Here is a 144,179-nt window from a genome sequence, read left to right as displayed (position 1 = left end):
GCGATCTAGCATTTATTACTGATTCACAATCACACAGGATTGTGTTGAGCTCTTCATAATCTACGGTGGATTTTCCTACCACTCTACGCAGAAGTTCCTTGAGCATTCTCACCATTCGCTCCCCACCCCACCCCACTATACGGCTGTGGGTGGAATAAATTTCCAAGTGAGTTTCTGAGCTGTTGAGTAAATGACTATCTTGTCCCAATCTAAGGCTTCTAACGCACTGTTTGTTCCTACAAAGTTCGCTTCGATATCCGAGTAAAGAATTGAAATCCTGCCTCTTCTTGCAAAAAATCGTCTTAAGGCTTGAATGTAAGCATCTCTGGTGAGTGACCGGACGAATTCGAAATGGACCGCTCGGTATACAGCGCAAGTGAATATTGCGATCCAAGCTTTACCTTCTTACTTTAGGTAAAGAGAACCAACATAATCAACACCAGATACCTCAAAGACTCTTGTCTGAGTAACTCTATCTCTAGGTAGCGGAGAGAAAGGAACTTCCAAGGGTTTAGATCTGCAACTCTTGCACGTTACACGTTTAGAAAGAACTTGTTTTACTAACTTTTTAGCTTTAAGAATCCAAAACCTCTCCCTAAGCCTGGCAAGTAAGATTGAAGGACCTGCATGCATTGTTTTTTCATACTCTTCACGGATTAACGACGACGACATCACAGGCAGTTAAGAGAACTGGGTATCTGAAATAATTGATTTCAGGACTGTTCACAAGTTTGGTTCTTATTCTCAGGAGCCCTTCTTTATCTCTAAAGGCTTGCATTTTCGTAAGAAACTTCTCGTCTTGAAAAGTCCTTAACTGCGTATAGGCTTGAAAAAGAGAACTTCTGCTTTTTTTTAATTCTTCAAAACTCAAGTTACCTTTTAACTTATTTTCCTGTTAAATGTTATGGAGAAAACGCCGAATCCATCCCGCTACTCTGATATTTCTACTGTAGGTGGAAAAATAATCGCTCCAGATTTCTGTTACTTGAATATTTACCAAATAAGAGACAATTACTTTTCTTTTCTCTTTAAATACTTCTTCTTCATTGATATCTAGTTCTGTTTCAGTACTTGGCCATTCACGAGGTGGAAGATACAACAAGTTGGGACCTTCCCACCATTTTGAATTGCATAGCTGCTGCGCTGAACAACCCCTACTGGGCAGATCTGCAGGGTTTAAAAATCCGGGAACGTGTCTCCATGCTTGAAGAGGTGTCAGATTCCTAATTTCCGTAACACGGTTCTAACAAATACACCCCACGAGTCTTCGGTTTTCAGCCAAGCTAATACTGTTGTACAGTCAGTCCAGAAATAAACATTGTCTGTTTAAAACTCTTTTAGGATCTCTGAGGAAAGACGAGCAGAAATAGTAGAATCAAGAAGTTCCAACCTAGCAATTGTTATTTCTTTTTCCCCACAAGGAGCAATTCTAATTTTACTCTGTACCAGTTGTACATGAACAGTGCTTTCTCTACCAATTCGCAGAAAGACTACAGTCGAATAAGCAATTTTGCACGCGTCGCTGAAAAACGTAATGAAATGTGCTCGAGTTCTTTATCACAGTGGAACCATCTTATCGTCTTAACATATTGCAAATATTTAAGCTCATTTAGCCATTTTAAAAAATCTTGACGCATTTTTGTATTAACTTCTTCATCCCAACCAATTTTTAGACACAATGTCACTGGACCAGTTAAGCAGAGAGGATCAAACACTTTGTGCGAAACAGCTAAAATATTTCTTTTGGTGATTACTACATTCATTATTTCTTTCACATCAGGGATGCTTATGGAAAGAGTATCATAATGTCTGTCCCACATCATTCCTAGAACCTTTGTTGGACTCGCTATAGCTTGAGATGGGTTAGTGTACTCCCACCCTCGTAAATCAAATTTTCTTTCAGCCATAATTTTAGTCGCAACTTCAATAAATTGCTTGAGATCTGATTCAGTTTTAACACCACTAAAGCAATTATCCATATAAAAGCTGACCATCAGTTGTCGAATAATATCTTGAGAATATTTTTCATTCCCTTGCTTGGCTTCATCTAGTTTCCTTTCTAAATGGTATTGTATAGTTGATCCAAGCAAGAACGGACTACAAGAAACACCAGAAACAACTCTGCCATGACGATAATGTTTGAGATTCCCATCTTCATCGTACCACAGAAATCGGAGGCAATCTCTATCATTTTTATAGAGACTTATTTGCAAGAACGCTTTGCGTATATCAGCTGTTATGCCAAATTTATACAAAAGAAACCTTGTTAATATGGAAAGAATTAATTCTATCAAATTCAGACCCTTCTTAATACAATCATTGAGACTAGGATTTCCCTTTTCTTTAGAAGAAGCATTAACACAGCTCTTCGATGGTACCTTCTGGCTCCCATTCTTTGAAAATTTCTCCATACTCTTCATATAAATTCTCAATTTTAAGCTTACGGGTGGTCACTTGTAACCTTTTTAGTGCCAGTTTAAAATGTCTGGTGGAGGTAAATGAATATCAAGCCATGGTAAATTAACAAGAAAACATTGATCTTCATCAACTTTGACAGTCCTTAAAAATGTTCCATAGATGTCTCATAAAGTTCTTCTTTAGTTCTTTGTTCTAAATGATCTTGTATCCCTAAAGAATCCAATTTCCACATTTCAGAAATATCCACTTCTTTCACAAAAAAAGAGAAGTTAGGAGCATAGCATTGGTTGAAAATATCTCTTTATCAGATAATTTTCCTGATAAGGTGCAACCAAGTAAAGTTTCCATTGCTACAAGTTTACAAGTCAATATTTTACGCTGACCTGTCATAAGTTTTCCTATCACGTCAGCTGCAAGGAGTACCTGAACAGGTTGTGACTCTTTACCCACGTATGACAATGCTATCTTCATTTCTTGAAGCTCTTTGATCCATGGACCTAAACTAACAGATGTAATATTATCACATATAGTAGGCTGGTCTAAAGATTCCATGTTACAAGTTATATTATTTTGTGGATTCCTTAGCCTGATTCGTGTGAATCAGACTAAGGAAACTGAAGTGTTCACATTTTTCAAAATCAGTTCCTCCAAATAAAGAGTGTATAAGAGTTCTTTTTCTTACTGTACTATATCCCATTTCTTCCGCTAGATTTTTCAATATATATATGTTTTTTGGGACTCTGAATCTAGGATTGCTTTAATAATAACTTCCTTATTATCTGACACTAGTTTTATTTTCATAGTTTGAAGGAATACCTTTGGACCATAAGTGATGTGTTAGACATACTAATTTCAGAACTTGCACATTTTTCATCACTCTTGTCCGGTTTCTTGTTTCGAGCATCTAGAGTATCACACATAAGTGGCACATGTTTTTTACCACATACTAACCATTTCAGAAACACTTTGCACTTACGAACTCGATGTCCTACTGTCAGACAAGCGAAGCAGCATTTTTTATCTCTTAAAATATTCTGCTTCTCAGCTAAACTCATTTTTTGAGCAGAAAAACAGTCTGAGCTTGCATGTTTGCCTAAACAAAAAATACATGCTTTCTTCACATCCTTTGAAGCTGTAGAGAGTAAATGGGCAGCTGTAGGTACTCTTCTTGTTGTTAAATGCCCTCCTCTTTTCTTAAAAGTTTGACGATTTTCACTTGAATATAAATCCAAATCTGACATGTCTAAATTTATTCTTTCTACTCCTTCAGTTTCAGCCTTAAAGAAGGATATCAAATTAGTCGGTGCTACTTTGGTAGACGGTTGCACGGATTTTGGCGATTTTGGGCTTGGCGAGTAATAGGACTTATGGTAAACCCATTGCTGGATAAGTTATTTATGGTAACCGATACTTTGTTGTCATTTTATTTAAAAAATAATGCGTTTTATTATGCATAAATTTCGTGTTTTAAATGTTATTTATGGCTTTTAAATATTAAAAATCAATTTAATTTTGCATTTTTATTTGAAATAAAAATTTTATTGTTTATGATATTTTACGAAATTTAATGTTGTGGATGATGTAATCAATGACGCCACCTTACTTTAAAAGTAATTGGTTTTAATATCTATAAATGTAATCTAATGTTTTAAACATTATTTATGACTGTTAAATATTAAAATACAATTTAATTTTGCATTTTTTAAATGATTTTATTATGTATGATTATTTTTAAAAATTTAATTATAGGCGTGTTGTAATCAGCTCGCTGATTGGTTACAGAATATTTGTGCATTAACGAGCTGTAATCAGCTCCCTGATTGGTTACTGAAAATTTGTGCATTACCGCGCCATTTTAAAATTTAATTCATATCTTAGAATTCCTTCAAAGATGTCTCTTTCAAAGATGAATGTTGTTATTGGTAAGTACCAAGAATTACCGGTATCGGAATCAAAAAATTGTCCTTTGAGACCTTATTTTGGCCAGCCTGGCTTTCCTAATCAAAGATTTATTTATAAATTGTTACAAGGGTCAGAGGAAATTTATTTTAAATTTTTGGTGGAAAACTTGCTAATTGCTTCTTCAATGAAGTGCGAGAAATGTGGATCACAGATGAAGATGGTTAAAAGAGCCAATTCTGAGGACGGCCGTATATGGTATTGTGGTCACGGTGGAAGAAATAACTGCTGTAACGGTAAAAAAAGTATTATACATTCCTCCTTTTTTACCGGCAGTAAACTTCCAATTGCTGTCATTTTAGCTCTAGTGTACGAAATATTCATGGGTTCTTCGTACGATAGAATTCAATGTGAGCTCAGTATTTTTTCAGAAGCTGTAGCCGACTGGCGCAGTTATGTAATCGAAGTTTTAATTAATTTTGTAGAAATTAAAACGGAGAAGATCGGAGGATCAGGGAAAATTGTGGAGATGAGTCCAAAATCGGGAGAAGAAAGTTTAACAAGGGTCGATTCGTTGAAGGGCAGTGGGGTTTTGGGGGAATAGAGCGCGATTCAGGTCGCTGTCTTTTAGTTGCTGTGCCAGACAGAACAGCGGGTACTCTTCTCGCTTGGAATTAAGCATTGGATCGAACCGGGAAGCCAGATTATTTCGGACTGCTGGAAAGCTTATGATCGTTTGAGCGAAGAAGGTTTCAATCACTTGCAAATTAACCATTCGCTCCATTTCGTAGATCTTGAAACCGGAGCTTATACTAACACAGTTGAAAGACAATGACTTCAAAAATTCTTTGCCGGGTTAAAATCGTCGAGGAGATTTTGAAGGATACATAACCTGGGATTTGTTTACGAAAATTTGCTCTGCATTGAATGAGAAACCATATGTTAAATTTCTCGAAATTATTCGAGACATAAACTGGGATGATTGGTATGTACTTCAGGGAGAGGCGGTTAAAAGATCTTCGAAATCTTAAAAACAATATCTATTATTGGATTTTTTTTTCAAATTTGTTTGTTATTTTTAATTTTCATGATCCATTAATTTGGCTCTAAATTGCTTTATCTATTAATTTTTTTTTAATTTTTTATTCCTGCCTTTGCTATTACATTTTTCAAATTTTTTTCATTGATATCTAAATTATGATTCCGATTTTTTTTGTGGTACTTATCAATAAACGACAGGTTAAATGACTCGATAATTATTGTCACATATGTATGTTGTAATGTTAATTATATTCTATATAATGTATTTTATTTGAATTTAAGTAATATTTTAATTCTTTTAAATGTTGGTATTATGTTTTTACTTCGATATTCAATTTAAGTAATATTTTAATCCAATTAAACGTTGGCGAAATGTTTTTATTCTCTTCTTTGCTACAATGAAAGTAATAATAACCTTACTTTAGTATTTTATACTCATGGTAAATGTATTTATTTACACTTGCCTGCCATCTTAAAAAACGACATTTTCAACAAAAAAATTAATCCATTACTTTTAACGATATTTATTTTTTTAAAGTTTCGAATACTTTACTATGCGTAAAATACGTAAAAACAGCGTTATTCAAGATAGCTGACGATTGTAAAAACCGCGCCAACAATTGCGCCAACGTAAATCGCCAAAAATCCGTGCAACCGTCTACCAAAGTAGCACCAGTACATTGAAACACGTTTCACAAGAGTGAAAACTATTTACACACAAAGTCTACCTGCTTTGGCAAGAACAAAGTCCATAGCACTTTGTAATTTGATAAGTAAAAAAAATGAAGTAAAATCTTAGCTAAATAAGAAGGAAATTTTTACACATGTGCATGATTTGTGTTTCAAATTATATTTAAAAAAAGTAACAACTTCTTTCACAATGCAAGCCATATTTAAGAGATCAAAGTACAGCAATTTAGTCATGTTTGCTCTGAATTCTTATAAAATTTCATATAATTTTTCACAGGTTTTTGTTTAGTTTGTAGGGTTTATATTTATTTTAACTAACATTTATTTTAAGTTTAAACTATCTTTCCTGTCAAGCCTTACTTTCCCCTGGAAATGCCAATGCCAGAATATGTAAATTTTAGTAGAACGCGCAAGGATTCAAATTATCAGCGGAACCCCGCGTTTCGGCCTATGTGCTTGGCGGGAAGTAGTGGTAATCGTTCCAGTGAGCTTCAAGTCTGCTGAATTAGCAGCGGTATTGTAAAACGCGGTGAGTTAGTTATTTTAGAGAGCCTCGTAGTTAGAATCTTGTCTTTAGTTTCTTTTCAGGTTATTATTTTTATTTGACTGCCGAGTTGGCACCGTCTGTAAGCGTCAAGAGGACGCAATTGTAATTTATTACGTTGAATAAAAAGGGACTTAAACCCTTTACAAGACTCTGTGTTTTATACAGCTTTCACAGTCACCTCTTGGTTGCGTGCAAGTTGGAGGCGCGCAACGTTATATTGGCGCCCGAACACTTATCGAACTGAAATGGCCGAAAATTAGATGGAAGCCGCTGGACAAAACCAAGAAATGACAACTCAGTTAGAAGGATTTGGATACCTGGTCCAGACTTTGAGAGCGTCAATCAAGCCAAACGTCTATTTCGACGGAAAAAATTCGGTGTCGCTATTTCTCGAAGGTCTAGAAAACCACTTTCAGCTCTACCCTGTGCCTGAAAGACAAAAAGTTGCCATCGCCACATCAGCACTAAGAGGACAGGCCGCGCTATGGTGGAAAAACATAGGCAAATTTTTACTAGGTGAATTTGGAAGCCAGACATATACATTTGAAAATTTCAAAAAATCGTTAGTAAAGGCCTTCCCCATAGTGAAAGATCGCGCACGGCTGGAAGCCGAACTATATAGTTTCTATCAACGGGATACAGCAGAATTGACGGACTTTATTCTACGAAAAATCAAGCTAACGGATATGCTGTATGGAAAGAAACCCGATGCGGAGATTATTGAAATAATATTACCAAGATTGTTACCCGCTGTTCAAGACTACTTTGAAATTAGAAACCCAAGCACATTGCAGGAACTCTTCGAATTGGCGGTGAAGTTTCAAAATCGCAGAATAGCGGAAAAAGCGAGAGGGGAAACATATTCTCAAAGTACCCGAAGGTAATGTTCAAAGGAGGAAACCAGAAATGGAAATCGCTCTTATGGAGAAAAGAGCTATCAAGCTAACGCATCGAAACTCGAAGGTCAAGGCCCAAAAAGAAAATTTGAAAATAAACATCCGCGTACCCAGAAGACACAGATTGAAAGGAAAGCTTTAAACGACTAGAGGGGCCTGTGAAAGGGAGGGTCCAGACCCCGGAAGTTTTAAAAAAACCCTCAAATAGACATTTAAACACGGTCATCGTAAAAAACTCACAGCTACCAATTATACAAGTCCTGGTTGGCGATGTACCAGTAGAAGCCCTCATCGATACAGGAGCAGAAGGAAATTTCTTCAAAAAGAATTTTTATAGGATACGATTGTTTAAAACCAAAAATACGGAAATTATAGCGGCGCAAGGAAAAACATGTCACTGCATCGGGAAAATATCATTAAACTTACAGGTAAAAGAGGAAAGTCTCAAAGTATTAATTTTTGTGGTGAAAGATCTACAACACTCTCTTATTTTAGGTATGGACTTTTTAAGGGCCGCGAGGGCCAAATTTTCAAGATAGTTCCGTGGTGTTGGAGATGGACCAGAGGGTGGTGGAACCTGTGGAGACACCTGAATTGGACCTTAGCCATCTGAATGACCATGAAAGTAAAGCAATACAGCAAGTGGTGAGTAATTTTTCTCATTTGTTTTCAGAAAAACCAGGAAACTGCCAAATAATAACACATAAGATTCAATTAAATGCCGAAAAACCTTGTAGGACTAAGCCATACCGTTATGACAAACAAAAAGACTTAATCATCGAAGAACATATTCAGGAGATGTTAAAGAATAAAATAATAACGCCCATAAACAGTGAGTACGCGAGTCCAGTCGTACTATGTAGGAAAAAGAACGAGTTTCCTCCTTCGGATAAAAGGGCTTGGAGGTTTGCTATTGATTACAGAAAACTAAATAGTATTACCAAATTTCCAGTTTACCCTCTGCCGGTTATAGACGAGATCATTAGACAGATCAAATCGACAAGATATATGTCTACTTTGGACTTAACGTCTGGCTACTATCAAATAGCTATGAGACCCGAAGATATACATAAAACCGCGTTTATAACAAAATCGGGCACTTATGCATTTTTACGCATGCCCTTTGGGTTGTGTGGGGCCCCATCAACATTCCAGAGAGCTATGGACATTGTTCTAAAGCCTGTCCTAGGAAAATCAACTTTAATTTATCTAGATGATATAATTATAACGAGTAGTACGTTGGAACAACACATTAATGACCTCGAACAAGTTTTTAAATTATTAAAAGAGGCCGGTCTTACAATTAACGCCTCAAAATGCAAGTTCGCAACTAAAGAACTTGAATATCTCGGTTATAAAATTTCGCAAAAGGGTATAGAAACGCAAGATTCAAAAATAAAAGCTATTAAGAATTTCCCACCGCCAAACACCGCCAAGAAACTTTCGTCTTTCCTTGGATTATGTTCTTACTATCGATCTTTCATAAAAGATTTCGCTAATGTTGTTGAACCACTCTTAGTAATCAAAAGAAAAAGGGCTAAATTTACGTGGACAGCGGAAGCTAACACAGCTTTTGAAAGATTAAAAGAAGCGCTTATTAATGCCCCTGTTTTAAAATTCCCTGAGGGGGACGAAAACCTGGAAATTGCAGCAGATGCGTCAGACTATGCGGTGGGTGCGGTTCTTATGCAAAATAACCATCCGCTGGCATTTTTTAGTAAAACGTTGAATCAGACTCAAAGGAATTATACAGCTACAGAAAGAGAAACATTAGCCGTATTAATGGCTGTACACAAATTTCGAGTTTATTTCGGCAAATCGCCAGTAACAGTCTTTTCGGATCATGCGGCTGTTGGTAGACTTTACTCGGGGAAAAACCTAACGCCCAGGTTAATAAAATGGGCTTTAAAACTCCAAGAATATAATATCACAATAAAATATAAACCGGGTAAGGAAAACAATGTAGCTGACGCACTTTCTCGTATAAAACTGGACCATGAAGGAAATGAACTTAAATGCGCTGTGTTGACTTCAAAAATTTTAGATTCTAGAGATACGGTTATTACTGAACTGAAAGCTGATCCTGAATTTGGAAATATCTATGCTTATTTGAAAGACCCCGAAAGCTTTGAGCATACAGATATCGATGCGATAAGAAATAGAGCAAAAAACTATGAAATAATAGATAATTTATTATTTTATACGAAAACAACAAACGAAAATCTTGAGTATAAGCCAGTCATCCCAGCCTCGCTTCGATTAAGTATTTTGAAGGAGTTGCACGAAAAAAAAACAGCGGGCCACCTCGGGGTCAGAAAGAATTTAAAAAGGGTACGCGAGGCTGTATATTTCCCGCAATTATACAAAATAGTAACGGCGTATGTCAGGTCCTGCAATCAATGTCAGTTAATAAATGATATTAATTACAGCCTGGCCGGGTACTTAAATAGCATTCGCGCTACATTTCCGAATGAAATTTTAGGTATAGATCTCCTTGGTCCCTTCCCCCAGAGCGAGTTAAATAAAAATCGTTTTCTTTTAGTAATAGTAGATCATTTTTCAAAATGGATAGAAATTGTTCCTCTTAAACGCGCGTCAGCCAAAACAGTCGCAGATGCATTCTTACACAGATACATTTTAAAATACGGTGCACCGATAAAAGTCATTAGCGATAACGGAAAACAATTCATTAGTCGAGTATTTGAAAACATATGCAATGGACTTGGCATACGCCATATCAAAATGGTTCCGTATAGACCACAGGCTAACATAGCAGAAAGAGTTAATAAAAACATAGTAAAAATAATTCGCAGTTACGTGAGCACAGTCACAAGCGCTGGGATGGCTACATAAATGAATTAGCTTATGCTTTAAGAACGGCACATCATGATACTACGGGAAAAACTCCAGCAGAATTATTTTTAGGCAGGAAGTTAATTACGCCTTTAGATAAATTATTCTTTGTGCAACAAAGAGAGCAGGAGTTTAAACAAAAAGATGTGCAAAAGCTCATTGATCAGGCGCTTAAAACCTCGGATACGGCAAGAAATAGGCAGAAACTATATTACGATAGAAAACGCCGTGAAGCAGGTTTTAAAGTTGGGGATAAAGTATTGAAGCGGAAATTCTCTTTATCAAGTGCACCAGACAATTTTATGGCAAAGCTAGCTCCAAAGTTTGAAGGCCCCTATGTAATTCAGGAAATCAAAGGAGTAGTCTTATATCTTAAGAACGAGAGAGGGGAAATCTGTAAAGCAAGTCCCGACCAGGTGAAAAAATACTATAATTCAAATGATTTTGAAATCCTTGAAAGTTTCTTGCAGGACTCAAGTCTAAACGAAATAGAAGGGCCAGAGACAACAACTATTCCACCACCCAAGAAACAGAGAACTGAAGAGAGACCTAGCACTTCTACAACCCGGACGTCGGTATCAAAAAGAAAAAAAAAATTTCAAACTCCAGCGTTTAAGAAAAACAAAAATACATGCGACATGCGACGGGGGACGTGGGCACCACCCCTTTACCGTCGGTTAATTGGTGTAGCGCCACGTCCACCAATATCTAGAGTTGAACCTTGAGTCTTTCAAAAGAGCAATTACATGGCCATACAAGGGCTGTTAATATTTAGTATTACATTCTTGTTTGCTGGTTAACATATTCTATGGATAACGTGATTTACAGAGTTACATACTGACTTTGTCTCTCATTTCCGGCATACAATGCATATGCATTACCTGAATTACATTAATCTTACATTGCGTTGGATTACTTTTGTGTACAGTTACAGTTTTTAGCTGTACATTTCAATAAATATACCTACATTACTTGTAGATTGCATATAAATACAGTTTGCATGTACAGTTACATATGCCAATATTACATGTGCCTTGCGTTACATTATTTTTATATACATACATAGTCAGGCACGCCTGCTTCACATATTACTTAATTTTACCTACACTGCTTAAACTTAGGTTACATATACTTGCAGTTGCATATAGATACATGCAGATACATTCTGATTAATTTTTTAGATACAAATATTTACAAACATAATAGTCTTACAGGTTACTTACATTACATGTTATTTGGGTACTTATTGCATAATTTTCCAGTACATGAAATAGACATTCCAATACATACATTGCTTTGCGTTAGACATCCTATATCCCTTATTCATAATACAAAACATATATGTTACCCATGCATTTTTATTAGACATTTCTTCATTTATATTGCATTACTTTAAATTGCATAACTTACTTATACATAGCTTACTGATACACAAAAATATTTACATATATTACACTCCCTTACATTACTTTGCTTACAGATATATGCACTTTCATACATTCGTTATGCCTACATTATATATCGGTTCATTATATATGGTCTTACGGTATAATTTGCCGAAATTTATTTACACAGTACATGCACATTGTTAAATGCAACTGACTTTCCAGGTATGAATACAGGCAGTCTTTATACTGTGAGTTTCTAGTCTACATTATAATTTCTTACAATTCACTTGAATGACAGTTTTCCTACATTGCAATACATGTCCTTTTTAAAATGCTTAAGTTGTTTTTACATGCTGGGTTGTTCTATGGCTGACACAAGTCTGTATCTAAGTCGGACAGTCTGTCCATCAACTGTACCAGCTTTTTAATAAAGTGCCGCTGTTTTATCATATACTTACAGAACGGCTGGCGATTTGTTTCAGGGAGATTGATATGCAGTCCTTCTGTTAATGGGCATGACGTTAGATAGTGCTCTGGTGAGCCTGAGTCGCCGCATGCACATTGACTTGTGTGACTTATGCCACGCTTGAAGAAATATTCCGGGTAGGGCCCATGCCCGGAAATGAACCTTACCAACTGTGCGTTCGCTACATTTCGGCTAGTGTCCACATAGCCGATGAAGTAGTGGGTCCTTCTCCCTGTGGTGCTTTGGTCCCATTCGTTCTGCCACATGCCAGTAGCCCTTAGGCGTAGTGTCTTCTTTAAATACGAATGCGGCCATGGGATGATAATTGGTACATCAGGCGGGTCAGTTGTTGCCTCTTTGGCGAGTTGTTCGGCAAGTTCATTGCCATAGTGGCCAACATGAGCCTTTATCCACTCTAATTTTGTGCGGTACTGGGGATTACTTCTAAGATCTCTCTGGATTCCCTGTATAATCTCCGAGGGATGATCTGCATTCCAAATGGCATATAACGATGATAAGCTGTCCGTTTTAATGGTGACATGGCTATGCTGGTGCGAGTGCAGGTAGCGAATCGCTTGTGCAATTGCCACTGCTTCGCTTTGAAAGACACTGTTATGTTGTCTTAACTGTCCCTTCCATTTCTCGATTGCGTTGTCTTGTTTCGTGGCGACATAGGCGCATCCCACTCTTTCGTCCAATCTAGACCCGTCTGTATAGATAGTCATTTCCCTTGAGTGATGAGTTGCAGTGGGATTAATTGAGATAAGTATCCCTTTGCCTTTCTCTGCCGGGTGGACGTCAAGAGGGCAGAAGTTTGTTTCGTACTCATCCGGGTAGTATGTTTCATCATCAAAAGTAACTGCCTTCTTAAGTTGCAAAATGTGTTGGCGTGCTGCCTCCTCCTCAACCCGGATGTGCAGGGGAAGGAGACCAGCAAGTACGTTAATGGCATCGGTGGAGGTGGTGCGGTAGGCCCGTGTGATTCCCAATGCGAATGGTCGTTGTATGCTGTTAAGATGTCTGATCTTCCTTCCTTGCATTGGGTAGGCCCATACTGCGGCAGCATACGTCACTATCTTCTCGATGACTGTCGTGTACAATACCTTTTGAATATGGGGGTTAAGCCCCCATTTGTGACCATAAAAGAGTTTCATTTGTTTGGCTATGGCTGCCGTCCGGAGTTTGAGATCCTGCACGTGAGGGATCCAGGTCATCTTATGATCAAAAGTGACCCCTAAATATCTTAGCTGGTCCACTATCTGCAGACGTTGGTTGTTAATCTTTATGGTGGGGCGTCTTACTAAGGATCCTCCTTTTTTCGGAATTAAAAGGACTTTTGACTTATGTTCTGCAATTGTGAGTTTAAGTTTGGTACACTGGTCATGAAAGATCGCGCAAACTTCATTGCAATTTTTCTGTAATTTTTCTCGCGTGGTACCCTTTACAATAAGCGCCGCGTCATCCGCGTATGCAATGATTTTAGTGTGCGCCGGCCACGTCGCTGTCAGTACTTCATTGAACGTTAAGTTCCATAAATGCGGCCCGGCGCACGATCCTTGCGGACATCCTCTAGTTTGCACCTTTTCGATAATGCCTGCATTATGCACTGCTAATAGCTTCCGATCCTGCAGGTAGTTGCTTATTATACTATATATGTTACTTGGGCAATTGGCCCTTCGTAATGCCTGCTTGATAGCCGGCCACCACAGTGTATCGAAAGCATTCTTTAGGTCTATGCTGACCATAGCCGTGTGGTGGCCGCTGTGTCTATTTTCCAGAATTGTATCCTTTATATTATGGAGAGCATGCACTGTCGATGAACCAGTCCTGAAGCCATATTGGCTGCTGCTGAGATAACCGTTGAGATGCAAGTGGTGGCGCAGTCTGTTGATGATTAGCTTTTCCAACACCTTCCCCATCGCAGACAAAAGGCAGATGGGTCTGAATGATGAGGCTTCTGAAGGATCTCTGTTTTTCTTGAGGAATAATACCACTTGCCCTATTTTATATGGTGTTGGAAAAAGTCCTACTGACAGAAGCTTATTGAAATAGCTTACGAAGAATGTAGGGTATGCCTTTATGGTAGCTTTTACGATTGTGTAGTCCATGCCGTCTGTCCCGGGGGCTTTCTTACGCGGCAGACTTGCCAGCACTCTCTGCAGTTCTTGAAGCGTGAATTCCGGATCTGCTTCTGTGTCTACACTATTTGTATCTGCTCGAAGGGCAGCTTGTTCGGCGGTGTCTTGCTCTGCATCGTCCTGACTGAACACAGTATTTAAAACTACATTCAAAGTGTCAGTCGTGTAGCTTTGGCTGCTATCCAGTGATGACGGGATTTGAAGCTGCGAAGGCTTGAACACCTTCCCCGTTGCTATCATGTGATGCAGCCCGTATACTTCTTTTGTATTGGAACAGAACTCTCTCCAAGATGTTACTTTGGCCTGGATGATCATCCTTTTGTATTTTGCTCGCTCTCTTTGAAAAATGGTGAGTGTGTCCGAGATGATCTCTAGCCGCCTCTCGTACTTCAATCTCCTTTGCAAAGCCCTGCATTTACGCTGTTGCTTCTGTAATGCGCCCGTCCACCAGTGCATTTCCTTTATCTTCTGAGGTTTTTTCTTGGGGAGATTTTGGTCACAAACTAATTGTAGGGTGTTCTGTAGCCTGATGGAGAAATTCTCTAAGTCTGCCATTGTGTCTGCATGCTGTAGCGCCGGTTCAAGAGTTTCCAGGTGCCTTTTAACCTTCCTAGTGAAGGTAAGGAGCTTTCTACCTGGGAGATTGTACCTTTTAATTTTGGTGATAGATGTCGACTGCCGCAGAGAGTAAGTTATAAATTTGTGATCACTTAGACTTTCTTGATCATCTACTTTCCAATCTGTCAGTAAGAACGCTGCTTGCAAAGACGTAATAGTGAGATCGGGCCAGCCCCGAGCGAAGATTCTGTCGAAGGAGGGTGGCGCTTCTGCGGTATTGTGGATAACAAGATTTTTCGAGCTGAGGAAGTCCTCCAGTTCTCTGCCCTTTTTGTCCGTGGCACGATACAGAAATACAGATGCACCGGGTAAAGAAACCGTGGTAAGGAGAAAAACACCACCTACAAAGGATAGCAGGAGAAATTACACATCAAGGAGAACGCGCACACGGCCACAGAGTCAGGTGCCAGCAAGGCCGCCGTTCCGGAAACTGAAACGCCAACAGGAGGCACAAAAATACGAGGAACAGAAGAAATTCAAGAAGGACTCCAGACCGGAGGACGTCAAGACCAGCCGTCCCAGGGAGAAACGGAAAGGCCAACAACCAGACGATTACTCCGTCAAGAGGCCAGCATGTAGAGGACGCAAAAGAAAACGCCAGGTGGACGACACTCGGAGGGCAGTAAGGAGAAGATTAACATCCATGAAACCTCTAACTTGGGACCAATTCTGCCAAAAACGAATGACGGAGTTTCAAGCATCGAAAACTCAAAGATAAGTTAAAACCTTCTATAATTTTTTTTTCTCTTTTGTTCCGAAATGTTATGCATAAGTACGAAGTTCTATGTTTTGACGAAAGTCAATATGTCTCGGTTGAGACTTAGTTTTGTTTTACTTTATTTAGCTAAGGCAAAAGTATTATTTTCTTTAAGTGTAAAAGCTAAAAACAAGCATTTTCTGTTGGTCGAAAGACTAATTCTGTTATGTTAAAGCCAAAATTTGGCCGGAGATAAAAATAACTTCGTATTCTTGTATTAATAAGAATTTTACTTTCAGTGCCGCCAGCTTGGCGAAGAATGAGTAAAGTAAAAATTTATTTTCTCTTATTCATTTTATGGTAAATTGTAAAAAGCATATGTATTAAAATTTTGTAAATGTATGTAAATACTTGAATGTTATGTAAAAGTAGAATTTAGTCTAGAAGCATAAAATTGTAGATGCTAAAAGTGAATGCTTAAAAGCAATGAAGTCAAAATTTAAGTATTAAACTGTAAAGTCATGCTTTAGAGCGAAAGCCTGCATGTTTAAAGATGAATGAGGGGGAAGTTAGAATGAATATGTTTTGTAGGGTTCTCCACCTACATTTGAATTTTTTAAGACTATTAAAGTAGCTCATTGAGTTGTAGAATGTCGAGTAAGATGTGTCTATTTGGTTGTTGAATTCTAACAAATCATGGTGGTTAGGGGAAGTGTTGTAAGACTAAAACACGAATATTCCCGTGTGACACCACACACGGTGGAGAGCCAGGGTAAAGTTAAATTAATGCTTGAAAAATTGAATGAATGTGAAGTAAGCAATAACTAAGAAAAACGAATCGTTTAAAAACAAAAATTTATTGTGTCAAGAAAGTGTAAATTATAATGTATGTAGAAAGATACTGATACTTATTCCTTCCAGATGCTGGAAGGAAAGACCAAGATTGATTGATGAAGTCCAGGAAAAGTTGCTGTAAAAAGAGAGAGTTAAAACGAGCAACAGAATACAATTTGTTACATAAGATTTTTTTGTGTAAACGAGGTTCTCGCCAGTTAGTTCAAAATTAGAGAAACTTACAACAGGTCGTTTGTAGGACCTGCTTCCAAGTTTCCCAAATTCTGGCAGCGGCAAATGTAGGGTTTATATTTATTTTAACTAACATTTATTTTAAGTTTAAACTATCTTTCCTGTCAAGCCTTACTTTCCCCTGGAACTGCCAATGCCAGAATATGTAAATTTTAGTAGAACGCGCAAGGATTCAAATTATCAGCGGAAGTATTATGATTTAAATAGCAAGGAAACGAGTTCGGTGTGTGATATTCTTACTTCACGAGCGCGGAGGTAGTTAGTGAGAAATTGAAGAACCCCGCGTTTCGGCCTATGTGCTTGGCGGGAAGTAGTGGTAATCGTTCCAGTGAGCTTCAAGTCTGCTGAATTAGCAGCGGTATTGTAAAACGCGGTGAGTTAGTTATTTTAGAGAGCCTCGTAGTTAGAATCTTGTCTTTAGTTTCTTTTCAGGTTATTATTTTTATTTGACTGCCGAGTTGGCACCGTCTGTAAGCGTCAAGAGGACGCAATTGTAATTTATTACGTTGAATAAAAAGGGACTTAAACCCTTTACAAGACTCTGTGTTTTATACAGCTTTCACAGTCACCTCTTGGTTGCGTGCAAGTTGGAGGCGCGCAACGTTATAAGTTAAATCGTGGTAATTTTGGTTGTTGTCAAAAGTCTGTCATTGCTTTTTCGCCTATTTCCTAATAAGCTATCAAATGTTTATGTTGAAAAAAAAAGCTGAGTTCGTGTGCCATTACTCAACTGAAATAATTATTCGAATTTACCTCTATACACTCAAGAACAGTTTGCTGAAAACAACAACACAAATTTAAAATTTGAGTTTTGCAAAAACTCGTCAAAAGTATCTTGGGCATGGTTTAGCACATAGTTTACATAGCTTTCTCAAATGGCCTAATGTTTTGTACTTACTTCTAGGATTTTTTACTAAGCGTTTAGGCAAAGCAGTATTTTAATCGAAAATGTTCATAAAATTTCGGGTTATAAACAGGGGATCACTAAAAATCATTGAAGAAAGGCGAACTCCCAAAGTATCAAATATTCATGTAAGGTGCAAGTATTTAAACTAAAATAAAAACACTTCCAGCGCATTAGTATGAATATTTGACTTTATCTTTAATGCATCGAAATTATCTTTACCTCTTTTTGTCAAAATTATTTTTGTATGTATAAGCTTCAAGTGTTTACGAATAAATTTTATGACATTATAGCAGCAAATAGTTAAACATGCATTGGTGCATTTAATATCTTTAAAGATAGTGTTGCGAAAATATTTATTCTTATAAAACTGCTCATTAAGTCGAAACATTTAGAACAAAGAAAAAGAGTGATTTAGACAGCTGCCACGATTCCATTCAACATGTTCCTGGCGTTCATCCATTAATTTTAAGTCTTCCGTACACTAAAGAAAAAATCAAAATGATTGGACAGGAAATTTTATCGAAGAATATTTGATTTTCAGTAAACCAACAGGATTTAAATCTATTTTGCTGTGAATGAATTAAAAAATCTTTACTAACAGTCTTTTGATTCCAAAAACTGTGCGTTTCAGTATTCTAAGAGTCGCCACTCAACAGAAATTTTTAAAGGAGTAACTGCTTTCGTGTTTACACAAAAGAACAATTCATGCAAGGTTAAAATATATTTATCTATATCGAAGAGCTTTTATTGAGTTTTAGAGTTTAGCAAAATCATAAAAATTTACCAGCAAATAGGAAATAAATAAATTAAACTAATTACCAACGCAACCGTTTTCAATCTTGTTACATCATTCTAAGAATAAAATCAAACTGCTTGCAAGAAGCATTATTATTAAAACTAATTTAACATTTATATAACTGCAACAAAATTTGGGAATAAAACCACTTCTTTAAAATTTATCAAGTTATTAACTTTAAATTAGGAATATTTTTTGAAATATCAATATGTTATAAATATAGTAATTATAAATATAGTCGTATAGTTTAAAAAGTTTTATAAATATAAATCTGATGTGTACACCACATGACTTCCTTGTACAGAATATTAAATTATACGCATTTTTTTCTTGCATTTCATTTAAACTTATTGGATTTAATTAAAAATCTACTTCGTCGATAGCGCATAAGATGCAATAAAATAAATGCACTCTTTTAAAATTCATTATATCTGTTTACCATACAGACACTCTGGCGCTAGATTCCTTTAACAGCGTTAAATTTCGTTCATATTATAACTATGTCTATGTCTATGTCTTATCACTTAGTAAGAGGCAATCGACCATTAGCGGCCTTTACCAATATATTATACTTGACTTTTAAATGCGTGAAGAATCGAATAAGTTGTATCCAATAATATGGCAGTACTTGTGCACATGCTGTTCTAGAACTCAGAGATTACTAGCGACGGAGGCTCCTGTGCCGCCGACCGTAGAATAAGTAAACTTTGAACAAACGAGGCACTCGTGTGACGCGATCTATTAGTAGGGATGAAAAGCATTTTAGCTGATTGGAGCTCTGGTGGCGCCATCTCTTGCAGGATGTATTGTAAGGCATTTTTAAAATTTCATAAAATTTTAAAAATTATTCTTCTGATAAATAATAATTGGCATGAAGTAAAATGATGAAAAACGCAATTTGCAGTACATTGAAACACGTTTCACAAGAGTAAAAACTATTTACACACAAAGTCTCCCTGCTTTGGCAGGAACAAAGTCCATAGCACTTCGTAATTTGATTAGTAAAGAAAATGAAGTAAAATCTTGGCTAAATAAGAAGAAAAATAAAATATATACATTACCACCGACTATTATGGAGAATAGTGTGGGGCCTCTTGTGACGTTGCTCAATTGTGAAATCATAATTTCCTAGTTTTTTGATGATATTCTTAGAATGACAGCCACATTTCATAAAAAGGTTATGAGAAGCTTTTAGAATTTCAGAATCCATGGGTTTAATTTTTAAGTCATTGTTAAGAGTGCTATTTCGTACGGTTACAGCCGAAAACATCGCGGCAAAAACATCGCAACGAAAACGTTGCGGAGAAAACAACGCATGGCGAAAACGTCGTGCTACAAAACATCGTGGGAGAAAACATCGCAAAGAGAAAACATCGCAGTTCTAAAACATCGTGGCACAAAACATCGTCGTCGAAAATAAAGCGGCTCCAAAACTTCGCAGTTTAAAAACATCGTCGTCGAAAACGTGGTAAAAAATAAAGTATCTACAAATCATCGCATGACGATAACATCGCAGACTTGATTTTTTCAGGCTTTAATAACTATAAATGCATATTCCCGTAATGATTTGTGAGCGCAAGATGGAAAGAAGGATAATTTTTACTTTCATATTTTTTATTAATCAATAAATTTTTGCTGAGAAAATATAAAGGACACTTAAGCATATTAATAAATAATAATAATTAAGCATATAAAGGAAAATTAATGCAACTTATAGCACTTAATAGAATTTTAAACCGACATACTAGTTAACTAACAAAGGTCATTAATAAATAATTTTTATAAAGTTTTTACTGGTAATTTTTCATGAAAAGTATAATCTATAAGTTGCATTTAATTTTCTATGCTTAAGTTTCCTTCTTACTTTTTCAGCAAAAATTTATTAGTTAATAAAAAAGTGTGAAAGTAAAAATTATCCTTCTTTACATCTTGCGCTCACAAATCATTATGGGAATATCCATTTACAATTATTAAAACCTGAAAAAAGCATGTCTGCGATGTTATCGTCATGCGATGATTTGTAGATACTTTATTTTTTACCACGATATTTTAGACGACGATGTTTTCAAACTGCGAAGTTTTTGAACCGCTTTATTTTCGACGACGATATTTTGTACCGCGATGTTTTAGAACTGCGATGTTTTCTCTTTGCGATGTTTTCTCCCACGATGTTTTGTAGCACGACGTTTTCGCCTTGCGTTGTTTTCTCCGCGACGTTTTCGTCCGCGATGTATTTGCCGCGATGTTATCGGCGGACACCATTTCGTACGAACCAAGGCGCATTTGTAATTATTCGGATGGCCTTATTTTGAATTCTTTGTATTTTTTTCGCGGTGAGTTCTTGCAGTTGCAGCCCATGCTGGGGAAGCATACAGTAAAATCGGGCGGATAGCTTGTAGATAAATAGTGCATAGATACTGCCTATTGCTTGGTTGGCTTTTATACAGATATTTTCGATAAGGCTTTTGAAGGTTAGTTTTTGATCGAGATAAACGCCTAAATATTTAAACACATTTTTCATTTCGGATGGAAATATTATTAATTGTGATATTGTTGAGATGTCTTCTGGAAGGGTTCTTTTGGAAATATATTGTAATGGATTTGCTTTCATTGATTTTAATTTTCCAAACGTTAAACCATAGGAAAATATAGTCTATTGCATTTTAGAGGTTTTGGATGGCTTTTTGCGGATTGTCGGATTTGCTGAGAATTGCAGTATCGTCTGTATAGCAGGAGATAATGGCATCTTTGTGACTGGGAAGGTCATTTATGTAGATGTTAAAAAGAAAAGGCGGAAAACCGAGCCCTGAGGGACACCTGCTTTCATTACACAGATATTAGATAGGTCATTCTTAAAACGAACTTGTAAAGTTCTTTTTCCAAAAAACTTGAAATTAGGAGGATTAATTCAGGGGAAAATTTGTTTCCGATAAGTTTGATAAGGAGGCCTGGGTGCCAAACCTTATCAAACGCATTTTCAATATCAATGAAGATGCCAGCAACCGTTTCTTTTGTATTAAAGGCTTCATCGATGGTTTCAGTAATTCTTGTAACTTATTGGGTGGTGCTAAATCCGTGCCTAAATCCAAACTAATGTTCCTTAACAATAGTATTGTCTTCAGCGAATTTAGTAAGGGAATAACTTTTAATGGCTAATATTTCAAACAGCTTGCCAACAGCTGAAAGTAAACTGACGGGTCTGTAATCTGAAGTTGAAGATCCATTTTCCCAGGTTTCTTCAAGAAAATGATTATCGAATGCTTCCTTTGTATAGGAAGAAATCATATACGCATTCAAGAATTGAAAATGTAATATATTTGCAGGATGGCTTTTCTTGGTAAATTTACTTGGTAAAATTAAATTACTCCAACTGATAATTTAATATAGGTTAGTCAAAAACCTAAGTTGCCATGTACAGGAATAATCATAAAAACATTGTTTTGATAAATATATTTATATGGTTATAAAAAAACTAAAGTAGGGAAAAGGCGAAATCAAACACTCCTTTGTCGAAACTCAAACCGCAGATCTTCAAGGGTCCAGTTGAATATTCTAACCACTTACACCACGATAGCGTGTATCGTGAAATTTGATCATTCTTTACATTCGCCCTCCTTAAAGGAAGACTGAGGAAAGCCATTAATGTATTTGACAAAATCCGAAGCACATATTAGTTAGGGTTGCTATCGTTAAGTTAAATTTTTTGTCATGTCCATAATGTGAGAATGCCTGGTAATTTAAATTGACACGCATACCACAGAACTGCAATAAAATCGAACACAAAATGAGTACAAAAAAATTTTTAAAAAGAATATAATGGAATGAAAAATGACTTTACGAATGAAAATCCCTTTTATTATATAAATATGTAATGGTGATAAAATGAGTGAAATTAGTGTATATTTGTACTAAATGTTAATGCTGATTGCAATAAACATAATATTGCAATCAATATTATGTTTATTGCAATCAATCATGTATAATTTATCGGGAAACAGTCGTAGCAAGGAAAAGCAACTGCCTGATTATATGATGTGCATTACGAAGACATAAAAATCATTCATTTCATGAAATCAATATTATGTTTATTGCAATCAATATTATGTTTATTGCAATCAATCATGTATAATTTATCGGGAAACAGTCGTAGCAAGGAAAAGCAACTGCCTGATTATATGATGTGCATTACGAAGACATAAAAATCATTCATTTCATGAAATCAATATTATGTTTATTGCAATCAATATTATGTTTATTGCAATCAATCATGTATAATTTATCGGGAAACAGTCGTAGCAAGGAAAAGCAACTGCCTGATTATATGATGTGCATTACGAAGACATAAAAATCATTCATTTCATGAAATCAATATTATGTTTATTGCAATCAATATTATGTTTATTGCAATCAATCATGTATAATTTATCGGGAAACAGTCGTAGCAAGGAAAAGCAACTGCCTGATTATATGATGTGCATTACGAAGACATAAAAATCATTCATTTCATGAAATCAATATTATGTTTATTGCAATCAATATTATGTTTATTGCAATCAATCATGTATAATTTATCGGGAAACAGTCGTAGCAAGGAAAAGCAACTGCCTGATTATATGATGTGCATTACGAAGACATAAAAATCATTCATTTCATGAAATCAATATTATGTTTATTGCAATCAATATTATGTTTATTGCAATCAATCATGTATAATTTATCGGGAAACAGTCGTAGCAAGGAAAAGCAACTGCCTGATTATATGATGTGCATTACGAAGACATAAAAATCATTCATTTCATGAAATCAATATTATGTTTATTGCAATCAATCATGTATAATTTATCGGGAAACAGTCGTAGCAAGGAAAAGCAACTGCCTGATTATATGATGTGCATTACGAAGACATAAAAATCATTCATTTCATGAAATCAATATTATGTTTATTGCAATCAATATTATGTTTATTGCAATCAATCATGTATAATTTATCGGGAAACAGTCGTAGCAAGGAAAAGCAACTGCCTGATTATATGATGTGCATTACGAAGACATAAAAATCATTCATTTCATGAAATCAATATTATGTTTATTGCAATCAATATTATGTTTATTGCAATCAATCATGTATAATTTATCGGGAAACAGTCGTAGCAAGGAAAAGCAACTGCCTGATTATATGATGTGCATTACGAAGACATAAAAATCATTCATTTCATGAAATCAATATTATGTTTATTGCAATCAATATTATGTTTATTGCAATCAATCATGTATAATTTATCGGGAAACAGTCGTAGCAAGGAAAAGCAACTGCCTGATTATATGATGTGCATTACGAAGACATAAAAATCATTCATTTCATGAAATCAATATTATGTTTATTGCAATCAATATTATGTTTATTGCAATCAATCATGTATAATTTATCGGGAAACAGTCGTAGCAAGGAAAAGCAACTGCCTGATTATATGATGTGCATTACGAAGACATAAAAATCATTCATTTCATGAAATCAATATTATGTTTATTGCAATCAATATTATGTTTATTGCAATCAATCATGTATAATTTATCGGGAAACAGTCGTAGCAAGGAAAAGCAACTGCCTGATTATATGATGTGCATTACGAAGACATAAAAATCATTCATTTCATGAAATCAATATTATGTTTATTGCAATCAATATTATGTTTATTGCAATCAATCATGTATAATTTATCGGGAAACAGTCGTAGCAAGGAAAAGCAACTGCCTGATTATATGATGTGCATTACGAAGACATAAAAATCATTCATTTCATGAAATGGCCCAACTATTAACAATCTATTGTTCCGTATTCCGATACCTAATTTTGACTTTTTAACTCAAGAGAATAGTAAATCCTAAAAAAGGACGAAGGTACGGCTTGTCACATTTGAAAACTGAAACAAAATAATATTATATAAAAATAAATCTACTCAGTTCAAATTTTCCCAATGAATTATGGTTTATAATTTTCAAATAATGGATTGATTTGAACGTATCAGTTCACGGAAATAATTCTAACATACTTAAATTAAAATATAAAACAAAATGTTTCATTAAATTAACGAAGACGGAAAAATAAAGTCAAAAATGTTTTCTTAGAAATGCTTAAAACTATTGATAAAGATAGAAAGGAAAGTTGCAGAATTGGTATCAAAAATATTTTAAATTTTTATGTTACTTTAAATGCCTTAAATGCTTCTCTCGAAAAAAAAAAGAAGCTGAGTTCGTGTACCCTTACTCAACGGAAATAATTATTAGAATTTACCACTAAACGCTCATGAACAATTTGTCGAGTACAAGAGCAACACATGTTTAAAATTTGAGTTTTGCAAAAAGTCGTTCGAAGAATCTTGCGCGAAGTTTAGCACACAGTTCCCATGACTTGCTGAAATGGCCTAAACATACCTTTAATATTTTGTACTAAGCAGCCTTTTAATCGAAAACGTTTATAAATATGGGATCGCTCTGAAAATCATTAAAAAAGGCCTACATCGTGAAGTATCAAATATTCATGTAAGGTGCAAGAATTTAATCTAAACATAAAAACACTTCCATCTCATTAGTATAAATATCTTTAATGCATCGAAATTATCTTTTCCTCTTTTAGTCAATATTATTTTTGTATGTATAAGCTTCAATTGTTTTCGAATACATTTTATGACATTATAGGAGCAAATATTTAAATTTGGATTGGAACTTTAAATATTTTTGTAGATGGTTTTGCGAAAATATTTCTTACGATAAAACTGTTCATCAAGTAGAAACATTTAAAATTTAAAGAAAGAGTGCTTTGGACGACAGCCGAGATTCAATGCAACATGTTCCTTGCGTTCATTCATTAATGTTTAATCTTCCATGCACTAAAGAAAGAATCAAAATAATTCGACAGGAAATTTTATCAAAAATATTTATTTCTGAGTAACTATAAGATCATATATCGCATCAGATATATCGCATCAGGATTTAAATGTGTTTTCCTATAATGAACGAATTAAATAATGTTTCCTACGCCTCTTTTTGTTTCCAAAAAACTGTCCGAAATCTGTGTTTCAGTATTCTAAGAAACTCCACTCAATAGAAGTTGTAAATGGAGCACCGATTTTACTCGCGTAATAATCGCATGTTTTGAAGCAACAAAATCGTCAAAAGTACAAAATATTGTGCAGTAGGCTTTCCCGCGTATTAGTTTCACCTAGAATTTCACAATGAAAAATTGGAAAAAAAATGTGACTATAACCCGAGTAAGTACGGTAATTGCCTTCGTACAATAACCCTTTAACTGCGAAATTTTTATTTGCTTCTGTTAGTTTACATGTAAATAATAAGAAAAACATGTTTTTCTCATAAATGCGTCAATTTTTTTTTCCGAAATTTTAAATTTAAGTCCGATCCCCATATGAGGATCATGGCTGACACTATCTGCTTTTAATGCCAGCGTTCAAAACAGTCTTCGTGTAATCCAATATTACATTTTCCACATTGTTTCCTTGCATTTGTTTTGCACACTGAACATTTTCTTTGTTTACCATTTTCGGTCCGTTCAATATAATGATTACCAGATGTTCTGATAACAGTAGGAACACGAGTAATTGATGCTTTAGTGAAAGAAGTCCTGCCACCCTTTTTTGCATCTGAGAGTTCTGAAGATAAAGCAAGATATCCTCTAGCAACCATCCTCCTAAATTCTAGCCATGGAATTTTATCATTTGAAATACAATACAGTGCGTGGTGGTTAACCATTGTTAAGTGAATGGCATTAGTAAGCAAAGGAAAATACCATTTTTCCCCCTTATTCTGATTCTGTATTTTTGAACATTCCAATCCAACTTGCCTACTCCACCCATGTATTTGTTATATTCTGATATCAGTTTGGGTTAGACAGAAGCCTTACACAACTGTTGTCATTCCACGTGACAGCTAAAATTTCATTACGGGAATCAAATGTGTAGTCATATGCCCCGCGTTTGTTTTCCTTATCTCTTTGTCTGTTACAATAGGGCATTTGTTCATTCTGTTGAATTGAACAACTCCTGTTGCTCTAACGTCAATGTCCTGCAAATGTTTCTTTAGAGAAAATCCTGTGAAAAAATTGTCGAAGTAAACTTTATGAGCATTTGGTGTCTGAAGAATAGATACTATCTGAAGGACAACAGATGTCCCAAGCCAACTAATGCTTTCATCATCTCATAATTTCTTTGATTTCCCTTCATACACTTGAGTCTAACAATATCCAGTCTGTGAACAACAGATAGCTCATTGTTTAAACGCAAACCGCACTGGCTACCACGTATAAAAATTGTTTGAGGTAGTGATGTCCATAGTAACAACCATTTGTTCGTCAGTGCTCGAACTTTCAGAAAACACCTCAAATTGTTGAAATTTGTCATTCAGATTGTCAATCAATGGGCGAATCTTGAAGAGGTTATCACGTTCACCTAGTGGAATCCTTTCTGAATCGATGTTGTCACTGATATGTAGGTAACCTTTAATTTCCAGATACCTATTCTGACTCATACATGCTCTAACACACGGAATGTTCCTGTCTTCATTTTCACACCAATATGACTGTTCTTGCGGAAGTGAATGCAGTGAAAAGAAGTATTCCAATAAATATTTTAGGCAGTTATTAGAAAGCTGAAATTGATGACTGTTTTTCTGTCTGGCGTATATTACAGACTACTGGACAATATAGGTGACAGTTTCATTATCAAAAAGTATTTCAAAACACTCTACCAGGGATTTTACCCTGAGTTTTCTAATGACATCATTTCGCCTTGTCTCTATAACGTCAGAATTTTCATATACTTTCGAGTACATAGGTTCATTCTTTTTCCAATTGGAAGTCAATACTTCTTTTCTCTTTTTAGCAGGTGGTAAGCCGGTACCTTTGTTACTTCATTTGCTGAAGATTCAGTTGCATTCACTAAAACATTTTCCTCAAATCCTGCCACACGGTGAATTTCAACACACCTGGGAACACAAGTGGTTCTTCATCATCAATTACGTAGTCAGCCATGTCCTCATTATCTGAAATCTCATCAACCTGCTCTGGTAGAATTTCAACAATATCTATGGGGCTATTATCGTCGTCATCGTCAGATGCAAAAATATCATCAGAATTTACAATTTCTTCTATTTATTTTTAAAAAACATATCTTTTACGCGACATTTCTTGGAAAAAAAAAGGAAAACAGTTTTTTTTTACAATTTTAGTCAGTATCAGCCATGATCCCCAAATGGGGATCGATGTATCTAGGTTCATTGTACCCATCCAAATTACAGTATGAGGATAAATAATATATAAATACATTAATTACTTACCAATGAACAAGGGAAATTCAGAAGATTTCTACCCTTAGTTACAATGTTCAGGAAAGCATGACCACCCGTATGGGACCACCCAGGTGCAGCATGACGTCACAATGTATACAAACGTAAGCGATCCCCATATGGGGATCATGGCAGGGAATGGGTTAAGAGAACCAATTATGCAAGGTTCGAATATATTTATCTATATTAAAACGAAGAGCTTTTATTAAGTTTCAGAGGATAGCAGAACCAAAGGAATTTAGCAGCAAATGGGAAATAAATAAATTAAACTAATTACCAAAGCAACCGTCTTTACTCTTCTTACATCATTCTAAGAATAATGTATTCGGGAAGCATTATTTTCAAAACTTATTTAACGTTTATATAACTGCAACAAAAATTTGAGAATAAAATAAACTCCTTAAAACTTATCTAGTAATTAACATAAAATTAGGAATATTCTTGAGATATTAATATTTTGTAAATATAGTAGACACACAAATTCTAAAAAACATTTAAATGTTCAGTGTTAAAATCTTTTATTTTTTAAAATTAGTCTTTGGAAAACTGCATTACATATTATTACATATAACTGTGGCCATTACATATTCTTTATATTTCTTTAAAAGTGTATTAAAACAAATATACATTAAGAGCTGCATTAAAATTACAGAAGCTTCACTAAAAACTTTATAAATATACATTGAAATTTTGTGCGTTGTTTTCTGAAAGAGTTATTCTACGGATGGCAAAGGAGAAACTGGTTATGAGAAGTACTTTTGGTCGGCGTGTTCAGTCGAGACTTGCTTTTATAAATTGGAGGTGCAGGTAAAAGAGGTTTCCTTGCAGAAACTTCAAATTCAGATTTAGGTACAGCAGAAAACCACGTAGAGTCAACGGAAACTGGAAGAGGCATGGAGAATTGTTGAGCATTAGGAAAGTGTGTTGCACATATATTATTTGACTGTAAGGAAGAATTTTGTTGCAATCACTGAGACATTTCTTCCAGGAGGCTTTCCTGGCAGATGGACAATTCATCAGAAATATCATTGATCTTCTGACGACGGTTTGAATGCAAATTTCTGTCCAATCGGGGATCTCTTGATAAAGGTCTTTTACAATGTGGATTTTCGTTTATTTTAAAGGTAGATGGTCTGTCGAGATGTTCCGGATTTAAACTAGGAAACAGTAAAGAAAGATCCAATTGAATATTTCCAGAAGTCCATGGTTGTGTTTTCTTAATCATAATCGCCATTTCCTTCTCGTTACTAAGTAGAAGCTTTACGTTTCTGCCTTTAATTTCCCCACCATCCTTCGCCAAGGCAAGTACAGCATTTACATCTGTGCTGAACTTTATAAAACTAATCCTTCTTCACCACCAAAGATATGGATTCCACATTCTGGAATAGAGAGTCCGGAAAAGAACTGTCGTATGTCCGCGGGAGAGGCGGCTAATGAAAGATTTTGCAATCGTACAGTTAACACCATATCTGGAAAGAGAGAAGAAAAACATTGTTAGCATTGCATGCATTAGGAAACTCAAATCATACAGCAAATTTTTACACTTATCTTGAATGCAGTTGAAAAGAAATAAAATTGACAGACAAAAGTTAGTAATAATAATAAAACAAATTACAAGTAAATTTGCTAAGAAAATTGAACACTGACGTGATGAACTGAGAGAAGAAAAACTCTGAAAAGTTTCAGACTTTAGTGATCACTGAAAAGATTTGTTGAATTTTTTTTCTCTCTGGCTGAGCTCGCAATCTACCAATCTGCTGTTGCACTCGTTCCTGACAAATTCTTTCTTTTCGTCTCTTTAGCTTTATTATTAAGCATCCTTTTCTTCGCTCTTACATCGTATACATTTCTACAGCAAATTTTCAAATGCTTTAAAATCAGCATAGCAACATTTATTTAAAATTTCCGATTGCAGTGGTAAGTGCTGGCACATACATTTCTTTTTTTTTTTTTTTTTTTTTTTTTTTTTTTTTTTTCAGTTTTTTTCTCAGTTCATCATATCAACGTTCAGTTTTCATAGTAAGATTGTTTGTAAAACTCTTTTTTTATCTTTCTGTTGTTAATATTTTGTGTTTTAACTTTGTTTATGAAATATCTCATGCTTCCCTCTTACACCACATGAAATTCAATCCATTAGCAAGAAGGATAGATAGCTCTGGCTTACTCTAATAAAAACTCCACCGCATATTTCCTCGTTGTCAATGCTCTGAAAGAATGATTTCGACGGTTTATATACAATGACATGAAGCTGCCGGGGTTATAACCGAAATCTTTGCGGAAAACCATCGTCGACGAAAACGTCGCGGAGGAAACAACGGAAGGCGAAACCGTCGCGGTACAAAACATCGTGGGAGAAGAGAAAGTAAACAGGAAGCATCGCAGTTCTAAAACACAACGGTACAAAATATCGTATTTGTAAAATTGAGCGGTTCAATAGCTTCGCAGTTTAAAACAATCGTCGGCGAATATACTGTGTTAAAGAAATAGGCACCTACACATGATCCTATAACAATAATGCCTCAGTCATGCGTTTCCTGCGGCTTTACAAGTAGGAAATCATATCCGTATAATGACTTGTGACCGAAGAAGGGAAAAGGAACATTTTAATTTTTATGTTTCATAATTTTGAATTAAACTAATAAAAGTTTTGAAAAAGAACTTAAGCATTTAAAAACTGAAAAAAAAAAAATAATAATAAAAATTAATGAGCACTTACTAGAATTTTAAACATTCATATAATATAATTATAATTTTTAAATACATTTTTCTTTTGACCTTTCTAATTATGTAATGTTTCAGAGCTATGATAGTTCTGTTTTCTTTGCTCTCACGATGTTCAGTATTGCATTGTTTTCGCCTTGGGTTGCTTTCTCTGCCATGTTTTCGAAGGTCACCGACTACAGGTATTTCGCAAGACGTTGCTGCATTAAAAATTACGCAAGGGAAAAAAAGGATTTATCGAATCTCGTTTACGAAACGGAAGTTTGACGGGAGCTGATCCTAATATAAACAGCAATATACAATGTCCATCACTCATCAAAATGAACACTGAAAAATATTTTTCAAACTACCCGTGCATGGGCAACTGGAAGCCCAAATTTTAAATTTCTTACGTTATCTATTTGATAATTTGGAAGACTTTAGGAAATTCTTTCATTAACATACTCAACGATTTCAAAGCCAACGTTGTAAAAAAACACATTTTTATCTCCAACGCACGAGACTGTCTATCGGAAATTCTAAAAATATGCTGATTTTAAATATTTTGAATATTATGTGGTGTAAGGGCGATGAACATGATATTTAATAAATAAACTTAGCACATAAAACGTTAAAATATTCCCATTTGGAGTAATATAAAATCTCGCTGTTTTCAGATTATTTTTACATTATGTTTCACTTTTGAAATGAAACACGGTTTCCTTTAATTTCACGCCTCGTTTAACTGTCTCTTTCATCAAGTCAAACCTAGCCCATTATCGAGGGCTATAGTTGTACTTGATGAATTAATAAAGGTATAACACATATATTTTCATTATTGCGATCTCTTGATGTACAATCCCTTTTCTCTACGACGAGACAGATTTTTGTATGAACTTAAAATTCAGCTTTTAATTTTCCTTATTTACCTTTCTTATTTTTAATATCTACAATTGTTTTTAATATTAGTAAATCTTACCGCATCATTAGATAATCTAGGTATCGTTATTTATTTCCCATATTCAAATAAATCTAACTTAGTATTCTACTGTGCAATTAAATTAACTAAATTTGCAAAATCACTAAATTTAGGAAATAATCTAATATTTAAAATCTAAGTAGGATCAGAATATTTGAACCGTGTCTTAAAAAGTGCAGACCAATGTCATAATTGGTCAAAGTTACACTTACGAGCTCGGAATGATGAGTTATTTGTCGAATATCGAGCCTTATAAATAAAATTATACCTAAGCTAAGCCTATAACAGGGGTGTTTGTGGGACCCCAAAAAATCCCCTGAAACTTTTACAGACTTACTTACCGACATTTTGGAGTTTCGAGAAGGGGGGGAGAAATGAAAAATTACAATTATGAAGTATTGAATGACCTAATTATAAAAGTTCAATGAATTACATTTTTTGCAAAATTAATAACCGTAAATTTTCAAACATATAAACTACTACATTTTATGTAAATATTTTAAATTACCTGAATTAATTCTTTAAAAAAATATCTAATTTCTGCTGCTTTTTTTTTAAATTCTGATGTTTGAGGGCTTGTCTTTCTTTTGTGGTGAACTTCATAATTGCAGGAAGGTTGACTTTTATTTTCCTCATTTACAGTTGAAGAAATTTCCTCGAGAACTGCACATGCAGAGGTAGAAGCAGTTTGCTTTACTGCTAATGTAGAAGGTTTTTCAGAGACTTTTATAGGTGACTCATCTGAAATACATGTTTTTAAGTCCTCTTGATATGTTTTCCAACTTCTGTTCATATTCAGTAAGAGATCTTTGTGAATTGGATCAGTCATTGGATTTTTTTAGCCATATTTTTCACATAAGGTTTCTATAGAAGCCATTAAATCATATTTAATACTCTGCACTGCATCTAGGGAATCAATCTTAAGAGAGGTTATATAGTCAGTGACAAGTGTATCCATTAAGTTGAATGCACTTTCCACTAATGGGCCATGGAAGTAGCTAAGGCAGGCTTTGACCAATTTAGTCAATGTAGGATACTTATAATCATTTGTGAAATCTCTTTTAAATTAAAAACTTTAGACCAATATTTATCAATTGTACACTTGACTTGATTTTCACTTTCATCAGATGTGTAGAGCATTTCTTTGGTGATATCAATATCACTCTGGTATAACCTTATTTCAGCTTTTGACTTTTCATTATCACTAAAAATATGGGACATAAAAGATGATAATTTTGCAAAAGCTAATATTGTACTGGTTTTACCTCTTAGCTCTGGATCTAATGCTGTAAAACTAATTATATATGAATTTTTAAGGGGTAATTTCTGTTTCATATGCTGTGCTGTATTAGTATAAGCTTTCATCAGAGAAATTTGGAATTCTTTTGCTATTGGATGATTTTTTGATAATTTCTTCAGGAGAGTGGATGCTTCTGCACCAGTAAATATTACTTTGCTAGGTAGATGGAGTTCTGGATTTGTGATATCAACCTTTAATAAATCATTATAAGATGTGTACTCTATATTTTCTGGCTTCATATAAAAAGAGAAAAATTTTGCCATCAATTTATAAATACTGGAATGTATTAAATGAAGCACTGGATTTTTTGTTTCAAATAATTTAATATATATGTTGAACTCTGGTAATACTGCTTAATATAATGCCATATGCAATAAAGTTTTGTTTTGCATAACAAATAACCCATTTAGTATTCTTTTTTCCGAGCTAAAGCATCCTTTGTGAGCTATTAGGAATGCAAGCAAGAATACAGCCCTTCAACAATTTTTTCTGAGCTGCAGAAATATTTCTTTTATTGTATACAGTTTCAACATACGAAAAATAATCCCCTTTATCAGTTTTATCCAAGTCGTGAAAATAAAATTCAATAAGAGCATCCCACAGATCTTTGATTCTTTCTAAAACACATAAAATGTACACCCACCTATGGTCTGGTCTCTTCAAGGGCTTAAGTTTTTTAATGGCAAGGGATTCACAGATTTTGAAAAAAAATTCTCTTTTACTGCAGCTTTTCATATCAAAATAGATGTCATCAAACAAATCTTCTAATTATCTATCAAAACACGAAGCAAATTTTTTTGCACAGTTATTATCTGTGTGACATGTGTCACCATCAATATCTAATAAGTGGGGTGCTTTGTTTGATCGTAGTCTGGTTTCAAGACCCTTTTTTTTCCACGCATGGTGTTACATGAGTCCATTAATACACTAATTAAGTTTGCCCACGGAATATTATTATCTTCAATAGTATTAACAACTGCTTTAAAAACAGCTTCTGAATTGCAAGATTCCATCTTTAGAGATGCAAAATGATGAACTACAACTTCATTTTGATTGTTGTCATAAAACTGCACCAATATTGCCAGTATACTTTCTTGAGCATTGCTAGTACTTTCATCCAAATTTAGAGAAAATGGAGTCTCCTTTAAAGTTTTAATGATATTTTCCTTAATAGTTTTTGCGAGCCCATATTTCATCTTATAACATGCAGTAGTCCTGGACATTTCCAACGAGTTTAATGCCGTCTGATCGCGGCTCAACTGATTGCAGAGTTCAATTAAATTGGGAGCTACATTGAAAGAAAGAGAATTCTCGGCGGTAAACCAAGTTATTAATACCTCTTGGCGTGCTTTTCTTGTCACTATATCCAATGGCCGAGCATCAGTATTTTTTGAATTAGCATAATTACTTAAAGTCATTGAATGTCTAATGCACTTTGAATATTTTATGTACGTCACAGTTTTAGAATGATTTGTGAAAGCCTTGAATCCTTCCCCACCATACTTCAGCAGTGAGTTACAAAAAACGCAATATGCTTGTCCAGCAACATTTATTTTCTTGCACCATGGGCCGATGGTATCCCCATTACCATCTCTCCGTTCAATCCAATTCCACCTAAATGCATTCCGGACACCTTCTTCTAATTTTATAATATCACTATTTATATCGAGAAATTTCATAGTGAAATTCTCTTGCGTACATAAATAAAAAAATATTTCAATAAACGAAACGAAAAATTTACACGTGCATCAATAAATGAAACGAAAATTTTACACAGCGGAGAAAAAAAAGTTGAGAAGCGATCAATGACAAATAGCTAATACGGCGAAAAATCCCCCTTTTCTACTTATTGGCGCCACGCCAGGAGAGATAAGACCTTTGAACCCAGAGTCACGTGATCGCACATCTGGTCGAACGAAGTCTCTCTTTTTTTTTTTTCTGCCGCGTGTACTTGCCGAAAAGAATCCAGAAGAGAATGTCCGAGAACCGGGGGAATAACTCGCAATAAGGAAAGAACAAAAAAGAAGTTTTTTCCCCCTTTTCAGGCATTATCACTGCCTTTGGAGAAAGAAAGGAAAAGTTTTCACCACACACACTGACCTTGCGTTTTCTGCTTTCAAAGCAAACAAAATTTACCCAGATCAAAATAAATAATTCATTATTATTCCTACTTCCTTTTGAACGACGATCCCCGGAATTTCCGGGTATCGAAGTTGAAAATCCCCGGAATTCCGGGGTTTCCCCGGAGCACAAACACCCCTGCTATAAGCATGCTAAATTTATATTTTTCTATTAAGATTACAAAAGGGTGGGATGTGTTTATGTTTGTGTTCCATATAAATTATTATTAACGTTGTTGTACCGAAATTCGTCCTGTATCTAACCTTATTTGGGGGTAATTCATAAAAATGCATCGGAATTCTGGAAATAATGGCATATAATCCAACGAATGAAAAACTGAAAAATTTGACAACAATTAATAAACAATTTAGGGATGAAAGCGTTCAACTCTATTTGAGTATTATATGAAGTGTTACTTCCGTATCATACCGCCGTTGATAAGAAACAGCATTACAGATACAATGTACGTTTGCAAGTTTTTCAGTTCTACAATACGTAATTTATTGAATATATACACAGAAATGCAATTTAATATAAACTTGAATTAAATACATTTATGTATTGCAAAATTCTAAGCAAATTACTTAGAATAAATAGGACATAAAAACGTTTCGAAATTATTTTTAAACGGAGACTCTCTAATAGGCACATTTTCAGCAGTTGCTTCTGTTCATAAATCAAGCATACGTCGGTGCAATGAAATAGTAGAATTTTCCCATAAATGTAAACAGAAAATGAGAGGTATGTGAAAATTTTAGCAAAAAGAAATATCGCTTGAACAAGCGCAGATTATATGCGCATTTGCAAATCGTTAACCTTTCGTTTCTTGCTAAGGCCGATATAAAGTGGACGTTCCATTAATATGCCGTTAATAAAAAAATGGAAATCACGATATTAAAATTTGTATAACATATCATAAAAAATTCATTTTTCGCTTGCTTTCCACATTCCGTGTATATTTAGATATTTTCTATACATAGTTCAACTATATTAATACGCTTTATATGCACCCCAGGACATATATGTACACTGCTCAAAAAAAAATTGAGACAGTCCTATGTCTCCCGATCTACTGGGCCGATTGACAAAATTCAAATTGCGTTCTTCATGTCTCGAAAGCGCGACTTAGGATATATATTAGCTTTATATATAGCACTATTCTAACATAGGTATTTTGACACAAAATCGGACTTTTTCTGAAATAGCATACCAATTTTTTTTACATATTTCGATTCTACGACTCAAATTACGCCTAAATATGAAATTTTGTAAAATTTGGAGCGAAATTTACGGAGAAATTCAGAAATTTATGTTGGCACTTTTTTGTCAGTTTGCGCCAAGAATAGTTCACTCGGCAAACTTCTTAATATATGGCAACCTAGTTTCCTTTCCCGTGAGAGGAAAAAAAGTCACTATCGTTCCTTTATAATATTCTTTATATTATATTTTTAATTATAACTTATTATTTTAAGTAATTTTTTCTTTTTCGAATTTCATTTTAATTGTTTAAGTTGCATGTTTTTTTTTTTTCGAATAACTGTTTTAAAAATTTCTACTTTCCTATTCGAACTGCGTAAATAAAGGCGCAGCGTTTATTTTTTTTCAAATAGTTTTCTTTATATATATTTTTTGTCATAGTTATTATTTTAGGTAATTTTTAAATTCTTAACTTTTATTTTAATTGTTTGTGCTGCATTGTCTCTTCAGATAATTGTTTTAAAATTTTCTATTTATTCCTTCGAATTGAGCATTTTAAATATATTTCTTAATATAAATTTTCCAGAATTTGATTTTATTTATTTGAATTGCGTTTCTTTCGGAGGAATACTTTGTAACCCAGACTACGATGTGTTTGAAAACTGCATATATTAAAACAGAAAATACAGTAAAGCACAGTTAACACGCCTTTCAATGTTCCGTTCATAAAAGATATATATAAATAAGAGAGACATTTAACTTAGGATTACGACATTTTAACTTAGGATGACTTGCATACACTGCTTTAAACAGTTTTATCATTGTGCCCATTGCTTTACACAAATTTATCCTACATTTGGCTTCTTAAATGTAATTCCTATTTTAGTCAAATATTTTATTTTTGAAATCGTAAGAATCAAATATCATAAGATTAAAAAGTTTTAAATTTAAAAAAAATATATATAAATACTAAATTTTACCGTAAAATTTATTTCTTCTTCTCTTTTTCTTCAGGCATTCTACTTTATTCTTGCTCTTTTTCTTTAGGCATTCCGCAAGTATATTAAAAAGCATCCAAATTTTCGAAATAATCTTGATATTTCTGACAATCATTTTAAATAAAGTTATCGACTTCCATTTCATAAAGACCCAAAAACGGCCGAGCGGTAAAGTCGCTGAACACTGGTTGTTCACTCCGGGGTTCGAATCCCAGTAGACGGGCTGGTTGCATGGGCGTTTTCGTGGATTTTCTCATGTATAACGTGTGTGCCAGCTGGTTTCCCTTAGAAAGTTCTTCACGAAGCCATCCTTCCTTTTAGGCGGATAGCCCTTCTTTCCCGTAACTTAATAATCCAGTTCAATCCATTTCATCAGTATTTAAGTCACAGCCTTTATTAATCTTTAGAGGTCAGAATTTTGAAAGTATTAGATGAACGGAAAGGCTGGTTTCATAAAGAGGTTTTGGTTTATTTAATTATGGCAAAGCACACTAGGGCTATCTGCCTAAGGCGAGGGATGTCTTCGTGGAGGACTTTCTAAAGGAAACTGGTTCATGTACACGTTGCACATGGGAAAAACCACGAAAACGCCTATGCTACCAACCCGTTCGCGGGATTCCAACCTCGGACCGAACTACGAGTCTATAAACGAAACATATAGTCTAAAACCAGTCGCTCTTCACTTTAATGTGCAATGAATATCGTTTTTGTCTTTTAACATGAGCTGAATTGATGGTATTTGCTGGGGTGCACGTCCAAGTGTTTTCTCTTTGAACACCTAAATTCTTTAAAGTATCATGAAAGTATATTCAAAAGCGTCTAACTTTTTGAAACATCTTTCAGGGCGGGGGAAGAGTTCAAAAACTCGCCACCAGGGGAAAAATGGCACTGTATGCGATATTGCTAAATGAAATAAGACATCAAAACATCGGTTTAAAATGTATTTAATCGTTTCCGAAACGTGTTACAAAGCATGTTCAAAGTAGCCTCCAGCATTTTCCGAAAGCATGTTAAATCCTGTTACCACATTCTCAACAGCAGCTCTTAGCATATCAGGAGGAATGTTACGGACATGTCGGTGTATCACATTTTTCATTTCTGCCAAATTGTTTAGATTATCACAATAAACAGTGCTTTTGAGATAACACCATAGCTAAATTTCACAGAGGTTGAGGTCTGGTGGGAAGATGGGAAGTGTCGGCTTCTAAGAAATTTTAACACAAAAAATGGGTAAATTTTATTTCGACTGAACCTAAATTTCGAAATGTGAGAGAAAAAATCAAAAAAGTTTAATAAAAAAAAGATATTAATAATTATTTGCCAAATTCAATTAACATTGAGGAGCTAAAATTTTGAGAGCTAATATTTTAAAAACTAGTCGTACGATTTTTACAAAACTTGGTATTCTGGCATAATTTGAGTCGTAGAATCGAAATATGGAAAAAAAATTGATATGTTATTTCAGAAAAAGACCAATTTTGTGCCAAAATACCTATGTTAGAATAGTGCTATATATAAATCTAATATATATCCTAAGTCGCGCTTTCGAGACATGAAAAACGCAGTTTGAATTTTGTCAATCGGCCCAGTAGAACGGGAGATATAGCACTGTCCCATTTTTTTTTTTTTTTTTTTTTTTTTGAGCAGTGTACATATGATATACACTTGTAATTTTCCCATTGGAAAAAAAAAAACTTCTTTTAGAGATGTGAAATACTCATACATAGATTTATATAAAATATCGATGAGACTGAAATTGTTTCATATGATATGTATAAAGAATGGATTTTTCGGTAATTAAACAAAACATAAATTAGATTCGAGTTTAGAAACAAATTTTCGATAAAAAATCAAAACATATTATACTCCAAAAAGCTTTTTTAGTAATTTAATTAATAGATTTTTAATTAAAATTAAATCAATTTTATGATATGCTATAGCAAAGCAATGCTTATCTGCGCAATAAACATATCTAATAAGAGTATAAATTTAGTAATGTATTAATATGCGGTGCAGAATTACGAAGATTGATCTAAGTCAAGAGTTGTACAAGATTCGACTTTGTTCTTCTGCCACTGAACTTTTAAACAAGAGTTCTACACGTGCAAAAAAAAAGATCGTCTTACAGCCACGAGCTCCAGAATATAACATGTTTAATAACAGATTAGATTACAAACTTTTAATCAAATTATTTAGCCTTGTAGTTTCTATCCAATCTTGTTACGTTAATATGTACATCAAAAGAGATTGATTCAAATAAAATTACTAGGAAATTCTATATAATTAAAATTTTAAAGATCAAAAAGGCTTAAAAAGGAGATCACTTACTTTTCTTCTAGCGTCAATAATTTCACCATCCACGAATCAAGACTTATTCCTGCTATCACTAAACACGTTTGATTTAACACGAAACGATTGATTTAACACGAACGTTGAAACACGTCAGATTTTAACAAGAGGTCGGACCTTCAATATGGACTACAGGGTGAAGTTTTCAAATGTCAACACCATTGGTTTTAAACAGTATTTATCGTACGTGTTACGGAATTGGTTGCAATATCAGAGAAAAGCACCTGGGTCGCTGTTGATTGGATCCATTGAACACGTGCCCTTGGATCTGAAGCGTTGGTGCAAGTGTCCTCCCTCCCCCCAAGACAGTACAGAGAGAAACATGCTAGTATTAACAACAGTTCTTATCATATTATTTATGCATCTTTTTCTCAAGCTCAAAAGTGATAATATGCTAAAGGGTTTTGAACTTTACTATTACAGACACTCCTCTGAAGCACAAACGGGCAGAGATAGGTTTTCAACTCTTGATGCTAAGAACCCAATGTAAAACACAAGCATTCAGTTCCTTGGCTGGGGGAGGGAAGTAATATATTTATATATAATTATACTTTACAAACTCAGCCAGGTGAATGAAATAGATTCCATTACTTTAAACTTTTAAATCTGAATTTTTTCAAATTTCCATCATACTTGCCTGTTTTCTTTTAATATAAAATAATGAATAATTACGTATATATTTAAAATATACGTTTCAAAATTGATCTAGCTATTTGATCAAAGAATTTATGTTGCAATAGGGAGAACGACAGTGTTTGATTTTTTCTTTTGACCTAATGAAAAACTTTATTATTAATTACTTTATTATTAAACTTTTATTATTTTTAATTTACTAGAGATTCTTTCGCCAGAAGCCACAGTACTTTTTTTTTTATTTCTGTAGGAGATCGGCAGTTAGACACTACACGGGAAGTTAGGGATGCCCCGTTGGGGCGATTTTTAAGGAAAATTGGCCCGCATCTACGTTGCTCATGAGAAGAACGACGAAAATGCCGATGCAGACAGCCCGTTCGCTTAGACTCGAGCCCCCAAATAACTATTGATAGCTAACACATTTTAATTTAAACAAAATTTTGATGACACAAGTTTAAATTAAAAAGCTCTTTATAAGTTTTGGGGAAAGGTGAAATGATGAACCTGCTAAAAGATACAGTGCCCATATTTCACTGTGTTCATGGAATGGAACATCATAAGAAGCAAAGATCACTTTCAGATTAATGCATTACTTGTCAATTATTAAATGATTAAAACTTTTAACAGCGAGAGCAACGTGAAAACGTGAGTTTTAAAAATATATTGCGGGTCATTTGACATTCAATAAATGAAATTTACTAATACAAACGAATAATAGAATTTTCAGTAGATTTCAAACTTTATTATTTGATTGAAATGCTTTTTGCTTACAAAACATTTTATATATAATTTCTTTTAGGTACTAAATTTGTACTGTATATTTTATTTTTGTTTCTTTATTTTTAGGTACTAACATTTTTTAGCAAGATGATAGTACATTCATTACTATGACTATTATTATATTAAAGTGTTCAGTAGACTTAGTAATTAGTGAGTTTCTTCACGAAACAATATTTTTTAATCTGTTGGTATTAAAAAAACAATACTTGTTTATTTTCAAACTTAAATATAAGAATTAACAGTTTATAAAATAGTTTATGAATTTCACATAGTAAAACAGATGCTGTTTAATATTAAAACTTTCTATTATGTTGTGAGTTGTACATGCACATAATATACGACATTTAAATATGCCAAAATGATAAAATACTGGTCGCGAATTTACCCTCTTTCACAAAAGGGCTTGTTATCACATACTTTGTAACATTATTTGGTAATCATATGCGCAAATAATATGCGAATTTATATGTTCATGTCTTTCTGTTCATTTCTATATCCAGACAAAAATTTAGTAGAATTTAGCAATTATTTATTTGTTAGCTTGTAAAAATATCTATTTATTTTAAATAACCAATTTTATTTAATTTGTTATTCGTACCTATAAGCCTTCATTCCCCTATTTGTGAATGCCAGAATATTTAAATTTCATGACGCGCGGGAAGGAAGGCAATTTCCACCTTGAAGAAAGGATGTAAAAATCGAGTTTCAGTAGGATATATAGAGAGAGAGTTAGGCTATTGCCGTTACCTTTGTTGCTTAAGCGTCTGATCACAGAGTTATGCCCGATTGGTGTGTTTTATATGCATTTACTTGCTTCCACCAGTTTCCGACGTGGGTTTAAGAAACAGGAATTATCTGAGCCCTGTAATTTAGTTCTATGACTTTTGCCCATCTCCGAATTTTTAGTTTAGTTCTGTAAATTCAGTTACCGCCCAAGAAGAGGCGTAGTTTGCTATCGTCGACTTGACGCAGTGTTAATTTTCAAAAGTGTAATAAACGGTACTCAACCCACCTTCTATGCAGTTACTATTCTCACAGTACTCACACAGCAGTTAGACCAGTGGACTGTACAGGCTAATATTATTGCTTTGAAAATAAAGTAGCTTAGATTACTCCAACTGATAATTTTACATAGATTAGTCGAAAACATAACTTGCCGTGTAAAGGAATAATCATAAAACTATTGTTGCGTTTTTCTTTTCTGACACCAGTTGTTACGTTATTTTCTTCCTTCACGCTCGTACGGGGTTCGTGTGGATTTGGAGTGATTAACCACGACACTTGATGAAGTATGGAAAAACACTTTATTGGCCGGTATTAATCAGTACATCTCCAAAATCTCGTTCACAGTCGTCGAACTGTTATAAACACGCTGGCACGATCAGCGACACAGCTTTCAGATTATCAAGCTATCACGGTGGAGACAGCTTAACTGCAAAGCACCAGAGTACAGCTCCCGCCTCTGCTTGGTCGTTCTCGGAACTCCACGTACTCTCGAGACTCTCCACGCTACAACGCGCGATGCACTCGACGACACGCAGAGCACAGTTCCCGACTCTTCGGTTCAGTCGTTCCCGGAGCTTAACACACTCTCTCGACGATGCACTAACCACGATACACTAAGAGACTCTTCGATGCACTCGCCGACCACTTGGCACTCGCTCGCCGGCTGTCAACTCGATCGTCTCCGCACGGACTAACTAGATGAGACACACTCACTCAAACTGCGGACCAGCAGGGTTTATATAGCTTTCGGCTTGGGTTCGAGATCATTCTGGGCTAAACCGGTAAGAATTCGTTCCAGAAGGTTCTCCATACGTTCATACGCCAGTTTTGTCGCCAAATGGGCGATTCCTCGCCAAATGTGGCAACCCTGCTTTCCTTTGGTACGTGTTCGTTTAAGAGTCTGCCACAGTTTTTCTGTTGTGGTCATGTTGCTGAAGTATTTCAAAGCAAGTGCATGTCATACTAATACCGCGCATGTAGATGATATATGTCTTCGAATATTGATTACAATTTGATACAGACACGATTTGTCCTGATTATGTAATTTATATTTTAAAAAGATAAGTGATGATATTCATGTATGTTACTGATCTATTTCCTACGTCAAAAATTAATGTTTGCGTTCCAAGATACCTCCAAAAAGGTCTTAAACAGTAATAGTTCAAATAGTGTTTTATTTACGTTCAGAAGAAGATGGCACTTGTTGAAAATAAAAGAAAATCTCAAAGCTCATTACATTATCTATTAATTTTATTACTGGAAATAGTATTTTAATTTATCTATTACATACAATGCAAAAAATTTCTGGTGATAATTTATGCTTGAAATCCAGTATAAAAATAGGCTATTTCATTGCTTTGAAGAGTCTAATTCAGACACTATTCCTTCCAGTAAGACAGGTCGATCCCTGCCACTCTTGAACAATCAATGAAAGGATTGCTGAAAGAAATAAAATGAAAGTTTTACATTTAATATGCATATAATATGAGATTTAAACTATTTTCAATCACAAAAAAGATAAAGAAACCTTAAAAATATTTTATGAATTAAATAATCAGTTTTATATATAAAATATGATAAAGGTGGAATTTATGACACTGAACACGCTACATAAATGCATCCACACTAAAGCATTATGGAAAGTTAGATACCAGAGCTGTAGGGTTTAGATCGCCCGGGGTCAACTGAAGATCTCGCGCTCCTCTTGTTTGCCAAGAATAGAAGATATTTCATTCTAAAAATTCGCAATGTAAGTTTGGCGCCCCTTTTAAGCTGTGCACAGGAAAATATGTCCCCCTTTAGTTAGGTCCCTGTTAGACACCGTACCTATAATTTGTTTGAAAATTTTACTAAACGTTCTTCAAAGAACAATGCCATATTTGACCTGAAAAAACAAATTACGAATTTACGAGTGCTAGGCAGTTAATTAGAATGATTTTTGTTTAGTTGTCCAGTAAGAAATGAAAGTGTAGTAAATAATTCCTTTATCATATAACTGGTTAGAAAACTAGTCCAGACAGTTAAATCTTTTGTTACTAGTAACATAAAAACTCTCTTTTGAAAAGTATAAAATGATGATGATTGACGATGGATGAAATTCTATAGAAATTCTAAGAAAAGAAAAGGCTACTATTAAATGAAGTATTTTTTCAAATGTCAATTATTTTCTTCGATAGATACGTTATTTCCTCCAAATTATAGCTTAATTTACGACATATTATTTATAAACTACGCAAATGAAAAAATGAAATGGATAAGTATAATTTTCGAACTGTAAAGTAGTTAATAGGTAAAATTATTTTAAATTCTTGAATCCGACTATCGTCCAAATGAGGAAAACTTCACGTTGCAAAAATTCGTAAACAAACTGAAAATCATCTGCAGATTCAGTGATTACTCTTTTTATATACTCTATTCGGCCACCCAACCGAGATAAGGGTTAGGTGGTCGACTGCCGTACCGAATAGTCTGGGCTCGAATCCCAGAGAAGGCATGTATGTTTGTAAATGTATAGTGTCTGTGCAGCATGGGACTACTTCAAATTTACGGCGAGCTGAAAGTCCTCTTGAGAGGTTGTGTGATAGGGAAAGAGGAGTGGGAGGCCTTCTGACCCGTTGCCCCGGCGAATTCTCCAAAGGTTTTTAAGGTTTATTTAAATTTGAATAAATTTTATTTAAATACAATGTTGTTGTGACTTATCTCCCTTGTCTGGCAGTAATATCAGAACAAGCTCACGAAATCCATCGTGGGAAGGAGTGCAAGATTGCGCCTGCCGTTGTCAAGAGCCTTGAGCAACATACAGTTCCTCCCTAAATTTTGATGGAGAACACCTCAGGGAGGGGACGAGTCCGAGGGTCTCCCGCCCCTCTATTCCTACCATCAGCCTTTGGAGAGGGCTTTCGACTCGTCGCATATTTAGAGTGCCTCGATGTCGCACAGACACTATACACTTATAAGCATCCATGTCTTCTCTGGTATTCGAAACTGGGTCCTTCGGTACCGAAGCTGGCTCCCCTGACCCCTATACCGTCTGGGCGGTTTTAAATACAGAAAAAATATTTAATTGAAATTTTTAATGGCTATTGCATCCCTAACATGATCACTTCTTAAAATTATTATCCTTCCGAAAAAATACTTAAGTAACGGCATTAAACATCAGCGATGATCGTAATATCAAAGGCTACCAGCTTTCACTGAAAATGAATTCTGTCTGGAAATATAGGCGGTTTTCTTATGGAAGTTTTATTACAGAAAGCCTTTTTCTAGGCTCAGTTTCAAACAAAATCAGTTACTTAATGCAAGTAATTTGCTTAGACTGCTAATGTTCAGTACTCATGATTAATTAGGTTTTTACTGATCGCATTGAATTGAAGAAGTTGTCACCTTTTTCTATACAGATAATAGCTTGGTTTAATTTTCTTTGCCTAGAGTATCAAATACTCTTTTACAGACCCACGATACCCTGAAAAACTAATTAAAGTATACAGGTAATTATAATCAAAATAAGATAACATTCATACTTTCTGCTGTTGAATAACATAGCATTTAAAGGCATCTGTGATACTTTTGTATTAAGACATATAATCTTCGATAAGGATGTTTTCTTCAGCTCTTGTCTTTGCTCTGAAATTCAAAATAGGAATAATAAAGTAATTTGATAAAAAAAAAGGAGTACTTAAGAACAAACTTGAATATTTAGCCTATTTGCAGAACAAACCTTTGATTTTTTCAAAGTAATACTGAAAAGCATTCTCTCTTCATTTTTCAAACTTATAATTCCTGTTATAAAATATGAAATTAGATTTAATATGACACATTACTTTCCAATTTATAATACTGGAAAGTTTTTGGATTTTTTCTAATTACTGTGTCTTTTTTGGCTAAATTATTTCCGTTGAATCAATTGAGCTTTAATTAAGATAAAATAACGCTCCGAACAAGTATTAATTTAGAATTCAAACAACAAAAATCAGAGTTATATTTGCAAATTTTCACAGGACAAGTTTCCATGGTTTTTACCGAACCATCCTCCTCAGCTACCAAAGCGCAAATGAACGAGATAAGATATAATGATTAGATAAGATAAGAATGGCTGGACAAAAGTTAACTGGCGTTATCTATTCATGAAACCAGGACTGACACATAATTTCCTTAAAGGCTAAAGGCAAAGATGGATTGGAATTAGTGTCGTTAACTAGAACAGAAAGATTTTTTGAAGGTGAAACGCCTCTAGAAAATCTAATTCACCAATGGAAGATGTTTATTCAAAAACATCTTCCATTAGTGAATTTTAAGTTATTCAAAATTCACATAATTTACTAGTGTAATTTCATAAACTATTGTATATTTCTAATTAGACATCTCATTTAATTTAGATATTTCATCTGATTTTAATACACGTTTATTTAAATCAATAACATCAAAAATAGAAAAGTATTTTTAAGAACTATATTTATTGTTTGAAATCCCTTAGTTTGTTACTCAGTATTTCCCAGATTACATTTGAAACTATCTTAGACTTTAATGTTGGCAAAACGTTGGTATGGGGAAAGTAAAAGTATTTTATTCCGGACTATGGTAACATATTTCTTTAATGGAGCCAAGTTTGTGAATTAAAATTAGAAGATAAATATCTTGCATTTTTCCGAATGGTAACATTCAGGCACTAAAGCTAAAAATTTTTTGTTTCGAATAGTTTTGCCACTGCATTTTTAAATCGTTGAGTTTGCGAATCAAAAATTTATTATGATTTTATAAAATATATAAAAAATTAAATTAAATTAAAAAATTCGAAATTCAAAATTCGGGTTTCCAAATGCACATGTTCGAGTGAAGGACTACATTGTTTTAAATCTTATGGCTATTATTTTTCCATGATGCGAGAAACATACATGCAAATACTTCATTACATAATTTCTTTAAAAATAATACAGGGCGACAACATCTGATGGGAACAATTTGAAAAGTGAATCAGCCTTCTAAAGTGAACTAACATTTATAGTGACACGCCGCAAAATTCTGTTTCGGGAAAGAACGTATTTCGTTCTGAAATTCAACAATTGTAAACAAATAAGACCTCACCAGTTAGACGCGCATGGAAAATCCTCAGATTGGGATCACATTTGTGATCATGGCTCTCTTTCGAGAGTCAATGGACTTGAATAGCACTGATTACTCGGATATGGCCATGAAAATTAAATAGGATGTTTCTCCTGGAAAGAAATTCAACGCTGAGAACTTTGTAAAAATATTGGTTCAAATATGGCTGTCAAGAAACGAAAAGTAAGAAACCTTAAGCTCCGAAGTCAGAGACTGATTGGGCTCCTATAACTGAATTTCTGACCGCGGCTGTCCAAGATATTATCACTGCAAGGAGATTTGGATCAATTATGGTAGACAGCAATATGTGCGGCTTTTGAATCATTGAAGTTGCGCCTGAAGAAATTCAGTTGTATTGAAATCCCCATATGATACACCTGATTTTGATCCTATGCTCCCTCAAGATGGAAACTTTTCTTAATAATTGCCGAAGTTAGTTAAACGAAACCTAGATTACCCCTTTGAAAACTGTTAAAGCCATGATACATGTCCTATATCATCTGAAGTTCATCAGAGCAACAGATTCAGTTATCTCATAAGGTATTTTCTCCCTCCTTTTCGCATGTTTCGGGGTGTAATTGGAAACATATTCGGCGCGTATTCGAGAGGTTAAGGAATAAAGCCCTGGAGAGGGCACTGCATAGTTTCGCATCTCCTGCTTCAAAATAATCTAATGACTCTACGAGTGGCGCCCGAACTAAACGGTGGTGGACGACAATCGTTACCACAAGAATTTTACGATTGGGACCCCTCATCCCTAGTCACCCTTTAAAAGAGGGGAGTACATGAGGTAGTTTCTCCCACAACTTCACATGGCCTCCTAGTGTAATTGGAAGCATACTCGACGCGTATTCGAGAGGTCCAGGGTTCAAGTCTTGATGAGATTTTTCACTCCTCTTGCTTCAAAACAACGTAATTACTCTAAACTCCGAGTGATGGAAAACTTAATGATGCACATTCGACTATTTTCTATTTTCAGCAGAAAAAATGTTAGAGTACAACTGTCGCCAGTATTTTGGCCAAAACTCGAATTGGCGAGGAAGCATGGGAAAGGACTTTCCTTGCTACTTGAAATGAAGGACTGCGAAGATATTGTTCGATCGGACAGTATCAAAATTGATTTTTAAAAGGAAACGTTTTCAAAATAGTTACGAAAGGTCTCTACTCGATTTACGGAGCATGAAATTCAGGAAGGAATTATTCGGAAGGAAAGTTTTGTGGAAACGTTAAGCAGTTTGTGCTCAAAGAGAATGAGAGGATTTTTAAATGAATTGTGTATTTTATACAAATGTCAAGGATTGATGGGGAAATAATTTGATCTGAAATTCTGACGCCCCACCAGAGTCAGAATTGTCCATTTTTGGGCCTCGGGGGAACTTGTGCAGAGATTTGTCCATAGCCATTAGCAGCTCTCGATGTCAGAAGTACACACAGAATAATTTATCTTGTCAGTACCCTCTCCAAAAAGACGAAATACCCTCATGCATCAGGTGCCGTGGTCAAAATATCTCATTCTCTAAGACATGCCTTGAACTCCCAAACCCGAGAGCAATTTGTATCAAGTCTGCAAATACCAAACCTCGAGCGTGATAAATAACCCTGAAAAACAATCGAAATGGACAACTTCTGTGAGCCAAGATGACGCCCATCAGGATGCACTTGAATTATTTTAAGGCGCCCAATGGCGTAGATGTCCCACAAAATTCTTCAACCTAGTTGAAAGTTGTAGGAAGGCTACTACATCTTTGGGCAAGTTAAGAATTGTTTTGGAAATTGTAGAATCCATGGAAAATATGGGTAAATGGTTTCTGAACACCATTCTTTAATAATGTTATATGATACAAGAAAAACAAATAAGTACAAAAATTCCTCTTTCATAAAAGGCGAATCACCTGTTTAATCTCAAGCCCATAAGAATCTATTCACTACCTTCGTTTACTCTGAATAGCAAATATTCTAAAATTTCCATCATAGCATCAATCTTAAATAGAGCCCTGCCTAAAGGCTCAATGAAAGAACTTGAGTGGAATCAAAAACAGATTTTGACTCAGTTGAAAAATGGTTCTTAATTTGCTTTGCGCGTGGTACAGTTGGATCTTCTGATGTATGTGTATTATATGTCCTGATTTTCCAAGAAATGCATAAAATACCTGCTTTTGATTATCTCTTTCTTTAGCCGTAGTTAGAACACACAGAAAGGTGAAGATTGAAGAATAGTAATGCAAAGCTTTTTATTGTTATCCCAATAGCTTTAACATGGGTGAATTCAAGGTTTAGTAATTCAGGATGAAAACTGCAGAAATCCTAAATGAATGTGTGAAAATAAAACAGTGAATGATATCTACAAAGTTTGTGATATCCGAGTTTATAAATTTGGAGATTCTATATAGTCGTATAAAATAACATTGAGTATATAGGAAATTGGGCGGGACCAATAACGTTTTTTGTTATAACGGGGCTTCGTAATAAACTGAATGTGTTATAGCGGGTTCGACTGTATATTCGACTGTATTTCCTTAGTTTAAAGAAATGGGATTGCACTTAAAAAATACCAATTTTGCATATGTATGTAGATTATTCCAAATGCACTTGCAATAGTCGTTCTTGTTATGCTCTGATATGAAATGCATAAAAACAGATTTGTTAACATGTTAGCAGCATTTTATAAAAAATTGGAAAATCTAAGTACTTTAAAAATTTTATCATTATATCAATTGTCTTTAATGCAAGGAAGTTGCAAAATTATGGCAATTTGGAAAGAATTAACTATAAAAGAAAGAATTTAAAATATTACGATGAAATCACAAGTGTTCTGCTATTTTCAGCCTTTTTAGTGAATTCATTATTTTAAAATAAAATTTTTCCGAAAATTACGAAAATTAAGAAAGAAACCATTTTTAAAAACTGTAGTTTGGGTAGTCTTAAATATGTATATTATATTACATTAAAGGTAGTTTCAGAAGTTTAATTACATAAATCTCATTTTAGAGTGAAAGATTAGCAGACTGTCGCTGATAGTGAGATATGTAATTACACATTTGGGGTATCATTTGGCCATGGTTAAGAATTTGTCGGGGGAAGTTTTAAACATTTTAAAAGAACAGCTAGTTAAAGAAACATAAAAAGAGACAGAGTACCGAAAAATGAATAATTTACATCTATGTTGTGGATGTTGTTTTGATAATTAACGTTTATTTACCTGTAATTATTTCTGTTTAATATAACTGCCTATATTTCACAAGTTCTTCGAAGTTTAGTAGAAACATAGCACTGAATAGCATATAATTCTAAAAATCGTAGACTTAATTTATTTTACGAAGAATCTTTCAATAAGTTTTCTTGATTTGCCAATAAAGGTAACTTGTTCATATGACCCTGTTTCCTTACTTGAAGCTTGAAAATTCCAACCATTACTTAGACAAAAATGTCTATTGATTCAACAAAGGATTATGTTCGATTGATCCATCATGGATTTTCAATTATATAAAATATATTAATATTCTAGAGTTACACATACATATAAAACATATTGTTAATTATTATAATATAGAGTGAAGATAAAAATGCAGGAACGTGTATATAAAAATTACACTTACGGTAAGTAAAGGAAGATCGCTCGTTGCGGTGTTCGAAATAAAATCGGTCTCCATATTTCAGTTTATTGAACTGCAGACCAATAATGCAAGCTGCAGTTGGACCAACAACGGCTCCCTCTTTGGGTATTTCACTTAATATCCCAGTCCACAAATCGATATCATCCACATGCCTGTAAGTTCAAACAATTAAATTATTAACGTGCCTGTAAGTTCAAGTTACAGTCCACATGCTTGTAAGTCCAAACAATAATAAATATAACCAATAACTGCTCCCTCTTTGGGTATTTCACTTAACAGTCGAGTTCACAAATCGACATCATCCACATGCTTGTAAGTTCAAACAATTCTAAATATAATTAACGTGTAAATAATTCAAGCTTCTAAATCAGGGATTCCTACCGGAGTTGGTATTGACCTCTGAAGGTGGATGAAATGTTAGATCAGAGATAATCAACGGGTGAATAACCGAATATTAATTAACCGTTAGTAATTGTTAGACAAAGTCAAGACCCGTTAATTACAAAAAATATTATTAATAAAATTGATAACTAGTTGTTTACTGTTATAAAGAATTCTTTACGAAGGAAGAAATTCAGATAAAATAATATAAGAAAAATACATTAAAATTAATAATTATATTTTATATTCAATGCAGTTAATACTTTTATATTATATAATTTTTATGCTATAAGTGCGATGTAAAATGTAAATTCAAGAAAACGCAATTTAAAAAATACGTGAAGAATGCAAAACTAGAATGGAAAACAAGAAACTGATTGAATATTTTTGAAGGAGGTGATTTAAAGATTAAGTTAAGCAATTTTATGCGAAATCTTAAACAAAAAGGTCATCACTATACCTAAGGCGCGCAGCGATGACATTCATTAAAATTGAATTTTTTTATGCAATTAGAAGTAATATTTTTTATGAAAACTTGTTTATATTTGTAAATTAAAATTATTAAAAAACTAATTGCACATAAATCTAATAACCATTTTCAAAATTTTTGTTCATAATCTTAATCTAATTATTATCTTTAACTTATTTATGTGCAATTAATACTTTTATTATGAGTGTGTTGTATAATGTATGTTATAGTGAAAAATGTAATGGAGAGTGATGGAGAAAGTTACTGTTTTAAAAGGGGTTAATGCAAGAAAAGTTTGGAAATCCCTGGTCTAAATTTTTCGAAACGAGCAACATGACTATAGGTATCTGCGAAAATTTTCGGAGAGAAGTAGTTTGTTTTTGCAATACCTCTTATTCAAAAAAAAAAAAAAAAAAAGAAATGCAGCGATTTTTATATAATGCATTTTATAAAAATTTTGTTTATAAATCGGAACTGTTTCAAACACTCTCTTATACTGAGCACGCGTTAGTTCTTGATGCTATTAGCGATACCATTCATCAAGAACTGTGGTTACGTTAAGCTGTTTTTGTAATAGAAACTTTCTGTTTTGCCTATAAAAAGTAAAGCAAAACATTATTTTACTATATATTACATTCATGAGGTAATGAATAATAATATCCATGCATAATTTTACTTTAAAGTAGTCATTGAAGCCACTACTACTCGCATAATGAATGTTGCTGGTGTAAAACCGTCATAAAAATACTTTACAGAAACTTAGACCGTTATAAAAATACTAGCGTCTAATACAGAAAACGTAGACAGTCATAAAAATACCAGCGTCCTCATGCCAAAGCTTCTTTAACGTGAAGTTTCTTATCTCACATTATATAGTCCTTATATAAAAATACCTGAGATTAGATTGCATTCGCATATAATGAGAACTAACTGATATTATTCTTCAATTATAAACTCGTTTGTAATCATTTTTATACTGATTAATCTGAACAGCTTACGATAAGAAGCATCGCATACTATACATTTTCACTACAATGTGTCATTCTTCACTAGACCCGCTCTTAACTATAATTTAAATGGTCACTTTTAACCATTCGATGACATTTGAAATTTGCATTTTACAATTAGGAGATGTTTGTTAATTTTGGCGTTTAAGGACAATGGACGATTTAACAAAGAAATATTCGTAAAATCTCTTATTTATTATATATGGATTGAATTAACGCTTTAAAATGCTCATAAACTTATACTCAATCAAATTTAATTTTCTTAATTCCTGCAAAATAATTATTATAAAGGGCACATAAAATACATTTTATGGCAGTAATATATATATGTAAGCAATAATATAATATTCTTATAATACAGCAAGTAAATTGTGAATTGGATAAAACGGGTAAATTGCAATTTATTTTTCATATTCATATTTCTGACAGATATCTATAATCTAAAAACAGAACATAAAATAAGAAATTAATTTCAGTTCTAGAAGAAGTATTTTTATACTTTAGTTTATCGTATCCTTTTTTAAAGTATAATTTAAATTCTTTCCTTTTATGATATCGTTTTTGAAGTTTCTTATTTTTCTACTTCTTATGTGCTCCGCCCTTAGCACTACACAGAAACGGAGGGAATTTTATCCGCGTTAAGCATGAGAAAAACCACGAAAACAACCATGCAGCCAGTCCATTCGTCGGATTATTAGCGATACCATAACCCCAGACCGAACTACTAGTGTTCAACGACTTTTACCGCTCGGCCGGTGGTGGAACTTTGAAATATTATAATTTTAATTTTTTCTCAAATTTTCCTATTTTTACCTCTGGCTCATGGTAGTCGTAACACATTAATCTGTAGCTCAGCGATAAGCCCTTGTATGGCCATGTATTGTTTGATTAGAATCAATAAGTACTGGGCCTGGGCAGCTAGCTGGGTGTGCACCCTTGCTGGCGGATTGGTCAGCAGCACTGCAAACGGGAGGGCCTTGGCGCTCTGTACGAGACCCCCACGTGGCTCCAAATGGTCAACTCTAGATAAGGGCGGACGTGGTGCTATTACCGGTTAACCTTAACGGTGGAGGGATGGTGCCCACGTCCTCCGTTACTACTACTACTACTAATCTGTAGCTAAAGCTCAACTCCACTGTTGTTGACGGATTGCTTTAGAAAATAAGTTCCACTCACTTCGCATTCACCTGAAACTTATTCTGCGAAGCTTTAATTATTATATTGTTATCAATCGAAAAGAAAATGAGATTAATATTCTTAAAAAACTAAACTTCGTAAACTACTTAAAAAGTATGCATAAATCCTGTGTTAATTAAGCTTACAATTTAGCTCATTACAAATAACTGCATCTAAATATTAGGACTTAAAAAGTTGTGCCAACAGATTTCGATTTTAAATGACAACAAGGAACACGCTTCAGTTTCCGAATTCGATTTATTTACCGTCTGCGGGTGGTGTGGGGTTCAGGGAGGTAAGTCTGTATGCATATCGAGTAGTTCATTAATGAATGAATAGGTATTTATGACGAGTGATAAAAAATAAAGCAAAAGAGGCATGCAGTATTTTGATTTATATCGTTACCCATAATTTCTTCTCAGTCGCTGAGCGTTGTCGTAGGACATCAACTTGTATCTGTACAAGTCATCAAAACCGCCCACACTGTAGTGTTTATCTGAGCACAGGTAAACCATAGCAGTGTAAGGAGGTAGACCATGGTCTCTACCTCTCTGGATATTAATTGATGCCAAATCCAAACCTGTTGGGTCTCCTCTAATCCTAAAATTAGAAAAAGAAATTGATAGTACAATGTTTGACTATAATCCTTCTTAGAGTATGTTATTCTCAGCCATATAAATAAATCAAACAATAAAATTTCTTATAACAATCACCTGTCTAATTTACTTCTAAAAGCGACCAGTTCGCCTAATAATGTGAAAGGCGGTATTTTAATTACGAAACAATGCCTATAAAACGAATTTTCTGTTGACTCGGTGTGGTCCAGTGTTTATTAAGTGGCCAGACTTATTTCTTTACTGAGTGGTCATGCCACACTTTGTACGATTACCTCCCGATTACAGTGTGCGCCCAAATATTTCCTCGTTTAAATTTTTAATTTCTAAATATTTTCATTTTCAGGAACCAACTTATAAAATACGTAAAATTAGATGCATTAAAAATGCCTTTCGTTAAGTAATTTGCGGTTTTCTTTTCCACACTTGTTTTCGAATTTATATAGGATCTGCATTTATCTTTTGTATTTAGGCATGGTAATGAGTATTGATAAATACGTCATTAATCCAATTACATTTGGCATTCCCGAAACATAGATAGGGGCACCTAGTGGGAGAATGAAGTAACTCATTCATCGGTTTTTTAAACTCCTTTCTTCCCTTTTCTCTCTGCTTAAGTTATTCAAAATTGTTATTTTCATTATTATTTTTAATTATTAAATGTCCCACATCTGAAATGACAGCACTTGATAATTTCTTGTAAATGTAGTCAACATAATAATGCAACTAAACTATTTGTGAACACATGACTTCTTCGAAAAGCTACATTTATGGTTCTTCTTCTGGCAGCGAAACGTTATGTTTTGGAAATATTAATTACTCATTTGTGAATCATTAAATTTCAGCTTATTTTTTTTTTCAAAATTTAATTTTTCTTATAAATTTACTACAGCGCATAAGTTTTAATACTTATACAGTTCTTTATAATTCTCATCATATCATTATTTATGCTATTTATACGTATTTCTCATTTCTTGTCTAACTGTTGGGAACATGCAATAAATAACTGTCCGAATGGCTACAAGACTGATTTTGATTTTATCTTAATCAACTCGCACTTATTTCTAAGGTGACGAATCATTGCATTTATAAGTGTGATTTTTATTTTTAATTTCGTACATTTTTAAGTATTTACTTTAGATTAAGTTGTGTTAATAATCTCAGTGTAAGAATTTTGCAGAACTAAACGTACGTATGGTTCCATTCTAAAAGTGTACTTCCGGAACTGTAAAAGCAGTCAGGAGATGTAACTTCTAAATAAAATAACACAAATATAAAAAGGTTTAAAATATAAACTCTTTATTTGTTTATAAGCCTAATGATAGCATAATCTTAGTGATAACAGAAATAAAATTATCACAGCTTGCAAGAAGTTCAGAAAAATTTTCAAATAAAATGAAAATTTTAAATACAAGGTCAAACGAATCTTTGGCTCAAGCCCTCAGTATGTCACGAAGTAATTTCGGCTAGCGAAGAAAGAGCCTATTTGCAGCGAGAAGTAATACAGTGAGGGTCAGGAATAGCTGCTGAACTCAAGAACTCTGAGTTTAAATACACAAAATTATTTGCATCCTGGTGGGAGCCGACGAAAATAGAAATAAAGACAAAATCATAGGATAACTGGTTAATTTACAAAAAAGATTACATGTAAAAATATTAAATATAGACCACACTATAACATTTTTAAGATGTTCTTGGCAATCGGACATAATGAGAGTTGGAGGTAATAATGTACTACATGTAAATTAAAAGACAGATCTTAAAAGTTTTAAGAGAGAAATAAGAAAAATTAAGTATTCTGAAAACTTTAACATGCATTTAAAAATCATGCGAAAACAAAAGATTTAACTTTCCTTTATATGAGAGTGATCGAGCGACTTTTACAAAAGCTGTAGCGGAATTCAATACAAGTAGCTTTAGTTTGAAAACAAATTATCGCCAAATTTATTGTTATAAAATATTTGAGCTGCGAAAGTGAAACTGTGTGTGAAAATGGTATGATAAATTAGTTGCAATAATTGCTAAATTAAAAGCAGATTATAATTTGAAGTATACCTTATAATTTGAAGTATACCTTATAATTTGAAGGATAACTGTTAATGCTTTTTTATCGGTATATGCAATACGTGGCTGGCATTCAAAGATTTTAACATGTACTAAAGACAGTCAAACAAAGACTAATGATGATGCTTCGTCTGGACGATTTAGCTAAAAAATAATAACCATTATGCGATACCCTTAGATGGCTATCTATCACAAATAATAACGTACATAACTAATCGTAAATAATACCTTACCAGAAATAATCGTAAATAATATCTAATCAAAATTAATCATAAACAATACCTCATGACCAAGACATTTAAGAAATGCCAAGACAGTTAATCTGAAAGTAGAATAAAAGTATTTTTGATAAGTATTTTCGTAAAGTATTTTTGATCACTGACGTGAAAATTCGAACAAGAAAATTACAAAATCAGTGTGAGACAAAAATAAAAGTGCTGTTAATTTGGCGGCATTCTTAAATTAGGATGCTGGTAGAATTAACCAACATTTATTTATTATTTTAACCTGCTACTAAAATTAATAAATTGCCACATTTGGATTTCAGAAACATCAAAGCATTCGAATTCCAATATCATTATCGCATAAGGACAATCGATTCAGTAAAAAATTTCTTTGGAAGACCCTGCCGAATATAGAACAGCAGGAATAAAACTGAGCAATGAAAAACAATTAAAGCAGTATTAAATGCGCGTTACCTGGAGATACAAAGCATACATGAAGTAAGTTTAGCCTAAACAGTAAAGAAAATGAGATCTAGGTCAACAAGTAAGTGTTTACATTGACTCGAGATATACCATGCAGATCTTCAATTTGGAAACTGGGAGAAATAAATTCTAGAAATACCTGTCAGATCCTTGAATCCTAAAGAAGTGAATGAAAATCTTTTAGAGGATGAAAGTGAAAATTTTTCGACTGTTGCCTTAAATGAAGCTCAGAACTATATAAAAATTTCAAATCATTAGACCATAATTTAGGAGGGAAGATGATAGATTTATTTTGTAAAACTTATCTTAAAAAAGGAAATTATTAACTAATGTAAAATATTAAGGTGGCAGATTTTATTTCATATATATTTCAGAAAATAGTAACTGATTTTGAAATAATTACCTAACTTTTTGTTGCGAACTTTTCTTAGTCATTTTGCTTTTCGTAAATTGCATAATTTTGCATTTTAAAGTATATTCTCACAAAATTTCAGGAAATAAACTTCAAAAAAATGTATTTCTAATTTCTCGTTTTTTGATACACTAAAAATTATTTATCTCATTAATTTGGAATTTTGTTCATATAATGGTATTAATATACCACATTTAGACATTTAGATATATTTTTCCTTTACAGATAATAAATTCGAAAAGGATAAAGCGATTAAGAAAATCGATAATTATCATAAATGATAGGCATGCTCTCAACGACGAACACTCTCACATAAGACTAAAATGATGTGCAATGGCGAGAGATATTCTTAGAGATTTCGTTCTATATCATAACATATTACTAGCCGCTGAAGTCGCAATAACATGAAGAAAGCAACCGATTGATGAGAAATTTGCATAATAGACAGAGCATGCGAGGCCTTGGAAATGGTTAACCAGGTAGAAAATATGAAAATAATAAGTTCCTGTTTTGCTGCATAGAATCAGCGTAAAAGAGAAGAGAATTGGGAATTGGATTCCAGAAAAATCATATTACCTCGTTGCTTGTTTGACTTGAAGTAGAGATTATATCTCGAGTAACAAGATGGATAGTACAGAAGAGCAAAAAAATGTATGTATTTGATCTTAGCCTAATTATAGTTGATGCTATCTGCGAATGATCGTACCTCTAAACTACTGCTCTCGAAGGTCAAACTTCGACTAATTGCATGCGAATATAGAACTTTAGGAGAATGTGACATAGATTCAGGAAGGATGAACGAAGTTTGAGAGGACAGACATCATGTTCAAATGGGTCCTATAGATCGTATACTCACATCATGCACCGTAGCACAAGAAATACGGTGTGTGGTATTGTTAGTGTCAATGCCTATGGTAAAATGTTGTCTTAATGGTCAGAGAATGTTTGAATAGAGGCCATCGCTTTGCCATATTTAATAGTAAAACATTGGCGTCTGCTGTTGCAAGGTGCATTGAAAAACTCATGAATAGCATGGCATATTTTTTTCAGATGAAATCAGCTTTTATATGCTGGATCACGATGGGCATGTGCATGTGCAAAAGCCGTAGTGAAAAGCGCTTGTTGAAATCATACCTTAAGCATCGTCACATCTGCCCAGCACCGGAAATTAGGTATGGAAGGTAAATGGATAAAAATCTCACTCGCATTGTTACACATATCTGAACTCTGACCAGCCAGGCTTACTTTACACATGTGTTAGGACTTGTAGTTTTCCCACATTTTCATGAGATAAAAACTCAACGCAAATGAAGTTACGATTCTGCCTTGACTGCGGGTTCTATCTCCGACTGAACACATCTCCTCTGCAGTGCAACTCGCATTGGCAGAAAAAAGATCACCAGTACTTACAAGAAATGCACTGTGGAAAGGAACTGTATCTGCAGTATTGCAAATTAAAATCCTAAGTCTCACTTTAAAGCAGCTGTTGTTGCTGCTCATGGTGACTAGAGTCAGCACTAGTCAAAGACTACTTAGGTTCAATTAACTGAAAATTTAATTTTTCTCTTTGTAATGTAAAGAATCTACAAAATAAATTTTGTTTCGACTTTTGTCAATGTTACTGTTCAAACTTTAATGGCCAGTTGAACAAAATGTTCTTAACAATAAATAGTAAGACGGCTTCTGTAATATTAAAATTTGCTTGGCGACTTGATATCAATAAATCTAAAAAAAATCCTGAATTGTATCCAAAATAGTATATTCTAAAAGGATAAATAATTATTACAATAAAATATCCAAAACGCCTCTCTAGATATATAAAACCACGTTCTCTTGCATCTAGTTTTCATCTTAAAAACTTTCTAAACATTTACTTAGGCATAAAATACTCATAAATATAGACTTAATAAGAATTTTATAACCATAATTTCTCATATCCGATAAATTTGATTTAATAGAAAAGTTTTTAACTTTAGGAGAATATGACGTACATAAAAAAAATTAAAATTAAGGTATCAAATGGAAGAATTTGCGGTAAATGTTTAAGAAACAGCCGTTTTTCACCCAGTAAGAATTTTTAGACCACAAGCAAATCATTAGTTAATTAAAATACTTATAAAACATAATTAATTTAACAAAATAAAAGATATCACCTGAGTAATGTCTAGGGTTTCAGAAGTAAGCGCAAATACAGATTTTAATGATATTAACAATCGAAGCAGGTTGTTTCGACGCCATCGGTTCGACGCCAACGTTTCGACGCCGGGGCAGTTCGACGCCGTACGTTTCGACGCAGGAGCAGTTCGACGCCATATTTTTATTTATTTTTAGAATAAATATGAAGTAATATAAATAAGTAATGTGACTGATTTTTATTTATTAAATTAGCGATTGTTTGCATGCATATTTGAAATAAATATATGTGTGTATATGTGTGAAAGTGTTCTAGATTTTTGTTTGTGTCCCAGATTAGTGAGAAGCCCCCCCCCGCCAACGTCAAGGCCCCGGGACACGAGGGAAAGTTTTTTTATTTATTTATTTCACAAAACAGCATCAAAAAGGCAAAATACACAAATGGTAAATAAACATTTGGTTACAAAGTAGTTATATTATATTGCAGAAAAATATAATTACAGATAAATAAGATTACACATAAATAAGATTAGAGATAAATAAGATTACATCACAGAACTGTTATTATACGAAACCATTGCAAAATTATGCGCCACACCTTTCAGGTATTCCATTATTTCTCGATTTTCAAAATCTTCAATTATTACTTTAATTCTCATATCAGCTCGCAGATACATATTCCGCTTGTGCGGCGGTTCATCTCCACGTACAAATTGTTCATAGCATTGATCAAGTGATTTTTGAACACGCCTGAGACCATCTATGAATTCCCATAATCTGGGGTGTGAAACACAAATGATGATGACACCAATTTTATTTGAATGCTGATGCAAACTTATTCTAAAAATAAATAAAAATACGAAAAGTATGGCGTCAAACAAAAGCAAAAAAAGTATGGCAAAAAAAAAGACCCCGCGTCGGAACGACCTAGTGTTGAATTGACCACGCGTCGAAACGTTGGCGTCGAACTGACCTGTACCGATTGATAATGCCTCTCTAACTAAGATATTTCTATATTATAAACTCTAATACATTAAAATAGTTAAGCTGCTTTAAGAAACGATTATGAATTAGAAAAGTTCATATATTATCCATGTATTTATATTACAAGCAGTTGAATATTGCAAGATCAAAAATAAAAAATTCTGAGAAACGTTAAAAATTGTACCTATATAGATAATTCGTGACATCTGGGACCAAGTGTCTGTCATACCACTGGGCAGGACTTCGTGATACGCCTCGCAGTAGAGGAGAAATCAGACCGTCGTACAATCCAAAAGGTTCAAAAAATTCGTTTCTCAGTAGTCTGTCCCCGCCATTAGCAGCTGGTGGGGATTGAGTAACCACACTATTGATTAAACTGTGTCCAAATCGGAATGCTGCCGTCGTAAATTCTATGAGAGCACTAGGATCTATGGTCGAATCGTACAACGTTGATCCGTCACTGCTGATCCAAAGACGAAAAAATGTCATGCGATCTGCACCAAGGGTAATCGGAAGATATTCCTTGTATGTTATGACTTGCATCTGGGCGCCAACGATTTTCCTGAAATAGCATCAAAAATAAGCACTTTTCAAAGGAAAATAAAATTTATTGCATTATTTTGAATAATTATAAATTTCATATCGTATGTTGCTATCATAATGTGACATCCTTATAATAAGTACATGTACAAAGTATTTGAGGCAAATATAAAATTTTCCTTAAGGCTAATAAAAATGCAAAGCAAAAAGTCTTTTCTTGATTACAAATGTTATTTTACATGAAATAACCATGGAAGATTGAAACATGAAATTTTTGTCATTACGCAGTCTTACAGTTATTGTTTAGTTATATAGTTATGATAGATGACGCTAAGGAATATTTAGAAACGAAATGGCTTCGATGAAAGAAAAACGAATAAGTGAAGTTGTGGTGTCATACGCTCTCCTCCAGATTTTAGCATATAGAGAACTGGTATGAAAAGATTTAAAGAAAGTGGTAGCTTTTATGGCACATTAAGAAGTGGCATGACAACTGAAAGTGATAAGACTGTTGCTCCTGTTGTGAATCTAAAAAAGGATATATTAAGGATATATATTATATAAATTAATTTTTGTCACACCATATATATAATGTAATATATTAAGGATATATATTATATTATATATATGGTGTGACAAAAATTAATAATATAAAGGATATATTATTAATTTTTGTCACACCAGCTCGTGAAACAGGCGCTACAGTTGAAGAACACAAGGCCAGAATTGGAATAACGATTTGACCTGCTATTTTTGTAAGTAGTCCAACATTTTCTATAATCTTTTCTAAAGCGTACATTTTCTTAAATATAAGTATAGGGACCGGAGAAGGTGTAAAAGTTAAGTTTCGTAATTTTTACAAAATTAATTTCTTAAAATTTAAAAACGTCAAAACATGAATTTTTGCTATATTTTAAACATTTTTGTAAGTAGGAGTATAGCTTTGTGACCAACAGTTGCGAAAATAAAGGCTGGATAAGTACTTCTGTGGACACAGTGTGTATCTGATTAAAGTACTTTTTTCTCAATAAATTTTTTTGAATCACGAAAGACATTTTGCAAACCCTGTATATTTGCTCCTATAACTCTTTAATTTTGGCCATTATTATTTTGTAATAAATATTAACTAATTAACAAATTCATGGGAAAGAATTGAAAATTTTGGATACAAAGTAGTGCCAGTATGCTGATAATTTAAAAATGACTTTATTACCATAGGTACAGATATTTACAAATCTCTAGATATAACCGCTTTCCATGTCTACTAACGTCCTCTATACTGTTATAATTGGTCGTTCACAGTAGTTTCTTACATATTGATGAAGAGGTCATAGTCACATTGACTCAAACATAGTTAATATGCCCGATGTCCCAGTACCTCCCATCGCAAAGAAAGCTCTCGCATTGATATCGTGCGTTGTTATGGATGATGATGATATGATTCGGCACCAACTAGTGCCGTCAGTTCTGTCTGACTGATGAAGTCTTAGACATGTCTTATCATCCTCTTTATCAATGTTCAGTGTAACAACATGGGCATGCCACCCAACCGGCATAGTGGGGAAGGCATGGATTTCGAGGAAGGCATGGATGTTTGTAAATGTATAGTGTCGGTGCAGCATGGCGGCACTCTAAATATGCAGCGAGCAGAAAAGTCCTCTCGTGTGGCTTGGTGGAAGGGCAGAGGGGTGAAAGACCTTCGGACGCGTCCAAACCCCCCCTCCGGTGTGCTCTACATCAAACTTGGGCGCGGAACTGATCTAAATCGGACTGACACCTGTAAGGTGCTCTAGGCTGTTGCCGATGACAGGTGTAAATTAGCGCTCTTTGCCACTCAATGTGAAGTGCGATGATATCTTGCATTATGGATCAGTAGCTATATTTAGTGTATGTTTATTTAATTAACCCGTAAAAACTCACGAGACCATAGCAATGCACGTGAGGTTTTTCTGTAAAGTCTTTAGCAGAGCATTCTTTCCTTTAAGTGGATATACTTCAGAGAACAAGTGCTTTGCGAAAGACTTTACGGAAAAACCTCGCTTACAAGTACCATTACATATGGGAAAAACACAAAATTCCATGCAGCCAAATATGTGGCGAGAATTCCAACCTGGATCGAAGTATAAGTTACCGCTGTTTAGTGATCTTATTTACTCGGCTATTCATAGGCACAGTTACGTTACAATCTGTTTATGGTGATGGTTGTAAGCTGAATAGGAAATGATCATTATTCTTTTTAACGAAGATACAAGCTCTTTGTTGATTTTCGTCGATAGTTCGAGGACAGTAAATGAGTTTTCCAAGAATATAACGCACGCACTGAATCCGGCTTAGATCCGCGAAATAAACTAAGCCCACGATTGTCTCTTTTTGAAGGTACGGTTTCACTAATTGAGTGGTACAGTACCTTCAAAACGTACTTTCAGTTATATGCGAGATAGTTTTCTCTTGTCACATGTCATTCTGCTGTTAGACCTGCAAAAAGAGATTTATAATAGAACTGAATATCATCTGTACACTAAGACATTTTTAATAAATATCTTTTTGAGTTCTGAGGTTTTCCATTTTCAGCACACTGAGATCCGCGCCGCTATACCTTTCAGTAACCCTACAACTACCTAAAAGCATACTATCCTAAATGCGTATATAACTTAGGTCACAACGGTTCGTTTTAAACGTGCTATCTTGACAGCAAGTATTTTGGCTCTTTCCAAAATTGACAGCAAGTACTTTGACTCTTTCCAGAAAATTGCTTGGTAATATTTTGTATCTGCAATCTAGACGTAGATGAGAACAGCATGAAATAGCATATGTTTTTCATTCCGTTTTAGAAGGCTGTATATAACACAACTGCTTTCTCGTGTGGGGTGAGAACAGGGTATACAAACTGATTGGCTGTTTAATGCAAAAACTTATGAATTCTTTATACGCCCATAAAAATTATAAGATACTAAATGAGAAACTGTTCAGTCTAATTATATTTCTGTCTGAATAGGTGTGCTTGATCTTTCTTGAAATTAAACGCATATATTAGTCTTTTACTGGTCTTAACATCCGTACTTGTTTACTTTAACCTCTGTAACTAGGAATGTTGGCTTAGATTGATTCCGTTCTAGTGAAGAGCAAGAAATCTCATGTTATGTCACCGTGACACATGAATGGTTCTGTTTTTATCCTTCCAGCCAGCGGTGGCATTCCGTCGCTATTCATTTGTTTAATTATGCATATAACTCTTTATACATAAAGCCTTTCTTTGAAATCAGCCTAAAAAACAGTGTAAAATGTTGTAAAATACAAATATAAAGCACTGACTGTCATCCCTAAGTACGTAAATTAATCTGAGGGCTAAATAATACAGAGCATTTTCATAGAAGACTGTACACGGCCCTTGTTTTCGCTACCGTCGATTGTAAATAATTTAATCACAAAAATGTCATTTAACAATTATATTTTGTGAAAAGGCAAATGTAACTTTCTGTACATTTTCCCGTTTTCTATAGTTACGATGATTCTAGATTGTTGGCATAAAGCACTAATGCCCGTGTGACCGAAATTAAAATTCAGATGTCCCTTGTATTTCTGTACACTAACTTATCTTTACGATCGCGAAATGGTTATTTCGATATTCTTTAATTATATTTAGAACATGAAATAATGAGTCATTTTTAAAAATCTGTTTATGCGTTAGCATAACTGAGATTCTACTATACACTTATGAGATATATTATTTTACTAGCTACTTCTCCAAATGTAATGAAGATCACATTTATTTTAAATGACCTGTCAGAAGTTTTGTGATTGTTGCTTAATTAATGCAGATCAGTTTGTATTATAGTCTGATGCTTTAAAATACACAGTTCAGCGGCATTTTCTCCCGCCCTGATTATCTCATAATCATGGTAACACCGACTGCGCCATATAGTTGAGCACCTAATTGATTTTTTTCTACCTCATTTCAAATTAGAGAGGTTTCGCTCCGTGAAAAGCGAAAATAAACGCGGATTTGAACTACAGACTCAAGTGGGGGTGGTAAAAATAAATGCTGGTCGGTGAGGGCAACATATATTTACTTACGCAACATTATCATCGTAATACTTGTTATTGAAAGAGGATAAAAAGACTTTGAAGTGCTTCTTTTAATATAATAGGCTGTAATAAAAGGTTACGTTTCTGCTATAATTATATACACTCTTTTGCAAAAAAATCGAAGCAATATGAAGGAAGTGGTTGTTTTCAATGAAAGTGAATCTGTATATACCTCATAAGCAAATAATAAAATGATTAAAAAATCAATGTCGCAGTACCTGTTCACGGCTCACAATCACCTATTGAGTGTTCAGGACTGCTGGCCCCGTCCTCTTCAGACACGAACACGGTTGTCATCTGCTTCAAGAGTGAAGCGGAATTTACCGCTGAACGCTATACGATGCCAGTCTGATGGCAGCCATGATGATCGGCTGCGACACCACTCCAGACGACTCCGCCGATGTTGAGGGGTCAAAAGGAAACATCTTAAAGGCCTCTGTGAGCGTAACCGCGCCTCAGACAAGCGCTATGAGATGGTGGACGGTACCACGGGAGGCGTGGCTGTTGTACGTTTAATAGTTGTCAATGATATCGTTGGGGAAGTTCGGGTCTGGGGAACAGTCATCCTATCTTGCCGCGCACTTGTGCTCCTTGGCCTTCCAGAGCCTTCATTTCGTCGGCAATTTCCTTGTAGCAACCATTGCTGCCAACATCTTTGCACGGCAATGACTGTACGCTGCAGGTAGCGGCCTATTGCTCGGTATGAAAACCCACTTTCACGCAAACCTACAATGCGACCACGTCGAAGTCGTTTAGTTGTCTGTGAGGTCTTCGATATCGTCGTAATGGCATCTTTAGTTGCTTCTTTACGGAATTACAATGGCAGGAACAAAAAAAAAAAAAAAAAAAAAAAGGAATAAATTTTTCGCTTCTGTTACTGGTTTTATACTTTACAAACTGCTCGCTAGAAATGCGCGCTATGATCGCAATTCCTGTTCATTTGCCTTGAAACTTTGATCATTTGCATGTTCGATCAAGACGTTTTTGCATACCAAATTTCGTCACGATCGCAAAAGTCCTTCTTGAGCTTCAATGTTTTTTGCAAAAGAGTATATATACAGAAGAATACACATTTGAAACAAACCTAGCTTCTTGGAAAATCCTTTCACCGTCCCACTGCGGATTTATAATTCTTAGCTGGTCAGCAATCCTGTTGTGTTCACGCATAAATACAGTGTGCAATGACGTCAAAGTGGTATGCTGGTTAACTCTTGAATCTCCTGCGGTATTAAAAAGTCGAATAAATTCCAGTACAGGATAATTTAACATGCTGTGCACATCTAAAAATACTATTAAAGCTAAAAATAATTGTAAATATTAATGTAAGCGAAAACGTAATTACATTATATACATTGACTATACGGAAAAACTATATTTTTTCATAAATCCCGAACAAAAGTTTAAATAAAAATTGCATAAAAATTTTGAGATATAGGTAAAATGAATTACTATAAAAATTCCACGAGTTAAATAAAATAAATAGTCAGTGAGATACGAGATCTGATTAAAACGAAACTGATGTAGATAAAGATCAGAGAAATAGGTAAATTAAATTGCCACCTGAAAATTTTTCTGTCGCACATCTTTTGAGTTTTAGAGAATTTCATTTCACAAGTGCAGAGATTACTATAGCACAGAAGCTTTAGCATTTTATAGAATTATCCTGGGGCTACACTGAAAAATGATAATAGGGTAATGCCATTGCTAAGTTGTGTGCTTTATTCAACGTTTGTGTAGTGACCATTAAAATATCAAATTTTCCTTGGCCTACATGGTCGCCATATTTCTCATAGAACACGTCTGGGATATGATTACTAAAAGGCTGAAACATATAGCAACATACGCAATTCTAAATGATAGGCTGTTGATAAGCATTCTGTACTTTATCGAAACCAACTTGGTGCAGTCTGGAGAATTTTATGGAAGAAAATCAGCAATTACTTTTATTGTAAAAAAATTGTATATTACTTGCATAAATATTTTACTTTCCAACAATATATTTACTTCAAACAGACAGTAAACCTAGTTACAAACGAGTTCTCATTTTTGTTGTAGTGAAAATTTCGTAGTGGTTGCTTTCAGAAAAGATTCGAACCATTATTCATTTAGCAATTAAAAAAAATAAAGTAATAATTAGAAAAATAAAATATTTCCATAGAAATTTCACCTCTAGTTCTTCTGTTCTATTCACTATTTTTCATGCGTATGTTTGCTAGAATAATTATTAACTCAGTTTGGCGTATTCTGAAACGTTGGTGACGAAACTAAGGGAGTTGCGGTAATATGTAAGTACCATGCATTCATTCTGCATGGAAAGACATCCCACATATAGCCAACCAAAATCTGTATTTGTAGCTATGATACTTTGTGCAATCTATTACATGTGCTCAAGGGAAACAAAATAAATACTAAATGTAGTCCTACAATTCCTTTTGTTTAACAGTCTTGACATTTTAAGAATTCACATTTTATATCAGATGTATTCAATAAAAATATTTATTGCTATTTATATCTGACTTGATTTTGTGACTCTTCTGAACAGTTGTATATTAAATAGCTCCAGACTACGAAGAACAAAATTAATAGTAAAAGAAAAATATATTAGAAAACATATTGTTGTGTTTTTTTTCCGACACCAGTTGTTACGTTATTTTCTTTCTTCACAATCGTACGGGGTTCGTAGATTTAGAGTGAATAACGACGACACTTGATGAAGTATCGAAGCACACTTTATTTACCAATATTAATCAGATAGCTCCAAAATCACTTTTACAGTCGTCGAACTGTTATAAACACGCTGACACGTTCAGCAACACAGCCTTCACACTGTCAGGCAATAGCGGTGGACACAGCATCACTGCAAAGCACCAGAGTACAGCTCCCGATTCTGCTTGGTCGTTCTCGGAACTTCATGTACTCTCGAGACTCTCCACGCTACAACTCGCGACGCACCCGACGTTACACAAAAGTATAGCTCTCGACTCAGCACAGTCTAAGACAAAACTCGGCGATGCCCTAGTTCGTGATAAACTAAAAGACTCTCTCGATGCACTCGACGACCAACTCGGCGCTAGATTTCGAGACACTCGCTTAATAACTGACTAGCAGCTCGCTAGACGAGGCACACACTGACTCGTCTTCTCGATGAGGCACTCTCACACTCACTGACTGCGGACCAGAAGGGTTTATATAGCTTTCGGCTTGTGTTCGAGAACATTCTGGGCTAAACCGGTAACAATTCATTCCAGAAGATTCTCCATTTGACCATGGCATATCGCCAATTTTGTCGCCAAATGTCGCCAAATGTGGGAACTCTGCCTTCCTTCCTATTTTATGGCAACCTTAAAACTGCTTTCCGGGAAGCCATCTTACCGCGCCTCTACATTTCGTAACAATATTATGTTTTGAAAAAATGATAAGATTTTACAGCTTTGTAAATGGCAAAATTTTACAGCTTCAAAACTGCTCTAAAGTTTATCTGCAATTTTCAGAAACGTTTTGGTAGATTTCAAGTTTCTGTATCCTGGTGATCACAAAGATAGCATTTTTGTTCTTTTACATAGTTTAGTTGTCCTTGCAATCAAAGCTTGCGCTCCAAAATCGAAGAATTACAAATTTATTTTGAACTTCGGTAGATACGTTTATTCTTTTCTGATCATAGACAGTTAAAGCTTAATTAAGACACAATAACACGCCAAACAAATACTAATTCAAAAGTCAAGCAACAAAATTCAGCGTTATATTTACAAAATTTTCACAGGACTAGTTTCGATGGTTTTGCCGAACCACCATCCTCAGCTGCAAAATCGCAAATGAACAAGATAGGAAATAAGATTAGATAAGATAAGAAAGCCTGGACAAGAATAAGCAAGTGGCGCCATCTGTTGGTGAAACCAGAACTAAAACATAATTTCTTTAAAGGCCGAAGGCAAATTTGGATTGGAATTAGGATCGTTAACTAGATCAGAAAGATTTTTATGAATGTGAAATGCCTCTAGAAAATCCAGTTCTACAATGGAAGATGTTTTTTGAATAATTTTGGCAGCAGAAAAATTGAAAGAGTGGTTTTCGGACCAACAATGTTGAGCAACAAAAGACTTCTGTGTTTCCTTTTTTCTAACATATGCCTCATGTTCCTTGACGCGAAATTTTAAGGCTCTCTTAGTTTGGCCAATGTAAATTAAACCACACTGGCAAGGAATCCTATAAATACCCCAGAAATTCATATCCGGAATGGGGTCCTTGAGTATGGAACTCAGAATTGTATTGATGGGAGAATAAACAGCCCGAAAGTTAAATTTCTGCAAAATACGTGCAACTTTATAGCTAATTGATGGAAAGAAGGGAATAACAACAGAATTTTTATAATCTCCTAAAACAAGACTGTGCATTTTAATGTGTTGAGATGAGAATTTTTAACTGCTTGATTAATAATGTTGGGTGGAAAGCCCCTGTCAATAGCTATTGCTTTTAAATAATTTAGTTCTTCATCAAGGGCTAGTTTGGAGGAGCAAACTTGAAGAGCACGGAAAACATAGGAATAAAATGAAGCTAACTTTTGTTTAGTCGGATGACATGATTTAAAGTGTGGTGGAAGGCAAACCGATGAAGGTTTACGGTAAACTGTAGTACTGAAGTTGGATGTGTTACGTGTGACCAGAATGTCGAGAAACGGAAGAGAATTGCAAGTCTCAAGTTCAAAAGTGAACTGAATAGCAGGATCAATAGAATTCATTGTTGAAAGAACTCTATTTAAATCATCTTTATTACCTTCAAACAAGGTAAAAGTATCGTCTACGTAGCGGAACCATGCCGGGAAGTTTAAAGTTACAAACAATTTTGATTCATAATAATGCATGTAGATATCAGCCAGGATGGGACTGAGGGGGCTTCCCATGGCTAATCCCTCAGTTTGCTTGTAATATTTGTTTTGGAAAACAAAATGTGTTTGTTTCAAACAGAGTTGAGTGAGAGAAATTAGTTCATCAATTTCGATGCAAGAGAAATGAAATTCGCGAAGTCTGGTTTCTAGACATCTTAATGCACCCTCCACTGGGACATTGGTAAATAATGATTTTACCTCAAAAAAAAAAACCATGAGTAAATTACTAGGAGAAATGTTTTTAACCTTTTTTACAAACTCTATTGAATTTTTTATGGTGTAAATGTTATTGTCTAATAGAGTTGAAAATCTAAAAACTAAATATTTAGCTAATGGATATGAGGCAGTACCTAAATTTGATACAATAGAGCGGAAAGGAATACAACTTTTATGAATTTTGGGAAGAGCATATAATCTGGCACAATTCGCAACAAATGGGATAAGTGAATGTTTTAAGTTGCCTGAAATGATTTGCGAAGATTTGATCGCAGTTTTTATTTTTGACAAGTCCGAAGGTGAAGGATCTTTAGAGATCGGATTATATGGTCCTTCGTTTAAGAGTTTAGTGACACCATCGATGTAAGTGTTCTTATCCATGACGACTATCTGGCCACCTTTGTCGGCCTTTGAAATGTTAAAATCCGGTTAGAATGAATTTCGCGCATTGTAGCTCTTTCTCTCGCAGTTAGATTTGGTTTCAATGGTTATTATTGAATTTCACATTATGAGCGATAAGATGCCTAATCATTTCTTTCTGTGAATCAGAAACTTTACTGAACTTGAAACTGCTACTGAAACTTATTTCCTATCTTGTTCATTTGCGGTTTTGCAGCTGAGAATGGTGGTTCGGTAAAACCATCGAAACTAGTCCTGTGAAAATTTTGTAAATATAACGCTGATTTTTGTTGTTTGACTTCTGAATTAGTTAAAGCTTAGCTAGTGGCATTCGGAAGATGATATATAAGTGCATTTGAAAGGTTAATGAAGATAATAGGTGTAACATAGTATTGCTAAACTAGACTATGACAAATAACTACAAGCAACATAAAGTATTACAGTTATTCAAAATAAATATTTCGTAACACTATAGAAAGCTTTTAAGTAAAGTAAATTGAAAGTAAGCTTTAAAGTAAATTGAAAAACTCACCGGATCGAAAACAAATTTGATTTTCATCTGGAAAGCTGCACTGATCATTTTGGGGATCGTTGCTTCGAGGTAATAAATCGCCAACACTTGTTCTTTGAACTGCAAACCTTCCTTAAATAAATTTTAGAAAAAAAAAGAAACAGATGTAAAATATAATAAATAGCATCTTCTTCTGAGAAAATATAAATTATTTTTTAAATGAAAGACGCAAAATAAAGTAAGTAATTTTCCGCATAATATATGTTTTGAATAAATATATAATTCTGCATAAAAATTTATTTTTGTTGGTTTTTTTGTTATATTTTTGTATTGTAAAAAGTATTATTTTTTTATACATAAAACAGCATTTTGAAAATATCTAAATGTAACTGAGGAAAAAGACGCGTCATATTTTGAAAATACAGAGACTATTTGTACACTTTTTTGATTTTGCATTGTTATAAAAAAATCTGATGTGTACACCACATGACTACCTTGTACGGAATATTAAATTATATGCATTTTTTCTTGCATTTCATTTAAACTTATTGGATTGAATTAAATCTACTTCGTCGATAGCACATAAACCACAATAGAATTAATGCACTCTTTAAAATTCATTATATTTATTTACCACAGCGAGACTCTGGTGGTATTTACGATAAACTATTTACGAGCGTTATATTTCGTTCATATTATAACTCATAATGCACAAAATTTATATCATTTAAAGAACAGAATTATCTAATAGTTGCCACATGTTCTATTCAAATACTATAATAAATCTAAAACGATGTATAAAAGAAATTAAGCAAACAAAAAAGAAACAGATTTTCACAGACGATTCAGTATTTTTCATTCAATTAATTCAGTTCTCACTTCCCAACAAGGCAAAAATACATAAAAACTCAAAATATTTAAATTAAAAATTACGAAGTAAATCTTCTTATTTCCTCGAAAATATTCCAGAATGGATTAAGCATGATTTAATTCGGAATAATAGAAGAAGGCGTTGTCTTTGTTGTTGCGAAGCTTAGTTTCTCTACACTGGCAACAAATCTCCTATTTTGCCAAGTTTGAAATGTAAATAAACATGCCCGCCATCGCAAACATAATTAGGCTTAGCCGCACTTAAACAACTTTAAAATTGTTGATAATTCTAAAACTATTCCATACAGATTTACTAAAGGCATAAAAACCTTACCAGAAGATAAGAACAACATAATTCAATCATTTTTAAAGCAAAAAATGTACAATTTACAAACATATAAGAGTAAAGAAACTGAGATCACTGAGCCGGGTAACAGAGTAGATATATATATATATATATATATTTATGTATGTTTGGTGCGGCCGATTGCAACTAAAATATGAGGTGCACATCTACATGTTATAGCAGACCTATATACAAAATTTCAACGTTCTGAGGCTACTTGTTTTTGAGTTATGCGAGATACGTACGTACATACGTTCGTACGGATGCCACGAAACATTCTCTTCAAAATTCATTTTAAAGCAGTTTTATAATTTTTTGGAGGAAAGGAGTATTTTATTCTGTCCTTACGTACAAATATCACGCAAAAACATCGTTAAATTGCATTCGATAGCGGTCAAAATGGATATTTTCTTTGAAATATGCTGCCTGAAACTTTTCGCGATCACAATACTTCGAAAAACCTTCTTGAATTTTTTAATTTCAACTATACTCTTGAAGGTATGAATTACCGTTTGTTACTTGATAGTTTCGTGCAAAATAACACTTTAAATAAGCAATGGATATGTTTGTACTCTTTCCGAAGAAAATTATAAGTATCTGGCTATTAAAGCCAGATACTTATTTTAATGCCCTTTAGAAGTTCTAAAAGGCATTGTTTCTCAATATGTAAAGTTACGATTGGTAACGCTGTCAACAAGGAAAAAAAGTCAGAAACAAAACTGAATGTTTCGAATGTTTCAAGTTTAAGATCCTTAATGTTTAAAGAAAAGTCAAAGGACAGTTGCAAAATAGTTAAAATGTTCAGTGTCGAAGGGAAAGAAAGTGATGAATGCTGATTTCAATCGCTAAAAAGTGGAAAAAAACGTAATCTGCATCGTCTTTCTCCACGACAATACGTCGCCCGAAGCAGAACGCGCTGTAGAGTGCTTTATGAAAAACATTTATCCGGACAAAAATGAAAAAAAAAATTTTTTTTTACAATAGTTGAAGCTTGGGTGTATTTAAATGACCGCAATAAAAAGAGATCCATTCATCAAAGGTTTAAAAAAATCTTAAAACGTGGTTCAGAGAATCTAAAAAAAGTTTTTATAGGGATTTATGATTGTTCCTGGGTTTTCATATAACGGAAAACTGAAAATAAAGCCAGCGAAGAAAAATCTTAAGAACAACTTGTAGAGACATTAGGTAATTTTGGAAGCAGACAAGATGAAAACTGAGCAACGGCTTCGCCAAGAATCGAACCGCGAACCTCTGGAACATGCGCCCCGTGTGCAGGCCACCACACCGCGAAGGCACGCTAGGAAGGCGGAAGAAATACCTTATATAGTCTCCCCCTTTTAAAGGGCAACTGGGGTTTTTAGGGCACCCAATTGCCAAATCCTAAAAGTGGAGTATCATCATCCACCACCCTTTTTTAGTTCGGGCGCCACTGTAGAGTCATTAGGAATTTTTTGGTAGCAAGAGAGATTTAAAAATGAGCAACGCCTTCGCCGGGAATCGAACCACAGACCTCTGGAATACGCGCCCAGCATGGAGACCACTACACCACGAAGGCACGCTAAGAAGGCGGAAGAAATACCTTATATACTCCTCCTTTTAAAGGCAACTGGGTTTTTAGGGGACCCAATTGCCAAATCCTGGGTGTGGAGAATAATCTCCATTACCCTTTTAGTTCGGGTGCCACTGTAGAGACATTAGGTTTCTTTTTGGGCACAGGCAAGATGAAAAATGAGCAACGCTTTCGCCGGGAATCGAACCACGGATCTCTGGAATACGCGCCCATTGTGCAGACCACCACACCCCGAAGGCATGCTAGGAAGGCGGGAGAAATAAATACCTTATAAACTCCTTAAATTATCAAGAACATATTTTGTACCCAGTTTTCAAATATGAAGTATCTTCTATTTACCCACAGTACCATTAATCAGTAGAATTGCATCAAGGCTAAGTAAGCAGCCATACATTAAAATCCACCATGAATTTCCTAGGAAATGTGGAACAAGAAACGGGTATCATGGCCATAACACTTCATTCACATCCTTACTAAATTATGTGGTGGATTTTTGCGCATTTGGACTTTTCAAAAGCGGATCACAAGTCTGCTTGGACTTTGGAAAGCTGTACAAAGAAAATCATCTACAGAATGTGTAAATAGCCTCTGTAATCGATGAAATTTATTAAAATCGTTTAATAAAACTACTAATCGTTTAATAAAACTATTAAAATATACTTATGCAAAGTATTCCGAATGTTAAGCGCTTTGCCAGTATTTCCAGAGAAAATTCCACTTGGATTTACTTCCATGTAGAATTATTATACCATTTATCTTTCTAGCTATTCAAATACTATGCATAAAAATCTATAATCCTGCACTGAAATTAATAATTCCTTGTAATGCCTTTTCTCATTGAAATATTTGTTACAAGTTAAGGAAGAAGAAACATATTGTAGAGACGTTAGGTATTTTTTTGGAGGCAAGAAAGATGAAAAATGAGCAATCACCTTCGCCGGGAATCGAACCACAGACCTTTGGAATACCGGCCCAGCGTGCGGAACCACTACACCACGAAGGCACGCTAGGAAGGCGGGAGAAATACCTTATAATACGATTTCAAAAGCTAAAGTCATTTTAGCATAAATTAAAACTAAGGTAACTTCGAAACCTGTCAGAAAAATTTCATTCCGGCTTGAACTAACAATAAGATGAAACTAAATGACTACAGCATAAAAATTATTATGTTCTTCAACTCGAAGCACAGAATTAAACTGATGATCACATTATACGCATCTCAGGGATCAAAAGAAAATTTAGTTATTTACAGTTTGCAGATTTAAGTTATATCCTATCCCATGGCTTGATCAATTTCGCAAACTAATATATAGCATTCAAAGAAAATAAAACTCGCCAAGTGATAGTAAACTGCTAGCCATACAAAACGCAACACGAATAAGGACATGTGATACCAATGCCATGCTGCCTCCACACGTAGCCAAAGTTCATGTGGTGTATCCGCGGGTATGGAATGCTGGGCTAGGCGTTCTCCATTCGTTTACCAGACATGTTGGATGGGTGATAGATCTGGAGAACGGACAAACAGAGTAACAATGCAGTATGGTGGGTTAAGCAGAAATCTTGAATACTGCGTGTAACGTGTGATGGCGCATTGACCTGTTGAAATGTGACCGCATGCAAGCCCTGAAGGTAAGAAAGGAGAACAGCCTGCAAAGCTTCAAGGATAAAGAGTTGGTTGGTAAATGCACCGATAATGCAATACCAACTCACACCATAATACTGAGTGTATGAGCAGGATAACGATAGATAACACAGCAGTCGAGCAGCCACTGTCCAAGGTGTCGCCAAATTCTAGCAAGCAGATGCGTGATTCGTCCTAAAGCATTACCTCACGCCATTCGGATGTCCAGCTTCGCCGTTCAGCGCATCATTGCAAACGCAAACGCCTGTGGTTTAAAGGTAAGCAAAACAATGGACTCCCAGCGGGGGCAATCCATTGTACTGTTAACGACGTCGAATTGTTCATGAGGACACCGATTGTAGTATTACAGACTGCATTCATTGTGGTATGGTTGCATATCTGGCAATACGCTGTATCACTGCCACGAGCATAATATGCCGTGGAGTGATGCAACGAGCCAGATGCAATTGCGAGTATCCCTCAGTAGTTCCTTCCTGCACCCACCGATTCCATATTCGCACGGTTGTTACATGACTACATTAATTAAAATCTACATTAATTTCGTAGAAAACATGGAACAAGAAACGGGTATCATGGCCCTTAACGCTTCATTCACATCCGTACTAAATTATGTGGTTGAATGAATAAATGTATCTACCGAAATTAAATACAAAATGTAGATACATTTAAATCAAAAAGAAAATCATTTTGTCATTTAAATGTAGATACATTTATTCTGTTTTGCATTTCACAGTTTTTAATGAGCTTTTATATATTTTAGCCTTACAGCGGAGTGCGAACTGAATTAATTGAATGAGTGCAGCTAAAAATGCGTATCATTTTCGTGTGTATTTTAATGTGTACGCTTCAGAATATACGAGTTCATCCTTCTCCAGATTTCAAGTAACATTTTTGGCATAATTCGATATAGGACGTATGCCTTCTTGGCCCTGTAGTATACAAATTGTGAACAGGGTAAAAGATTTGTATTTAATCTGAATGTAATTTTCAGTAATAATGTAATTAAAAATATATTCATATAATTCATATATGTTCACATAATTAAAAATAAAAAAGTAAGTAATATTAAGATCTACAAGAATAATAACAGACACAAAGTTAACGGTTAACTTTGAATCACGATTAATTCGAGGGAAGTTAAAAGAAAGCAGGAAAAAGGAATAACCTGTATTATAATTAACTAAAACAATTCTACTAAAACTTTATTTACATTTTGTTCCGGAGATAATTTTTTTAAGTACTTAAATAAGTTATTCAAATATGACCATGGTTTCTCTCTTTCTTTTTATCTCCATCTATATGTCTTTCTCACTGGAAGGAGTACTTGTTAGTTTTCATTCACATTACTCTTGCATATCGATAGAGGTCAACGTGAAACAAAAGATTAGTGATTTCATGTTTGATTTATGCTTAAAGTTGTCAAACTTAACTAAGGATTTAATGATGTTTATAAACTTAACTATGTTTATAAACTTAACTAAGGATTTAATGATGTTTATGAAACAAATTATTATGACGTGCTTTAAAGCTAACTATGCGTTGCAACTATGATTTAGCTCCAGATTAATCTGGCTTTATCTAAGAAAATGCATCAATTTGAAACCATAGAAAAGTCATCTCAGTCCGTCAGAATGAAGTAAAATTTCTACAGACGACACAAAACGAAACAAAAAAACATGAGAAGGATAAAAGCATTGATAGTAGAAGATGCCATAGTTCATCCTTTAGAAATAAATTGCTAAACTGTAAGAATAAATAAGCGCGCAAGCATTAATCCCTCCCCCCCCCCCGTTTGTTGAATTAAGTCAGCATTCTAAACAAGAACGCATTGGAAAAAAGAAAAAACAATGTTTTTGAAACTTTTATTTAGATCACTCATAGTGTTTGGTACTAATGTCAAAGGTTTGACATCCGTATTTAAACTATTCTCTCATTTTGTACACATGCTGTTTGTAGATGACAATTCAGTGTGATGAAGCAAAATTTGATTTGGATGTTTTGCAATTTAACGTTGAAACAAATTTTCGCACATATCTTTGTTTAACGAACAAGGTCACAGAATTTTAGTTGTTTGCACAATCCGATGCAGAGAAAAGGATCTTTTAAATGAAATCTGCAGCGTGATTTCTGAGCTTTTCGCGAAATTTCGATTATTGTTCTACGTTTTAGTCTAAAAGTATTTAACGTCATGATTCTTACATTTTAACATCTAAAACTGCATCCACTATAAAGTTTTAAAATAAAAATATATTTATTGGGCAATTTTCTGTAAATTTAAAAAAAATATGCTGCATATGTTTTAGCGAAAAGAGAATTTGGTTTTTCTTCAGTGTCGCGTGATTCGTTTGGAGTTTCTAAGTTGCGACGTCATTATATGTCACCCTGTTTTTCTTACTTCCGCATACTTTCTATAATACTGATTTTATTTATTTATTTAATCTTTCTTTTTGCTTCCGTATACTTTCTCTACTGCTGATTTTATTTATTAGTATAATCTTCTTTCTTGCTTCCATATACTTTCTCTGATAGTTATTTTTATTTAGTTATTTAAACTTTTTTTTTTTTTTTTTTGTATCCGTATACTTTCTCTGATACTAATTTTATTTATTTATTCAATCTTTTTCTTGCTTCCGTACACTTTCGCTGATACTGATTTTATTTTACTTACTTAATACTTTTCTTGCTTCATATATTTTCTCTAACACTGATTTTATTTATTTGCTCAATCTTTCTCCACTTCCTAGAAAATATAATCTGCAAATAAATTAGCCTTGCACTGGAAGGTTTTAGCCAATTTATAATTGCTATTTCTTTTACATCAATCTTTATGGACCGATAAAAAATATTAATTAGGCCGTTTTACGGGATTTCTTATGCAGTATATATGCGGAATACAGTACAACGACTTTCTGTTGTGAAAATGTTTTGTTCAATTTTGATAGGATTCTTTTGTACATGTTTTGGTATAATGAACAAAGCAAATATTTCATAATTTTACTGTTTCATCATCCGATAGAGTGGAAAAAAAACATTTACATGAAGTTCAAATGATATTCTCAACTTAATTTCTGATTTTTTTGGCAACATCGTTGAATTTTTTTCGACCATTTGACGTGACAGAATTGTTGGAAGTAAAAGTGTTCAAAGTAAAAAAGACACCGCCGAATAACGATTATTAGGGATCTTAAGGCAACATAAATCAATGGTAATTTTCATAAATTTGCATACTAACTTCAAAATTTGAATACGAGCCTTCTTATTCAGCTGCAGAAGGAAAATGACGAAGAAAGAGCCTGTGCTCCCACGATACCAATGAAAACAACAAACCAGAAAATTCGACAACGTTCCATTAAAATACGAAAACAAAGCTACTGGTGCTATCTGATGATGAAAACTGAAAGTAACTGTTAAATACCATCCTTAAAAGCTGAGGGTCATTTCGGATGGGAGTTTAGACCATTAACCAGAACTGAAAGATTTTTATGAATATGAAACTCTTCTAGGAAATTTAAACCGCCAACGAAAACTTTTTTTGAACACTTTTGGCTGCATACAAAAAGAAAAATGAGATTTTTTGACTAACAATTTTGGTAACAGAGAATTTATGATTTCTCATTTATCTCTTAGTGCCAAATATTAAGGCTTCTTTGTTTTTCCCAATGTATGTTAAACCATATAAACAAAGAATGCTGCATATACCCTGGAATTTTATATCCTTAACGAGTTCTTTATATTGAGAATTGCAAATTTTATCGAAAGCAGTAAACTTCTGTAAACTGCGGGCAAACTTTTTAGGAGACTATAAAAATTATGTCGTCATTTCTTTGTTTTCATCGATTAATTATGAAATTGACACGTTATTTGATAATAAGGAATGAGAAACAGAATTTGTATGACGTCGTCATAACGAAAGATATAAACCATATTGTACTACAGCAACAATAAAGCAACTTAGTGCAATTATTTGTAGCTAAGCTTACGTAATGGGGTGACTTCACACTTTAAAGAAAGATATAATATTATGCAACATATCAGTGCAATGGGCTTCGAAACGTTTCCTTCATTTAGTAACATATTTCAAACCAATGTTTGTATCTTTCAGTCTGATAAGGCACTCTGCAATGAGCACGAAAAATAGATCCATGATTTTCTCCGAAGTCAATTAAAATATTCCTGTGGGCTGCCTCATCTCAGTTAAATTAAAATATTTTGAAGTAGAAAGGTGGTAGTTGAAGATCCAAGAAATAAAGTAGAGTTAATTAAAACTATAATTTCATGCTATTAACACCTAATTACTATAATGACCTTGACACTTGTTAGTAGTATGAACAAGCGACATGCAGTAGTAAGTAAAAACAGGTTTTTTTATTCAAATATTAAATTACACAGTACTAGCTCAAATCGCAGACGTTACTCGGACTTTGCACAGCGTAAATATACTTCATTTATGGGGATGGTTATAGATTTTTCGAAATCTCAGATAGACAAAGATATTCTATATATTTTGATTAATTATGCAAAATGTCATCAAGCTGGAACCAAACTGTAGACCTAAGACGGCGCCATGTAACGGTTTTATTAAAAAGCGATACTTGATTTGTTACCGGTCATGCCTTTTTTCGGAAAACCATCATCCACTTTGGTCGATTTCTTCACCGTTTTCAAAATATTCGGGAAAACCAGGCACAGCACGCTAAAGTCCTGCTTTAAAGGTTCTGCACCGTTCTGGAAAGCTCAGCATTGTTCTAAGGAATAAACGAACACATCACCATCTGATGGTTTCAGAAAGAACTGATAACGAGAACTCAATGATGGTAACGAGAACCTAACATGTGTCTCATGTGTGCAAAGTTCTAGTTTATACATCTTGAGTGTCAATCCCGTAGGATGGGTTTTCGAAATCTTATAAAGACGGTGCTCCTCCTGTTTGGAGCGTGCAAAAGATCCTTCTAAAACTGTAGATTTCTGTGAATTACAAGCAAGCAAAAATGAAAAAAAAAAAAAAAAAACAGACACTCTTCTTTATATATAAAAAGGATTTAATGAATCCAACTAGTATAAATTTACGGATGCTGTTAGTAATTAATGACAATTGAATGAATCTGCTTTTATTTTTTAAATTACTTAGTTTGTAAATTAATTACAAAGTAAATTTGAAAGAAAAATTAAATTTCTTAAGCTTTCCTGAACTATAACATACTGCTTCTTAGAAGATAAAAATATTTTAATTTGGGAAATGGCAACAATTTTCTCTTAAATCGCTGAGTTTGTTAATTAAATTCCCAGTACAAATAAATATACAACGTTTACCTGAATGGCAGCATAATTCTTTCATATTGCCATGTTTTCTGATCAAGTTTGAAGCATAAATATCTCACGCATTGGAGATACGAAAAATAAAGCTTTCACATTGCTGAGTTTTTAATCAAACGTTTGTTAAATCAACGTACAATATATGTGTATTAAGGATACGGACCCGTGGGATGGTTTTTGGATGATCTGATGCGATGAGGACAGTGAAAGTCCTGTTCTTTTAGAGATCAACAGAGCCATATTTCATCAAGATGAGAATAAACCCACAGACGTGTATAAAAGACAAACACACATTCACTGTTCTTTATTTATGTACAAGTGTTATTTCATATTTCATTTAAATAAATTAGATGTTAAAAATTAGCCAATTGAGACAAATCCAAACTGACGTAAAATTATTCTGAACTGAGTTTTCATCTTGAACACATGGAACTCTTTCTTTCTTGCTTTGCTAACATCCACTTATAACACCTATTGCTGCTGCTTCAAATATACTTCAGAAGACTAAGGCTGCTAAACTGTTTGGAACAATTTTTCTGCTTTGTCACAACAGCCAATCACCATACAGATAACTTTGGGGTTCACATGTAAAGGGGAAACTGGTTCTCCCTTACAAACAAACCGATAGCATTCGATGCTGATTGCTGATTGGTTGAAAATTAGCAACTTAACAATTTTTTTCAATTTGCAAGCAAGGAAGGCATTGTCTGAAACAGTTGTTCGTATGAAACAAATACGTATGTGATATGGGCCTAAAAAATACTGATCTAGTTCTTCAAGAAAAGGGGATTTATCTGTTTTGGTTTAAAAAATTTTTGCCAAAGAAAATAAAGAACTACTAGACCGGCCATTATTACAAGTATCTCCGTTTTCCTTCCAAAAATTCCACACACACACACACACACATATATATATATAATGCGAATAATAATAGCAAAATACAATACCAGTATTATCGTTTGTTCTTAAAGAGTCCGATTCGTTCCGAGTGGTTCCATATATTAAGGAAGCGTCTATAAATATTGTGAGAGAGTTCATTTGCTGTCTCTGGCCTGAAACATATGAACGAAAGTCTTCGATTAGGAAACAAATATTCAGTGAAAGTAAATTACACTATTTAAGCTGAAATGTGAAAGTCTTCACGCAAGAAGAATGTTTCATGAAACCAGAAGTCAGAAGAAAAGAAGTAATCAAACTGTAGAAATGCTTAGACAATAATAAGAATTATGAATTGCTAGGTAAAGTACACAAAATTGAATTCTAAAATATGAAGCATTTTGAAATGAAAATGTGAAATATACGTACGAATCCTTGGCACATCTTAATGAAAGAAATTTGATGTATGCATAAATATCAAAACATAAAATTCTCACTAAATTTTAATTGGTGATTTTATATGAAATTAGGTTAAAAATATGAAAAGATAACAAAATAACTCATGATCCAAGTCTAAAAAGTCTAACATTAGTCAGATGGGTAAAAGACTAACGATTTCACGGGCTACCAGACACGTTTAAAGCCGAAAAACATCGCGGACGAAAACGTCGCCGAGAAAACAAAGCAAGGCGAAGACGTCGTCGTACATAAATAATGGGAGAAGAGAAAGCAAAGAGAAAACATCATGGTACAAACTATAGTGGTCCAAAATAAAGCGGTTCAAAAACTTCACAATTTAAAAACATAGTCGTTGAAAATATCGTGGTAAAAAATAAAGTACCTACAAATTATCGCATGACAATAACATCACACGCATGCGTTTTTCAGGTTTTAAAGGTTGTAAATGCATTTTCGCATAATGATTTTAGAGTGCAAGAAGAAAAGAAGGAAAAAGAGAGAAGATATTAACAACACTTTAAGAATAAAGCAATTTTTATAGAGGTAACGTCATGCAATTGTTTATCTTTCTTTTTCTTAATATTTTTAGGCTGTATTTTTCACGAAAAATTATCAGTAAAATTTTATAAAAATGGATTAATTTATTAATAACCTTATTAATCAACTACGTAAAATTGTAATTCCATTTAGTGCTATAAAATTGCATTAATTTTCTACTCATTTTCAATCTTTAAATGCTCAAGTTTCTTCTTAGTTTTTCAGCAAAAACTTATCAGTTCATTCAAAAATATGAAATATAGAAGTAAATATATCCTTCTTTCCTTCTTGCGCTCCCAGATCATTATTCGAAAATACACTTAGAACTTTTAAAACCTGAAAAAACGCATATGTGCGATGTTATGGTCATACGATGCTTTATAGACACATTATTTTTTAACACGATATTTTCGACGACAATGTTTTTAAACTGAGAAGTTTTTGAACTGCTTTATTTTCGACCACGATATTTTGTACCACGATGTTTCAGAACTGCGGTGTTTTCTCTTTGCTTTCTTTTCTCCCACGATGTTTTCTCCTTGTGTTTCTTCCGCGAGGTTTTTGGCGGACAACATCAGACACAGATCTCCGTAGAGGAGAAAAATTTTTTTTAATTTCTATTTATTTTTCCCCCCCAAGAAAAGAGGTTTTTGATCACAAGAAGAGAGGTTTGTAGCCTGAGAATTGATTTTTTTCTCCGAAATCAATGTCAAAATCATGTTCTTCTTTGCCTTATTTAAAATTTTACACTGGTGTGTTTCTTCTTCTAATTAAACTCAAGTCATTGCTAGCTTCTCGAGCTTTTAAATTTTCTGTACATGTAATTTAGCATATAATATAATACTTCAATCTGAATTTTTATTTTGTTGAAACTATTTAACTTTTTAGTTTATCCAATTTCCAAAAAAATAGGTCCTATAAGAGAGAAAAACATCAGTGTCTATTTATCACATTATTGTTTTAAATACATCCTAAATCAAAATATTAATGACAGAAAATCACATATCAGGAACAAACGCACTATTTGCAGTTTAGCGCGCCTTTGATAATTTCCCTGTCAATCTTGCAATTACGAAAAATTTCTAAGTAGGCGTTGAAGGGTCTGTAATATTAAACGAAACTATGGTATAGTTCTTGATGAAATTTGTCTAAAATAATTAATCATGAAATCCTAAGTACCTCGCTCAATTTTGTTAGCATTATAAAGAGTATTTTTTCCATGAAAAGATGGCAGCAGTTTTTATTATATTTGCGAATCTGCATGTTATTCCTTTGCACTGCTCTTTCATAGAAAAATTAACTATAAATGCATAATTTTTAAGATTCTTGTTTTGTTTTCGTTTTACTTCATATTATAGTTTCATATTTGTAAATTTTGAAAGAAACTTGATTTAGGAAACGAAACTTTTTGTACATATTTCAAAATTCAACTAATTTTGTTAAGTTGCATATATATATATACATATATATATATAATGTATAATTTTTGAATGAATATAAAATAATGTAAAGTATCTTAATTTTCTAACTGTCTTCTAGGTTTTATTTTTACCGCAAAACTTAAGGTAGGTTTTATTTTTACCGCAAAAGCTGCATACAATACATTAACAGTAATTTTATTCTACACTTTAAGGGAAATTTTTAATGTTTCTAATTATTTTGCTTATATTTACTCATGCTTGAGTTCCCATAGTATTGTTTTAGATTATTAGTATATAGGACCTTCCTCTCTTTGGCCACATAAACTTTCCTAGATCCTACTAAGGAATCTGGCGACTTCTCGCTCAGGCGTGAAATAATACCAGCACAGCAGAAGGATGAAAACAACCCTTTGTTATTATCAACTATGAATAGAAGGGCACGTACTTTTGCTTTACAATAACACCGACAACTTGCGGTGAAGCTTAAGAGTTATTACACAAATCAGTTCAAGTCTAAAGAGTAGTGCTGAAATAGCACTTTAAGACTGACTAGGTTGACTCGACAATCTACCCGACGTGATAATTATTTAAATGGCTAAAAGACGTATTCAGCAACTTCGCGTAACAGCAAGGTCAGAATCATAACGTGTGCTGGCTAGGGAAAACACGCTCTCAATAAACTCCACGATTCATCCATTTAAATACTCACTTCTCTTTAACTTTTCCTGGCGAGGAAATGCGAGGGGAAGTTGAGGAGTTCAGGAAAGTTAACAAACGTTTGAATAATTGGTTTATTGAGCTAAGGAAAACCCCACAAGTATATATTATTTACTCCTAGTAATTAGAGATTTTACATTAATGATATGTATAAATTCAATAGGAGTATTTTAAATGATTTACAATCCTCAATTTCCTATTCAAATGCATAATCTTAGCGTAATAATTTTATACATAGAACTCTCATTATAACCAGTGATGAAATATAATTTAAAATTTTGATTTAAAAGACTACATTTTCTTAAATAATAACTTGTAATGTATTCCTACCTAATGTGCATACTGGACAAATTGCAGATCGAACAAAATTAATACAAGTCACGTCATAATTAGAGTAAAAGGGGTCGTCACCCCTAATTCTGATTGGAGCACACTGAGGATGTGTTTCTGGTTCTGGTGGACAACACTCGATTGCTTGATTATCGACTGAAAAAAAATTATAAATGTTATTGCTTCATAAACATCATTAACTAATTCTGATAAAACATGGAAATTAAAATAAATAAATAAATAAATGAGCTTATTCATAATGAAGAAGTTTTCTCATTAGACAGATTCTATGAGGACATAAAAGTAAAAATGTATTGTTCTTCCCATTAAAAAGGCAAGCTTTTACAAAAGAATGATTTCCACTTTGATCTTCAATCTATTACTTCGCAATCGATGTAAAACATAGATTTTAATTTTCAAAATCATAGCAATATGAGTTTAAGCTTAGATTTTTCCAAAAGGTATCAGCAAAATAGCCATCAAAATTCCTTCTTGTAGCAGAAGAGGTAATTGATGCATACACAATGCGGAGAAACAGACAGAGTTTAAAACAACGATTTCATTTATAAATTGTGCTCAAAATCCAGTTTCAAGCATCACCATGTCCTGTGTCTTAGTTCTCACCATGGATGTAATAACTTCTCATCTCTATAGCTCTCATTAATTATGTGCTTTCTTCACTATATTTGAGAAGGGCAGAGTGGAAATCTTCGATAAAATTAACTAAAAAGGTTAACCGAAAAGGAACAAGACAAAATTAAATGTATTAAATATAATCTAGTATTAAATATAATCGGCACCTCTTTTAAAGTTATCTGATTCCGTATTTATGCACTGATTCAAATGTGTCTTCTATGATTAGTATTTTTCCTGAGAGACTTTTAATTAGAGAGTTCTACAACCCTCTATACTTTCATTGAAGGGTTCATGTAGAACATTCAACGTAGGTTTTAGTCTTGCAAATAAAGTAATCTAAAAGTATAAAATTTTGTGAAAAAGGAATTGAGGAAACACAAAATAGTTCCGTCTCTGCTGAAAACATTTGTGTTTGTGGTTTAAAGTACTGTGGGCACCTACCACAAAAATACTCTTTTTCAATCGCCTTAAAATTTTACAGCTAATTACATCACTAGCTACATTTCATTACAATTAAGACATCACTAGCTGTTTGCCCAGGTAGAACGAATAATAGAAGCACAGTCCCTTGCATGTATGAAAATGCTATTGACAGTGTCTTCTTGGCATTCTAGCTTTCCTAAACCACTTGGATTAACTCCATTTTGAGGCTCATTACTTAATTTTATTGCAGTACCTATGAATCAGGCTTATTGCTACTATCTCAAATAGTGACTTACAGTAACAGCAAAATAATTTGATTCGGCTTGATGACTTGACTTAACAGTCAACCCAAGTCTCAGAGAATATTAGACACAACTTGTGATTAATGATTTCCAAGAAGCATTCCAGTAATGATGTTACACTGAATTTGGTGAACAATGCAAAAGTATACAACTTTGAAAAGTTGGCTTTAACATTCTTTAGTCTGAATAATGATGTTTCAAATGACTGCAGAGACATCAAACAAAATGACAAAGAAAAGCGAAATTCGTAATAAAGAATTGCAATCTTTTAGTACATTAGGAATAGGGAAATTACCAAATTTCGAATTGTTTTGGCGATAATAAAGAAATGTGGTATAATATGCTTTCTAATTAGTTTTTAAAGGCAAAATTTTATGACTTACCCGTTGTACTGCCAGGTGTGAGTGTTAAGTCATGATCTAAAAATTGTCCAAAGAACATGTACATATGTGTGACATAATTAGTTGGTCGATTGAGATGGGAATGGACGTTTAACGAGAGTGTTCTTGGCTCAGGCAAGTCACCTCCCAACACAGATCTTCGAAATCCACTCTCACCTAAAAATATGAAATAAATTAAAGAGGGAAAACCTTTTTTACTCACTAATGAAATCATTTTATTAATACATTTTGTTATATAATTATTAATAGAATAAATAAATGTGAAGCACAAGACAAAATGCTAAGATCGTTCGAAGCATTTTTTAATTTAAAAAATCCCATTAATGTCAAGTTTTTAACAGATATATACGAAGATTTTTAAAAATCCAGTTTTAAGATCTCCCTTTTTTGTTCTTTCCCCTTTTTCACTTTATAAAACTTGTACGCAGAGAGATACGCATAAGAATCTTCAATAATAATATAAAACTATCTGAAGTGCAATTCATTATTGAATTGTCTTGGAATACTGGGTGTTTCATATATAATGGAATAAAAGGAACGCATACCTGTGAATGCTGTAATTAATTTATTTTGATAAATAAAATTTACAAGAAAAAAAAAATCTGAAATGTTTCAGATTTTAAATTACGTCCAAAGGGGCGTTTTTTAACATTTTGTGTGTTACCTTTCTTTATTAAATATCATGTTCCTCGCACTTAAACCATAAGATCCAGTGCAACAGCAATATCGCAAAATAGTTTTAAAACGAGCATATCTTTAGAATTTCCGATACAGAGACTCACGCGCTGGAGATAAAAATGTTTTTTCTGCACAACGTTGCCATTGCTCGCTTTGAAATCCTTGAGTTTGTTAATCAAAAATTCGTCAAAGTTTTAAAAAATAGGAAATCGATCATAAAACAAATTTCAAATTTCAAATTTGGTCTTCCACATGCTCATATTCGTTGGAGGATTACGTTATTCAAAATTCGATGACTCTATGTACCGTTGTTTTATCACAATACGAGAAATATACATACATTTATGCAGATTTTTCATTATTTAATTTCTCCAAATATAATGCAGGACTCTAACATTTTGTGGCAACAGTTTGAAAAGTGAGCCGACATTTATGAGTCCGACGCAAAATGCCAAAACGAAACTAATAGTCCTTCGGGATTCAAATCCCTTTGGACTAAAAACTATAGCTATCCAATCCCGAGCAATTTCTGTCTTGATTATGAATTTAAGTTAAATTTGCCATTTCACAAAATGCGTAGTCCAGGCTTTCAAGTGAAGCTATTAAGAGATGAAATTACTAGAAAAGGCGCAAAATTAGCAACAGAATGTCAGAAAGGCTTATTATTCATAACATTTAATTTTAAAACATATGAAGAGACACAGTCTTGAAATATCGTAATTCGAGTAAAAACAATTATTAACACCTTTTAGGATAATTAAAAAGCATTATATTCTTAATATTACGTTCATTTTCGCTGCTGCGTAGCCAAATTTCTGTTTTCCTGTGCTCATTCTTCTAGCCATTTTCTTAGCTAGGCTGGTGCGTATATCAGTTTATTTAATAGAGCATAGAACCACCGTAATACGCAGCAAAGTTCTTTAAATACTAGTTGACTTGCTTACTTTATTACCTTCTGGCAATCTGGTTTCTACAGCATATATTTTTACAGTATAGTTTCCATTAATTTAGGACAAGAGGTTAAGAAAATTTGTTGTAATTGTTGGAAGTTATCTCACTTGTCTGACAGTAAGATCAGAATATGCTCACAAACTTCATCGTGGCAAGAAGTGCAAGATTGTGCCTGGCGTTGGGAAGGACCTTCAGCACTATACAGGTGGCAGTACGACTTTGCTCAGTTCTCCCCCCCCCCAATTTTGGCGGAGAAAGGGCCAAAGGAGACGGGTTGTGGGTCTCCCAACCCTCTTCCCTTACCACCAACCTTTCGAGAGGATTTTCAGCTCGCCGCATATTTAGAGGGTCCCCATGCCGCACAGACACTAACAGACACTACAAATTTACAAACAACAATGCATTCTCCGGTATTCGAGTTGGAGCCCATTGGTACGGTAGTTAGCATCGCTAACCACTATCCGGTTGGACGCTTCAAGAAAAGTTTTATATTATATATAATTAATTTGTGGCTTTAAAGAAGAATCAATGGCATTAATTCATTGTCAAATATGCTACTGAAGAACTGCATAACCTATTTTCTTTATTAATGGTTATTATTTGAACTTGCGCATTGACATTGAATTATGTTCAATAAATTGCGCTGAGTTAAATGGCCTAAGAAAGCTATGCCGCCCATATCAGTGTTCTGTACCATAGCTTTTACTGCAGTTTCGTCTATCAGGAATCGCATTGAATTCGAGTGAATTAGAGTTTAATTCTGTGAGACCTAACCCATTAACATTTATTGGAATAAGATAGAGATAAAATAAGATTTTTCTGAAAATCAAATAGATATCATAATTAGCCCAAAGAACGTTAGCCCAGAAGGGCTATTAATTTCGTTTTTGCGTTGAAATCTTTAAATGTCTGTCGCATTGTGATAAAACAACTCTACCCAGAGCCATCGAATATTGAATAACGTAACTCTCCGCCAAATATGGGCATCTAGAAGCCCTAATTTGGAATTTAGAATTTGTTTTATTATTGATTTCATATTTTGTAACATTTAAACAATTTTTTATTAACAAACTGAAGGATTTCAAAGCAAGCAATGGCAACGTGGTACAGAAAAAACATTTTTATCTCCAGCGCGCGAGACTGTGTATCGGAAATTCTAAAGATATGCTCATTTTAAAGTTATTTTGCTATATTGCTGTTGAATTGAATTTTATGGTTTAAGTGAATAGAACATTTAATAAATAAAGGTTACACACAAAATGTTAAAAAAAAGTCCCTTTGGGCGTAATGTAAAATCTGAAAGCTGTCAGCTTTCTTTATTTTTTATTAGTTTTTTTATTATTCTCTTGGTCCATTTTCCGTTATGAAGTTTTCGTTAAACGAGCTTTCATCCTATTTTATTCATACTTAATTTCTCCTAAAAACTGCATGACTGGTTTCATTTACGGTTTTTCTTGTAATAGCTACAACTATTGCTATATCAGCACCTCATTTCATCAAGCAAATCGGCACCTCATTTTAATTTCTGTCGAAAAGTTTAAAAGAGATCAAATAATGCATGATTCTTTTACGGAGCCTTTTATTGCTCCCAATGCAACACTGAAATTTGGATACTAAATGTCCAATATAAAAGAAATGAAAGAGATAGTTTAAAATTCCGAACTTTGCTGTAGAAGAATTATAACAAATCCATTTTGCTAATTATAGGATACAAATATTGAAGATTGTAAAAACACAGATTTTCACCAATACCGGTGATGTCGAGGAAAAGCATTACATAATTCCAGAGAACTTTGGTGATAAAGGTAGCATTAAATAAACATTGTTTCTAAAGAATAACTGCAACTAAAACAAGTGTTTTCTTTATTAAAAACTTTATTAAAATAAAAACTGGTTTCACCAGTGGCCGAGTGTTTAAGACAGCTGGATGCTCGAGTTTAACCCTGCTTCGATCCTAGTTGAACCGTCGTGGCTGCGCAGCTGGTTTTCATGATTTTCCTCAAGCTCATAAAAACACTGTCCAGTTTCTCATATAAAGTTGCCCACTAAGGCCTCCTTTCCCTAATATAGATAGCTCATGTGCTTTGCCGTATTCAAATAACCTAAATTAGTCTAACGTAAAACAACGCCTAAGTTTAAAAAAAATCTAAAAGTCTGTAGTACTTGGTAGTAAGTAAGATTTTTGTGAAATAATAGTAACCAAACTCTTCGTTTGTCTATGATTATTTATTACTCATTTGCACTTATTTGTCGACCAGCGGTCGAGTGAATAAAATCAATGAAGACAATGAGTTCGACTTAAGTTTACATTCTGTGAGTAGCTTGGCTACATGGGAGGTTTCATAATTTTCTCCATGTGTAATATGAATACGAAGAAGTTTCCATCAGAAGATCCTCCACGAGGGCATCCCTCCCTTCAGACAGATACTCCTAGAGTGCTTTGCCATGATCTAGTAAATTAAGTAAATTCATATGAAACGTAAATATGATCCATATCCTCTTAAAAAGCCTTCCACTAAGACGCCTTCTCTTAACCAGATCGCTGTTTCGTGCTTTGCTCTTAATTAATTAACCAAACAAAATCAAGAACTTTTTAATTATTTGCGACAGAAATTAATATCACATATTTTGTGTAATTTTCATTCTGTTATTATTACATAAAATTTAATAAATGTATCAAATTATATAAGTTTCAAACGATAAATCATTGCAATTAGAAGAAAATAATGGCATCCTGAAGCATATCACTTTTACGTTTTAACGTACGTTATCTACTTGGATATGAACACCACAAGAAACGAAAGACGTAAATAAAGTCTTTCAGTTAAAAACTGTAACTGTTACGCTTAAAGGAAGAATTAACCTCGTTTCCAGTCATGGCGAATCGACAGGCTGCATAGCCGTCTGTTGTTTTCTCCGAAAGCAACGTAAAAAAGAGCTTATTTCCCTCAGAAATTTCTCTATAAAAAATTTTATCTTGAGACAGATAATACCCGTATTCTTTATCGCATTGAATTAAATAAATAAACATATACATTACCTGACAATGGGGATATAATTTTGGTTGCATAATCTGCAACTTGCAAGAAATACCCTGCTGAACGATTTGCATAAATGACCTGAAATGCAGATTTGCCATATAATAAGCTAAAGAGATAAAAGCAAAGAAAACATCAGAGATGTCAATAAAAATGTGAATCTGTCGCCACGATAAATCCATTTTTCGAGCTATGCCTAGTTGAAGAAAGGCTTGGCAGCTTATGCTGAAGTCACTTTCGACAATCAGACATTTTCGCGAAGAATTTCATTTTAGACTTACGATCGAGCAGATGGTTGCATCGAAGCTGAAATAAACCTATACGAGTCTATTGTGCAAAGGATTTTGAGAAAATGGTTTGGAGAAGGGGTTATGAATCGTGCCAAGGTTAATGGGAAACCTAGACAGACGTTAGTATTACATGGAAAGATTGCTATTGTTTGCTTGATTTGTCCCAGCGTGAGTAGGAAGACAAACTGTAACAATTTGTTCAAAGCATATGTTCATCCATCCTTAAGGACATTGTCAGCAAGCTAATTTTCTCTCTACCTGGAAGTGATATTTCTATTATCGCCGAAAGAGGTGGTCCTTTTTGATAAAAATAACCTTGTATATTCCATTACCATATTGCGTTAACTTTTTGAAATTAAAATCATTTATTTATGTATTCATCTGTCTGCGAATTTTCTTCATATTCTTCTCACTCTTTCATGATGCTGAATTGCTGAATATTTTCCTCAGGCAGTATATAAGACAATTATCTCTCTTTTATAGCAGATGAAAAACAATATTTCTGAAAATATTCTTGGGAAATGAGAAAATTTATCTTCATTTGAACATATTAAGATTATCTTTCGTCAAATTAATTAAATAACTGAATAGATAAAAAAGAATTCCATATGATATTGAGCAGGTGGATACCTGATGGATCTTGAGTCGCACATTGCCCCACCGCCGTTTTCTATGCAGGCGATTAAGTCAATAAAACTTATTACTGACTAAATTTCCGAATTCGTGCCTGTTTTTTTAGTTCTGATCTTCTTCGGACTACCATTATGCAAAGATTATTCTAACAATAACAATAATCTTTACAAATCTAGAAATAACTGGTATTTTTTGCTTCATAACACATTCTGAATACTTGCTAAATATAACGTACACTGTATAAGTTCATACAAAGGAACAGCTTATATAGGCTTTCCATAGTAAATAAGTTCCCCTACTGAAGTAATGTCGTGCGCTAATATTGCGTAAAATTACCTTGATACTACTTCAGTCTCCACAGTATCTAGACATTCTTATTTCAACTGAAAGGGTTATTCTTTAGTTTTGGTTGCCATTACTTTAAATTACTACAGAAAACTTGTAAGTTAAGATCGTAGTTATTTCTAGAGAAACCTTGTAAGCCAAGGTTTCTCTAGAAATAACTACGATCTTTGATAAGTCTACGTGAGGTTAAAAATATGCGAATATTTTTGAAAAGGTATTGTTACTATCCCGAATGTAGTCGGCTTTGAAGTACTTTATATTTAAGTACTTTTACTAGAACGCTAAGCTGAAAGCATCGTAATAAAGAAAAATGATATGGAATTACTATTCTTACCGGTATAATAAGCAGGTAACAACCTTCTTTGACAAGAGAATGTTCTTCCCCAATTTGGATTTTCAAGATTGTTGCAAGATCCATCCAACGTTCGATAAACAGAACTTCGGTCACATCGGGGTGCATTCTGACCGGACATACAGTCATTGATGGCCTTTTCGCAGTTATCTCCCTTTAACTTCCTTTTAGACAATGTGTTTACAATATGTTTCTCACTTAGGTTATACCTGTACTCAGAAGTAGAAAAACAGTATTTTAATAAAATATTTTGTAACTTGTTTTGAAACGAATCTATAGTACTGAATACACTTCCATACATATATTATTAGATTGCTGGGAACTACTAAACGGTTTAATGCAAACTATTACAGTGCTTCCGCGATGGCAGTTTCTGACCATACAAAGAATCCATTATTTTGAAGATCCTTTCCATTAAGTACAAAGTTCGGCTGTGGATGGCAGTAGACCTACATATAAGAGCTGACTTGTAGAAAATCTAGTTCTGCATACCAAGCAAAAAATCTTAAAAGATATAAACCATCACTCTGACTGATAATCTACGGCCACTTGATTTGCCTGTCAGGCTTCAGTCCCGCTACTAACAGTTCGCCTGTAATCAGATTGCGGTTTTTTCTCTGTTTTCTTACTGTTGGATCGATATCGGGATTACTTCCATTGCAACAAAGCATAAAAAAGTATCTCTATGTCAAGATAAAACTCGTGTTATGATAAAGAAGGAATTGGCTAAGCCTCAGCTGAAACAAGAATCCGCTTGGCATAAAGTGTTGCTGTTTGTTTAGTGTAATTGCTGCCAGTTCCTTAAGAAGACAACTAGCCATCAACTGCACTATTAACAACTGCAACTAACAAATGTCTTTAAGATGCATCAATTGTATAATTTTTTGCGCATCTTCCGTCACAAGGGAAGACTACATCCGATTAGGGTAACTCGTCAGAAATTATTACGAATGAGAAATTCTGTGTTCCCCGCTGCATAACCTAGATCTTGCAAATGTTTGCTGTCGCTTGGCTGCATCTTCGAGATATTCTCCAGCAAAGGCAAGCTGAGTAAGGAACTAACAGAATTCTTCATTTTTAACACAGCTCATTTCTTCAGGAATAGAGTTCGAGTCTATCTGAGTTGTTGATAAAAGATTATCGATGTAGCTATTATTTATGCTTCACAAAGATAACCTTAAATTTATACGAAATTAGCATTCATGACCTACCATTAAGAGAATCAGAGATTTCCCAGCAATCTAATGCATTTAAATATGTGTGCATAGTCATTAAAATGAAGAAAAATAAAACTTGTTACTTTCTGTAGATACTGCTGGTGACTGCCTCAAAAGGAATCTGTTTGTATTCGTTGATATAGACCAAAGGATCCGTGTTCTTTCTCCTGAGAAGGCTGAGATCGGAAACTTTAGTCTTCAGTACCCTTCCTTTCAAAATAAAACAATGGTACCAAATGTTTTAGTTTTGTTACGTAATAAATTCATCACAGTGATCTTTATTAGGATAATTATCTCCTAAAACTATTATTTAATGGACATATAGGTCAAACGTTACGTTTACAAAAATTTCAGTAAAATATTTACTATGGGAAACGTAACGTAAAATTACTTAAGATAATACTTAACTAATATTTTATGAATTACCACATACATAATATTGAATAAATGTATAAATATATATGAAATAAATTTATTATTTAATTACTACAATTATAATTGAAATTAATTTACTAATTAGTACTTTTATGGGATATAACTTAACTTTCAATACACTACGTATTTCTTAAAATTTAAATTCTTAAAATTAAATACACTACGTATTTTCTAATTTTACATAAGATGTCACTAAGCTTTGACGATCTTTTTGGCAACATATATTTGTATTTAATTTTCATCTTCAAATATTTTATTTAATTTTTTAATTTGGGAAAACGTTACCGTAGAACAGTAAAGAAGAGGTCCAAAAATTTTTATTTGTCTGGACAGACTCTATCTAGCTTTCATCTTTTTAATTTAATACATTGTAAGTCGTTATGTGATTTTAAAATTACGTGTTGCCTATAATATTGGGTCATGTAAAATGTCTCCCCAGTTTTTTTAGACTAAAGTGTTGATGCCTATATAACCAGCTACACTCACCCGATTATCTCAAATGAACACGTGCTTAAAAGGTGACATTCAGCTTCCATTATTTGTGAAGATAGTTTTCTAATTCATTGCTCGTATAAAACGTTATATTGATTTGAAAATGAGTGAAATATCTGAAGAAATACGCTATATAATGCTTTACTGTTTTACTATTAAAAAGTTGACACGCTCCAAAAATATGCCGAAAAATTTGTGAAGTGTACCGTGAGAATGCGGGGAGTGATTGAAGGACCCAAGAAGTGTTTGCTCTATTCCGTTCCGGAAATGTCGATGTCTAAGATGCACCTTTGTCTGGGCAGTCAATCACTGAAACGATCGATGAAATTTGGCAACTGGTGGGGCAAGATCGCCCTCAAGCTGTCAGGAAATAGTTCAGTTACTAAACATCAACCACATGGCAGTTTGGAATCATTTGGAAAGAGCTGGATTGTCGCCAAACAAGGTTATGTTGAGTGTTTGGTGAGATTGGAAAGTAAATTGTCCGTTATGAGTGTCTGCAACCAGGAGAAACCTCAATTCGGCCCTGCGCTGTGCACAACTCAATCGTTTGAACGAAGCAATCCAGAAAGAGCGACCAGAATTGGCAACAAAAAGGGAGTTGTGTTCCATCATGACAATGCGCGGCCACACGCATCTTTGATAACTTATGACAAAGTGAAGGAAACTGATTGAGAAGTTTTGATGCATTCACCGTACCCGGGCCTTGCTCCGTTTGACTCTGTTTGGTCTCTGAAAATCTCAAGTGCCTGACCCCAGCCACCACCCCAAACTCTTATTGGACAAGACGCAAAAAGCCTTTTTGCGCACCAAAAGCTTGAGCCCGAGGCCATTTTAGTGCTAAAACGGACGAAGCGATGGGCGAGGGTAGAATAATTTGCCATATTTGCAAAAAAAAAAAAATTACAAAAATAAGAAGCAGCTTCAGAATATACATGAGATTAGAAAAAATGGTAGGATTCGATGTGTAGTCGATAACTGTTTAGCAGTACTTTTTGTCGTTAGATGAATATCGAAGTCATTTGTCAATAAGCACTTTTTATAGGATATAAAAGTTAAGAAACAAAGTAATAATGCAAAAAAAAGCATAACTCCAATTGACAAAATCAAATAAACGATGTTATAAGTGCTCTCAAAATATCTTATAACTTTATCTAATTTTTAATCGTAAATGAAGAGAAATAAATGCCTAGACTTAGAAAGTAAAAAATTAATCTGACTACGAACAATTTTGATTCCAAACAATCTCTATATATCAAACATTTAATAAATGAAGGGAAGGTTATTTATTTAACAAACAGTTCATTTTTATGAAAAAACAACTAGCTTTTACATTTATATCGCTTTTAGAAACACTTTTGTTTTTGTAAAATAAACAGCTAGTTCATGAAAACTGCGGCAGGCAAGTTTATTCTACACAATAAGTACTATTTGTTGACATTGCTGAAGAAGCAAATCCTTGTTAATGTCTCCTGCTATATGAAATTATACAACGAATTTCCTAAATATCAGTATAGCGCTACGAAATGCGATGAATACAGATGCTTCCAAATGGTATTTACACATCATAAAGTTTATCGATTCCAATTAACATGATCTAACAATTTAGATAAAAAGCGGCGACATATTTTCTTATACTGTTATGCTTGTTTTAATTGCAAATATTTTGTTAAATTGCACACATTCACATTAACACAAGACATAACCAAGGGCAAAATAGTATATTCCCCTTGACATAACTCAAACGAAACAGGTAATGGAATTTAAGCCTGACGTCATTAACGACAACCAATAAGAAAAGGTGTGGTGGCTGGGGCCAGGCGCTCGTCTGAAAAACTCTCTTGATAGTAAAAGATTGGCCGACCGAAGCGCCGCTGAAAACTACTTGGCCAAGTTTTTCGACTATAAACCACAGAAGTTCTACACTGATGGAATTACCAAGTTACTCGAAAAATAGCAAATGGACATAGATAATAATGGTCAATATCTAATTGATTAAAATTGATTTTCAATAAAAAAATGTTTGTTCGAAAGCGTACGAAAAAAACCTTGGAGACTTTTTATATGGTCCTCTGATAAAAAAATGTACCGGAAATTTTAGTTTAAAGTATACAAGAAATCATTCGCAAAGTTTTTGAAGAAAAAGTTTTGATTTACATCACCATTTGGCTACAACCCAATATTTAATTTCATTTTATTGTTTGCAAATAAATTCTTTTCTAATCAGTTTGAAATTCCTTAAAATTGTGAATATAACTGAGTATGCATTAAATCTTGCTTTCGCAAAATTAAATGTGATACAAAATAGCTTTGTCTAAAAATGCAAGATTTGTTAAATAGTTAAGGTATTTAAGGTGAATTGCGACCCGTCTCTACTAATGAATATTATCTCGGTGAAGTCAGAGATGGTTGTTTAACAATTAAGGATATTATTGATATCTGAAGCATTTTTGAATCTATCATTCCAAAAAATGATATCTTCTAATATTATTTGTTTAGAATATGAAATATCTATATGATTATCAAGCAGTTTTGAAAAACTATTTCAGTTTTCAGCATGTCGCTTCTTAAACTGTTCCAAAAACGTTGCATTTCTTCCAGAAATAAAAATGTGTTAAAATTTACCAGATGTCTTTCTTCTCAACTTCTGTCCGTAAAATGCTTAAACAAATAATGATCAAACACGGATTGACAACGCTTTTATTACAGAAACATCTCAATGATTAAAGAATAATGCTCTAAAGATGAAAACAGTTTTGAAAAGACCACAACAGGGTTGGTAAAGGGAGAGTTTCCTTTTATTATCTTGGTGATGTGCATCACGAATTTTTACAAATAGACCGAACTGTTAACAAAAACTATTATTTCAGTATTTCGCGGCATTTGCATGAAGAAGTGCTTAAAAATGACCTGCATTGTCACAAGATAACTAATATATTATGCATTACTTTGTTCATAGTGCTCTAGTAATGTATTAATTTTTGATCAACAATTCAATAAATTCGGCTTTGGAAACTCCGTGCTTACCTGGTTGTTTAACAATTAAGGATATTACTGGTATAGCAATGTGAAATTTTCTTTTTTCCATGGCTAAAAATGCCAATTCATATTCACTGTTTTGAATTTTATTTCTTGAATAAAAGGAAATTCACTGCCAGTCTTGAAGGGATTTCACAATGATGACTTTAAAACATATTTCGAAATTTGGAAAAAGCCCTGACGTAAGTGAGCTGCCATTAGACAGTATTATACTTAAGCTTATGTAATAAATATTGCCAAATCTTGTATTATATGAAATCTTCTTGATTCTTTCTGATCACAATAATGTATATTATTCACATTTTTATATTAATTATTCAAACTTGCATGACAATTGGGAAGACAGTCATTTGTTCTCGTAATTCTGATTTTCTAACTTCCGTATGTGAGATAAATTATTTAAGCCAAGAAGAAATAATTCAGAATTATAGATTATCAGTAGCTGAAAGATAAAAAATATAAACGTATAAAAATTTTCTGCGATCCATTGTTCAAGAAGCTAGAATATTAAAATAATTAATTTTAGAAACTTATATTTCGGGAATGAATATTATATAAATGATATATCATTTTACATTGAAACATTTGAAATATAAATACAGTAAAACGATTCACATAACTATAATTATGGGGAACTGTATTAATTCGGATCGCGTTTGAGGCCAATTAAAATTAAGATTCCAAATAATTTATATATGCGTTTTTATTTTTCGTTTATTTAAATAACATGGTAGATAAAACAGCAAAGTATTTTATTTTACGAAACTATTAAATTCATTTAAATGTATGTTCTTGATATGTTTTTTTTTTTTTTTTTTTTTTTTTTTTTTTTTTTTTTGTACACAATAAGAATAGTTTTTGTATTTCAATAAATATGTGACGTACATTGATCTCATTAAATTGAGTAACACGTTGGACATACACTGACGGGAAAAAAGTCCCAGAGCCAAGAAAACATTATTGTAAAGTAATGAAATTTCGGCAATACATTTGTCTAGGTAACATACAGGGTGTCCGAAAAGTCTTTCTCTGATTACATAAATTGATAACTCAGGCTAAAAGTAAGATAAAAATATGAAACTTGTGTCGAATTGTTTACAAACTATCAAAGTTTTTTTTTCTGTTTTAGGTTCGCAGTACGTAAGTAGTGGATGAGGTGCAGTGCCCAAGAAGCCATGTTAACCAATCAGGAGAAGGCACAGTGTGTCCTGTGGTACCATAAGACACGATCATCAACCACAGTGCAGAGACACTTCCAGACAACATTTGGAAGGAATCCACCTGATGTCAAGAGCATTAAAGCCTGGTATGAGAAGTTCAAGAACACAGAATCGGTTGCTGACCTTCCGAGTTCTGGTCGACTAAGAACCTCAACAGACAGGGTGGAAGCTGCGAGGCAGTCTTTTCTGCGAAGTCCGAAGAAATCGGTGCGCAGGGCCTCACGTGAATTACAGATACCAAAATGCTCTCTCCATGACATTTTACACAAACGTTTATTGTTTCGTGCATACAAAGTGCAAATCATTCAGGCCTTGTTTCCCAATGACAGTACACGTCGATATGACTTTGCGGTCGAAATGCTATCACGTATTGAAGACGATGATGTTTATCTCAGACGAATTGCCTTTTCCGACAAAGCGACTTTTTTTGTCAGTGGAGTAGTGAATCGCCATAATATGCGCATTTGGGGTTCACAACCCTCTGGCGAGGTCATGGAGTGCACCAGAGGCAGTCCAAAGGTAAATGTTTGGTGCGCGCTATTGCACGATCGAATTATCGGGCCATTCTTCTTCGCTGAGACTACCATCACATCTGCAGTGTATATGGACATGTTGAAACTGTATGCTGTTCTTCAGCTGCTTCAGTATCACCACCCCGATGTCTTGTTTCAGCAAGACGGTGCACCGCCTCATCGGGGTTTGGACGTCCGTGCCTATCTCGATATGACCTTTCCTGGGCGATGGATTGGTCGTGATGGGCCAACGGTTTGGCCTCCACGCTCTCCTGACATAACCCATTAGACTTCTTTTTATGGGGTTATGTCAAGGACGAGGTCTACCGAACACGTGTACCAGATCTTGAAACCCTGCGGCAACGGATAACCACAGTCGTTGAATCGATCCCTCCAGTGATGTTGGCTAATGTGTGGACGGAAAATGAATATCGCCTAGATGTGCTACGTGCTACCAAGGGTGCTCATGTGGAAGTTTACTGATGTGTGAAAAAACTTTGATAGTTTGTAAACAATTAGACACCAGTTTCATATTTATATCTTACTTCTAGCCTGAGTTATCAATTTATGTAATCAGGGAAAGACTTTTCGGACACCCTGTATTTAATTGATTAAATTATCAAGATCACAGGTTATTGTTGGTTTGTGCAATAGCACTGAAGGCGTAATGAGTAAGTTTCCTCAAGCACAGTTTTCATTAAAGAATCATAAGTCAAAAAATTAACTACGAAATCTTTATTTAATAAAATAGGATAATTTTAACTAACAAAACAACAACAAATAGTATAACAAAAAGTAATAATCTTCACAGACATTAAAACACTGAATTATCGAAAAAGAGATAATTTACATAGAATCATCATCAGTCCTAAATATCATCAGGCTTACCTATTAGGCAATAAAAGAAAGAAACAGGAACATACTTCGACATAGTACCTTATCAGGGTCAATGTTCCTTCTAACCTTCTTCGGGAACATGCAAGGACCTGACTCGGAACAGAGAGCTTACTAAAGCTATGTTCAAAACTGTGGGAAGTAAACAGGATACACAAGAAGGGTATACAAAACCCTTTATTTTTCTCTATTTACAATGACTTCCGTACTTCGGAATACACCGACCCGCTACTTGGGGTCAAAACGTAAAAGTATAAAGATAAAACTAAACTCTAATTTAACTTTAGAATAATAAACGTGGAAGATTGGCCTTATATTAACAGGAAGCGTATGTAGTACAGAGAACTGTGAACACTACAATACGTTTAAAATTTATCAAGAGGATTAAAACCTCTGGCCTGGAAGTCAACAAGCAACTGCGTAACTTCTAAGGTAAGCGGCCTGCTTCGACTCACTGCTTCCTCTCTCTCGCTTGGCAAAAAGCCACAACTTAAATACTTGGCGTTCGCCAGACAAACTTTGCATAAAAACCTTAAAGCTTATAATTCTGGCCGGAAGTAGAAAATAAGAAGTGATAGTAAGGATTTAAAATAAAATAAACGTTAGTAAAACTTTACATACTTCCCGCCAGAGTTAATTAGTTTGAAACTGAGGTCTAAAACGACCTTGTTCAAAACTTTTAGCTCTAGAATCTAACGCGAGGCCAATCTTTTACAAACATACTTCGCTAGAAACTAGAAATTTAAAAGAAAGAAATTTGTTTTTACAATAGCAGCTCCCAGGATACACAATTTTTTTTTCATCTGTACTGCATCCAAACAGGAGCTCTTATTCAAATCTGGTTCCTTCCAGAGATCTGGAAGGAAAACTAGTTTAATGAAATGTTACACAATGAAATGGCAAGTAACATGTATAATTATATTTCACTTAACATTCTTATTTCATTCATGACTATTTTAATTATCTCTCCCCGTGCTCTCTGACAGGTGTTGTAAAAGAACACCAAACACGAATGTGTTTCTGTCTACGTGTTCCACACTTCCTCCTACAATCAAAACACTAACGTGTTAAAATTCAACATAACAAGACCTCTTAACACACCCTAATTTCAACTCTAAACCCTGAGGTACAATTCTGAAAGTGTCTAACTCTGAAGTGTAGCGTCAGAGAGCCTAACTACATCATTCAACCTTTAACACATATTCACCATGATCTAGACTTTTTACAGTCACACAAATAAAAAAAAATTTTAACATTCACTTTTACCATATCACGGTATTTCTTAACATTTAAAATAACAGTTCACATTGTATATAAGAACATATCAAGATGCCGTTAATTTACACATTTTGAAAACATACATTAGTAGTACATTGTTAACTTCTATTCTTTTCAAAGCAAGTGCCAATTCTTTCTACATTGAAATACTACATTTCAAAAAGTCTTTCAGACTAAAACTTCTTTCTTGCTAGAATGTTTTAAATGAAATTTATACAATAACTTTTTACAATATTTAAGTCTTTACACAACGCTATTATACATCAACTTTAGTTTTACGCGCGAGTAATTGAAAAACATAATACCAAAATCGGTAACAACTCATTTCTCGCCCTTCTGGCGATAAAGGTAGACCTCGCATGAGGTAAAACTTCTTGAAATCTGCCACTTGCAGTAAGAATGAAAGATTAACTTAAGTTTGCAAAGTAACATAAAATTTTACTTATCTTTGTGATATTCGGACATCCTTTTCTGGGCCCAGTCCTTAAAGGTATTGCAGATAGTTGTGTGATTTATCCTCCTTCTTGTACGGGCTCGCCCTTCAGTGCCTTCCTCTGGAAGCTTCCTTTTTTCACCAGTTCGGTCACCCTTGAATACCTTCTTTTTCTCCTCTGCTTGTGGTCTTGGCCGTTTGATGGCAGCTGGTCTTGGCGGAACCGGGAAACTTCTTTCGTGTGCCTGCTTGGACCTCGTTGCTGCCCGTTCAAATTTTCCTTGTAACTTTTCCTCCGCCTCTGATGGCCCTTCCGCAGTTCGGCGACATTTGCTGCGGAGAGTCCTGTCGGATGAGTAAATCTTCCGTTTTAGAGCCGGGTTATAGTTGCCGTCATTTCTCCTGGTTCTCTTCACATACGTCGTCCTTCTCCCTTCCTCATTCTGGGGGTGTTCGTGAACTCTCTTTTCTGGACAGTGGAATGGCTTCTTTTTCTTGCTACCTTCAATTTTCCCGCGGGGAAATTTTCTTTTCACTTGCTCCTGCCTCTTAATGGCTTGCCCTTGTACTTTTCGTTTTTCCACCTCTGGAGCTTGTGCCTGCGGTGTCTGCCGTGCCGGATCCTGCAAAAGATCTGAAAATATTTGCATTTTATTACGATCGAAGTAGGGTTTGATTTGATCAATGTTTGCGGAGCAGGTTTCACCATTTCTGGCTTTTAACACTACTACAGCGTGAGTTATTTTTTCTTTAACATATGGTCCTTCAAATCGTGGAAAACATTTGGCAGTCTTATCTTCTGGTGCTGAAGAAAGTGAATGCTTAATTTTTAAAACTTCATCGCCTACTTTATAAGTTACTCCCCGTCGTTTCAAGTCGTAATATAATTTTTGTTTTCTCTGTGCTACTTCCGTATTCTTTTTTGCTTCTTTAATTAATTTTTCTATATCACCCATTTTAAATTCTGGGGCTCTTTGTTGCACATAAAATAATTTATCTAACGGCGTTATAATCTTTCTGCCTAAAAATAACTCAGCAGGAGTTTTGCCCGTTGTATCATGTTTTGCGGTCCTAAGGGCGAAAGCAAATTCATTGACATAGTTATCCCAGCTTTTATGAAAATTTTTAACATAACTACGGATAATTTTCACTATATTTCTATTGACCCGTTCCGCTATATTTGATTGCGGCCGATACGGGACCATTTTTAAATGACGTATGCCCAGTTTTTGGCACATGTCTTCAAATATATTACTTACAAATTGAGGACCATTATCCGATATAACTTTTAGGGGCGCCCCGTATTTTAAAATATATTTATTTAAAATAGAATCAGTAACTAATTTCGCGGAGGCTCGTTTTAAGGGAACAATTTCGGTCCATTTACTAAAATGATCAACCATAACAAGGAGATAGCGACTTTTATTTAACTGACTTTTGAGAAAAGCCCCAATAAATCGATGCCAATTATTTCATTTGGAAATTCGGATTTAATACTATTTAGAAACCCGGCCGGGCGGAAATAAATATAATTAACTGCTTGACATGTTGGGCAGGACTGGACATACACCCTTGTTAACTTTTGCAGTTCAGGAAAGTAGACTGCCTCGGGTACGCGTTGGATAGTTTTTCGAATACCAGCATGAGAAGCTAAAGGGCTGTCATGGAGCTCCTGCAGGATATTTAATCTAAGACTAGCTGGGATAACAGGTCCAAATTCGTTGTTGGAATTCGTAGTTTTTGTATAGAATAATAGACCATCTATTAGTTCCTAATGGGCCGCCCTATTTTTTATCGCCACAATATCTTGGTGGCTAAAATTTTCAGGATCCTTTAAATACTCATAAATGCTTCCAAACTCAGGATCCTTACCCAGTTCGGTTAATACAGTTTCTCGGGAATTTATTGTACATGCTGTGAGCATTGCCACCTTTACGGTATTACCTTGTTCATCTATTTTAATTCTTGATAGGGCATCTGCTACGATATTTTCCTTTCCGGGGGTATGCTTGATTACCAGATTATATTCTTGCAGCTTGAGTGCCCATCTTATTAACCTTGGGGATAAATTTTTCCCTAAGTACAATCTAGTTACCGCCGCATGATCAGAGTACACTGTTATCGGCGCCTTTCCAAAAGAAACTCGGAACTTTTGCACTGCTAACAGAACTGCAAGTGCCTCTCTCTCGGTCGCGGAATAGTTTCTTTGTGTTTGATTTAAAGTTCGGCTAAAAAATGCCACGGGCTGCTGATTTTGCGAAAGTACCGCTCCTACTGCATAATCCGAAGCATCCGCTGAAATTTCTAAATTCTCATCCTTTTCAGGAAATTTCAACACAGGGGCTTGCGTTAATGCTTGTTTTAATTTTTCGAAAGCACTATTGGCTTCGGCCGTCCACGAGAGTCTTGCCTTTTTCCTTTTTAATTTTAACAATGGTTCAGCAATAGCTGCAAAATTTTTTATAAAGGACCTATAATATGAACAAAGTCCTAGAAAAGAAGAGAGCTTCTTCGCCGTGGTTGGAGTCGGATACTTTTGTACAGCAATTATTTTTGATTCGTCAGTCTCGATTCCTTTTTGAGATATTTTGTAACCTAAATATTTTAATTCAGGGGCTGCAAATTTGCACTTTTCGACATTAATTTTTAGACCGGCCTCATTTAATAAAGAAAACACCTGTCTTAAATCCTGTACATGTTTTGGTCGAGATTATCACTAGTAATAATGATATCGTCTAAATAGATAAATGTGGACTTTCCATGAACAGGTCTTAACACAATGTCCATGCATCGCTGAAACGTTGCCGGGGCCCCTGAAAGGCCAAACGGCATCCGCAAAAATGCATAAGTGCCAGACTTGGTTATAAAAGCAGTCTTAGGCACGTCCTCAGGCCTAACCTTTATTTGAAAATAACCAGTCGTTAAGTCTAAAGTCTTCATATATTTGGTTGATTTTATGTTCCTTAGAATTTCTTCAATGATCGGTAACGGATATACCGGATATTTAGTTATGGAGTTTAATTTACGGTAATCAATAGCGAATCTCCACCTTTTTGGATGCGTCAAAGGATAGTCATTATTTTTCTTACATAAAACCACCGGGCTAGCATAACTACTTGAGATGGGCGTTATGATCTTTTTACGTAGCATATCGGTAATATGCCATTCTATAATTTTTTCCTTATTCTTATCATACCGGTATGGTTTTTGGCGAACTGGCATTGCATCTCCGGTGTCAATACTATGGTTAGTAACTTGAGTAAATCCTGGAATATCACTAAATAACGAAGCAAATTCACTTACCACTTGTCGGATTCTTCCTTGCTCGTCATTAGGGAGGTGGTCAAGTTTTAACATCGACGGTTCAGCCTTTTCTGCCTGAACTGGTTTCATTGTCAGCTTAAGGGACGCTTCATTAAAATCCAGTGTTGCTTGTGCGTCTGAAAGAAAATCTATCCCTAAGATTATATGTGCTTGCAGATTCTTTACTATAAAAAACATCACCTTTACTTGTTCGTCCTTGATACGGACATATAGCGGTACTTTACCTATACACTTACATAGTTCTCCTTGCGCCGCTAACACTGTCGTATTATCCGAACTATATATGCGGTATTTCCGAAAATACTTCCTAAAAAAATCTTCTGCCACACAGGAACACTGCGCGCCTGTATCCAGGAGTGCGGTGGCTGGGATATTATTCACCAACACTTCAATCTTCGGAAGAGTCAAATTTTTTACCATTACTGTATTTAACTTGAAGGAAGAGGGGTTTTCGTGGCCTTCGGATTTCCGCACCCTCTCGTCAGCAGAAATCCGTTTTAGTTTAAATTATTTTTCATTTCCGTGCTTTCCTTCTTTTTCCCCTGGCCTTGAGACTTTTTTCCTGGATTGCTATTGAACTGTCGACGTTCGCCGGCTGTTTTTGAATGCTCGGGTTTCCTTGCCCACTGATTCGCTTTGCTTCCGTAGCCGTGTGCTTGAGTTTGCTGTAGTCTTGGCATACCAAATTGGTTTCGCTGTTGATATTGGCGTCTTCTTTCGACGTCCGCCGTTCTTCTACTTTCAAACTGGATTGCTAGCTCAAATAACTTTTCCAGTGTAGTCGGATTTCTTAATTCAATAAAGTCTTGCACTTGGGGCAGTAACCTCGGCAAAATCGCTTGAATTATTTCAGGATCCGGACGGTTTCCATACAAGAGTTTGAAGACGTGAATTTTTCTTAAAATTAAGCTTGAGAGATTTTCGATTCTTTGCTGATATATACTGAAAAGTTCCGTTTCTAATTTCGCACGATCCCTTACAACAGGGAAGGCTTTTACTAGGGCAGTCTTGAAATTCTCGTAAGTATAGGTGGGACTTCCTGCTTGACCCAAGAGACTTCTGCCTATACATTTGAACCAGTTAAGCGCTTGGCCCCTCAAAGCGCTGGTAGCTAAGGTAACTTTTTGAAACTCGTGCACGGGGTAGAGCATGAAGTGGTCATCCAATTTTTCCAAAAAACTGGTTACCGGTGAGTTTCCATTAAATGTTGCTTCTGGTTTCATCGCTGCGCGCATGGTCTGGACGATGTAACCAAATCCTTCCAGGGTGGCAGCTGGCATTTCTGGATTCTGAGCCGTTTCTGCAGGCAGCACAGGTTCTTCTTGAAACTCGGCCATGGTTATTCTTCTTCGTTGGGCGCCACTATCAGGGTCAATGTTCCTTCTAACCTTCTTCGGGAACATGCAAGGACCTGACTCGGAACAGAGAGCTTACTAAAGCTATGGTCAAAACTGTGGGAAGTAAACAGGATACACAAGAAGGGTATACAAAACCCTTTATTTTTCTCCATTTACAATGACTTCCGTACTTCGGAATACACCGACCCGCTACTTGGGGTCAAAACGTAAAAGTATAAAGATAAAACTAAACTCTAATTTAACTTTAGAATAATAAACGTGGAAGATTGGCCTTATATTAACAGGAAGCGTATGTAGTACAGAGAACTGTGAACACTACAATACGTTTGAAATTTATCAAGAGGATTAAAACCTCTGGCCTGGAAGGCAACAAGCAACTGCGTAACTTCTAAGGTAAGCGGCCTGCTTCGACTCACTGCTTCCTCTCTCTCGCTTGGCAAAAAGCCACAACTTAAATACTTGGCGTTCGCCAGACAAACTTTGCATAAAAACCTTAACTCTTATAATTCTGGCCGGAAGTAGAAAATAAGAAGTGATAGTAAAGATTTAAAATAAAATAAACGTTAGTAAAACTTAAGATCCTTACAACCTGAAAAAGAGAAAGTACTAAACGAATACACTCCGCGTACCTAAGGTGAAAGTCAAATATACTGCATTGCACACGAACTTTACTTTCTCTTGCCAATATATATCTTGGCGCACGTTCGTTTCGTATGCCTGTCGAGTTTCATTATGCAAAATACCTAAATTTATGCTAACAGTTATTGCAAGCCCGAGATGACCCATTTAAAATGTGAAATGTTGGTACATTAATAACTAGTGCAAACCGCCAGAATTTTGATTGTAAACATGCAAACGTGCGTGTTTTGTATCGTACATACGCCAAATGCCAGTTTTGGTAGAGTTCCACGTCTGTTGCACTTGGTAGGTCAATACAGGGACGGGTAACGCTGGTTATGGATGACGCTGAAGTTGTCCTACAATGATATCCATACGTGTTCGTTTGGGAAAATTCTGGGAGGCCAAGACAACATGTCGACACTCTGTAGAGCATGTTGGTTACAACAGCTGAATGAGGGCAAGTGCTATGCTCTTGGAAAAGGTTTAATTACCAGATTGATGTATAAATTTGAACAGTTGGTGCGTGGGATAACCATGAGAGTGCTCCAACTGTCATACGAAATTGCTCCACGGATCATAACTCCAGCTTGTAGGTCCAGTATGTTTAGTCCGCAGACAGGTTAATTGTCGCCAAGCATCTGGCCTCTTTCTAACCAACACACGGCCATCACTGGCAACAAGGCAGAACATATTTCATCAGAAAACACAACAGATCTTCACTCCGTCCTCCAGTGAGCTCTAGCTTGACACCACTGACGTCGCAAACGGCAGTGGTCTGAAGTTAGCGGAATGCACTCCACAGGACGTCTGGCTCAGAGCTGTGCTTCAGGTAACCGATTTGTAAGAGTTCACTGTGTCAGTGTGGTGCCAAATGCAACTCGAAGTTTTACTGCAGAGGCAGTAAGATGGGCCACAGCTATACGCCGATCATGGCGGCCTTCCTTCTCAGTAGTGCCACATGTCCGACCGGAACCCGGTGCTCTTGAGCCAGTACCTCGCCCCTTGACCACTGTTGCCAACAATCATGCACAGTGGAAACATTTCTGACAAATCTTTCCGCAGTATCACGGAAAGAAAAACCACCTTCTCGTAACCCTATTATATGACTTCATTCAAACTCATTGAACTGTTCTTAATGTCTTCTTCGTCTTCTTAATGGCAAGGATAAATAACGTTCCTGAATTTTATAGCGTGTATTTAAAGCAAACTTGAGTTGCATGTTCATAGTGGCACTGTTTGCGTCACTGTTATGCACTTAGCGCGAAATTTGAATAGCCGTCATCATTCACATGTATAAACACACATACCAAATTTCGTTTATCTAGCACAACTCTTTCTTGGTGTTAGTTTTTTTTTTTTTTTTTTTTTTTTTTTTTTTCTGTCAGTGTATATCAAAATCATTTGCCAAATGTGTATCTATTCGGTAACATGATATCACTTATCATTATGTAGTTTATAAATATTAATATGAAAGCAATTATCTATTTGCAACCCTACTATTCTTTTTTTTTTCAGCATTGAGTCACTGCTTAACCACGATATATGCTTTATTGTATAAATAAGTAACATACTAATCATTTTATTCTATCACTTTGTAGAAATAAACTTTTGTTTCATTTTAGTTTAATATAACACCTTAGGGATCGCATTTTACTACAGTGATTCATATATAACAGAAAATTTAATTTTCTTCTAAACAAACCATTTTGAACAAAAATTACAGTCGCAATCTTATCTTCAAATATATATTCATACGCAGACTCGTGAAGGATTTATTGCTAGTGGTACGAATTGCAGCTATTCATTTTAAAAATATTATAACAGACTATAAATAATATGCTACGCGGATGCTTTCCTTTTAGCAATATTTCAACTTTTAGCAGTATATCTGAATCATTTCTAGTGTTTTGAATGGGCATAAATCGAGATCTTTATGTACTAATAGCTTCAATTATGTTAATTCATTTAAAAAAAATAAAAAATTTCAGTTATCCCGAACGATCTTTGAAATAATTCGATTTTAGTAATTAGATAACGTCTTCTAAATTTCTAAAATAATTTTAATGTTCATTGAATAATAAATTTTCTTATTCCTCACATTAAAAATTTTACGATATATAATACTGTGTAATTTAGTATGTAATTCAGCATTAATATCTTAAATTCAAAATTTGTGATTATTAAAAAATAACGTTTATCAAAAACTGCTTCTAAGATGATAACACTACTTAAATGCCTCTTAATAATTCAACAAATTAAAAAAATCTCTCGCTTTATTACATAACAAGAGCCACAATTTTTACCTTTCTCAACAAGTCGTTTTTCTAGCTGTCTTCTTGCAGGAACTTCTTTATTTAAGCATGTCTCGAAAATATTGTCGATATCGTCATCGCTGACAACATACGCATTGGCATCTTCTTGAATGCTTTCATTCTCGTCGCAGTTTGTACTCTTCGCTGATGATACTAACAAAATGCTAAAAAACACTAGAAGATATCTGAAAGAGAAAATAGTTTATATAATATTACCTACAGATTTTAGAAGGTTAAGAGCATACATATACTAAAGTTTTAGCATTTATCTTAACCTGTCGTTTCCTGCATTATTTTAAAAACATTTCTAGCTATTTAGAATATTTAGGTTCTGGCATTTCTTTACAGAGAACTAAATAGCTTTAAATGCAGGGGAAAAAACCAACTACCCAGTTTTGCTTCCTGATCCATTTACGTATAAATTCTTTCCGAAACATAAAGCAAAATTTCAAATGATGTAAGACAACATAAGTTTTCTGAAAAACTGAAGTGTAAAATTATTAGGCTTGTAATAAGTAATTAACTTTCATGAAGAAATTGGAAGACTATTCTTTTTAATTCCTTGTACGAAGTAAAAAGGAAGTATTGTAATCGCGAAAAGTTTCAGGCAGCATGTTTCAACGAAAACATCCATTTTGACCGCTATGGAATACAATTTAACGATGTTTTTGCGTGATATCTGCAATAAAAGACTCGTTTCCTCCAAAAAAAATTTAAAACTGCTTTAAAATGAATTCTAAAGAGTTTTCGTGGTATCTGTACGTACGTATGTATCTCGCAAAACTCAAAAACGAGTAGCCTCAGAATGTTGCAATTTTGTATATAGAACTGCTATAACATGTAGATGTGCACCTCGTATTTTGGTTGTAATCGACCGCACCAAACATATATAAATATATTTATATATATATCCACTCTGTTACCCGGCTCAGTGATCTCAGTTTCTTTACTCTTATATGTTTGTAAATCGTGCCTTTTTTGCCTTGAAAATGATTTAATTATGCTGTCCTTATCTTCCGGCTAAGGATTTTATGCCTTTAGGAAATCTGCAAGCAATATTTGTAGAATTATCAACAATTTAAAAACTGTTTAAGGGCGGTTAAACCTAATTTTTAAATAACATGGCGGACATGTTTGTTTACATTTGAAACAGCAGAATAGTGGATTTATTGCCAATCTAGAGAGACTAAGCTTCGCAACAACAAAGATAACGCCTACATTTATTATTGCAAATTAAATCATGCTTAATCCTTTCTGGAATTTTTTCGAGGAAATAAGTGTTTAACATTTACTTCGTGATTTTTAATATAGATATTTCGAGTTTTTATGTATTTTTGCCTTGTCGGGAAGTGTGAGCTGAATTAATTGAATGAAAAATACTGATTCGTCTGTGAAAAACTGTTTCCTTTTTTGTTTTTTGCTTAATTTCTTTTATACATCGTTCTAGATTTATTATAGTATTTGAATAGAACATGTGGCAACTATTAGATAATTCTTCAAATGATATAAATTTTGTGCATTCTGAGTTATAATATGTTTCCTTTTTTGTTTTGTTTGCTTAATTTCTTTTATACATCGTTCTAGATTTATTATAGTATTTGAATAGAACATGTGGCAACTATTAGATAATTCTTCAAATGATATAAATTTTGTGCATTCAGAGTTATAATATGAACAAAGTGTAACGCTGTTAAATGAACCTGGCGTCAGAGTGTCGCTATGGTAAACAAATAGAGTGAATTTTAAAGAGTGCATTTATTCTATTGTGGCTTATGCGCTATCGACGAAGTAGATTTAATTACTTCGTCGATAGCGCGTTTAAATTAATTCAATAAGTTTAAATGAAATGCAAGAAAAAATGCGTTTAATTTAATATTCCGTACAAGGAAGTCATGTGGTGTACACATCAGATTTTTTATTTTTAATAAAAATATTTATAAGGAGAAGAATTAACATTTGTCTCATTCTAAATATTATTAATGCAGAAAAATGCGTTATTACTCTGTAGCCAAAATATTAATTTACAGCAGTGAAAATGAGAAATCTGACTGCATGTAGGCTAATATTATAAATTTGAAATGAGATCATTTGATTGCTAAAAGAGCTTCAACGACTGTAACAAAGCCTGCATTAAAATGTGAACCAAACTGGATTGGATTATTTGATTGTGACCAAGCTCTTGAGGGCTATCTGCCTAAGGAGATCGATGCCCTCATGGAGGACGTTTTAAAAGAAACCGTCTCATATCCACGTTATACACGTAGATAACCAGGAAACCAACTATGCAGCCAGCCAATGTGTGAGAAGTCTCATTTTTGCTGGCAACAATATATATTTATTTTTTTCATTATTGATGTAAATTTATGCTCATCTGGATTACTGCTTTCAAGGATCTTCAAATCACTTTTGAAAAAATTTACCTGTTCCCTTAATTTTGAACTTTTAAACTATTGAATTGTAAAACTTCACTTTTTCACATTTCTTCATGAATGTTTTGACTCTGCAACTCCAAGAATTCTAATCATGAAAGTTCAGCATCAAGTATTGAACTAAAATCTCTTTCCATAGCGATTTTACCTGTTCGAAATTTAATGGTACAGATAGCGTTTTAATTGCAGAATTTGTTACGCCTATGTACAGCTCTTTCTGAGCACTTTTTATTATTTTTGTTTTTTCCACCTTCTTCCTTCTTCCCTAAATCTATCCACTATGATTTTGAATTTATGCAAGCTGACTGAAATTCCTAATCGTTGATTTTCTTCTTTCTCCTTTATGAATACAGCCAAACCTCGGTTCAGAAACTTGATTCTCTTCTTTCTCCTTTATGAATACAGCCAAACCTCGGTTCAGAAACTTGATTCTCTTCTTTCTCCTTTATGAATACAGCCAAACCTCGGTTCAGAAACTTAATTCTCTTCTAAATATAGTTCAACAACTGGAATGTTCTTACACGGAAACATATTTTCTCATACGAAATTCTGAAAAAGAATAAATCCATTCCTGGATTCTAGATGGTTACTTATAAAAGGGTCTTTCGTAAGAGAAAACTTGTGGAATTCATTTAATTAAAAACAGAAACACTATTAACAACTATACAATAATGTTGCATGTATACGAGTAACTGCTGGATTGAATGCGCACACAATCGATGATAGCTTGATAAATCACAATCGATGATTTATCTTACAAAAGAAACTCTTTACAGTTCTGATACTTTCCACAAAAGTACTTGTAAAGTACTTCTCAATATGACAGCGCACAATCAGTAGTTACTACTACAAACTACAAAGAAAGTTAAACACAACTCAATACAAAACGCATCTTAATAGCGAAGCTCACATAGGGATCTCTCAATACTGCGAATTTAAACTAAAAACCGAGAACTGACACTCTCTATAGTTTTTCCCTAGACCTCAAAGAAATCTCTATTATCATCCATTTCTCGAAATTACCGGAAGGTATATACGATTAATGTTACACATAAGATGCTGTTACAGTTACATACAGCGATCAATTACACTTATTCACAAAATCAGCAAAGCTTTATAACAACCTTATGTTTGGCATACATAAGCAAAAACCCAATCGATTTCTATATCAAATAGACACATGTCCCTCTTTAGCAGGAGCAAATATATCTGAAAGCCTGGAAAGCAGCTGGTGCAACGGTGGTATTTACCTACGGCAGTAAAGCGAACGAGATCTGTTAACGCCATCTGTTAACAATAATAGCAATAAAATTTAAAAATTAAATGATCAAAATTTTAAAAGCGTTAGTAAGGACTGGATTCGAATTAAATTCATTAATTAAACAAGATAAATCTTTGTGAATGTGAAAACCTTCAAGAAAATCGAGACCACCAATTGAAGAAGCATCTTGAATAACTTTTGCAGTTAAAACTGTGATTAAATTTCCAGCTATAATACGCTGTAGTAGACTGTAGAAGACTATATCAAATAGACACAAGTCTATCTATAGAGTAATTATACAGGACTTGTTAAATTCGCGTTTTAAGCCATAAGATTCCTGTTCCATGATACCAAACTTTAACGCTCTTTCAGTTTGTTCTGTATATCTCAAACCACCCTGACACGATATGCTATAACATAAGCAAGAATTAAAATCAGAAATGGAATGTTTAAAAATCGAATCAAGGATTTTATTGATGGTAGAGAAAATGAATTGAAAACTGAACTTATTTTGAATCCGTGCAATTTTATAACTGTTAGAAGGACCAAATGGAAGCAGGACAGGGTTACTAAAGTTATTTCTAATAGTTGTTTCTAATAATAATTTCTAATTTAATTCTTTGATGATAAGCTGAAAATTGTTTAAAAGTTTTAACAATGTCCTAGAGAGAAAAGCCTTCGATCAATGGTAGGAAAAATCAATGGTAGGAACAAATAATTAGTTCATTAGAAGGCAAAAATTCTGAGAAACAAATTTTGAGAACGCGAAATATTTAACAGCAAAAAGAAGCTATTTTTTGCTTAGCCGAGTGACATGACTTAGCATGGAGCGGCAAATAAACGGAAAAGTGTTTCCTGTAAACAGTAGTGGTAAAATCACATTCGTTGAGAATTATAGGAATGTCAAGGAAGGGAAGGGTATTGTCAGATTCAGTTTCAAAAGTGAACTGGATAGCTGGATCAACCGAATTTATAAAAGATATAACTTAAGATGAATCTTCTTTACTACCATCAAAACGCGCGGAGTTGTCGTCTACGTAGTGAATCCGGAGGCAAAAAGACATTTTTTTCAAATAATTTGACTTCAAAATAGTGCATGCAAATGTCGGCAAGTACAGAATTGATAGAACTACCCATAGTTAATCCTTCAGTTTGTCGATAATATTCGTTTTGGAAAACAAAATGTGTTAGGCTCAAAGAGATTTAAATAAGAGAAATTAAATCTTCAATTTCAGTATTCGTGAAACAAAATTCACGGAGCCTTGAATTCAAATAAATTTAGTTTTTGTTCGACTGGAACATTAGTAAGTAATGATTTAACATCAAAACGAACCATAACGGAACACAGGAGAGGAAAGTTTCTAAGTTTATTGAAAAGAATTTTTTACACAAAACTTCAAACGAATCTGAGGCTTTTCGTTTTTGAGTTGTGCGAGATACATACCTACATACGTATATACGTACGTGCACCACGGTACAGACACAACGGAAAAAATCTCTTCTATATTCATTTTAAATCAGTTTCATTATTTGTTTGGGGAAAAAGAGTCCTTTATTCTGTCCTTATGTACAAATGTCACAAAAAACATGGTTAAATTGCATTCGACGTTCAAAATGGAAAATGGATGTGATAAGAAGAAAAATAATTTATCATATAATTTAATGGGAATAATAGATAAAATAATTTTATTTACAGAACTCATTTACAACTTAATATTGTGAATAATAAAAGCTTAGAATGCCTAAAAAAAGAATTCTATTAATTTCTCTACATTGTCAAATTGTAAAAGCCATTTTATTTTTAAATTTATCACGGGCTTCCCCAATCTTTTATTATTTTCTATATAAAATTGTAGATGAATTCTCTAAATAAAATTGTTTAATATATTATGCTCATTGTATTACATGATAAGTTATTTTTCTGCTTTTAGTACATTAATTGTCATTTCTATTTTAAATAAAAGTTTATTGCATAAAAAATATTTTGAGCCCAAAGGGCGTTAGACCAGAAAGGCTATGAATTTCGTTTTGGCATTTTGCGTTGGAAACTTTAAATGTCGGTTCACTTTTCAAACTGTTGCAACCTAACATTACAGCACTGTATTACATTTAAAGAAATTAAATTATGAAGAATCTGCATAAATGTATGTTTGTTTCTCGCAATGTGATAAAACGAGGTACCTAGAGCCATCAAAGTTTGAATAAGTGCGTCTCTCCTGAATATGGGCTTCTAGAAGCCCAAATTTGGAATTCGTTTTATTAACTTTTACATATTTTGAAAAACTTTAACGAATTTTTGATTAACAAACTCAAGGATTTAAAAGCGATGGCAACATTGTACAGAAAAAGCATTTTTATCTCCAGGGCGTGAGAATGCGTATCGAAAATTCTAAAGATATGCTCAATTTAAAAATATTTTGCGATATTGCTCTTGAACTGAATTTTATGGCTTAAGTGCGAAGAACGTGATATTTAATAAATAAAGGTAGCACACAAAATGTTAAAAAAACGCTCCTTTGGACGCAATTGAAATTTTTTTAATTGTATATATTTTCCTTCGCATTGGCCAATAGGAAAGTAAACTGTGTTTATTTCTTTAAACTAATATTGCTGAATTTCTGTGACATTTACATATAAAAATAAGACAGAAATCAACTCTTCGCTTTTTTTACTTTTCTTAAAGTTTCGACTGCAAAAGTACTTTTCTATACGAATTTAATCGCACAGAAATTGTTTTCTTCGAGTTCCAAAAAGTGTTTGCATATATTATATAAATAACTAAACATAATATGCCTAATTTATAATATACCTAAGTATAATATGTGTTTAATTTTTAGTCAAGATGACAAATTCTGTAAACACATGTATATTTCAGATTATGAAGTAAATAATAAGTACAAGAAAGTAAAAAACTTGTAGAGACATTAGGTCATTTCGAAGCAGGTGAGATGAAAAATGAGCAATTTCTTCGCCACGACTCGGACCACGGATCTCTCGAATACGCTTCGGGGGTACTGACCACTACACCAAGAAGGTATGCTAAGAAGGAGGGAGAAATACCTTATATACTTCCCCTTTTAAAGGGCAATTGGGGATTAGGGGACCCACTCGCCAAATCCTTGTGGTGGAGAATCATCACTCACCATCTCTTGTTTTTAGTTCGGGCGCCACTGTAGGAACATTGGGTAATTTTCAAGCAGGAGAGATGAAAAATGAACAATACCATCGCCTGGACTCGAAGCAAGAACCTCTCGAACACGCGTCGAGCGTGCTGACCATTACACCACGAATGCATGCTAAGAAGGCAGGAGAAATTCCTTATAAGCTAATACATTAACATTTGAGATTTAAACAAATTTGAGGCTTTAAAAATTAAACATAACAGGTGGAATACAAAGAAAACATCTGCTCAGACTGAATAGTAATTTGAAATAAGGGGAAACGATAGATAGTGAAATATAATGAACATTACATAGTTAGTTCTACCTAAAGAGGGCAAATGCAACATTTGTTTCATGGATCACTTGTATTGCTGGATAATATAGATTTGAGCTTCCTAAGCAAGAAATATTTTAAAGTAAGTTCATTGAGATGTATAGTATTCATTACTATTATTCATAGCTTGATTGAAATTAATCGGAAAAATTCAATTTTAAAATTTTGTAGACACGTTGTTTATAAAAACGGTAGCAGAAGCATATTCTGTTAATAGTGAAAAGGTGTAAATATTTAAAACTCACTGAAGATACCATTAAAAAGTAAATATTATTTTTAACTTGATCATTATATTTCACACTAGTAAACAGCGTTCTGTTATAACTTCAAAGATAATGAAATGATGTGTGACGTGCAGCTTAGCGCAGCTTTCTTTTTGTTTACACACGTTTTTCCCCGAGAGAAATAAAAACAATGACACTTTCATAACAGTTCCACAAATGGGAATTATTTCAATAAAACGGGCAGTGAAAGATATCATTTTACTATATCGAGTGATATATTGTATTATGAAACGTCATGCTTTCCAATGTGTTGGTATGAAAACTTATTTAATACTTTCTTTCGATAAGTATTGTAAAAAGGAAGAGTTATATTTCTTAGCCAATAGAAGGTACCAAGATTTCACTCAGTGTTTAATTCTTTAGAAATGAAGGTTATAAATTCCGAAATATATTCTATTTTCTAACAAAAATTTAAAAATTTTTACTGGTAAAATACTTGCATTTACTGAAATTAATTTTAATGACTCAAAAATTAACAAAAAAAAATATCTAAAATCTTTAAATTAGAATAAAATATCTGAAAGGTTTCATATTTTAAATTACGTTTTTTTAACGTTTTTTAAGATTTTAATTACGTTTTTTCAAAGAGGCGTTTTTTTAACGTTTTGTATGTTACCTTCATTTATTAAATATCATGTTCTTTGCACTTAAACCGTAAAATTCAGTCCAATAGCAATGTCACAAGATAATTTTAAAATGAGCGTTATCTTTAGAATATCCAATACACAGTTACGCGCGCTGGAGATAATTTTTTTTTTTTTTTTTTTTTTTTTTTTTTTTTTTTTTTATCCCCGTAGATTGTTGCCATTGCTCGCTTTTAAATTGTTGAGTTTGTGACTGAAAAATTTGTTATGGTTTTACAAAATATGAAATCGATAATAAAACAAATTCCAAATTTCAAATTTGGAATTTCAAATGCCCATATTCGCAGTAGGATTACGTCATTCAAATTCGATGGCTCTACGTACCGTTGTTTTATCCCAATGCGAGAAATAGATATACATTTATGCATATTTTTCACTATTTAATTTCTTCAAATATAATGCAGGACTCTAACATTTGGTGGCAACAGTTTGAAAAGTGAAACGGACATTTATAGTGATTCAACGAAAAATCGCAAAACAAAAACAATAGTCCTTCGGGGACAAAGCTCCTTGAGACTAATAAATAATATAATCACTCTAAGTTTTTTACAGAATTTTCCAGCAAAGTTCTTTAAAACACATGATAATAATTTGTTAATGCTTGCAACGAAAATTAATGCGGTAAAGTAATAAACAAGAAACTTACATATGGCATTCATACTTACCCCAGATGCATTGTTGAGTACTTGATGATACTTCTTAGATTCCAGACTTTCTCCTCTTTAGCTTAGGTTGAAGGAAACGATTTTCAATTCTCTGATCTTTGTAAACACCTGTTAAAACAAGGACTTACATAAACAGCTGTTAAGACTTGCATTTCGTTAAAATAATTATGTGGTGAAACAACGTAAAAATTCTCAAGTGCATGCACAAAAATACTATATCAATAGTAATCCTATACTATACCAATAGTACTATATATCAATAGTACATAATATATAAATAGTTATTTCAAAAATATTTTGTGGATCAAATTTAAAATACAGCGCTACTCTCCAAGCTAGCCATTCATGATGTATCTGCTCTACCTACTGGCTATTCATCTATTCTAGTATAAAATTATTAGTAGCACATCGAAGGTTAGAAACAAGACAGTCAGTTCACGATGAAAGATAATTCATGAGATTTTTTTTCTTCATTTGATACTATAAAGTGTGTTGTTTATCAGTGTAAATAAATCCTTTAAAAATTAATTTAACTATTTCTAATAACATAATATTACAAGAAGTATTATTTTGTATAGAAGCACAACAAATGAAATATATTTTTAATATTACGTAATATATCAATTTCTTTAATTTATTACTTCTGTACACTATCATCGGTACCCAAACTAAAATCGATTGGTGTTAAAGGTTTGTAGTAATAATTGGAATTCTTTCTTTTTATACACATAGTAAAAGCTCAACTATCCGAAAAGCTCGGGAAATTGTTTTTCGATCTAAAAAATTTCAATTAAATAAATTTAAATAATTTTTTTATCTACAATTAAAAAATATAATTATGTAATTATTTATTTATTGTAACTCAAATATCAAAAACTAACATTTAAAATTATATAAGATTTCGAAAAGAATGGAATTCTGTTATAAAAGCCGACATAATTCGTAGACCATGCATATAAATAATGAACTCCTGTAGACCATGAAAGTTGGCAAAAATTCCGCCAAACTTAACTCATATCATTCCAGCAGAAGTTTAAAGAAAACCATCATTCTCTGTTTAGTTAGATAATTAACAGATATAAGTTACGGATATAGCATATAAAACACTTAAATCGTTTATCATAATTTTTTACGATGCATCGCCATTTCTTATCCGTTTTCAAACAATGTCGCAAAATCGTATCTATTAGCGCATATATTTTTTTTTATCCTGTAACTTTTAAAATACTCAACTATCTACTATGAATGTAGGTCTCAAGTTTTAATCATGTTTTCAAAATGCGAGGAAAAAACGTATAAATAACAGGTATTTCATATCTTTTGTTTACGAACTCTAAACCGGATTATCAAGAATTAATCAGGTTTACTTAAAATTGAGATTTGATTGTGATAGGATGTCAGACTTATCCATTATTGGCCTTAAATCACACTGTTTGCCGAACAGTGTACTTTATAAAGTTTCATAAATCTACCATGTGCTTAACTTCCTTTTGACGGAAGGGGGCATATTCTAAAATATTACTTGAGAGTTTTTTGGTTAGTTGAATGTCGTATAGTCTGGATTTTACTGTATGTTATTCAATAGTAATATATATATATATATATATATATATACAGGGTAGTTCAAAACTATATGTCGAAAATGTAAAGGCAGGTAGAGGGGATCTGAATAAGCAGATTTCGTATGGGAATGTGCGTGTGTGGTAATGCCGCATTAAAGCGCTAGCACGTAAAGCAGTATGAATCACAGGAAACTGAAACGCAAGAAAAAAGAAAAAAATATTAAACGTTTACAATAGGTGCCTGAAAGAGTGGCCACCAACAGCGATACAAGATTCACAGTGACGACACATGGATCGGAGTACATCAGAAAAGACATCAGGCATGTCGAGCATATGTCCAGCAGCAACAAGATCTTCTGCAGATGTGACGGGACTCCCGTACACGAGACCTTTAATATGATCCCCTCCCAAAAAAAAGAAATCCAAGCATATTAAATCAGGAGAACGCGGTGGCCAGGGAACTGGCCCTCCCCGTCCTATACAATGTGGGCCGTAGACGGCTTCCATGTGATTCCGGACGTTCCGGCTGAAGTGAACTGAGGCTCCATCATGCTGGAACCACATTCGTATGCAAACAGCTGAAGGAACATCGACCAAAAATTCAAGTAAGTCTTCCTGTACATTCTTTGAGCAGTTAATTCATTTCCTTGTGCAACCCCATGCATGAAATGCATGTCGGTAAGCTCCACATTGGTGTAACGATGTATGCTGCTCGAGATCCGTGCGGAAAATGAAGAATCCAACTAGCGCTGCGCTTTTATACGCCGTACTAGCTCTCTCTGGCAGCTCAACACTGCATTACCGCACACACATTCCTATACCAAATCTGCTTATTTAGGTCCTCTCTACCTTTCTTTGTATTTTTACTTCCTTGTACGAAGTAAAAAGGAAGTATTGTAATCTCGAAAAGTTTCAGACAGCATATTTCAAAGAAAATATCCATTTTGACCGCTATCGAATGCAATTTAACGATGTTTTTGCGTGATATCTGTACGTAAGGATAGAATAAAAGACTCTATTCCTCCAAAAAAATTATAAAACTGCTTTAAAATGAATTCTGAAGATAATTTTTCGTGGCGTCTGTACGAACGTATATACGTATGTATCTCGCATATCTGAAAAACGAGTAGCGTCAGAACGTTGAAATTTTGTATAAAGGACTGCTATAACATGTAGATGTGCACCTCGTATTTTGGTTGCAATCGGCCGCGCCAAACGTATATAAATATATTTATATATCTATCCACTCTGTTACCCGGCTCAGTGATCTCAGTTTCTTTACTCTTATATGTTCGTAAATTGTACATTTTTTGCTTTAAAAATGATTGAATTATGTTGTTTTTATCTTCCGGTTAAGGTTTTTATGCCTTTAGTAAATCTGAGTGCAATACTTTTAGAATTATCAACAATTTTAAAGTTGTTTAAGTGCCGCTAAGCCTTTTTTTACGGCGGCCATTGATTGTTTACATTTGAAACAGTAGACTAGTTTATTTCTTGCTAATCTAGAGAAACTTAGCTTCGCAACAACAAAGATAACGCCTTCATTTATTATTGCCAACTAAATCATGGTTAATCCTTTATGGAATATCTATATTAAAATTTATAAATATCTATATTAAAATTTACTTCGTAATTTTTAATATAGATATTTTGAGTTTTTATGTATTTTTGCCTTCTCGCGAAGTGGTAACTGAATTAATTGAATGAGAAATACTCAATCGTCTGTGGAAAAAAAAATTTTTTTTTTGTTTTTTTGTTTTGTTTTTTGTTTTGTTTGCTTAATTTCTTTTATACATCATTCTAGCTTTATTATAGTATTTGAATAGAACATGTGGCAACGATTAGACAATTCTATTCTTTAAATGATATAAATTTTGTGCATTATGAGTTATAATATGAACGAAATATTATACTGTTAAGTGAACCTGGCGCCAGAGTGTCGCTATGGTAAACAAATACTAGCGTGAATTTTAAAGAATGCATTTATTCTATTGTGGTTTATGTGCTGTCGGCGAAGTAGATTTAATTCAATCCTATACGTTTAAATGAAATGCAAGAAAAAATGCGTATAATTTAATATTCCGTACAAGGAAGTCATGTGGTGTACACATCAGATTTTTTATATATAGTTTTGAACCACACTGTATATATGTAGGGAGAGAGAGTTTTGTACAATTTTATGCGCTGAAATTCACAAACAAATACTAGACCTTTTTAAGCAAAAATCCCTAATGAGATGAATTTAAATTTCATTCACAGTCAAAAGTTAATTTTAGGAGTTGGTAACAATTGATGAGTTACCTTGCGTAATAATCGTCATCTGTCCCAAAACGAGGAATTTAAATATCATACTGATATCATAGCTCATTTTTGATGGTGAAGAAATTTGTCAAACAATAGTAAAGCTTTATGGGGCAAATTTTTCTATTATCAAATGCAGGGTGTCTACAAGGTTTCTAAACTACTTTAACAGCTTATTGTATGAGAATGGTACTTACACCTTTGGTAATGATCACACTTTCACAAGGAAAGTTCAATGTTTTAGTAACAAGCGAAGCAAGTAACACACTCTCGACATGGGTACCTTTCGTTGTATGTTTTGACGGTCCTCTATCTGCAGGCAATTGCAATTAAGGAATGCATCTAGGTAGACTCTGTCTTTTATTGTTTATTCATGAAAGAAAAATAGTCCTAAAATCTTGTCATTCAGCTTTCGGCACCAAATATCCAGTTTAAGCTGCCACGGTTCAATCCCCACGTAACAAGTGTATTTTTGGATCCCCAAAACTTCACATTATGTGTATATTGAATAAAAACAAAGTGTTAGGAAAAAACTTTGATATACGTGTAATAACACCACAAAAATTTTCAGAACTACTTCGTACAAGGTACTTATAAAAAACTTTGATATACGTGTGTAATAACACCACAAAAATTTTCAGAACTACTTCGTACAAGGTACTTATAATAAAAAGGTGAAATTGTTCAGAGCCTCATGGACACCAGCCTTAACGCATGATTTCCTCCTTCCATGTAAAAACCGATTGAAACATTCAAATCTTTCAATTTGGTATCCTATGGATAGGTCGCGTTGTTCGTAATTCTTTAAATATAAGGATTTTACTATGCCATTTGGTTAAAATACCATCGGAATTTCCTGTACCATGCCAAGATTTCCTTCCTCTTTGCCTAAAACTAAACAAGGAGGTCAGAAGTTTTCAAAGGATATCATCCATAGTTTTTATAATGATAAATTACATAAAAGTAGCCTTCCATTAAAAACGCTGTGCTGTCTGTAGGAGAGGCAAGCGAACGTTCAGAGGATCCAGTTACCACTGGAAGATCTGTATGATTTAGGAATAGGATAGAAAACAGATCATAATGATTAGAGGCAGCTGGATTCTTCTCAGCTGTTTTTATGATAAGTTGGTTGAGGTATTAAAGTGGTGACAGGGTTTACAGTTTTAGAAATTTTGCACTGATAAACTAGTCATAAGCATCAACTAAGCTGATTAAATAGCCAAAAGAGTACTCCTGAATCCATCTAAGCCATAGGCACTTATAGGCTTGCCGCTCTAGTTACTAAACTTACAAATGGGAGAAGTAAAGTTACGCGAATCACAATGAGATATGATTCTTTCTATTTCAGTAGATTTCTGCTGAGGGAGAAAAACTTGAATTTGTGGGGATCACTTTGACAATAAGCTAATTAAACATTAACATCAAAGAAAACCTGAATTTCAGTATTCATCTATTAGTTCAAAAACTTAACAACGACCCGTACGGTACTATTCAAACTAGTAAACCACTATGAATTAGCTTACTGATTAGGATATAACAAGTATAGTAAATTAAAACTTAATTACTATTATTCATCTCATTAAACTAATAACTATTATTTATCTCTGTACGCTCACCAGTATACACACATACGCACACACACATATGCATATATTTATATACAGTAAAATCTCTCGTTACCGGCATACAGTTAGCGGTAATATCAAAATAATGGCACTTTTGAAGGCCTTATTCTAAATTCGAAATTTAGGCATGAGAGATAAAAAATATATAATCGGCTAACAATCTGGCAACACTCTTGTGTATAAAGCCCTGTTGGATGCAAATATGACGCCAGGTTTTTGTTGTCGTTGTTACTTATGTTCACTTGTCTGACAGTAACATCAGCCCAAGTCCACGAACCTCCGTCTGGCAAGGAGCTCAAAATTACGCCTGCCGTTGGCAACAGCCTTGAGCACTTTACAGGTGACAGTGCGAGTTTGCTTAATTCAGCCCCCGATTTTTGAGAGCACACCGGAGAGTACGGGACCGAGGGTCTCCCAGCCCTCTCCAAACCACACGAGAGGACTTTCGGTTCGCCACATATTTAGATTGCCGCACCGACACTATACATTTACAAACATCCATGCCTTCTCCGAGATTCGAACCCGGGCCCTTCGGCACGGCAGTCAGAGACGCTAACCGTTATACCGGTTGGGCAGCACCAGTTTTTTATAAATATGCTGTATTCCTGCAGAAATTTTATTGCAGTTTCTTCTCTTGCTAGCAAATTCTTCAAGCTCATATTTTAAAACCAAGTTTAAAGCAAAAAATATCACGGTTTATAAAATTCTTTGGAACTCGGAATACAATAAAGGAGAACGCATACTAAAATGCGGTGTTGTTGGACTGCATTATGTACCAACTTCATGCTATTCCTATGAAGCTATAAGTGCGCTCTGATTTCTTTCTCCTTGCTTTCGGAACCCCTATGACGTTGTATATTTTCTTCCTGAGTGTAATCTTGTCAAATCTGATTAACAATTGGGCAATAAGCCTCTGTCTCTCTACGATATGACGCAAGGACAAACCTTCCATAGACAGACGTAATATGAAGCCCTTCGTAAGTTGATGTTTTTAATTAGATTGAACCCGACGATCTTGTCGTCTTCGTTCTCCATACTCGTGAACAGCTGAAAAACTCTCGAGTTATAGCCTTAGTGTCACTGACAACGATGGCTTTGCACCTTACCTAGATCCTCATAACATATGTTCTACTTTTTGACTGACAAATGCATTTATTTGCATAATTTGTACGTGCACAATACTGTAGAAACTTTCATTGCAATGTGTTTGCTTCTTCATTGTGTGGCATTTTCTCTCTCAGAAAAAGTAGTTGCTTTGCACTTTGGCATAATTAATTAATTAACTTATCTTACATACGTTTATAAAAATGAAAGCAAGATACGATCTGGACTGTAAGTATATATGGATTAGATCCGTACACTTAAAAGATAATGTGTTGTCCAGTGCAATGTCATGTGATGATGGAGCAGTCTTTGGAAGTTGCTGTCCAGACTAGAGATGTTCTAACAGCTAATATTCGTTATTGAAAAGTATCAGATTTAAAGCACAAAATCAAATCTACATTAATATTAGTTTCACATTAAAAGAAATCGTTTATTTAATGCTTTTGCATTAATTATATATACTTTCAAAAAATTTTCCAATGGTATCAAATTTATTATTAGATCAGGTTTAATCAAACCTTTCAATTACTTTGTAAATAAAGAAATAAAATAATGTAATTCCTCCCAAAAAAAGAACTGTGTGATAACAAAACAAAATAACCAGTAACTGAGGAAAAGCGAATGAAAAGATGTTTAATAAATAATCTAATTAAAGTATATAAAAAAATTAATTGTTAAAATATGGCAAATGGGAAAAATCAAATATCGATAAAACGTAGCAGGGAAAATTATAACTTGTAAAATAAATTTATGGATTATTAATAGAACTCTCTTCTATACGCAGAAAACTATTACTTTTCGTTTTTTGTTGGGTAATGTTTAGGCTAAATATTTACCAAATGCGGTCTGTTTTTCAACTGATATACAAATTAACAATATTATTAATTTTAAAAATCATAATCAACAATTGCTTATATTTTTTCTCAATCTTTATCATCTTCTTTATGCAGCTAAGCACATGTTTCTAGACAGAATCTTATTAATCAGAAAAAATTATGAGATTTACTTAAATTAATGTTCTCTTAACTTACTGAAAGGGCATAACTTTTAGAAAAAAAAAATCTGACGTGTACACCACATGACTTCCTTGTACGAAATATTAAATTATACGCATTTTTTCTTCCATTTCATTTAAACTTATTGGACTGAATTAAATCTACTTCGCCGACAGCGCATAAACCACAATAGAATAAATGCATTCTTTAAAATTCACTCTCGTATTTGTTTACCATAGCGACAGTCTGGCGCTAGATTCACTTAACAGTATTATATTTCGTTCATATTATAACTCATAATGCACAAAATTTATATCATTTAAAGAATAGAATTGTCTAATCGTTGCCACATGTTCTATTCAAGTACTATAATAAAGCTAGAATGATGTATAAAAGAAATTAAGCAAACAAAACAAAACAGAAACAGTTTTTCACAGACGATTGAGTATTTCTCGTTCAATTAATTCAGTTCTCACTTCGCGACAAGGCAAAAATACATAAAAACTCAAAATATCTATAATAAAAATTACGAAGTAAATCTTAAACACCTATTTCCTCGAAAAAAATTCCAGAAAGAATTAAGCATGATTTAATTGGCAATAATAAACGAATGAGTTATCTTTGTTGTTGCGAAGCTAAGTTTCTCTAGATTGGCAACAAATCCACTAGTCTCCTGTTTCAAATGTAAACATCAATGGCCGCAATAAAAAAAAGGCTTAGCGGCACTTAGACAACTTCAAAATTGTTGATAATTCTAAAAATATTGCAGACAGATTTACTAAAGGTATAAAAACCTTAACCGGAAGATAAGAACAACATAATACAATCATTTTTAAAGCAAAAAATGTACAATTTACAAACATATAAGAGTAAAGAAACTGAGATCACTGAGCCGGGTAACAGAGTGGATATATATATAAATATATTTATATACGTTTGGTACCTCGATTGTAACCAAAATACGAGGTGCACATCTACATGTTATAGCAGTCCTATATACAAAATTTCAACGTTCTTGAGGCTACTTGTTTTTGAGTTATGCGAGATACGTACGTACGTACGTACGTACATACGTTCGTACAGACGCCACGAAAAATTCTCTTCAGAATTAATTTTAAAGCAGTTTTATAAATTTTTTGAAGGAAGTCTATTTTTTGAAGGAGTATTTTATTCTGTCCTTACGTACAGATATCACGCAAAAACATTGTTAAATTGCATTCGATAGCGGTCAAAATGGATATTTTCGTTGAAATATGCTGCCTGAAACTTTTTGCGATTACAATACTTCCTTTTTACTTCGTACAAGGAAGTAAAAAACAGTAACTGTTTTTTTTTTTTTTTTTCTTTCTTTTCTTCATTTTGAAATTTGCTCTTCCATTTCCCTTAATTCTCAAAGTCAGTGAATAATATAAGTCATTTTAATATCTGTGCTAAATTTATGTAGATTTCTAGGTCATAAAGTTTTACAAGGAATTAATTGAATTAAAAAATGCAAAAATTTTGAAAAATTAAAGATTTTAAATAACAATACCGCATTAATTTTAATAAATTATACCGTAATTGCTAAATCCAGTCTTAATTGTAGTATTATATTTGAAGATAACTTACTTGGCTAGACCAAGAAGACATGAAATCGTCTCAAAGTAATATTATTTTCCTCTTTAAGAAACGTGTATTTAAAATTAATTAATTCTATATTTTTTAAACTGGTCAGGCTTAGAACAGTACATCTGTATAAGACATTTGATAGTAACGAAGACAAGCAGGTGGTAAAACAGAAACGTCATTCGAATAAATAAATGCAAATATCGAAAGGAAAATTGAGTAAAGATAAATTTATCATACCAATCTCTTTCTTAATACGACTACCTCTAAAATTAATAAGTATTTCCAAAAAAGCAGATATTTATTTTTACTAATGGTAAAGTAATATAATAATGATGTAATAACCATCTAGGATTTCTGTTTTTTTAATCCGACCGAGACTAAAAATTATGATATAGAACTACCATTAAAAAGCCTAATTAAACCTAAAAATTACCTATTTAAATCATTAATTTCACGAAGCAATCGGTACGAATCTACGTATCAATTTTGATCATAATTAGTAAAATTGTTTTTATAGACGAAATTAATTAATTATTATTTTTGAATATCTAAGTTATTTACTGTATGGCGTAATTGTCATATAGGCTAGAGAAGCATTTCTGATACAGTATTCCAATTAATGATTTACAGCGTTTTTGCATAGCTTATACTGAAATCTTAAGTTTACGGTTCACTGCCGTCAGAGTGAAATTCTAAATTGCATAAATTTCAATCCTACATTGACGTTATTTTTATAGAAGACGTGTATACGTTATGACAGGTAGACGTATAGGGCAAAGTTATTATACTACAAGGCTTGCTTCTGTATGACGTCACGTCACTGACTTTTAGTCTGCTTCAAAAGCAACTTCTTTTCTACTTTACTCTTGCTTCCGTAAGTAAATGACGTCAGCGTTGGGCCTAACCTGGTTTGTCGACTGACATTGCTACAGGATTTTACCTCTTTCTTTCCTAGTTGAAGAAAAGAAGTAATGTGCTTGTCTTTTTTGAAATGAGAGGTTTTCCTAACGTGAAACGGAAATACGAGCCAGTTTCCCTTAAAACGTTATTCCATAAAGACATCCTTCCCTTTAAGTAGATAGCATAAGTGTGCTTTACTATCTACCTAAGGGTAGATCTACATATCAATATCGTGCTTTGTCATAATCTGAATGATCTACTTCAGTCCAATGCTTGAAATGCAAACATCATCGATTTAAGTTTGTTTCAGTATGGCAAAGCACAGAGGACTACACTGACGAACCAAAACATTATGACCGTCTCCGCATTTTTCAGTGAACTCATCTGGTTGATGTGGGGGCACGTGATTAAATGGAAATAGTATTTAACTGCTGCTGGAGAACGTAAGGACTCATTCCTTCACTTATTTTTGCGAGTAATGGGAAAGGCTGGTCATCTAAGTGAATTCGTTAGAAGGCAGAGGTTGAACGTTCACGTGTCATCAAAGGAAAAGGAATTCGGAGACTTTCCTGTTTGTTACAGCAAAATCGACGTTAGACAGTGTCTCAGCTGACAGCCCAAAACAATTCAAGTCCAAGTCAGTGCTGATGCGACTAATTTTATTGAAACGAAGACAAAGTTACGTCAAGTAAAATTAGCTTTAAAGGAATTAAATAAGTCAGAGGAATGCAATGTTTTTTAGCTGCTTTTTATATTCAGTAGTATATGACTACTTCTGCCTTTCCACACTTCAGGGATATATGGGAATTACATTTGTAAAGTTCCATCTCCAAAGAGCTATGATGCCAAGGTAAATTATATTGGTTGAAAAAATTAAAGGATATAAATATATAATAAAAATGCAAGATGTGTTGTCATCCCTAACCGAAATGGCAGCTTTACAACGAATTCCCATACTGTGTATGTATTCGATTGTCATGGTGTTTCTACAGTAACAAAGTATACTTACGATAAATAGTACATTGATTAGCATGGAGAATGACGGAAGTTTATGATATAAGTAGGCATTCTAGTGCACCCACACCTATTCTATTGGAGTTAGATCTAGTGAATATGCGAACAACTCCATCCGCTCAATTCCTTCGCCCTAGATAATCGGTCACTAGTGCAGTGTAATGGGGGTCAAAATTACTGTTCATTAGAAGGGAAATATACGCTACTAACTTACATAAGGATCATAATCTCTCTATATGAAGCCTAATATGGCATAAGGAGCCTAATCTCGCTATATGTCAGTATTCATAGTTGCATTGGGAAAAATGTCCATGTCAGTAATGTTAGTCAGTATAGTTAAAAATGATGCCTGCCCATACGATTATTTCGCCGCCTTTGTACCAATGAATTTCAAGGACTATTTTATTCTTATCGCTTCTGTCTGCCTATGTCTAGATTATAACATATATGGAATCACTTTCCAAACAAATACGAGTCTCCTCAGTATTTAGAACTTTGCTTCATTTTGGCAGTCAGCTTACGATGATTTATGTACAACGTTCACTTTGCACCCTGAATTAGTAGGACACAATTCATTTATTTCTTTGGATGCAGCCCTCTTTTATGAAGCTTGTTACTCAAGGTATATCTGGAGAGTCTAATTGCTGTGGCTGCAGAAAACTCCTTTACAATTTTAGTTGACATTATTTGTATATCGTTTAGCAATCGTTGCCAAAAGTGAGCTTGAGAGACTGTTGCGGCACGTTTTCAACCTTGACCTGGTTATCTGCATACATAATCACTTGTCTTCATAACATTCATTTAAATCAGGAGTGCCCAACTCGCGACCCAAGAAAGCAGCGCGAAGCGTAAAGGGAATACGACGACCCCCCATTTTACTGGTGCGATCGGAGTTCGAGACAAGCTTAGTATGGATGGACGGGTTATCTGAAGTTCTGAGATGGAGCGAAATAAATTGCGTTTCGTATCACGGTTCCAAATCTTCTTTGGACTTGAGCACGAAATGTTTATTTTCAATTTGTCTCGGAGAAAAATATGCCTCGTTCACAGAAAAGCGTTATGCATGTCATCAGTATTTCGCAGTACAAAAATTTGTGAACAACTATTTTCAGGAGTGAAGCAGACCAATTTTGTGAGTAAAATTGGAACCAGAAGGTCGGATTAACATCTTGAGAAGTTCCTAAGAATTTCAACCACTTCAATCAAACCAGACACTTATGCATTATTTTCTCAAATTCGCGGGAAAATATCGCATTCTTTTTATGATTTTCTTGTTATTTTTATAATTATAAATCAAATTTATAATGTATAAAATATCGAATACAATGTCAAAATCATTCTATGTTGCTGTCATTACATAAAAAATCATAAAGTTTCAATTACTTAACGCGATAAAACTGCACATTTCTATCCTTGAGATAAAATTCAGAAGTTTTTTCCAGAACTCACACCTGATGAAAACCGAAACTTTTCACTGAAATCTACGCAACGGTGTGATTTACTTATTTTGGAGGTCGCGAGCTGCCACTGCTGTTAGAAATAATTTGTGTGGCCTAAACTATCTCGTCTTCCAATGTGACCCAGAGAAGCTAAAACTTTTTATCTTCCCTGGGACACTTCTACTTTAAACCATTTACAGGTTTTTGCTATGAAGCTTTTCGCTACTTTAGGTCTTCAGACCAGATCTATGTTAGTGTTTGTCACTCTTCCATCCTCCTCATCACTGGCCATTTTTCATGATCCGTTTTCAATGATATATTCCACGTTCCACAAATGAAATTTTTATCCAGTTACCAGTGAAATCCTTGCAATTAGAATCTTAAGCGCCTGCATACACTTCTTGCCATGCGTACAGAAACAAAACAAAACAAAACAGAAGCAGAAGTTTTCATATTTTTCTGTAGATAAAGTAAATCTCATTGGACTATGTGATAAATCGTCTTTGATTCGATTTGATTTAGTAGAATTGATCTAAGGAATTCTTATACTGGTATACCTTTAATTTTTCCTGCCAGTGAAGAATTTCATGGTTTTTGTCACTTGGCTACTGCTCGATAAATAATGGACACATTCTCCAAAAATGCAAGTCAAACGTCGCAAAATTAATTGAAGATTATGATAAGGTGTAACATTATATTTTTCTGTTGTTTAAAATTGAAACATCTTTCTGTAAATTACGATATATTTAGGGAAAAATGGTAAAAAGTTCTTTCTAAGCAAGGAATTAAAAATCCCATTATTGAGGCAATTTTGTTTACTGTTATAACATACTAATCTTATATTAGAAAAGGCAAATCCCTGTGCCATGGAAGGACTCAGCTGATCAATATTCACGTTTGCAGAGTATTTTTAAGTGTTGCCATACTTTTTTTATATTTGCTGTACTATTTATCTTTGGGATGTAAATTGATGTAAGTATCTGAATGATTTGCTTCGGTTATCTTTACCTGTAAATATTGTAACCGCTTGGAGTTGAAAATAAGCTTCCAAATGTTTGTTTAATATGTTTTTCTTCTGGTATGTCTACTCAACAAAGTTTATACGAATGTTAACACACAAAAATGCTAATTTACTATTTGTAAACACTGAGAATTATCAAAATATTTATTTACTTCGAAGCGATGGGTAGTAACGATTTGTAAAGCAATTTAAAATTGTTTAAAACTTTTATTTTGGAAGCAGGTAAGGTGTTATTTTTATAGATTTAAAACTGTGTGTTTTCTCATTTCATTAATAAAACTCGTAGGATGTTGTAAGTCTTATCATAACAATAACATAAATGTTAAAAATGAGCCAAGTTCAGGAAAAACGACTTTCGGTAAGGTCGGTGTCACCGGCAAAAAAGATGAGATCTAATGGATGGCAAGTTTCATAGCAGTTGCTTTAATCATAGCTGAAGAAATGTACAACGTTTATTCAAGTCATTTAAAAGACAATTTATTACTTTCTTTGATATCGGATTTCTAACTAGCCAAATTTAATTTTCAATAAATTACGTTTAAAAATTTTGACTTCTCCAATTAGAAATTAATTGGTGACTGAACTGTTGGTGACTATTGTAAACTATTGGTGACGTCGTCAAATGCTCGTTATGAGTATTATTTGGTTTAACCTCAATAATAATGCAGTTTTCTGAAGTTTTAGATTTCTTCCTTTGTGTATGCCTAATTGTCTACCTTGAAACCAAATTTCAAGTATCTAAATCATTTAGAAATTATGTAGGTTTTCAATGAATTAGTCAGTCAGCGAGTGACAAAAATGACACTTTTCAAACCTTGATAATTCCATAACTATAAGAGGTATATTAATGACATTTGCAATTCTAGATGTTCAAGATAGTTGTATTACACATACAAAATAATTTGTAGACCGAATAGTTTTTGTGTAATGCGAGGATTGAAAGTAACTTGAAGTAGTAGTTCGTGTAAAATACACGTGGCCCGGTGTCTCGCTGTTTTCTTTTCCATCTGTTGTGAACTTGACTGACACACTGCCGTGTGTCTAAATTATTATGATCTAATTTTATGATTTGCATTCTGCGAACTATTTTGAGGTTAGTTTTAAGGTATAAGATGAGTGAGTTTTAAGGTATGAGTTACCTATTTTAGTTATTTATTACTTTAGTTATTATGTATTATTATTTTTATTATTATTCCTAACATTAGCAGTGACATCAACATCTGGGTTATTATGATTCAAAAATGCAAAGAGAAACAAATGGAGAAGGAAAAAGAACGGCAAAGAGAAAAAACTGTGGGTAACGTGGACATATAACTACCTATAACTGGTGGTATTTCAAAAATAATAATTATGTTTTTATAGTAAAAAGAAGCATTCGAAAAAATAACTTCAATAATACATTTTATTATATGTATATATTGTTGTCGTTGTTGCTATTCTGAACTACTAAAAAAATGAAAAACCAAAAACCTGTTTGTTCCCTCGACACCAGTTGCGAATGCAAAACATATTACAAATGTAAAGAAACGTTTAACAATTAAGACACAATAACACGCCGAATAAATACTAATTCAGAAGTCAAACAACAAAAATCAGCGTTAATTTACAAAATTTTCACAGGACTAGTTTCGATGGTTTTACCGAACCATCATCTTCAGCTGCAAAACCGCAAATGAACAAGATAGGAAATAATGTTTAGATAAGATAAGAAAGCCTGGACAAGAATAAGCAAGTGGCGCCATCTGTTGGCGAAACCAGAACTAAAACATAATTTCTCTAAAAGCCGAAGGCAAATTTGGATTGGAATTAGGATCGTTAACTAGAACAGAAAGATTTTTATGAATGTGAAATGCCTCTAGAAAATCCAGTTCTCCAATGGAAGATGTTTTTTGAATAATTTTGGCAGCAGAAAAATTGAAAGTGTGATTTTCGGACCAACAATGTTGAGCAACAGAAGACTTCTGTGTTTCCTTTTTTCTAACATATGCCTCATGTTCTTTGACGCGAAATTTTAAGGCTCTCTTAGTTTGGCCAATGTAAATTAAACCGCACTGGCAAGGAATCCTATAAATACCCCAGGAATTCATATCCGGAATGGGGTCCTTGAGTATAGAAGTTGGAATTGTATTGATGGGACAGTAAACAACCCGAAAGTTAAATTTCTGCAAAATATGTGCAAATTTATAGCTAATTGATGGAAAGAAGGGAATGACAACAGAATTTTTATAATCTCCTAAAATAAGAGTGTGGCTTTTAATGTGTTGAGATGAGAATTTTTTAACTGCTTGATTAATAATGTTGGGTGAAAAGCCCCTGTCAATAGCTATTGCTTTTAAATAATTTAGTTCTTCATCAAGGGCTAGTTTGGAGGACTAAACTCTTAAACGATGGACCATATAATCCGATCCCTAAAGATCCTTCACCTTCGGACTTATCCAAAATAAAAACTGCGATCAAATCTTCGCAAATCATTTCAAGCAACTTAAAACATTCGCTTATCCCATCTGTTGCGAATTGTGCCAGATTATATGCTCTTCCCAAAATTCATAAAAGTGGTATTCCTTTCCGCCCTATTGTATCAAATTTAGGTACTGCCTCGTATCCATTAGCTAAATATTTAGTTTCTAGATTTTCCACTCTATTAGACAATAACATTTACACCATAAAAAATTCAATAGAGTTTGTAAAAAAGGTTAAAAACATTTCTCCTCGTAATTTACTCATGGTTTCTTTTGATGTAAAATCATTATTCACCAATGTCCCAGTGGAGGGTGCATTAAGATGTCTAGAAACCAGACTTCGCGAATTTCATTTCTCTTGCATCGAAATTGATGAGCTAATTTCTCTCACTCAACTCTGTTTGAAACAAACACATTTTGTTTTCCAAAATAAATATTACAAGCAAACTGAGGGATTAGCCATGGGAAGCCCCCTCAGTCCCATCCTGGCTGATATCTACATGCATTATTATGAATCAAAATTGTTTGAAACTTTAAACTTCCCGGCATGGTTCCGCTACGTAGACGATACTTTTACCTTGTTTGAAGGTAATAAAGATGATTTAAATAGAGTTCTTTCAACAATGAATTCTATTGATCCTGCTATTCAGTTCACTTTTGAACTTGAGACTTGCAATTCTCTTCCGTTTCTCGACATTCTGGTCACACGTAACACATCCAACTTCAGTACTACAGTTTACCGTAAACCTTCATCGGTTTGCCTTCCACCACACTTTAAATCATGTCATCCGACTAAACAAAAGTTAGCTTCATTTTATTCCTATGTTTTCCGTGCTCTTCAAGTTTGCTCCTCCAAACTAGCCCTTGATGAAGAACTAAATTATTTAAAAGCAATAGCTATTGACAGGGGCTTTTCACCCAACATTATTAATCAAGCAGTTAAAAAATTCTCATCTCAACACACTAAAAGCCCCACTCTTATTTTAGGAGATTATAAAAATTCTGTTGTCATGCCCTTCTTTCCATCAATTAGCTATAAAGTTGCACATATTTTGCAAAAATTTAACTTTCCGGTTGTTTACTCTCCCATCAATAAAATTCCAACTTCTATACTCAAGGACCCCATTCCGGATATGAATTCCTGGGGTATTTATAGGATTCCTTGCCAGTGCGGTTTAATTTACATTGGCCAAACTAAGAGAGCCTTAAAATTTCGCGTCAAAGAACATGAGGCATATGTTAGAAAAAAGGAAACACAGAAGTCTTCTGTTGCTCAACATTGTTGGTCCGAAAATCACACTTTCAATTTTTCTGCTGCCAAAATTATTCAAAAAACATCTTCCATTGGAGAACTGGATTTTCTAGAGGCATTTCACATTCATAAAAATCTTTCTGTTCTAGTTAACGATCCTAATTCCAATCCAAATTTGCCTTCGGCTTTTAGAGAAATTATGTTTTAGTTCTGGTTTCGCCAACAGATGGCGCCACTTGCTTATTCTTGTCCAGGCTTTCTTATCTTATCTAAACATTATTTCCTATCTTGTTCATTTGCGGTTTTGCAGCTGAAGATGATGGTTCGGTAAAACCATCGAAACTAGTCCTGTGAAAATTTTGTAAATTAACGCTGATTTTTGTTGTTTGACTTCTGAATTAAACGTTTAACAATATGCATATGTACGTAATAAAATGGAATTTAATTCACATTACGGTATTAAACCTCTACAGATGCTCTCAGCTGCTCAATGTTTACTTTTGCAAGTAGTGATTTCGAAAATGAGAGTAATCAAAAACAGTCTGAGAGAGATCACTGAGTATTCAAAAACGTTTAGTTCTCTCTGTGCGCTCGACAAGAGAACAAACAATATTAACACATCAAAAATATTATTCGAGACATATCACTCTGGACTGAAAACGAGAGTTGAACGTTGTACAGGACACAGATACGTTGTTGAACATTTTATTTTAAAGTATTATTCAATTCGTTAGAAAATTGGGGTTTACTAATTTTAATAACAATTCAGAAATGTACTTTTGGCCAGAGTGCTACACAAGTGACAAACGATGCTGCCAAGAGGACAAACAAACAAAAAACAAACTACGATGAAGGATGCAGATGTAAAACTTTGAAGCCGTTGGCCATATATTATGAAAACCTCTCTGTTTCTTGAAAATATATTTTTTGTTCAATGAAACCATAGTTGAACGGAGCTGTCCTAAAAGACTATTACAATATTATAAATAAAATGAAAGTTTTCGTTGCGATGAAACAATATTACTTTACCTTGAATATCTTGAAAATACAGAGGCTTTTAAAGAAAAATGTTGTAGAAGGAGAAAGTAATTAATTATTTATTGCACGGTGGAATAAAGACTAAATTATTTCTCTATTTAAGTATCTAACTACGAAAAATATCTGTACTTCAGCTATTCATTACATAATTGAAGATCGTGGATAAGATCAGAAATTTTTTAACATTGGCTAAAAACATAACGACGAAACATTTTTCGATATAAATAGAAACCTTTTATTATATATAAATAGATACCGATATAAATAGAAACCTTTTTATATAAATAGAAACCTTTTATTGGTTATTAACTATTACGCTCTTTGCCAGTACTAAGAACACCTCTTCGTAATCGAACATTATTTTTGTCAGCAAAAGCATCATCTCTATTTCATTTACTGAAATATAATAAGTTCCGTGAAAGAGGAGGGAAGGAAACGAATAGCACAAAACGTTACAAACGGGAGATTCTGTCCAATATTTTGCTATAGAAATCCATATTAGAACTTGCTTTCTAAATGCACATTTTTTTACATGGAGATGCAGAAGTGGTTGACGTTTTTAGTGAATTAAAATTTAGAATTATCGTATCTATCTGCTGTAGAAACTATCTGAGAACACATAATGATCTCACTTCTGCACTGATAGTAAATGAAGAAACTATTTAAGCATGATACAGTCTCTTAAATGTGTAAATAATTCTTAATCAAGGAGAAAGCCTAGAAGATGAACTACCTAGAACATTCTGCAAAAGACTTAAGACTTTACAGTAGTGGAAACAATTAAGTCATATCTAAGATACACGTAATTTCTCTGAGTTTAAAATAGTACAGAATCTGCTTCGAAATACTTCTACAGAACTGACGATAGCTCACATTCAGCGCAAAGTATTTAAACAAAATACAATTTAGAACATTTTAAGCTAGTTTAAAAACATTCTTTACCTCTCTGTCTGTATATTACAAAAAAGTTTAACGTATTTATGCTCACTAATGAAGTACAATTAATTATTTTACTTAACATGATAGAAAAAGGCTGTAGATTATTTACATAAAAGTAGAAAATCAAAAGTAAACTATGCTTTTGTACTTTAAGAACTGAACCAATGAATAGTGTTTTCTCTAAAAATTTCATGCCGTATAGATATTCAGCACCAACATAACTCAGCGTAAATTTCTTACTTTATGCTTTGTCGAATTATCAAGTCTCATTCTCTACACATTTATTCCTAACTAAATATAATTAAGTAAAGCTGATATAGTTTGATTACTAGACACAAGCAATAAAACTTACTTCGATATTATAAGTTATATCAACGCCATACTATAGGTGACTATGCTTTAAAGGGAAAATTCCAATGTTGCAATTTCAGAATATAAGGAAGTTCTGAGATTTAAGCAAAAGGAGAGTAAATACCTCTTCAAAGGAATTTAATCATATGTTTAACGCTAACAGGTGCTCAGAGAAATTAAAGCAAAAATTAGACTTAACGACAATGGGAACAGATGTCAACTATCTCGTGCATTTATTCCGTTGACATCTACAGCAGATAACGGCTGATTATGTATTCATTCCAATTATACTTTATCTCTTTAAACATTGCACCGGTGACAGAATTAGGATGAACAGAAGTAAAAGGCGGAAGTGCTTCTGAAATTTACTAGTTAATAAAACTATAAAAATTATATGCGCTGTCTTTATTTTTTCTGTAAAGTAAAATTTTATCTTGAGTAATTACAATTACTAATTACATTTTTGGCAGCTATAAACATCAGTATTCTCCATTTTCTGAATTTTTCTTTAGATTATTTCCCGCTTTGGAGAAAAGTGATGTCAAAAATGGTGTCAATATTCGTTTTTACAAAAAAAAAAAAAAAAAAAAGAAAAAGAAAAAAAGAAAAAGAAAAAAGAAAAGAAAGAAAGAAAAGAGGAGGAGGAGAGAGAAAGAGAAAGCTAAAATATTGTTTAAAATTTTTTATGCATCGATTATAGAAATCTTTAATTACGAGGAAGAGCTATGAATTTGAACACATAACTTTACAGCATATTTTGGTAAATTTGGTAGCATGTTTTTGGTGTCCATGAAGAACTCGATGATAAAAGAAAGTCACCGGGACTGGCTTTCACCCTAAGTGCCAGAAATACGAAATTTCATAGTACTAAATACGATATAGTCAGGATATCTATATCTGGTGGTCAACATAAAACTATAGTTCCCTTAATTATGAAACATAAAAATGTTATGTGCATAGCAATGCACACATAATCAGATAATTATGATTAGTTGCACAACTTAGAATATTATGCATACAATGTATAAGAACAGTAATATGCATACATATCACTGCTCTTACCACGCTGTTAAACAGGATGACTGTATTACGCATTATTGCTGAGATGCACAAACTACGAGACATTTTCATAAAATACAATATATACGAGTAGTATGTATCAATGCATACACACATTTAATACTAAGCCATACTATTACGCATAGAACATATAAAATTTGGAAAACAGTCGAGCATTGCATGTAAATTAAGTATGTATGTACATATATTATAGAGCTCACGTTGCTAGCTCAAAAGCTTTAGATCATACCATTTACTGCTTTTATGCACGGATATCTTATACATATCTCTAGATATCACAATTGATATAGGCATGCTCAATTTTATATATATACATAATTCTAGTTACGTACTGAGGCATGTGTACTTAATTTTACAATGAATACACACTTCTAAACAATTCATACCATGCAATGACCTCAGCAATGTATATTTATTACAATAGCATAATATGCAGTATGATATTATTATATGTAAAAGTCTCTATATTGCATCGTATTGGGCAGTGAAAATTATTGACGAATGTTTAGCTCTACATTATGTACTCATTTCAAGATTTTTTTACAATTTATGCATTTTAATGCATAGGTTTAGCATGTATGCATTAATTACATTATGTACTCATTTCAAGATTTTTTTACAATGCATGCATTTTAATGCATAGGTTTAGCATGTATGCATTAAAATGTATAACGTACCGTAAATGCATTAAAATGTATAACGCATAATGTATGTATTAACGTAATGCATAAAATGTATACCGTAATGCATTAAAAGGCATAACATATAACGTAACGATAACATGTATAACGTATCAGAATTTTGACGCAGACCAAAACATGTATAAGGAATTTTCTCCCTCTTTCCAGTATGCCTTCACGGTGTAGAGGTAGCACTCTTGGCGCGTATTCAAGAGGTCTACATTCGAGTCCGGGCTAGGGCATTGCAAATTTTTCACGTTTTCTGTTTTAAAAAAGCTAATGTTTAAGCTAAAGTTTTCTGTTTTAAAAAAGCCTCTCTGTCCTCCTCTACACATGTCATTATAAAATGATGAAGAATCACAAGTAACTGCATTACATTTAGATAACTTATGCTTGAGTGCACAATATATGTAACTATTTCTAAATCCCAACTTATATTATATATATAGTCATATGTATTGATCATGATATAGTTGCGTTTTGGGACGTATGCATAAGTACATTTAGCAGACACTTTGTGATGTCATTTCTAGTTATTTATCTAATTTCTACTAATCTTAATACTATAAAACAGATACTTGCTTTCGAAGTTTGATTATGATATATGATATAATTATCCAGCACATTAGGTATGTGTGTAGAAAATATTTGATTGCAACGTAATCGAAGTTTCTGTTAATCTTATCTCTTCTAATTGATAACGAGAACTGGTTAACTCTGAACAAGAAATTTTCACAGGAAACTATCGTTATCACTTGAAGAGTACGGGTTTTTAGTTATATACGTAAGAGATGCGCCGGGTATAAAATGTGACAAATGCTTTGTAGGTTAGCCTTATGAAAGTCACACGAAAATAGGTACAACAAATTTACCATCAGATATTTTTGAAATATTTAAAATTCTCAGACAAAAGTTTTCACATAATCATGAATTTGTTTAATTTCAATCTGCGTGTTTTCGTTTCATTACATTCTATATGCTGTATGATGCAATATTTTAACTAGTTAATCGAAATAGAATTTTAAAATATTTCTCTAAAATTAGTCATTGAATAGTTTACTAAAAAATTACAAAGAAACAGTAGATGAAATTACAAATAAAGAGTAAAAAAAATCACTAAAATATGTACTAATTGAATCTGATGTATAAACTAAGTGAAGGATATAAAACTGTAGAATAGATTGTGGATGAAATCGGAAATCAAGAGTATCTTTACGGCAATGAGTATTTCAGAGTTGAAGAAATAAAAAGAAATAATGACACTACTTTATTGATTGAAACAGTTTCCAGAGTAATTTTTTTTTTTTTTTTTTTTTTTTTTTTTTTAATATCAATAAACTTCCATAGCTACTAAGTGCTAAATAGACATCAAAAGTAATCCCTTTGCGTATCACATACAGCTATCTGACTCTTGCGTATAACCATGAGGCTGACCAGTTCTTTTTCAGCTAAATGTCACCAGATAATTATCTTGGCAAATTCAAATTATATGTTTCCCTTAAGTTGGAAATAATAAATCCAAGCATGAGTTTTATGTTGACTCATGCTTGAGCACGCCACACCAATCAAAGCACGCCACACAAGGGATAATTATGTGAGTCTAAAGCAGTTGTTGGTAGAACTGAAGTGCAGGATCAAGAAAGCTATGTCAGTGACAGTGGACCTGATCTGCAAAATTTTAGAATGAATTCACCAGACTTAAATGTATTCTCTCTTTACAATGAATGAATATAACAGCATCGCTTTTGAAGAGAATCCACTGTGGCTCTAGCACTAAAATGTGACGGACAGTGAATCAACATCACCTGGGTTTGGACGACTGGGTCTCGTATATTCCCCCCTTGCTCTTTAGGCGGAAGGGAATATAAGGAATCATCGCATACGTCCATGTGAGTTCTCGGGATGTAAATGGTTAGCACATCCAGCTAGTAACCAGTTAGCAGGATACGTGATTCAAATCACGGGTAGAATTCTCGTTTCCTGTTTCAAATGTCTAACAAACAGTATTAGATGGCATCTGTTACAAAGCGAGCCTATTTTTCCGATTAGATTTTAGTTATAATCAAACTTTTCAAAATACATATCGTTCTAATGTAGAAAAAAATCAGTTTCAGTACTGTTTTGATATTTAAATCCATTGACTTTCATCCGCAAATTAATTGTTTTTCAAAATGGGAAAGAAATCATCAAAATTCTTTAAACCTTTTTAATCTTCAACAGATGGAAGGTGTGCCTTTCAGAAATGTGATTTTGCTTTTTATTAGCAAGTAACAGCTCTAAAGTTTTTGTGAGGATGAGACTTATGCACAAAAGCTATTAGTATGGAGCCCCAGCTGCCAATGCGTATAGTAACAATTTCAGCCTTCCTAAATATTAGGCCTAAGTTTAAAAAAACTGCTTGTCGTGCAAGTAAAAACTCAATAGTCACAGTGCACAGTATAGTATAGAATAGATAAAACTTTAGTAGTACTACTCGAAACACGTTGTCTAGTGCTGCCATCTATCGTTTTCGTCAAAATTTAAAATGTAAAGCATGTATTTAATTTAATAAACTATAATTTATTAAATTAAATACAAAAATTATTAAATATTGTATTTAATTTAATTAATTAAATAATTTATTAAATTAAATACAATATTTATATACAATATTTTATACAATAATACAATATTTGATAATAATTATTGTATTTAAACAATTAAATTTATTAAATTAAATATATGCTTTACACAATTTAATTAAATAATAAGATATATTTAATTAAATTGTGTAAACTGTTTCGTTTGTAAAGTGAAATCTCGGTTCACAGATTTAATTCGTTCCTAAAGGCTGTTCGTCATTTGAAATGTTCATAAATCCAGGACCGGCTCCAGAATATGTGTAACCAGTGCGATTGCACTGCGCGGCGGTAGTCGGGGGCGGCAAATTCTTTTTTTTTTTTTTTTTTAAATTTAGAAAGGAACCGAGCAGAAGAATTTTGGATTTAGTTTGCACCGGGCAGCAAAAAGTTTAGTTTACACCGGACGGCCCTGCATAAATCAAAACCATTTTCTCCATACGAATTAATATAAGATAGATCAATTCATTTTAGGATCACAGATGATTGCTTGTTTAAACTTTATTATTTTGTGTACATGTTCAAAAAACAAAGCCAATAGAAATTATTAAATTTAAGATCGCCCTCTTCCCCCCCCCAAAAGAATTAAATACAAGTGAAACAGAAGGAAACATAACTTTATTATACCTAATATGAAAAGGAGTGAAAATCTTAAGTGTAAAGTAATGAGAAAGTGCAGATTTGTTATTGTTTGAATGAGGAAGCCCTTTCCATAGAAACATCGCGTAACTATCTTTCTGAGATATCTTTTTTCATCTACCGTTTGTCTCATAGCGCCATTAGTCTCTATGCAGATCCACTGAGTGGCTGCTTTATTAAAAATTCGTTCCATGAGATTTGTTTATGTCTTCGTTTTAAAGTGTTTCGGAAGTGAGACACAGCATGTTCACTGGAAATTCATATGCTGTATCTAATTGCGTTTTCCCTCATTTGGCAAAATTTAGGAGTCACAGAACTAGGATCTTTTCTTCCTTCATCTTCCTCTGAAGACAT

The 144,179-nt window shown here is 33.8% G+C and overlaps 1 protein-coding gene across 1 annotated transcript; it reads right to left on the bottom strand.

The window, feature by feature from the left end:
- Positions 1-43,092: 43,092 nt before the first annotated feature.
- On the bottom strand, positions 43,093-139,012 carry LOC118182428 (immunomodulatory peroxidase-like). Its single transcript, XM_035351770.2, has 15 exons — positions 138,810-139,012; positions 119,201-119,308; positions 110,414-110,607; positions 94,588-94,714; positions 93,270-93,496; positions 86,983-87,156; positions 85,239-85,394; positions 81,846-81,950; positions 71,176-71,286; positions 66,231-66,366; positions 60,705-61,082; positions 54,012-54,206; positions 50,556-50,725; positions 45,381-45,483; positions 43,093-43,299 (listed from the first exon to the last, which is right to left on the bottom strand). Exons 2-15 carry the CDS (start codon positions 119,209-119,211, stop codon positions 43,239-43,241), a joined length of 2,148 nt encoding a protein of 715 aa, XP_035207661.1. The 5' UTR covers positions 119,212-119,308; positions 138,810-139,012; the 3' UTR covers positions 43,093-43,238.
- Positions 139,013-144,179: the final 5,167 nt, after the last annotated feature.

The sequence above is a fragment of the Stegodyphus dumicola genome, chromosome 4, assembly GCF_044657685.1.
Source record: "Stegodyphus dumicola isolate Sdum_Otavi_A_Nest chromosome 4, ASM4465768v1".
NCBI classification, from domain to species: Eukaryota; Metazoa; Arthropoda; class Arachnida; order Araneae; family Eresidae; genus Stegodyphus; species Stegodyphus dumicola.
This window is presented reverse-complemented; position numbering and strand designations above follow the sequence as displayed.

Coding starts and splice junctions, on each gene's coding strand:
- LOC118182428 (XM_035351770.2), bottom strand. Junction 71,287..81,845: donor AAGAACAAACGATAATACTG/GTATTGTATTTT, acceptor AATTTATTTAAG/GAAGGTTTGCAGTTCAAAGA. Junction 61,083..66,230: donor AGGATTTTCCAAGAAGCTAG/GTTTGTTTCAAA, acceptor ATGCTATTTCAG/GAAAATCGTTGGCGCCCAGA.